The 144,179-nt window shown below is 36.1% G+C and overlaps 3 protein-coding genes and 1 pseudogene across 3 annotated transcripts; 3 read left to right on the forward strand and 1 right to left on the reverse strand.

Moving 5' to 3' along the window:
- On the reverse strand, positions 1,753–2,682 carry LOC100624150 (olfactory receptor 14K1-like). The gene has a single exon (XM_013994607.1). It carries the CDS (start codon positions 2,680–2,682, stop codon positions 1,753–1,755), a length of 930 nt encoding a protein of 309 aa, XP_013850061.1.
- LOC100513138 (olfactory receptor 6F1) lies at positions 34,750–35,673 on the forward strand. The gene is given in 3 exon segments (XM_013994606.1): positions 34,750–34,820; positions 34,822–35,651; positions 35,654–35,673. Coding segments are annotated over 3 exon segments (921 nt in total).
- On the forward strand, positions 54,992–57,374 carry LOC100625148 (annotated as a pseudogene).
- Positions 89,752–90,675, forward strand: LOC100624876 (olfactory receptor 13G1). Its single transcript, XM_003354148.1, has one exon. The coding sequence runs from the start codon at positions 89,752–89,754 to the stop codon at positions 90,673–90,675; it is 924 nt and encodes a 307-aa protein (XP_003354196.1).

Below are 144,179 nucleotides of genomic sequence, written 5' to 3' on the forward strand. Positions count from 1 at the left end.
AAGAATAAATAGTTTATTAAGTAATGAAGATAAGAGAAAATGTATGTTCACAGATTTTATGCCACTGGTAAAAGTTAATACTTCCAATTGATAGAGTCAAGTGTGTATATATGTAAAAAATAATATAGCCTTATATTATGTGAAACGTGGTAGGCTGGTTCTAAAAATTATGTACAAATTGTATGGGAAGAGCTAAGAATTTCAGGATAAATAATAACTTGTTCTCTACAGATATGAAGAGTTATAGTAAAATTACAAAAGAAAAACACTTTGGTATTTATTCAAACATAACAGAATAAAGTACCAAAAAACATACACTGATAGATTAGACATGAATGAAAGCAAGGTAATGCAGCAAAAAAAAAAAGAGGAATGAAGAATGAAGTCAAATTGGATCTCCATATGGTTAAGAAAAAAATTTATGCCTACCTAAACCCATGAACAAAAAAATAATAATTTCAGGTTGATAACTGATGTAAATTTGAATGGCAAATATAAAGTTTCATAGATGACATGATGGAATATCTTCAAATTATGGATTATTAAAATCTGTTAGTGGAACATAAAATAGTCTAATCCCAAAGAAAACATTTAGTAATTACAGCACATTAAATTAAAACATTTGTTCTTCAAAGAGATCTTTAGGACAATTGAAAAGGTAGGCTACAAAGTACAAAAAGATACTTGAAACTCATAACCAAAAAGCATTTTATTCCAAATATATAGAGATTTCTACCAATCAATGTAGAAAAGACTATAATAGCTCACATAAGAGGTAACACTAACATTTGTAAACATATTCAATATGATTATTCTACAGGAAAATGCAAATTAAAACAACAAAAGTTTTTTTTTAAACCACTATTATCTGTGGGTATTACAGAAGGACTAAACAGTGTTACACTAAGTGAAATATGTCAGACAGAGAAGACAAACATGATTTCATTTATATGTGGAATCCAAAAACAATAGCAACAACAAAATAAACTATACAGAATATAGATTGATAGTTTCCCAAAGAGTAGTGGGGTGGGCTAGTCAGGTAAACATGGTCAAAAGATACAGACTTCCATTTATAAAATAATAAATCCTGGTGTATGGCATGGTGACTATAGTCAGTAATGTGGTAGTGTGTATTTAAGTTGCTAACAGAGTATATCTTAAATTTTTTTATCTCAAGAGAAAAAAATATACAAGTATGTATTGTAATGGGTGTTAACCAGACTTGTGATTATTTTGCAACATACACTAATATAAAATAATTATGCTGTGTGCTTGAAGCTAATATAATGTTACATGTTAATTATATCTCAGTTTTTAAAGACCAATATACATTTGTGAAAGGAGTATCAGTATCCTTTTTTGCCCCAGAATTCTCTAATAGAAATAATTGCAAACAGGTTTTTAATGACAGAAAAAAAGTCTGGGAGTTCCCATGGTGGCTCAGTGGTTAATGAATCCAACTAGGAACCGTGAGGTTGAGGGTTCAATCCCTGGCCTTGCTCAGTGGGTTGAGGAACTGGCATTGCCATGAGCTATGGTGTAGGTTGCAGACGCAGCTCGGATCCTATGTTGCTGTGGCTCTGGTGTAGGCCGGTGGCTACAGTTCCGATTCGACCCCTAGCCTGGGAAACTCCATATGTCACAGAAGCGGCCCTAGAAATAGCAAAAAGACATAAATAAATAAATAAATAACATTAAATAAAACAAAATTTTAAAAAATCCTACTTTCTAACTTTAGTCATCTTTTCATTATTCCATGCTTTTAACTTTCCACAGTAGTCTACCTAGAGCTGATTTAATGTCCTTGTTCCTCAGACAGTATATAACAGGATTCAAGGTTGGGGGTACCACAGAATAGAACACAGACACTAGCAAGTCTACAAGAGAAGTTTCATTGGATGCTGCCTTTAAGTAAGCAACAGCACCTGTTAGAAGGAATACACTCACAACAATGAGGTGGGGCATACAGGTGGAAAAGGCTTTAGATTGGTTTGCTCTGTTTGGGATTTTTAACACAGTGGAGAAAATACACATATAGGAGACCACAATGCAAACTAAACATAAAAATGCATAACAAACCCCAGTAGCCACACTAATGGTAAGAGTTGTGTGTTCTTGAGAACAAGTGAGCTTGAATAGGGCAGGAACTTCACAAAAGAATTGATGTATCTTATTAGACCCACAAAAATTCAGAGAGAATGTCCCAATTGAGTACAAGATTCCCAAGGCCCCTCCATTGAACCAGGACACAGTCATAAACCAAACACAAGCCCCTTTGCTCATGACAGCCTCATAATGCAGAGGGCGGCAGATGGCAACATAGCGGTCATAGGACATCACAGTCAGGATACCAATCTCTGATCCAGTCATTAGTACTACCAGAAAGAGCTGTGACACACATCCAAAAAAAGAGATGGAATCAGTGATGGTGATGTAGTTGAGGATAAATTTTGGGACTGTGGCAGAAATAAGACACAGATCTAAAAATGACAAATGTCTAAGGAAAAAGTACATTGATGTGTGGAGGTGCTGGTCAAGAATTGTAAGGAAGATGATAATTAAATTCTCCAACATGGCCATTAGGTAGATCAGTGAGAAGAGCACAGCATACAACCTCAACAGTGTCTGGCTTTCAGTAAATATCACCAGCACAAATTCCAATATCAGTGTTTGATTCATTATATTTTAGAAGTATAAGCTATCTATTGAATAAAGAAAAAAATATATTAATGTAAAAAACAAAATGCCATTTGCATCTTTATTTTTGAAGTATATGTACATTACATTACATATGTACTTTAAAAATGAAATTTAAAAATACCAAGATATTCACATTTATGGTTGACTTAGGTATAAATCATTATATCGGTAATATAGTCCAATATAACTGAATTTAAATTTATTGTGTAAGGAGAAAAGAACTCCACTTCCCTCTTGAATTATTTTTGACTAAGTTTATTTCTAATGTGAATTTAAAAATTATCCATGTAATTAAAACTGAATAGAGTGAACATTTATATGAATAAATATTATACTGGTTGATGTAATTTTGGTGTGAATTAGAAGTCATGGGTGATATTTCTGCTGGTTGAATACTTCAATCTGTTTAAGTAATCATTATTATGAAGCAATGCTAGAATTTATTATCCATTTTCCATTCAAGAACACTAAGTTTGTATCTCATTTTAAAAATTATTATTTGGTGAAAATACAAATATAGTGTTTTTTTTTCCCTTTAGTGAAAATAACTAGGATAGGCACAAAGAAATTAGAAAGTTACTCTGGTAATCTTGACAATAGTTTGACAAATATATGGTGCTATTATTTTATAAAAAGAAAACAACCTAAAACTATAAGCCAGTATTTAGACTACTATATCAGGAAGGATTTAATTAATAGCAAGAACCAAGAAACATTAGAAATGCTGATGGCATTTAATGAAAAATACAGACTGTTTTCCTATCTTAAAGATGCATATGGTTTTATCATCTACTTTACTCATACCCTCTAATTTGGGGGAGGGTGCTCTGGTCACATTTTCTTCTCTCAGATTATTCATATGTTTAGAAACTCTTTCTGATTTTACTTTAGCATCACTTCATTTACAATATCTTCACTTCCCATAGTCTTTTTCTCCTGCATTATTTGTGTGCATTATTTAATTAAACACTCTATTTTAAGAAAAAAATAATACTCCTGGAATTTGCACTGTGGCTCAGCAGGTTAAGAACCAACATAATTTCCATAAGGGTTCTATCCTTGGCGTAGCTCAGTGGGTTAAGGATTCAGTGTTGTCACAAATTGTGGCATAGGTCACAGATGCAGCTGGGATCTGGTGTTGCTGTGGCATAAGCCTGCAGCTGCAGCTCTGATTTGACTCTCACCCTGGGAACTTCCATATGCCACTGGTGTGGCCAAAAAACAAACAAACAAAAAACTTCCTTAACCTCTGTGAGTGAAACTCAGCTTTTCATAAACAAGGCTCTAGTTGAGTACTAATTGCAGAAACAGTGAGAGCTCTTTCTTTACCCTTGAAATTTCATAATCAGGCTTTTCCTTTTCTCAGATGTCTGATGAATCCCTGGTCCTGCACCCATCTCTGCTGCATTGTTGCTTATCTTCCTAACCATTCTATTTACATGCCTTGTTGCTATGCCACAGTGTTTCTTTTAAAAGCCGAAAGCTAGTGAGAATTTGTAATCATCATTTCACTAAGAATCATCTACTTACAGAAAGTCTTTCAGTTTAATTTCAGTGCCTTCATTATGTGGGTGCTCCAGGGACAACACAGTGTTTTTGCAACTAAAACAAAAGCAGAAAATATTCATTCTCTCTGTGACACTGAATCAGATTCAAGGTACTTTTGTGCTTATTTTGAGGTTCCTTCTATTCACATGAAAAATTAGACTATCTTTACATTGAATTTTTTATGTTATTCTTGCACACTTCAATGTAATGGATTCTCAATATTTGGCAAATTCCATTTTGTTGATCTCTTATTAATCTTTAATTTCAAGAAGTGCAAACTAAAACATGTGCACATGCAGTTTTTTTCAAAATGAAATATAATTTTTATTACTAAGGCCAATATTTATTTTAACACACTAGTTTCACAATCAGAAATACTTAGTAATGTTTTTCATAATATATGACAATTATTAACATTTTTAGCATGAAATCTCCCTACAGTTTCATATTATGATTCTATCTGGAGTAGGTTAATTTTACAAAACTTTATTTTTGATTTATATCTTACAGTAAAATTGATTTGATGATTAATTCTAAATAATGTACTAATGAGAGAATAAATAATTATATTTTAATGTACAAGTATGTTCCTACAAATATCAAAATATTTAATATATCTAACAGACAACACTAAAGTTTCTCTTACTTCCATGCACTTCATTTATTTTTTGGATGTACCTGTGACATACAGAAGCTTCTGGGCCAGAGATCAAGCCTGCACCATGGCAAAGACCCAAACCACAGGAGTGATAATGCCAGATCCAAAACACTCTGATCCATCAGAGAACTCCTTCCATGTACTTTAGACATGGAAATCCCTCTCTACACAGATCACTGATAAAAATAAGATTTTATTTTATTGAATATTTGATGTTACATTTTATTTTCAAAGGTATTTTGTTAGTAACATAAAATTGAATAAATAACAGGGAAAAGATGTCATAGAAGAAATAGATGTTAGATTTATTTTAGTTTTAATTAAAAGAAATAAGTAGTATAAAAGAGAGAGGATGAAAGGCAATAAGAAAGTGAACTAGAATATGATTTGATTTTAGGAAGTTAAACCAATAAGAAGATAAAAAAACAACCAGGACATCTAGGACACCAGTCAAATACATATACATAACACACCCCCACAAACAACACAGACATCATATACAATGCATACAAATATGTACACCATACATACCATGCCACAAAACACACACACCTCAACATAAAGGCTCCTTACACATTGCTCACATCACTTTGCAGGAGGTGTGTTTTGTAAATTAGAGTTTTACAGACATCGAGAAAAGAAGTCATCATTACTTCATATAGTGACATGTTCATATATCTTCTATATCCAGTTATTCTCCAAGGATGAGTTCCTATCTCCAGCATCTTATGAATAAAGATGTATGTAATTATATGACATATGGATAATCTGAAGAGGCACCACCAGAACTTTAGCCAAAATTTTAGAGATGAGAGGAAAAGGCAGAGAGTGATAAAGTATAGATATGAAGAAAAATATATGAGAGAAAATTATCAAGTAGAAGTGGTTACAGAGGTTAATAAATAGAGAGAATTTCAAGTAAAATGAGCTAAGAAACAGCATCATGTTCATCAGAAATTATTCTGAAGAGACTAAGAACCTAATCTAACTTTGTATATGAGAATAGCATTGGTGAACTCTAAGGAAAAAAAAATACAGTGGCAAGATCAAAAACTCGGTGAAATGAAATTGAGATGACTAAATACAAGTATATTCTCTCCATATGTTCTCAATCAAAATTTGAGGCAAAGATATAGTCATGTATTATGCAGAGCAGTGATGTATTACAATTGTTTTCCTTACAAACTACTTCATAAATTCAAGGTTCCATGTAGAAATTAAGAATTGTAAAGTAAAGAGAGTAAAGAAAGTAAAATTAAAAGAAAGAGGGAAAGAAGATGTGTGATTAGGAAGGAGATAGAGCAGCAGATTATTTTGAGAGAATAAAGAATGTTGCAGGGTATAGAAAACTTGATAAGGGAGTTTCCGTCATGGTGCAGTGGTTAACGAATCCAACTAGGAACCATGAGGTTGAGAGTTCGATCCCTGCCCTTGCTCAGTGGGTTAAGGATCCGGCGTTGCAGTGAGCTGTGGTGTAGGTTGCAGACGTGGCTCGGATCCTGCACTGCTATGGCTCTGGTGTAGGCCGGTGGCCACAGCTCCGATTGGACCCCTAGCCTGGGAACCTCCATATGCTGCAGGCAAAAAGACCAAAAAAAAAAAAAAAAAAAAAAAACTTGATAGGGAAAAAAAAGCAATTTTCTATATAGAACAGATAGGGAAGAATACAAAAGTTACCTCTTGGACATGAAAAGACCATTTAATATACTTTCACTTTGTTTTTGTTTGTATCTATATACTAAGAGGGTTAGCAAGGATGGCAGAATTTTCCACAATGAGCTCAAATATTTATCATCTTCACAGGCTTCGTCCATTCCAAGTACAGGTAATTTTCTGCAGGGTAAAACATCATATTGCTTCGGCTTCAAAAATCATGAAAAAAATGTCAATTTTCATGTAATTTTGTAAATTTTGGCTGTTAATGGAAACTTTCAAGACATTATTGAGCAGCCTAACCCAAAAGGTGTAACAGCATGAGTTAGGCTGGGTACATCAAGCTCAAGGAGTGTGTAATTTTATATTTAACCCATTAGGGAATGGAAAACTTGACACATTGTTCTGAGAGCTTGTTTCAAAGTAGTAAACCATCCATCACAGTTTTTGCTCAATCAATTTCTGTGCTTCAGGGATGGCCAGAATAAATCAATCAGAAAATATTCTCTTGTGCTCCTTTCATTATCACAGTCTTTGTCTTTGATAATAGATTTTCACCCTTCAGGTTTATTTTTGTTTGAATTACATGAAATAAGTGAAAATCCTGTGTTCTTTGCCGTACAGTTAACATTGATAATAATAAAGATTTGATCTGTTATATTGATACATTTGACATATGTTCTGATACAGCAATTTTACACAATTGAAAAAATTTATTAGCTGTGTACCAACTGACCTTACAAAATTTGTAAAATGTTTGTGGTGCATGAATCAGCCTAAAATGAAAATGTTTAAGGTAGTACTACAAATTAAGTAATGCCACTTTTTATATTTCTGGACTATTTCAATGTTACATTAACAACAAATCTGTCACATTGGCAGAAGTGGGAGGTAGAGGATGGAAAGAATGAAAAAGAAAAGAAAGTAGAAATGTCATATTGCATTTTTACAGTCCTGAAAATGTTTTTCATTATAAAGTAGATCAGTATGAATAACATTTATAGAAAAACACTGATGAGAATGCATTCCAAATATTTTTAGATTTCAAAATAATTTTAGTGGGGAAAAAAGTAAAACTGAAAAACTGGGGAATTCTCTTCTGCATAATTTTTGTTTAAAATGAAGCACTTGAGTTCCCATTGTGGCTCAATGGGTCATGAACTCAACTTGTATCCATGAGAATGCAGGTTCCATCCCTGGTTTCTCTCAGTGGGTTAAGGTTCAGGCATTTTCATGAGCTCTGGTGTAGGTTTCAGATGTGGCTTTGATCCCAACATTGATGTGGCTGTGGTGTAGTCTGACAGCTGCAATTCAGATTCTAATTTTAGCCTGAAACTTCCATATGTCACAGGTGTGGCCCTAAAAATAAAATAACATACTGACTTCAAGTCATAGAAAAAGCCAGAACATTGCAAATTGTCTTCCCAGTTCCCTCCAGATTCCTCGTTCAGGTTCCTAACATGACATTCAAATTCACAGTGATTTTGATTGAGCTTCTCTCTCCTGTACATACCAGTATTTGTTCTCTTTGTGCAGTCTCCAGATTCTAGTTGAAAAAAAGTGTTTTTGATGTCCTACATCTCAGACAATTCCTTCTCTAAGGAGAAACAAGGCTTTTAGAGCAGTTACAAATGGATCTTCATAGATTACATGGGGTTCTCCCAGGAGGTTAAACTTTAAGCTGTGCTTAGATTCTAAAACCTTGGAGACCCTGGCTAAGACCTATTTCAGATACGAGAGCTGATGCCACTGTCCTTTTGTCTAGTGAGACAAAAGAGAAGATTTCTCTGGGTCTCATTAAATTTAACTCTCCAGCTACCCTTCAATTATTTCTTATGTATGTTAAACTGTTAAATCCTGGCTTCAAAAGTATGTAACAGTTTAAATTTAGTGTGTATCCACTCATCTTTAAAATAAATCTAGTAATCTCAGTTCAGTTTCAATAGAAAGAAACACTAAGAAACAATCCTCTAATTTGGGGATTAGTAACATACCTTTTGTTTAAATTGCTAAGACATCAAATGTCTCATTGATATTTCCTTTATTGTCTCCCTGGATTCAAACCAGACTTCATTGAAGATAACTACCCTTCAGACACTCATTAATGGCTGGATACGTTAAAGTAGAAATGTCCCAAGAGTTCTTAATTCTGGACATCTGTAGCAGTTTTCAAGTGATGTCAATGAGCATATGAGTCACAGTTACTCTTGGATACAGCATAGTAATGAATATCAACAGGGTCTTCTCCTTTGTTGGAATAAAGTTAAATCAATTTTCCTCACCTTTAGAATAGCCATAAATTTATTTCCCCTTTTTCTTGGTTTTACTCCACATTGTTATCATTCTAGGAGTTATGGATGATACACCCTCCATCTTGCTTATATCTTTCTTCTATCATCTAGCAAGCTCTAGTTGGCACATTCATATTTATCATGTAGTCATTGTTTAGATTTTTCTTTAACCTCATCATTTACTTTTTTGGTGGGGGTCTTTTTATTTTTTTATTTTTATTTCACCTATAAATTTTTTTTCTACTGTACAGCAGGGTCACCCAGTTACATATACATGTACACATTCTTATTTCTCATATTATCATGCTCCATCATAAGTGACTAAACATAGTTCCCAGTGCTACATAGCAGGATTGCATCGCTAATCCATTCCAAAGGCAAGAGTTTGTATCTATTAACCCCAAGCTCCCCATCCACACCACTCCCTCACCTTCCCCTTGGCAAACACAAGTCTATTCTCCAAGTCCATGATTTTTTTCCTATGGAAATGTTCATCTGTGACATATTAGATTCCAGATGTAAGTGATATCATATGATATTTGTCTTTCTCTTTCTTACTTCACTCAGGATGAGAGTCTCTAGTTCCATCCATGTTGCTGCAAATGGCATTAGTTTGTTCTTTTTAGCGGATAAATAGTATTCCATTGTATATCTATACAACATCTTCCTAATGCAATCATCTGTCAGTGGATGTTTGGGTTGTTTCCATGTCTTGGATATTGTGAATAGAGCTGCAATGAACATGCAGATGCATGTGTCTTTTTCAAGGAAAGTTTTTTTTTTTTCTGGATATAAGTTCAAGAGTGGGATTGCTGGGTCATATGGTAGTTCTGTGTATAGATTTTTGAGGTACTTCCATATGGTTCTCCATAGTGGTGGGACGAGATTACATTCCCACCAACCATGCAGGAGGGTAAATTCAGCAAAGCAGCAGGATATAAGATTAACATTCAGAAGTCAGTCACATTTCTGTATACCAGCAATGAAATATTAGAAAAGAAATACAAAAATATGATACCTTTTAAAATTGCACCTCACAAAATCAAATACCTCGGAATACACCTGACCAAAGAGGTCAAAGACATCTATGCCGAGAACTATAAAACATTAATCAAAGAAATCAAAGAAGAGGTAAAGAAATGGAAAGATATTCCATGTTCCTGGATTGGGAAAATCAATATTGTAAAAATGGCCATACTACCCAAAGCAATCTACAGATTCAATGCAATCCCTATCAAATGACCCATGACATTTTTCACAGAACTAGAACAAACAATCCAAACATTTATATGGAACAACAAAAGACCCAGAATCGCCAAAGCAATCCTGAGAAACAAAAACCAAGCAGGAGGCATAACTCTCCCAGACTTCAAGAAATACTACAAAGCCACAGTCATCAAAACAGTGTGGTATTGGTACCAAAACAGACAGACAGACCAATGGAACAGAATAGAGAATCCAGAAATAAACCCTGACACCTATGGTCAATTAATCTTTGACAAGGGAGGCAAGAACCTAAAATGGGAAAAAAAGTCTATTCAGCAAGCATTGCTGGGAAACCTGGACAGATGCATGCAAAGCAATGAAACTAGAACACACCCTCACACCATGCACAAAAATAAACTCAAAATGGCTGAAAAACTTAAATATACGACAGGACACCATCAAACTCCTAGAAGAAAACCTAGGCAAAACACTCTCTGACATCAACATCATGAATATTTTCTCAGGTCAGTCTCCCAAAGCAATAGAAACTAGAACAAAAATAAACCCATGGGACCTCATCAAACTGAAAAGCTTTTGCACAGCAAAGGAAACCCAAAAGAAAACAAAAAGACAACTTACAGAATGGGAGAAAACAGTTTCAAATGATGCAACTGACAAGGGCTTAATCTCTAGAATATATAAACAACTTATACAACTCAACAGCAAAAAAGCCAATCAATCAATGGAAAAATGGGCAAAAGACCTGAATAGACTGTTCTCCAAAGAAGATATACAGATGGCCAACAAACACATGAAAAAATGCTCAACATCGCTGATTATAAGAGAAATGCAAATCAAAACTACCATGAGATACCACCTCACACCAGTCAGAATGGCCATCATTAATAAATCCACAAATAACAAGTGCTGGAGGGGCTGTGGAGAAAAGGGAACCCTCCTGCACTGATGGTGGGAATGGAAACTGGTACAGCCACTATGGAGAACAGTTTGGAGATACCTTAGAAATCTATACATAGAACTTCCATATGACCCTGCAATCCCACTCTTGGGCATCTATCCGGACAAAACTCTACTTAAAAGAGACACTTGCACCCACATGTTCATTGCAGCACTATTCACAATAGCCAGGACATGGAAACAACCTAAATGTCCATCGACAGATGATTGGATTCGGAAGATGTGGTATATATACACAATGGAATACTACTCAGCCATAAAAAAGAATGACCTAATGCCATTTGCAGCAACATTGATGGAACTAGAGACTCTCATCCTGAGTGAAATGAGCCAGAAAGACAAAGACTAATACCATATGATATCACTTATAACTGGAATCTAATATCCAGCACAAATGAACATCTCCTCAGAAAAGAAAATCATGGACTTGGAGAAGAGACTTGTGGCTGCCTGATGGGAGGGGGAGGGAGTGGGAGGGATCGGGAGCTTGGGCTTATCAGACACAACCTAGAATAGATTTACAAGGAGATCCTGCTGAGTAGCATTGAGAACTATGTCTAGATACTCATGTTGCAACAGAAGAAAGGGTGAGGGAAAAACTGTAATTGCAGTATATACATGTAAGGATAACCTGACCCACTTGCTGTACAGTGTGAAAATAAAAAAAAAAAAATTTTAAGGGAACTGCCATAAGGCTATCATCTGATGTTTCTACAGAAACACTACAGGCCAGAAGGGAGTGACAAGTTATATTTAAAGTGCTGAGGAGAAAATTTGCAGCTTAGACTACTCTATCCAGCAAGAATATAATTTAAAATAGAAGAGGAAATAAATAATTTATCCAAAAAAATAAAAGCTAAAAGAGCATGGCAAAAAAAAGAGAGAGAGAGAAAAAAAAGAGTAAAAGAAGAATTAGGGTGTAGGAAATAACAATTGGAAAGCAGTCACTCAAATAAGGCAACATACAGATCTAAATATGAAGAAGTTAAAAAGAGAAAGAGAAAAGATATCAAAATAATACAATGTGAGGAAGGAAAGTAAAAAAATATAAATTATTTTTTTAATTTTAATGATGTTTTTGAGCCTATATGATTATCAGGCTAAAGCAAGCAGATATAGGAATGGCTGAACAGGCTTAGAAAGCAGGGAAACCATAAATCAAAACTGAACATTACAGTTACAAAAATTGAAAAGAAAATACTCAAGCATAAAAGAAAAAAAAATACCTTGAGACAAATGATAATGAAGACACAACCACTCAAAAATCTATGGGATGCAGCAAAAGCAATGCTCAGAGGGAAATTCATAGCAATACAGGCCTTCCTCAAAAAAGAAGAAAAATTTCAAATCAACAACACCTAAATGAATTAGACAAAGAACAAACAAAACCTAAAGTCAGCAGAAGGAAGGAAATCTCAAAGATCAGACAGCAAATCAATAAAATAAAGATTCAAAAATAATAGAAAAAATCAATCAAATGAACAGTTGGTACTATGAAAAGTAGACAATAGACAAAACTCTGGCTAGAATCACTAAAGAGGAGAGAAAAAACCCAAATAAACAAAATAAGAAATGAAAAATGAGAAGTCACAACTGATACTACAAAAATACAAAAAATCATGAGAGAACATTATGAATAATTGTATAACAACAAATTTGACAACTGAGAAGAAATGGACAACTTTCTAGAGACCTACAGCCTGTCAAAACTGAATCAAGAAGAAATAGATCACCTGATCAGATTGATCACTAGAAATGAAATTGTATATGTCATAAAAACTCTCCCTACAAATAAAACTCCAGAACCAGATGGCTTCACAGGTGAGTTCTACCAAATATACAAAGAGGAACTTATACCCATCCTCCTTAAAATTTTTCAAAAGATTGAAGAATGAACACTGCCAAAGACATTTTATGATGCTGCATCAAGCCTAATTCCAAAACTAGACCAAGATACCACCAAAAAAAGAAAACTATAGGCTGATATCTTTGATGAATATAGATGGAAAAATTAGCAGCCAAATTTTTATCCAACAGAATACAACAACATAACAAAAGATCATCAACTATGACCAGGTGGGATTCATCCCAGGTGCACCAGGATGGTTCAACATACACAAGTCAATCAATGTCACACACCACATTAAAAAAAGAAAAGTCAAAAACCACATGATCATCTCAATAGATGCAGAAAAAGCATTTGACAAAGTCCAACATCCATTCATGAACAAAAATCTTACCAAAGTGGGTATAGAGGGAACATTTCTGAACATAATCAAAGCCATTTATTACAAACCCACAGAAAATATAATACTCCATGAAGAGAAGCTGAAAGCCTTCCCACTAAAATATGGAACAAGATAGGGATGCCCACCCTCAACACTGTTATTCAACATAATATTGGAAGTACTACCCACAGCAATCAGACAAACAAAAGAAATTAAAGGCATCCAAATTGGAAGAGAAGAGATAAAACTGTCACTGTATGCAGATGACATGATATTATATATAGAAAACCCTAAGGACCCAACCCAAAAACTACTTGAATGGATCAACAAATTCAGCAAATGAGCAGGGTATAAGATTAACATTCAGAAATCAGTCACACGTCTGTATACTAACAATGAAATGTTAGAAAAGGAATGCAAAAACACAATACCTTTTAAAATTGCACCTCACAAAATCAAATACCTGGGTATGCACCTGATCAAGGAGGCAGAGGACTGATATGCTGAGAACTATAAAACATTAATCAAGGAAATTAAAGAAGATGTAAGGAAATGGAAAGATATTCCACGCTCCTGGGTTGGAAACATTAATATTGTAAAAATGCCCATACTACCCAAAGCAATCTACAGATTCAATGCAATCCCTATCAAATTACCCATGACATTTTTCACAGAACTAGAACAAACTATCCAAACATTTATATGGAACCACAAAAGACCCAGAATTGCCAATGCAATCCTGAGGAACAAAAATCAAGCAGGAGGCATCACTCTCCCAGACTTCAGGCAATATTACAAAGCCACAGTCATCAAGGCAGTGTGGTACTGGTACCAAGACAGACAGACAGACCAATGGAACAGAATGGAGAACCCAGAAATAAAGCCAGACACCTATGGTCAATTAATCTTTGACAAGGGAGGCAAGAACATAAAATGGGAAAAGGACCATCCTTTCAGCAAGCATTGCTGAGAAACCCAGATAGCTGCAAGCAAATCAATGAAACTTGAACTCACCCTCACACCATGCAAGAAAATAAACTCAAAATGGCTGAAAGACTTAAATATAAGACAAGATGCCATCAAACTCCTGGAAGAGAACACAGGCAAAACATTCTCTGACATTAACCTTACAAATATTTTCTCAGGTCAGTCTCACAAAGCAGCAGAAATAAGAGCAAATAGAAACCAATGAGACCTAATCAAAACTGACAAAATTTTTCACAGCAAAGGAAACCAAAAAGAAAACAAAAAGACAACTTACAGAATGGGAGAAAATAGTTTCAAAGGATACAACTGACAAGGGCTAAATCTCTAGAACATACAAGCAACTTATACAACTCAACAGCAAAAAACCCCACAACACAATGGAAAAATGGGCAAAAGACCTGAATAGATATTTTTCCAAGGAAGATGTACAGATGGCCAACAAGCACTTGAAACAATGCTCAAAATCCCTGATGATTAGAGAAATGCAAATCAAAACTACCAGGAGAAACCACCTCACGCCAGTCAGAATGGCCATCATTAGGAAGTCCACAAATAACAAATGCTGGAGGAGGTCTGGAGAAAAGGGAACCCTCCTGCATGGTTGGTGGGAATGTAATCTCGTCCCACCACTATGGAGAACCATATGGAAGTACCTCAAAAATCTATACACAGAACTACCATATGACCCAGCAATCCCACTCTTGAACTTATATCCAGAAAAAAAAAAAACTTTCCTTGAAAAAGACACATGCATCTGCATGTTCATTGCAGCTCTATTCACAATATCCAAGACATGGAAACAACCCAAACATCCACTGACAGATGATTGCATTAGGAAGATGTTGTATAGATATACAATGGAATACTATTTATCCGCTAAAAAGAACAAACTAATGTCATTTGCAGTAATGTGGACGGAACTAGATATTCTCATCCCAAGTGAAATAAGTCAGAAATAGAAAGACAAATACCATATTATATCACTTACATCTGGAATCTAATATGTCACAGATGAACATTTCCATAGGAAAAAAATCATGAACTTTGGGAATAGACTTAGGGTTTCTAAGGGGAAGGAGGAGGGAGTGGTGTGGATGGGGAGCTTGGGGTTAATAGATGAAGACTATTGCCTTTGGAATGGATTAGCAATGAGATCCTGATATGTATCACTGGGAACTATGCCTAGTCACTTATGATGGAGAAATGTGAGAAAAAATGTATACATATTTGTATAATTGGATCACAATATTCTGTAGTAGAAAAAAATTTTATTGGAATATAAAAATTAAATAAATTGTTTAATTATAATTGTATGAGATAAAATTGGAAATACAAATTATTGAAACCTATGGATAAAGCAAAAATAGTTCTAAATATCTATAGACAGAGGAATGGGTGAAGAAAATGTGGGAAAGGAAGCAAGATGGCGGAGGATTAGGGGGATGTTCTTGCCCTCTCCGACAAACACAACAAAATGACTCACACAGAACAGCAACTGAATGCTGGCAGAACTTACACCTCCAAAAATGGCAAGAATCTCTTGACATAACTGGGTAAAAGAAGAGAAAAGAGGAGAAAGAGAGAAGGGGAATCAGGACAGGACTGGCACTCCTGAGAGGGAATTGTGAAGGAGAAAGGGAAGCCACACCCTGGAAAGTCACCTAACTTGCAGAAAGATCACCCAAGTTCAAAGAATCTCCAGACACTGAGAAAAGTGCAGCAGCAGGCCTGAGATATGAAAAGCAGAGTGAGAGCTGCACAGATCATCTAAACCACTGGCACACACCCCAAAAACCAAGATGCTTGGGTGGGGCAAGGCACCTAGACCTAGGCTCCTTAGGTTAGTCTCTGGGAGCAGGCCGGGGTTGGTGGGATGGAGACAGCCTGAGGGACTAGGGAGTGGTAAATCATGGGTGGAGATAGCAATAGGCTAAGGGATGGGGAGTAGAAAGACTCAACCAAGGGAACCCAGGAGAAGGTCTGGACCCACAGGAAAGACAAGGTGTCAGCATTGGGGAGGGGGCCCACCATAGAATAATCCTTGTCCCCCAGCATGAACACTTGCCCACCAGCTAGCAAAGAGCAAATCTTCCCAGCAATACCCCTCTCCCCCAGCTCCCACATGCCTGACCAGAAGCCACCTGCCATCCTGGCAGACTGGCCTTCCCACCAGCAGGAAGCCAACCACCACTGTGGCTTTCTCTGGCCTAGCCTTCCCTGCACACAGGAAAACACAGCTCTCCTGCTGAGCAAGACTGCCAGTACTGTCTGCCCTTGGGAAGTGATCTCTTGCCTCAGAGTGAGCCAGCTAGCCCCACCTGCCCACAGGAAGTGTTCCACTCCTGTGGGGCAAGCCAGCCAGCACCACCCACCCTAGAGAAGCACTCCATAGCAGTGCTAGGGCAAAACCTGGTATATGGGGAGTGCACCTCCATCACAAAAAATAAAAACACAAGGAAGATGAAGAAGCTCAGAAATCATTCCCAGTTAAAGCAACAGGAGAACTCACCTAAAGCAGTCAACAATGAAACAGACCTCTGCAGTCTGACAGACGTGGAGTTCAAAAGGAAAATAGTGAAAATACTGAAGGAATTAAGAGAAGATATGAACAATAATGCAGACTCCTTCAGAAAAGAACTAGAAAATATAAGGAAGATCCAAGGAAAACGAGAAAATTCATTTGCAGAGATACAAACTGAACTAAGGGCAGTAAAAACCAGAATGAATAATGCAGAAGAACAAATTAGTGATGTGGAAGATAGAAAGTGGAAATCACTGAAACAGGACAGTAGACACGAAACCAAATGAAAATACATGAAAGGAATATAAGAGACATATGGGATAATATAAAGGGCCAATCTACACACAATAGGAATTCAAGAAGGAGAAGAAAAAGAAAAGGGGATTGAAAATATATTTGAAGAAATTATCACTGGAAACTTTCCAAATCTAAAGGATACTGATTTCAAGGTACAGGAAGCACAGAGGGTTCCAAATAAGTTGAACCCAAATAGACCAACACAAAGACATATTATAATAAAAATGGCAAAAATAATGATAAAGAGAGGATCCTAAAGGCAGAAAGAGAAAAGCAATGTGTCACTTATAAGGGAACTCCCATAAGGCTATCAGTTGATTTCTCTACAGAAATTCTACAGGCCAGGAGGGAATGGCAAGTGATATTTAAAGTGCTAAAAGGAAAAAACATACAACCTAGAATTCTCTATCCAGCAAGAATATAATTTAAAATAGAAGGTGAAATAAAGAATTACCTAACAAAAAAAGCTAAAAGAATACAGAAATACAAAGCCCATTCTGAAAGAAATACTGAAAGGGCTTCTCTAAATTAAAAAAAAAAAAGAGGAAGAACTAGGATGGAGGAAACCACAATCAGAGAGCAGTCACTTAAATAAGCCAGCATACATATCTAATCATGAAAATGTTTAAAATAAACTAAAATTTTAAAAAATAAATCAAAAACATAAAATGTTGGCAAGAGTAGTAAGAAAATAAATAGATTATTTCTCTCTTTTTAATTTTTTCTTCTAATTTTATTATGGCAATAAAGTGTTTGAACCTACAGGACTATCACACTAAAACACACAATTATAGGAAGGGGATAACATACTTAAAAAAAAAGGGCAAGCACAAAAGCAAACCAAACATTACATTCACAAAAAATGAAAAGAAAAGACTCAAGCAGAAAATAATTGGAGACCATCCAACCAAAAAAAGAAAGGAAGACTGGAGAATCATAGAATCAACTGGAAAAGGGTTGATTTTTAAAATGGTTTTAAATGGCAATAAAGAAACATCTATCCATTATCACCTTAAATGTCAATGGACTGAAGGCTCTAATCAAAAGACACAGAATGGCAGATTGGATAATAAACTAGAAACTTTCAATTTGCTACCTGAAGAAGCTCATTCCTGGGCAAAGGACACATGTAGATTGAAAATGAGGTGGTGGGAAAAGATATTTCATGGCAATGGACAAGACAGGAAAGCAGCAGTTGCAAACCTCATATCAGAAAAAAATAGACTTTAAAATGAAGGCCATAAAGAAAGACAAAGAAGGACACTATGTAATGGTTAAAGGATCCATTCAAGAAGAACATATTACAATCATCAATATATATTCCCCTAATATAGGAGTACTCAGATACATAAAACAAATATTAATAGACATAAAAAGATAAATTGATGGGAATTAATACCCCACTCACATCAATGGACAGATCCTAGACATATAACCAATAAGGCAACAGAGATCCTAAAGGACACAATAGAAAATTAAGACTTAATTGATATTTTCAGGACATTGAATCCAAAAAAACAGAATACACATACTTCTCATGTGCACATGGAACATTCTCAAGAACTGATCACATACTGAGGCAAAAAAGCTAAGCTCCACAAATTTATGAGTATAGAATTTTTTTTCTGACCACAATGGCATGAAACTAGAAATCAACCACAGGAAAAAAAGTGAGAAAAAACTGATTACATGGAGACCAAAACACATGCTACTGAAAACCAGTGGGTCAATGAGGAAATCAAGAAGGAAATAAAAAAATACCTTGAGACACATGGTAATGAAGACACAACCTCTCAAAATATATGGGATGTTGCAAAAGCAGGGCTCAGACATAAATTCATAGCAATACAGGCCTTCCTCAAAAAAGAAGAAAAATCTGAATTTGACAACTTAACCCACCACCTAAATGAACTAGAAAAAGAACAAAATAACCTAAATTCAGCAGAAGGAAAGAAAGCATAAAGATCAAAGATGAAATCAATGAAATAGAGATGCAAAAAAACAACAGAAAAAATCAATCAAACCCAGAGCTGGTTCTTTGAAAAGGTTAACAAAATTGACAAACCTCTGGCTAGACTCACCAAGAAGAGGAGAGAAAGAACCCAAATAAACAAAATTAGAAATGAAAAAAGAGAAGTCACAATGGATACTGTAGAAATACAAAAAAAAAACATATGAGACTACTATGAACAATTATATGCCAACGAATTTGACAATCTGGAAGAAATGGGCAACTTTATAGAGACTTAAAGCCTGCCAAAACTGAATCAAGAAGAAATAGACCAACTGAACAGACCAATCACTAGAAATGAAATTGAATATGTCATAAAAAACACTCCATATAACTAAAATGCAGGACCAGATGGCTTCCCAGGCAAACTCTACCAAACATACAAAGAGAAACATGGGCACATCCTCCTTAAACTTTTTCAAAAGGAAGACTCCCAAAGACATTCTATGATGCCACCATCACCATAATTCCAAAATCAGACAAAGATACCACAAAAAAAATTATCAACTGATCTCTTTGATGAGTATAGACAGAAAAATTCTCAACAAAATTTTAGCCAACCGAATTTATGACATATCAGGAAGATCATACACCATGACCAGGTGGGATTCATCCCAGGTGCACAAGGTTGGTTCAACATATCAAATCAATCAACATCATACACCACATTAACAAAAAAAGTCAAAAACCTTATGATCATCTCAATAGACGCAGAAAAAGCATTTAACAAAGTCCAACATCCATTCATGATAAAAACTCTCACCAAAGTGGGTATAGAGGGAACATTCCTGAACATAATGAAATCCATTTATGACAAACCTACAGCAAGTATAATATTCAATGGAGAAAAGCTGAAAGCCTTCCCACTAAAATCTGGAACAATACAAGGATGCCCACTCTCACTGCTGTTATTCAAAAGAGTACTGGAAGTCCTAGCCACAGCAATCAGACAAACAAAAGAAATAAAAGGCATCCAAAGAGGAAGAGAAGAGATAAAACTGTCACTGTATGCAAATGACATGATACTATACATAAAAAACCCTAAGGACTCAACCCATAAAACTGCTTAAACTAATCAAAAAATTCAGAAAATTAGCAGGATATAAGATTAACATTCAGAAATCAGTTGTGTTTCTGTATACTAATAAAGAAACAGTAGAAAAGGAATACCTACAACTACAGATGTGATAAATTCATTTGAGTAATAATAAAAAAAGGAATACAGAAACACAATACCTTTTAAAATTGCACCTCACAAAATCAAATACCTGGGAATACACCTGACCAAGGATGCAAAGGAACTTTATGCAGAGAGCTATAAAACATTAATCAAGGAAATTAAAGATGTAAGGAAATAGAAAGATATTCCATGCTCCTGGGTTGGAAACATTAATATTGTAAAAATGGCCACACTACCCAAAGCAATCTACAGATTCAATGCAATCTCTATCACATTACCCATGACATTTTTCATAGAGCTAGAACAATGCAGAAATTTATATGGAATCACAAATGGCTCAGAATTGCCAAAGTAATCCTGAGGAACAAAAACCAAGCAGGAGGCATAAATCTCCCAGACTTCAGGCAATATTACAAAGCCACAGTCATCAAGACAGTGTGGTACTGGTACCAAAACAGACATATAGACCAATGGAACACACTAACGAATCCAGAAATAAATCCAGACACTTATGGTCAATTAGTCTTTGACAAAGGGGGCAAGAACATAAAATGGGAAAAAGTCTATTCAGCAAGAATTGCTGGGAAACCTGGATAGTTACAAGCAAATCAATGAAATTAGAACTCACCCTCACACCATCTGCAGGAAAATAAACTCAAAATGGCTTAAGACTTAAATATAAGACAAGACACCATCAAACTCCTAGAAGAGAATGCAGGCAAAACATTCTCTGACATCAATCTTATGAATATTTTCCCAGGTCACTCCTGAAGCAACAGAAATAAAAAATAAACCAATAGGACGTAAATCAAACTGACAAGATTTTTCGCAGCAAAAGAAACCAAAAAGAAAACAAAAAGACATCTTATGGAATGGAAGAAAATAGTTTCAAAAGATGCAACCGATGTAGGCTTAATCTCTGGAATATACAAATTTATACAACTCAACAGCATAAAAGCCATCGACCCAATGGAAAAATGGGCAAAAGACCTGAATAGACAATTCTCCAAGGAAGAGACACAGATGGCCAACAAGCACTTGAAACAATGCTCAACATCTCTGATTATTAGAGAAATGCAAATCAAAACTACCATGAGATAACACCTTACACCTGTCAGAATGGCCATCATTAATAACTCCACAGATAACAAATGCTGGAGGGGGTATGGATAAAAGGGAACCCTCTTGCACTCTTGGTGGGAATGTAAGCTTGTACAGCCGCTATGGAGAATCATATGGATGTACCTTAGAAATCTATACATAGAACTAACATGTGATCAAGCAATCCCACTCTTGGGCATATATCCAGACAAAAATTTCCTTAAAAATGGCACATGCACCCACATGTTCATTGCAGCTATATTCACAATAGCCAAGTCATGGAAACAACCTAAATGTTTATTAACAGATGACTTGATTAGGAAGGTGTGGTATATATATACAATTGAATACTACTCAATCATAAAAGAGAATGAAATAATGCCATTTGCAGCAACATGGATGGTACTAGAAACTCTCATACTGAGTGAAATAATTCATAAAGATAAAGACAAATACCATATGATATCACTCATTTCTGGAATCTAGGGCACAAATGAACCTTTTCACAGAAAAGAAAATAATGGACTTTGAGAATAGACTTGTGGTTTCCCGGGGGGGAGTGGGAAGGAATGGGAGGGATAAGGAGCTTGGGGTTAACGGACACAAACTACTGCTCTTTGAATGGATTTACAATGAGGTACTGCCTACAATAAGAACAGTACTGAGGGCTGCCTGGTAGCACTGAGAAGTGTGTCTAGATACATATAATGCAGCATGACAATGGGAGAAAAAATTAAGTTTACATGTATGTGTAACTGGGTCTCAATGCTGTACAGTGGGGAAAAAGTGTGTTAGGGAAATAACAATAAAAAGTAAATTAAATGAAACATGTACATATATACAATGGAATATTACTTAGTCATAAATAAGAATAAAACCATGCTATTTGCAGCAACATGGATGGACCTAGAAATTATCATACTCAGAGAAGTAAGACAGTGAAAGACACATGCAGGATAATATTACTTTTATGTGGAACCTAAAAGAAAGGATACAAATGAACTTATTTGAAGAACAGAAACAGACTAAAAGACAATAAAAAATACGGTTACCAAAGGAGACATTTGGGGTTGGTGGATGGACTTGGGTTTGGGATAGGCATATGCACAGAGAGGTATATGGAAAGATTGGCCAGTGGGGTCCTGCTAATTAGCACAGAGAACTCTGTCCAATATTCTGTAATAAGCTATCTGGGGAAATAATCTTAAAGAGAATGGATGTGTGTAAATGTTTAACTGAATCATTCTTTTATATAGAAGTAACTATCACAAATTTGTAAATCAACTATAGATCAATAAAACTCTCAAAAATGAAAAAATAGAAGTTTATGCACAATATCTGTGGCAATAGAGACACTCCAGTCAGTAGCCAAGCAGAACACTGCTGCCAGCAGCCCAGAAGGGGATTGCAGGAGTGGCACACATTTCATGGCTACCACATGAACATGGCAAGTGATGAATGTTACATAACTGCAAAGAGTGCCTTTTAGCAACATCTGGGGGTAGCCATAGTCCTTGGGGTTGCAGAGAGTGCACCCCTAGAGGGGTTAAAAAAAGGGTATGAATGCCAGAATATCACTTGACCCTGCGGCTACAGAGAGCAGTTCCAAAAGCCTCTGCAGCAAATGGTGTGACTCCAGAAGCAGCTGCTAAAATTGCCTACAATAAGAACAGTACTGAGGGCTGCCTGGTAGTAAAAGGGATCACAGGAGTCACTTCTGCCCCTCCCCCCTGTTATAGGAGCAGTCCTACGAACTGTGAACCTCTACTGTTTGCTTCATGACACCATCCCTATCAGTCATGTGGTTCCAGGAGAGGTAGCATGAAACTGCTGCTCCCACTGTGTACTCTGGGTAACTCTACCACTGCTGACAACTCCAGGATTGGGCAAGAGCTGTTGCATCTACATACCTGCTGTCAAGAAAATGATAAACATAGAGAGGTACAAAATATTAGATGACAAAAAATAGCTTTCAGACAAAGACATAAAACAAAAATAAATGAATGATGATGAGATTGGCAATTTACCTTAAAAAATATTCAGAGTGAAGACAGTAAAGATGATCTAAGATACCAGAAAAAGAAGGGAGACACAAAAATGAGAAGTCACAAGAAATGTTTGCCAAATAAGTAGAAGATATAAAGAACAAGCAAAATAAGATGAAGAGCACAATATCTGAAATAAAAAAAATACACTAGAATAAATCAATGGCAGGACAACAGAGGCAGAAGAATGAATTAAGTGATCAGGAAGACAAGAGTGATAGAAATCACTACCACAGAAAAGAAAAAAAGAGTGAAAAGAACTAAGGAGAGTGTAAGAGACCTTTACTATCACAATAAATGTACTAACATTTGTGTCATAGGGTGTCTAGAATGAGAAGAGAGAGAGGACCAGAGAAAATACTTGAAGATATCAGAGCTGTAAAAGTTCCTAACTGGGTAAGGAAATATTTATTCAAGTTACGGAAGCACAGAATTTCCCATAAAGGATAAATCAAGAAGAAACATAGCAAAATACATACTAATTAAAATGAAAAATAATAAATATGATAAAATAATTTATGATTTTTATTTTTTCCATTGTTATTGGTTTACAGTGACTTGTCAATTTCCTACTGTACACCAAAGTGACCCAGACACACACACATACACACTCTTTTACTTACAATATATTCATCCTGCACCATCACAAGTGACTAGATATAGTTCCCTGTGCTATAAAGAAGGATGTCATTACTTATCCATTACAAATGTATTCCAAATCCATCCCACTCCCTCCCCCACAAGTCTGTTCTCCAAATCCATGAGATTCTTTTCTGTAGAAAGGTTCATTTGTGCCATGTATTAGATTCCAGATATAAGTGATATCATATGGTATTTGCTGTTCTCTTTCTGACTAACTTGGCTTAGTATGAGAGTCTCTAGTTCCATCCATGTTGCTTCAAATGGCATTATTTCATTCTTTTTATGGCTGAGTAGTATTCCATTGTGTATATATACCACATCTTCTTAATCCATTCATCTGTCAATGGACATTTAGGTTATTTCCATGTCTTGGCTATTGTGAATAGTGTTGCAATGAACATACAGGTACATGTATCTTTTTCAAGGAAAGTTTTGTCCAGATATATATATATATATGCCCAACAGGGGAATTGCTGGGTTATATGGTAGTTATATATTTAGTTTTCTTAGGTACCTCCATACGGTTTTCCATAGTGATTGCACAAATTTACATTCCCACCAACAGTGCCAGAGGGTTCCCTTTCCTCCAGACCCTATCCAGCATTTGTTGCTTGTGGACTTGTTAATGATTGGCCATTCTGGCTGGTGTGAGCTTGTATCTCATTGTAGTTCTAATTTGCATTTCCCTAATAGTCAGTGATATTGAGCATTTTTTTCATGTGCCTCGTGGCCATCTGTACATCTTCTTTGAAAAAATGTCTATTCAGGTCTTTTGCCCATTTTCCAATTGGGCTGTTGGTTATTTTGCTGTTGAGTTGTATATTTTAGAGATTAATCCTTTTTCAGTTGAATCTTTGAAACTATTTTGTCCCATTATGTAGGTTTTTTTTTTTTTTATGGTTTCGTTTGCAGTGCAAATCTTGTCATGGTTATTTTGATAGGGATTTCTTTGAATCTGTAGATTGCTTTCAGTAGTATGGCCATGTTTATGATATGATTTTTTCCAACCCAGGAGCATGGAATATCTTTCCATTTATTTGAATCTTTTTTAATTCCCTTGATTAATGTTTTTTGATTAAGGTTTTATAGTTATTAGCATATAAGTCTTTCACCTCCTTGGTCTGATTTATTCCATGGTTTTAATTTAGTGGCACATGATTTGAAAAGGTATTTATTTTTGTGTTCTTTTTCTTATATTTCATTGTTAGTATACAGAACTACAACCAATTTCTGAATGTTAATCTTGTATTCTGCTACTTTGTTGAATTCATTGATCAGTTTGAGTAGTTTCTGTGTGGACTCCTCTGGGTTTTCTATATATAGTACCATGTCATCATAACTTACCTCTTCTCTTGAAATTTGAATGTATTTTATTTCTTTTGTTTGTCTGATTGCAGTGTCTAGAATTTCTAATACTATATTGAATTAAAAGTGGTGAGGGTGAGCATCCTTATCTTGTTCCAGATTTTAGTGGAAAGGCTTTCAGATTTGCTCCATTGAGTATTATATTTACTGTGGGTTTGTTATAAATAGCTTTTTTATGTTAAAGTGTTTCCTCTACACCAAGTCTGGTAAGAGCTTTTATCATGAATGGATGATAGACTTTGTTAAATCCTTTTCCTTCATCTACTGAGATGTGGTTCTGGAAAAATTTAAGAAGGATGGGTATAATCCTCTTTTTGTGTTTGGTGGAATTCACCTGTGAAGCCATCTGGTCTTGAACTTTTATTTGTAAGGAGTGTTTTCATGACATATTCAATTTCATTTCTAGTGATTGGTCTGTTAAGTTGATCTATTTCTTCTTGATTCATTATTGGTGGGTGGTAAGTCTCTAGAAAGTTGTCCATTTCTTCTGGGTTGTCAAATTTGTTGGCATTTAATTGTTCATAGCATTTATTTATTTATGTATTTCTGCAGTATCCATTGAGATTTCTCATTTTCATTTCTAATTTTGTTTATTTGGGTTCTTTCCCTCCTCCTCTTGGTGAGTATGGCCAGAGGTGTGTCAATTTTGTTTACCTTTTCAAGGAACCAGCTCTTGGTTTTACAAATTTTTGGTGTTCTTTTTTTAATCTCTATTTTAATGATTTTCTCTCTGATCTTTATGATTTCTTTCTTTCTGCTGGGAGGTTTAGTTTGTTCTTCTTTTTCTAATTAATTTAGGTAGTGGGTTAAGTTGTTGATTTGAGAATTTTCTTCTTTTATAAGTAAGGCCTGTATCACTAGGAATTTCTCTCTAAGCACTGCTTTTGTGGCATCCCATATATTTTGAATGGTTGTGTCTTCATTATCATTTGTCTCAAGGTATTTTTTTTAATTTCCTTTTTGATGTCCTCATTGACATACTTATTTTTAGTAGCACGAATTTAGTCTCCATGTAGTCAGTTTTTTTCTCATTTCTTTTCCTGTTGTTGATTTCCAGTTTCATGCCATTGTGGTCAGAGAAGATACTTGAAATAATTTCTATATTCTAATTTGTTGAGATTAGTTTTGTGCCCCAGTATGCAGTCAGTCTTTGAGGAGGTTCCATGTACACTTGAAAAGGTATTGTGATTTGTTTGGATGTAATGTCCTGAAAATGTCAATTAAGTTCATTTTTCTACTGTGTCATTTAGGGTCTCTGTAGCTTATTGATTTTCTATCTAAAGGATCTGTCCATTGATGTGAGTGTAGTGTTTAAATCTTATTGTATTCCTATTATTTATTTTTTTATATCTGTTAGTATTTGTTGTATATATTTGGGTGCTCCTATATTAGGGGGATTTATTGATGATTTTAACCTTTCCTTGAATGGATTATTTTATTATTAAATAGTATCATTCTTTGTCTTTCTTTAACATCATCAATTTAAAATCTATTTTGTCTGATATGAGTATTGCAACTCCTGCTTTCCTGTCTTGTACATTGGCATGAAATGTTTTTTCTCATCCCCTCACTTTCAATCTATATGTGTCCTTTGCCTAAGGTTGATCTCTTGTAGAGAGCTTATTGTAGGTTCTTACTTTTTTTAAAATCTGCCACTCTGTATCTTGATTGGAGCATTCAGTGCATTGATGTTTAAGGTAATTATTGGTAAATATGTATTTAGTGCCATTTTAAACCTTGTTTTCCAGTTGATTTTATGATTCTCCTTTGTTCATTTCTTTTATTGGTTGGATGATTTCCATTTATTTTTTGCTTGTGTGCTTTTCTTTTTAGTTTTTGTTAATGTAATGTTTGTTTTTGATTAGTGGTTGCCCTGTTTTTTTAAGTATGTAAACAAACCACTTCCTATATCTGCTTGCTTTAGCCTGATAGTCATATAAGCTCAAACACATTATTTTAAAAAAGAGATTAGATTTTACTTTCCTTCCACACATTCTATGATTTTGAACATCATTTTAAAATTTTCATGTTTGTCCTTTCACTTTTCCTTGAGGTTGTTATCACTTTTACAATAGGTTTTTATTTTTTTATTTTTTGATTTCCACATATCTTTATAAAAATTGTAATGAATGTACAATGAATAGGTTATGATATTCATAGTCTTTTATTATTTATAATTTTGCTGATATTTTTATTTTTTTTATTGCAGAATCCTCAGCAAACTTAATTTTACTTCTTTTTTAATGAATTTATTTTTTATTGTTATTTCCCCAACTCAATTTTTTTCCCATTGTACTGCTTGGGGATCCAGTAACACATACATGTAGAAATATTTTTTCTCCCATTATCATGCTCCATCCTAAGTATCTAGACATAATTCTCAGTGCTACACAGCAGGATCTCATTGTTAACCTCTTCCAAAAGTACCAAGCTACCAATCCATCCCACTCCCTCCCCCTCCCTCCAGGTGACCACAAGTCTAATCTCAAAGTTCATGATTTTCTTTTCTGTGGAAAGGTTCATTTGTACTGTATGTTAGATACCAGATATAAGTGATAATCACATACAAACACAATGCATTTGAAAATTGCACCACAAACAAACAAATACCTGGGAATACACCTGACCAAGGAGGTAAAGGAATTTTATGCAAGAGCTATAAAACATTAATCAAGGAAATTAAAGAAGATGTAAGGAAATGGAAAGATAGTCCACGCTCCTGGGTTGGAAACATTAATATTGTAAAAATGCCCATACTACCCAAAGCAATCTACAGATTCAATGCAATCCCTATCAAATTACCGATGACATTCTTCACATAACTAGAACAAACTATCCAAACATTTATATGGAACCACTAAAGGAAATTCTGAGGAACAAAAACCAAGCAGGAGGCATCGCTCTCCCAGACTTCAGGCAATATTACACAGCCACAGTCATCAAGGCAGTGTGGTACTGGTACCAAAACAGTCATACAGACAAATGGAACAGACCAGAGAACCCAGAAATAAACCCAGACACCTGTGATCAATTAATCTGTGGCAAAGGAGGCAAGAACATAAAATGGGAAAAAGACCGTCTTTTTAGCAAGCATTGCTGGGAAACCTGGACAGCTGCATGCAAATCAATGAAACTAGAACTCACCCTCACACCATGCAAGAAGATAACTCAAAAATGGCTGAAAGACTTAAATATAAGACAAGACGCCATCAAACTCCTGGAAGATAACATAGGCAAAACATTCTCTGACATCAACCGTACAAATGATTTCTCAGATCAGAGTCACAAAGCAACAAAAAGAAAAGCAAAAATGAACCAATGGGATCTAATCAAACTGTTAAGTTTTGTGTGGCAAAGAAACCGAAAAGAAAACACAAAGACAAAAGGAGAACTTACAGAATGCCGAGAAAATAGTTTCGAATGACGCAACTGACAAGCACTTAATCTCTAAAATTTACACGCAATTTATACAACTCACCAGCAAAAAAACCCACAATGCAATGGAAAAATGTGCAAAAGACCTGAATAGATGTTTTTCCAAGGAAGATGTGCAGATGGCCAACAAGCACATGAAAAAATGCTCAACATCCCTGATTATTAGAGAAATGCAAATCAAAACTACCATGAGAGACCACCTCACACCAGTCAGAATGGCCATCATTAGGAAGTACACATATAACAAATGCTGGAGGGGGTGTGGAGAAAAGGAAACCCTCCTGCACTGTTGGTGGGAATGAAAGCTTTACAACTGCTAAGTAAAACAGCATGGAGTTACCTTTTAAATCTACACATACTACCATATGATCCAGCATTCCCACAGTACCATATGATCCATCATTCCTATTCTTGGGCATATATCTGGGCAAAACTTTCCTTAAAAATCACATGCACCTGCATGTTCATTGCAGCTCTTTTCACAATAGCCAAGACTTGGAAACAACCCAGATGTCAATTGATGGATGATTGGATTAGAAAGATGTGGTATAGATACACAATGGAATACTATTCAGCCATAAAAAAGAATGAAATAATGCCATTTGCAGAAACATGGATGGAACTAGAGACTCTCACACTGAGTGAAGAAAGTCAGAAAGAGAAAGGCAAATACCATATGATGTCACTTACATCTGGAATCCAATATAAGGCACAAATGAACCTTTCTACAGAAAAGAAAATCATGGACTTGGAGAATAGACTTGTGGTTGCCAATGGGGTGGGGAGGGAGTGAGGTTGTTGGGGAGCTTGAGGTTAATAGATACTTACTATTGCCTTTGGAATGGATTAGCAATGAGATCCTGCTGTGTATTACTGGGAACTCTGTCTAGTCACTTATGATGGAGCATGATAATATGAGAAAGTAGAATGTGTACCTGTATGTGTAACTAGGTCACCATGCTGTACAGTAGAAATAAAATTGTATTGGGGTAATAACTATAAAAAGTAATAATAAAATAAAAAAAAATAAATAAAAGAATTTTGCCTCCTGCTTGGTTTTGTTCCTCAGGATTGCCTTGGCAATTCTGTGTCTCTTATGTTTCCATATAATTTTTGGATTGTTGGCTCTAGTTCTGTGAAATATGTCACAGGTAGTTTGATAGAGATGGCATTGAATCTGTAGATTGTTTTGGGTAGAATGGCCATTGTTATGATGTTAATTTTTCCAACCCAGTTACATGGGATATCTCTCCATTTCTTTGAGTCCTATTTAAATTCCTTGATTATTGTTTTATAGTTCTCTGCATTATGTTTTTTACCTTCTTAGTCAGATTTGTTCCTTGTATTTAATTTTTGCAGGTGTGATAAAAGGTATTGTATTTTTGTATTCCTTTTCTAACATTTCATTATTGATATACCAAAATGCGACATTTAACCACAGAAAAATGATTGAAAATAATCTGAAACTGCCCATTTATTTATTTTAATTGAATTATAGTTGATTTACAATGTTAGGTTAATTTCAAGTGTACAGCATAGTGATTCAGTATTTTTGCAGATTATACTCCATTATAGGTTATTACAAGATAATATCTACAATTCTCTGTGCTCTAAAGTATATCCTTGCTGATTATCAATTTTATACATATCAGCTTGTATCTGTTAATCCCATACCTCTAATTTGTTCTATCACCCTGACTTCTCCCCCTAGGTAACTTTAAGTTTGTTTTCTGTATTTGTGAATCTGTTCTGTTTTGCTTATACAATCATTTGTATTATTTTTAGATTCCACATATAAGTTATATCACACCACACATTTAGAAATATTAACAAAAATAAGTCTTGTTCAGCTAGCCCTAAGTACCCAAGAGAGAGAATTAATATGCTACCTTCTCTCAGAAGATTCATGAACACATAAGTAATTACCCAATAGTAGATTGTTTTCAGTATAGAGCTCATTAGGAGGAAGACTGAGGTGGAGAAAATGTAAAACACCAAAAGGAAAGTTGAATGTAACTAGAACAAGACAGAATCAGGTAGAATGAAAAAAAAGGAAATAGAAAAAGGCAGAACAAATTTAAAAGACAATGGCAGATTGAGTTAATTAAAAAGTAATGGATATTAAAAAGATGTGTACCATAAAATAATAAGACGGAAGAATAAAGGGGGAGAGAGTTATTGAAATCAAAATATATTTTTTTTCACTAAAATAAAACTAAGGACTGAAGAAACAGGGTAAAGATAAAGTCAAAAGACAGTTCATAGAGTTTATGCTAATGGTAGAGAAAATTTCAACTGGTAAGTGATCAATCTTTTCTGCATTCATTATGCTTTAGCCAATGATAGATTCAATTAATGGGTAAATTTGTTATCATAAATTTGTGCTATGTGATAGCATTTAATCAATACCTCAAATCTCCTATCATTCAGAAATTATGTAAATGTATCTATTTTGCTAAAATAGTGAATGTTAGTACAAAAATGTCTTATGTATGTAAATCACCTTCTAAATGTATAAATTAAAATTACTTGTTAAATGTCATTATTTTTTTTAAATTCAATCTATTAAAAAAGAGATCAAATTCTTGTTTAATTTTAAAACATAAAAAAGTTATTTGTTTAAAGCCAGTAAATCAAAATATTACTTTAATTTTTTAAAACTCTTGTTATCTGCATAAACTCGCATACAATCCATCTTATAATTAATTTTAAAATACTCAAACCTAGAGCAATATATACATGCTTTAAAATGTGAGGAATGATCATCAAATACTTTAAGCAAATATTATTAGTTTATGATTTCTGACAAATTCAATGATATAACTGAAAATAAAAATCTGAAAATAACATTTCATAATATAGCAATGGGTATCATATTTATTCTCTAATTTTCAGTTATCACAAATTGATTCTTAAATTTGGAAAATGATAAAATAATTATTTTATTCACATTTTTACATTTTACTTACTGTCATCTCATATAACAGATTTTATAAACAGCTTTGATCTAGTTCTATTTTAGAAATCAAATGGTTACATCTGTTTGAATATAAATTAAAATATCACTTATCTGAATCTTCCAATCAAATACATGCATACATATATATATATACACATACATATATATACACACACACACACACACACATATATATATGTATATACAGCTTTTTAGGTCCACATCTGTGGCATATGGAGTTTCCCAGGCTAGGGGTCAAATTGGTGCCACAGCTGCCAGCTTACACCACAGCCATGGCAATGCAGGATCTTAGCCACACCTGGGACCTACACTGCAGCTCATAGCAATGCTGATCCTTGATCCACTGAGTGAATCCAGGGATCAAACCCACAACCTCATGGTTACTATTTGGATTTGTTTCCACTGTGCCACAATGGGAACTCCCCAGATACCTATTTTTAAAATGTCTTTGAAGGAAGTAGGTACAAGGTATTGTGGCTCTGGGATCAAATCTCTAGAATCAATAGTCACAGCTCCATTTTGGACAGCCTCTCTAGCGTCTTTGTGTTTTAATTACCTCCTCTGTAAAAATAGTAAGATAAAAATAAAGCTAAAGTAATAGAATTAAAGATTATGTTAGTGACTACCAAGTAAGCATTCACAATATGTTAGCTACTGTTATCTAGTACTATGAGTTTATGGTTACCTGGTGACTTTGACTACCTTTCAAAGAAGAACAACTGAATAACACCAAACACATTAACAATGACTGTGGGCACTTTGAACTAGAAAACATTTTTAACTATATTGGTTGGAAATGAGTGATATAGATGTTGGAATATATTAGCTTTAGGAAATTTGTGAAAACTATTATTTATTACTAATGTTATTATTACTATTATTTATTACTAATCTGTTTATTACTAATGGATATTTTTATATTTTTTATTGCTCTGTCTCACTCCTCAATGTGTAAGTCAGGTTATATATTTTTGTTAGAAAAATTAATAATCCAAGTCCTTTTCTACTCAAATGGTCAAATGTTGGGAGAGTAATGTCATCTCCCTGATCTTCAGAATCTTTTTAAAAATTGAATTGAAGTATAGTTGATTTAAAGTTTTGTGTTAATTTCTGCTGTACAACAAATTAATTTAGTTATGCATATACACATAACCATTCCTATATAGGTTATCCCAGAATATTGAGTAGGTCTCCCTGTTCTATACAGCAGGTTCCCATTGATCATATACAATAGTGTGCATATGCGAATCTCAAGCTTTATTTACAAAATTAGAAGGATGCTAGATACTTGTTCCTCAGGATAGGATGCCCAGTCGGTGATGCTTTCTGGATATTTATGTGAAATGCAAAATCACAAGCACCACTGCTTGTATTTTAACATCATACTCAAGTGATTGACGTGCACATTAGAACTTAAGATAATTGCTGTGACTGACGCTGAAGCCTACTTCTGCCTTAAAGGGCATTTAAAAGTGAGGTATACTCACAGTATGGACACCTTAACTTTGTAGACCTTTTGAAGTATAAATATGCTTGTTGACTCTGTACACATGTAACAATTCTGCTGAGATTTATGGAAGAGATTACATTTGGTATTGGAGAGTGAGTATTGGAGTACTGGACATTTAGTATTGGAGAGTGTCATACGTGAAAATGTGGAGAGAAAACGTAAGGAAAATGCAGAGATTGAAGGCACCAAAGTCTTTTTGCCTTGTTCGAAATTCTGCCTTTAAAAATTCTGCCTTTAAAATGTAGGTTCTAGTGACCTGAATATTCAATAGTTACACATTCCCAACTGAAGGTTATAATTTATAAGCTCTGTCCTCAAAAGAGGCTTTTAGAAATAAATTACAAGAATTAAACAAAACAAAAAAACTAGTTTCAAAATAAATGTCTGCTTTTCAGCCTGTTCTTAGTGCACTCACTTCCAAATAAGCATCAAAATATCCTTAAGATTATGCCTTGAAATAAAGTCTTATTTTTTTCTGGATATCAAAAATACTATAAATTTAATCTGTATAATTAATTAAAAACAGTTTTCTTGTTATCTAAGAGATTAAGCTCTGGTCTGTGTTTTTCTTATAATAATTTACTGATCATTTATACTTTGTGGAACTATATCTTCAGTAAGCTTATAGCAATATCTTTTTCAAAATACTATGGATATTATTTTATGGAGAAATAAAACTTCCTAAATCAAAAAAAAAAATACCCTAGTTCAGAAAGCAGTTGCCTTAAGTGCAATGTTTAATATAGAAATATTTTTGGTGTGAATAATGTATCACATTAATAAATTTAAACATGAAATGATCAAGATCAGAGAAGTTAAATTTTTTTTGAATTTATATAGTTTATTTCTAGATGCTACTTTTGATGTCAGAGCAAATTATATTAAAAGATAAATTTATAACCTACAACTGTGAGACATGAATTTGACTAGAACTTATATTTGGAAGGCCTAGTTCTGAACAAAGACAAAAACACAATTTCATTTAAGGACAATGCAGAAATAGTAGTGAATTGAATCAGTGTTACATGGTCAGCCCTTTGCGGGTTAGATGTAATCTAACTGTGGCTTGACTAGAACAAGATAATAGAGCTAAAAAGACTCGATTTCAATCTTGAATCTTAAGTGTAACCATGGATGTGATCTTTGCAAAATTGCTAAAGTTATTTGCATATGTCTCTTGAATCGTTTGTTGGTTATAATAACATCTCTCCATTTCATTAAATTAACTGATATTAATCATGCATAGCTTGAAGTACAGAGTGGGCACTAAACAAATTTTGGGTTATCAGTCTGCATTCAGCTATTGAAGCACTTTCATCAATCTATTTCTTTTTATCTTTCTAGGACTCTGTGATTGGATCAAAGGCATCAGTGTAGGTTCTCTGTTTTCTGGTTCATCTCAGTATTTCAATGAGGACAGACAATGAATGTATCTCCCAAGACTTCCTCCTACTGGGCTTTCCTGGGTCCTAGGTCCTTCAACGCTCTCTTCTTGCTTTTTCTGATTATGTATATCCTCACAGTCAGTGGTAACATGGCTATCTTGATGTCGGTGTGTACCTCCCACCAGCTACACACTCCCATGTACTTCTTCCTGAGCAATTTCTCTTTCCAGGAGATTTGGTATACCACAACTTCAGTCCCTAAAGTCCTGGCTATTCTCCTGGGGAAAAGCCAAACTGTATCATTTACCAACTGTCTTTTGCAGATGTACCTTGTTTTCTCATTGGGCTGTACAGAGTACTTCCTCCTGGCAGCCACGGCTTATGACTGCTATCTGACCATCTGCTATCCTCTACACTATGGCATCATCATGAACAGCCTCCTATCAGCAGAGTTGGCTCTGGGCTCCTGGGTCTGTGATTTCATGGCCATTGCTATTCCCAAAATCCTCATGAGCAGTCTTTCCTTCTGTGGCCCCCACACCATCAACCACTTCTTTTGTGACATTGCACTCTGGATCACGCTGGCCTGTAATAGCACATGAGCAGTAGAACTAGTGGCTTTTGTGATTGCTTTTGTGGTCATCTTACATTCTTGCATTATCACCCTGGTATCCTATGTTTATATCATCAGCACCATCCTCAGGATTCCCTCAGCCAAGGGCAGGAGAAAAGCTTTTTCTACCTTCTCCTCCCATTTCATTGTGGTGCTCATCTGATATGAGTCCACAATCATCCTTCATGTGTGCACTTCCATTAAGGAGGCCTTTGATCTGACAAAAGCTGTCCATGTCCTAAACACTGTGGTGACTCCAGTTCTAAACCCCTTCATCTACACTCTCCATAACAAAGAAGTAAGAGAAAGTCTGATGAGAAATGGAAGGGAAAATAAACTGCCTCCAACAAAAATGACCTCTGTCAATTGTCTCCATACATGTCCAGGTGTCCTAAGTAAGAATATGAAGAAAAAGAGCAAATCTTCTTTGATACAAGAAGAGGAAAAACTTGAAAAAAAATCAAAACAAATAAAAAACTCTTTCTATCTGCTCTACTTTCTCATATGTGATAGGAATTGGAATGCTTAATATAAACAAACTGGACTTTTTTTATTGTCTTTTTAGGGCCGCATCCTTGGCACATAGAGGTTCCCAGGCTGGGGGTCTAATTGGAGCTATAGCCACCAGCCTACACCACAGCCACAGCAATGCCAGATCCGAGCCATGTCTGCAAACTACACCAGAGCTCATGGCAAAGCCAGATCCTTAACCCACTGAGCAAGGCCAGGGATCAAACCCGCAACCTCACGTTCCTAGTCGGATTTGTTTCCACCACACCATGATGGGAACAAACTGAACTTTTTAAGGAAAAAAAAAAAAAAAAAAACTTTGTGAAATGGATTAGGTTTACCCTTGGCTTTCATTTTTAAAATGAGGTGCACATTTCCCCCATCACTCAGTGGGTTAAAGACCTAGTGTTTTCACTGCTGTGGCTCCAGTTACAGCCCTGTCATGGATTCAATCCTTGGTCTAGGAACTTCCAATTACCACAGGCAAAAATTTAAAAAAACCCAAAAAATTTGACTGAGTGACTTTTCTGTAGATTAGAAATTGGCACAACACTGTAAATCAACCGTAATGAAAAAAAATTAAACCTGAATTGTACTTCGGCGGTGAGAAGGGTATTATGCTAGATAAACTCTAAATTCTTGTCCATTTTAAAGACTGTTTTGATCACATAAGTAAACACATTTGAGGCCTCTATTTGTGAAATATAGGGTGTAAAAAATGGAAGTTTAGATGAATAATAAGATAGCAAATCACAGCATGCAATTATTTCAACACACTATTTTTTGATAAAATATAGAAATATATATATCTATTGCATGACAATATAATAATATATAATCATATAACATAGTATATATTATTATATATATTATATATGTGATGGTAATTATAATGTGTTACTTTTGTTTAAGAAGGATAGTGAACAAAGCATTCGAACAAGCAAATGAGGAAAAGTTACAGGTAGATAAACAAGACTGCCAGAGGGTTTGGATAAAGCAAAAAGTTTTACGTAACAAAAAGTTGGCCTTAGAAAAGGAAAATACTTAATGGATTCTGACTGTTAGCAAGTCATCAAGTTTATACTACTCCAAGGCTTCAAAGGAAAAAATAATTATAGAAAATATAATTATGATAGTTATTTGATTTTCCTTCAGATGACTTATCTCCAAGTCATTGAGAAGCAATATACTTTCATTTTCAACCATTAACATACAGAGATGAAGGTTTTATTTCTCTCTCTTTATCCTTATCTCTATGGCTATTGATTAAAAGCAGCAAAGGGGGTTCCTCAGGCTGAACCATATGTAATATATCCTCTTCCATACTGGCTCACACATGTACATGTGAGCTGCTTCCTACAGGAGAAAAGCCTGTGGGGTTGAGCAGCAGCTACATTTTAGATCCTATTTATTTTTTTTTTATTTGAAATCTTCTGAATCTTCTCTCAAAAATAAGGTAGGAGAGTATGGAATAAGAAAGTATTTGTTTGGAGTAAAAAGGAGAAAATATTTCCCTCTGAGAATAAAGAATATTAATTTTCAAAAGATATGTATGTTTGAAATTCTACTTCTTAATTCCCCATAATGAAAAATTGTACACATGATCTCATCACCTCCTTTATTTACTTTGAGAATGAACTCCAAATCCATGAAATTTCTAAGCTGTAAAAAACTACAAAATATCAAAAGGAGATTTTTGGAGATGATAAATATATGTAGTACCTTGGTTTTAGTGATTGTGTCTTGCTTGTATGTGTATGTACAATGTTATCACTATGTATAGAGTAAATGTGTGTATTTTTGTCAGTCAGTTGTACTTCCATAGAGCTAAATACAATAAAATCAATTCCTAAGCTTACTTTTTTGGAATTTATAAGAATCAATTTTTCTAATAAAGATCAGAATCTTTCTTTCTGAGGACAAAAAAAGCATTCCTGCTTCGATAGATGAGCCCCACTCTAGGAAAAAAAGAAAGCTACTTTGTCAATCACAATAAAACTTTTCTTCAACATCTCATCCACTTCTGCCACACACCTCATTATATCAAACAAAGCATTATTTGTTACCATACTCCATAGAAAAGTTGCCTTATATTATTGTGGAATTAGGTACTCTTTTTTCTTAGACGGCAGGATTATGGTTTAAATGGGGATTTTCCTGGGCAAGGGATCAAACTTCATCACTTGAATCTACTCCCCCAGGCCAGGGATCGAACCTGCACCTCTGCAGCCAGGCAGGCTGCAGTTGGATTCTTAACCAACTGCACCACAGCAGGAAATAATATTGCCTACCTTTGGAATGGATTAGCAATGAGATCCTGCTGTGTAGCACTGGGAACTCTGTCTAGTCACTTGTGATAGAACATGTAATGTGAGAAAAAAGAATGTATACATGTATGTATAACTGGGTCACCATGATGTACAGTAGAAAAAAAAATAAAAGGTAAAAAAATTTAAGAAAAAAACAAAGCAAATAGTGTTCATCTTTTAAAGTGAATATGTGCATAAATCAGTTTAGCATAATACTGCATCCAAGAATTTACATAAGTATGGGAAATAACTGAGAATGAACAGAATACCTTCATTAGCTCATGAGTTTCCTCATATGGTAAAAGTCTGCACTCCACTTAAGCATTATTTACATGATACACTGTCAAGCAAATATACCTAACTGCTGGATATTTAATTTAGTTTTATTTTTTTATCCATGCCCATGCCATGTGGAATTTCTCAAGCCAGAGATTGAACCCCCACCACAGCAGCAACACAAGTCACAGCAGTGACAACATTAGATCCTTGATAAGACACCAGGGAACTTTTCTAATTAATAATTTATTTAAAAAATCAATTTAGGAAAAATATATTACTACTTAGATTTATCCCCTATTGGTAAATTACTGGAAGTAGAAATATAGTCAATGATAAAAGAGTTTTTGAGTCTTTTAATACATTTTGACAAACTTCTTTTTATAAAGATATTCATGTACATCATGTACTCAAGTTTTAACATGTTGGAAAAAAATATGGGGTTTCTTTTTCTTTTTTTCTTTTTTATCTTTTTAGGGCCACACCCATGGCATATGGAAGTTCCAGGCTAGGAGTCAAATCAGAGCTAAAGCTGCCAGGCTAGGCCACAGCAACTCAGGATCTAAGCTGCATCTACCATCTATATCACATCTCACAGCAATGCCAGATCCCTGGCCCACTGAGCAAGGTCAGGGATCAAAACTGCATCCTCATGGATACTAGTCAGATTCATTTCTGCTGCACCACTCTTTTCCATTTTTAAAATACCTATCCATAAAAATTATTTGGCAGCATTAATTTTTTTGAACATTTTAATATGTCAGGTTTCAGAACAGGCCTCTCCAAGATGTGCCACTTTGGCATGTGGGCTATTTTGATTTAAAAGCAATGGAGACACTGTGGGATCAAGAGAAATTACTATCCCTTTCTTAACTACATAAAAGAATTAAAGTTATGATTTTTCCCATAATAAGAGTTATTACCAGAGATAAATTTAATCTAAATGGCCCCATCTATATGGCAGGAAAAACACCTCATTTCCAGACATATGCTTTTATCATTGTCCTATGAATGACTCTCTTGTCCTTGGAAGTCCCAGGTCCAAATTGCATCCCTTAGCTCAGGATAGAATATATGCCTCATTTCACCTTTTTGTTTTTGAACATCTCATGTATATACGGTCTCTGACTATTTCATGTATGTGGGGTCCCCATACAAGAATAGTACGTATTTACGTATTATAATACATTCCAAATATTTTTTTTTGTTCCATAGAAATGCTTCTTACACCATAGGCTTAATTTTGGGAACCTGCTTGCAACACCACCTCCTGAAGGGAGGCCCAACTATTAAACCAGTTGAATGAGAAGGAGCAATCTGCCACCCCAAATTCTGGGCAATAAAACTTTCAGGAATGTTTGAAATAAGGAAACTGTAAGGGTTCAGAACAGACCTCCAAAAGGTGTGCCACTTTGTCATATGGGTTATTTTGAGCTAAAGGCAATGGAGACTCTGTGTGCTCAAGAAAAATTTACTCTCTCCTCCTTAAACACCTGACATATATAAATTTCATGTTTTCCAAGGAAAAGAGTTATTACCAAAGATAAATTTTATCTAACTGATCCCATCTGTAAGGCAAGACTAATATTTTCTTTTCCTCTTACTTTCTTCCTGTCATTATGAATGAACCCTCCTGTCTACATGCCCCTACACCATCCACTTAGCTCAGGATGACCTGCATAACTCTTTTTACTTTTCTGTCTCTGAATCTTTCATATATGCACTGTGTCTGACCTTCTCATGTATGTGGGGTTACCATATATATGAATTAAAATTTTATTTTCTCAAGTTAATCTGTCTCATGTAAATTTAATTCTTAAAACCAGCCAATAAAACCTAATATAATATAGAAAACTTTTCTTCCTAACACAATATTTTAAAATTTTATTTTTATTAGAGTATACCTAATTTACAGTGTTGTATCAATTTTCTGCTGTATGGAATAGTGACCGAGATATATATACATTTTTTTCTCTTATTATCTTCCATCATGTTCTATCACAAATGATCAGATATAATTCCCTGTGCTACGCAGTAGGACTTCATTGATTTACCCTTCTAAATGGAATAGTTTGCCTCTACTAACCCCAAACTCCTCGTCCATCCCACTCCATCCCTCTCCCGTTGGCAACCACAAGTCAGTTCTCTATATCTGCTATTCTGTTTCTGTTTTGTATATAGGTTCTTTTCTGTCATGTTTTAGATTTTACATGTAAGTGATATATGATACTTGTCTTTCTCTTTCTAACTTACTTCACTTAGTTTGAGAATTCTAGTTGCATCCAAGTTCCTACAAATTGCATTATTTTGTTCTCCTATGAGGAACAATCTCACACTTGTCAGAATGGCCGTAATAAACAAGTCAACGTGTAACAAATGCTGGAGAGAGTGTGGCGAAAAATGTACCCTACCTCACTGTTGGTGGGAGTGTAAATTGGTACAACCACTATGGAAAAAAGCATGGAGACACCTCAGAAAATTAAATATAGAACTACCTTATGACACAGAAATCCCACCCCCTGGACATATATCCAGACAAATTTTCATTGAACAAATGCATGCACCCCTATGTTCATTGCAGCACTATTCACAATAGCCAAGACATGAAAACAACTTAAATGTCAATTAACGGATGAATGGATTAAAAAGATGTGGTTTATATACACAAGGAAATACTACTCAGCCATAAAATCAACAAGATAATGCCATTTGCAGCACCGTGGATGAAACTAGAGACTCTCATACTAAGTGAAGTAAGTTAGAAAGAGAAAGTCAAACACTATATGATATATATCTGGAATCTAATATATGGCACAAATGAATATATTTCAGAAAAGAAACAAACTCATGGACTTGGAGAACAACTTGTTGTTGCCAAGGGGCAGGAGGAAGGAGTGGAGTGGATTGGGAGTTTGGGGTTATAGATGCAAACTATTTGCATTTGGAGTGGATTAGCAACAAGATGCTGCTGTACACAACAGGGACTTATATCTAGTTACTTCTGATGGAATATGATGGAGGATAATGTGAGAAAAATACCTGGGTCACTTTGATGTACAGCAGAAATTGACCAAACATTGTAATTCAATAGAAAAAAATAAAAATATTTTTAAAAAAATCAGCACTTGTACAATTACTGCCATCTTCAACAATTTTGTCCTGCTTTCAACATGGGACTAGTTGGAGAACACAAAATATAATTTGTAAACCACCACATAGGAAGCCCTTCTACTCAGTGGCCTCAAGCTTCCCTATATCAACAACTCAAATCAGGGTATGCCTGAGCCCAGGCCTTCCTTTCCCTCTTCCATTCTCTATCCCCTTCCTCCCCCCATCTTTTCCCTTCCACTCTATGCTTATACATGCAATAATAGTTCCCTATTTCATTATAGTATTTGCTCTATTTTACAATGTGTAATAGAGCAACTCCTCTCAATCTACTATCCCTGGTCAGCATTTTCCTAGTTAATCTTATATGTTTATTTTTCCATGCAGAATGAAGAATTATTTAATTAGTTTTAACCAAAAGCTCATTTGAATTTTTATTGTATTACATTAAATTTATAAAATATAAAATTATAAATTTATAAAATCAAACTCTTAATGTGACTTATTAGCTTAAAACTTTGACTGATTTGCTCAAATTTAATTTTCCAACAGCAATTATTATTGTAAATTTACATATAGTTGTAAAAAATAACAGTAAGAGGCCTAGTTTACCCATTTTCTCATAATGATAACATTCTGTAAATCTATGGTACATTATCATAAACTTTTTTCATTGTTACAATTTATATTATGACATATCTGAATCAATATAAAATGTAGTTTTACTTGTACTCATTTGTGCCTGTGTATTTAATTCTATAAAATTTTATCACATATGCAATTTTGTCCGTCACAAATAAGGTAATAAATAGTTCTATCATCACAATGATTGCTTATATTGTATGTGTTTTTTTTAAGCCTATTTTAATTTAGTTTTAGTTTTACAGCAAAATTTGATGGAAAATATAGTGTGTTCTCCTAATATTCTCTGCCTCCATGCATGGATAAGCTTTCCTACTATCAACATCTCCCATCAGAAGAGTATACTTTTTACAATTGATGATCTTATATTGGCACATCATTATCACCCAAAGTACATAGTTCACATTAATATTTACTTTTGATGTTGTACATTACATGGATTTGAAAAGATTTATAATGATGTATTCATTTTCCAAATAACATACAGATTATTTTCAATATCCTAAAAATCTTCTGTACTCTTCCTGTTTATAACTTCTTCCTTTCTAATCCCTGACAATCACTGATCTTTTTACTGTCTCCATTGTTTTCCCTTTCCAGCATGTTATATAGTTGGAATAATATGGTTTACAGGGGAGAGGACAAGATGGCGGAGGAGTAGGGGGACATGCTCGCCCTCTCCCACGAACACAACAAAAAAAGCACATCTACAGAAGAAATGACTCGCACAGAACAGCAACCAATTGCTGGCAGAGGAACCTAAACTCCAATAACGGCAAGAAGTTCGTGACATTATTGGGCAGAACGGGAGAAAAGAGGAGAGTGAGAGAAGGTGAATCCGAGCGGGATGGGCACTCCCGAAAGGGAACTGCGGAGGAGAAAGGGATCCCGCACCCTGGAAAGTCACCTACCGGGCGAAAGATCAAATGAACCGGAGGAATCCCCAGATGCAGAGAAGAGTGTAGCAGTAAGTCGGAGTATGGAAAAACTGATCAAGAACCCAACGGACCATCTGAACTACGGGCACAGTCACCAAAAATTGAGACACCTGGGTGGGGGCTGGGCACCGAATCCTCGGCTCCAGAGGTTAGTCCCCGGGAAAGGGCCAGGGGACGCCAGGGTGGGGGCTGGACACCGAGACCTCGCCTCTGAAGGTTGGTCCCTGAGAGGGAGCTGGGGGACGCCTGGGTGGGGGCTGGGCACCGAGACCTCGCCTCCGAAGGTTAATCCCTGAGAAAGGGCCGAGGGACGCCTGGGGGGGGGCTGGGCACCGAGACCTCAACTCCAGAGATTAGTCCCCAGGCTAGGGGGGCGGGGAAGAGCGGAAACTGCTTGGGAGGTCTCTAAACCATTTGACGGGGCAGAGACTGCCTGGGAGACTAGAAAACAAAGCTGTTCCAGAGGAAGGGAGCAATACTCTAGGGGAAGGGAAGTGGAAAGCCGCCTCAGAGGGAACCTGGGAGAAGAGCCTGGTCTGCGCCCATGCTGGGGAGGGGAGAGAAGAAGGGGTGGGTCCCCATAGAATACCCCCACACCACAGCAAGATTATAGGCCCGCTAGCTAGCAGAAAGCTGTGCTTCCCAGTGCATTCCGTCCCCCCACCCCTGCCACCCCCTATGCTCTCAACGGACCTGGGGCTGCCTGCCATCCAGGAGGGCTGGCCTCAACAATTGCCTGAAGCCTACCACCGCAGGGGCTCTCCCTGCTCAGGCCTGCTTGCCCTTTGGAGGGGCTACACTTCCACAGAGCAGCACCAAACACCACCAGCCCCCTAGAAAAGGCCTGCAGCCCAGAAAAGCTAGAACAAGCCTAGCCAGACCGTGAATAGATCGGCCTAATTCTCCGACAGTTTTTCTGAGATGGGCTGCCCCAGGGAGGAGCCTCTTGGGTCTCCAAGGGCCTTGCTACCCGCCCAAGACCCCAGGGGGTGCTGAGACCTAGTGGACCAGCTGCATAGGACTGCCAGCTCCAGGCAGGACCCCCTGCAGCCCAGAAAAGCTGCAACAAGCCTGGCCAAGTTGGGAAAAGATCTCAGGCGGTCTTTCTGAGTCGGGCTGCCCCGGGGAGGAGCCTCTTGAGTCTCCAACAGCCCTGCTACCCGCCCAAGACCCCAGGGGGAGCTGAGACCTAGTGGACCAGCTGCATAGGACTGCCAGCTCCAGGCAGGACCCCCTGCAGCCCAGAAAAGCTGCAACAAGCCTGGCCGAATCGGGAAAAGATCTCAGACCATCTTTCTGAATCAGGCTGCCCTGGGGAGGAGCCTCTTCAGTCTCCAAGGGCCCTGCTACCCGCCCAAGCCCCCAGGGAATGCTGAGACCTAGTGGACCAGCTGCATAGGACTGCCAGCTCCAGGCAGGACCCCCTGCAGCCCAGAAAAGCTGCAACAAGCCTGGCCGAATCGGGAAAAGATCTCAGACGGTCTTTCTGAATCGGGCTGCCTTGGGGAGGAGCATCTTGAGTCTCCAAGGGTCCTGCTACCCGCCCAAGCCCCCAGGGGGTGCCTGAGACCTAGTGGACCAGCTGCATAGGACTGCCAGCTCCAGGCAGGACCCCCTGCAGCCCAGAAAAGCTGCAACAAGCCTGGCCGAGTTGGGAAAAGATCTCAGACGGTCTTTCTGAGTTGGGCTGCCCTGGGGAGGAGCCTCTTGGGTCTCCAAGGGCCCTGCTACCCGCCCAAGACCCCAAGGGGTGCTGAGACCTAGTGGACCAGCTGCATAGGACTGCCAGCTCCAGCCAGGACCCCCTGCAGCCCAGAAAAGCTGCAACAAGCCTGGCCGAGTCGGGAAAAGATCTCAGACGGTTTTTCTGAGTTGGGCTGCCCTGGGGAGGAGCCTCTTGGGTCTCCAAGGGCCCTGCTAACCGCCCAAGCTCCCAGGGGGTGCCCCACTCCCGTGAAATAACTGCTCAGCACCACCAGCCCCCTGGAAGAGCCCCTGCAGCCCAGAAAACCTGCAACAAGCTCAGCCAGACTGTGAAAAGATCCGCCTACATTCTCAGGCTGTCCTTCTGAGTTGGGCTGCCCTAGGGAAGAGCCTCTTAGGTTCTCAGTGACCCAGATAGCTTCTCCAGCCCCCAGGGGGTGATGCACCCCTGAAGAGAGGCTTCCCAACACCGCCAACTCCCTGCAAGAACCCCACAGCCTAAAAACACCAGAGCAAGCTCTGCATGACCAAGTGAAATCTGCTACCATTGTGGTGTGGACCTCCCAGTCCTGTCTGCCCTCAGGAAGTCCTCCTTTGCTTCAAAGAAACACTGTTAGTCCCATCAACACTCCAGAAAAGCCACACTGCCTCAAAAAAGATTGACCAACAACGCCAGTCCTCAGGAAATATTCCACGGCAGTGACAAGGCAAAAGCTGCCCGATAACGGAGAGTACAACTCCCTCAGGAGAAAGAAAATGACAAGCAAGATGAAGAAGCTGAGAAAACAACCCCAGTCAAACCAACAGGAGAACTCACCTAAAACAGTCAACAATGAAACAGATCTCTGCAGTCAGACACACCTGGAATTCAAAAGAGAAATAGTGAAAATACTGAAGGAATTCAGAGAAGATATGAACAGTAATGCAGATACCCTCAGAAAGGAGCTAGAAAACATAAGGAGGAGCCAAGAAAAACTAGAACATTCATTTGCAGAGATGTAAACTGAACTAGGGGCAGTAAAAACCAGAATGAATAATGCAGAAGAACGAATCAGTGATATGGAAGATAGAATAATGGAAATCACTCAATCTGGTCAACAGACAGAAAACCGAATCAAAAAACTGGAAAGCAATATAAGAGACCTATGGGATAATATAAAATGGGCCAATCTACGCATAATAGGAATTCCAGAAGGAGTAGAAAAAGATAAGGGGATGGAAAATATATTTGAAGAAATTATCACTGGAAACTTCCCAAATCTAAAGGATACTGGATTCAAGATACAGGAAGCACAGAGGGCCCCAAACAAACTGAACCCAAACAGACCCACACCAAGACACATCATAATAAAAATGGCAAAAGTTAGTGATAAAGAGAGGATCCTAAAGGCAGCAAGAGAAAAACAGAATGTTACCTACAAGGGAACCCCCATAAGAATATCAGCTGATTTCTCTACAGAAACACTACAGGCCAGGAGGGAATGGCAAGAGATATTTAAAGTGATAAAAGGAAAAAATATGCAACCTAGAATACTTTATCCAGCAAGAATATCATTTAAAATAGAAGGGGAAATAAAATTTTTTTCCAACAAACATAAACTAAAAAAAATACAGCAACACAAAACCCAGGTTAAAGGAAATATTGAAAGGGCTTCTCTAAACCAAAAAGAAATGAAGGAAAGGGAAGAAAAAAGAAAAGAAAAAAAAAAGAAGAAGAAGAAGATGAAGAACTAGGACTGAGGAAACCTCAATCAGAGAGCAGTCACTCAAATAAGCCAGCATACAGATTTAATCATGAACATGCTTCAAACAAAATAAAATTAAAAAGAAAAAAATGAAAAACACTTATCAAAACCATAAAATGTGGGCAAGGGATGTTAGGAGGTAGATAACCCTTTTTGTTTGTATGTATGTCTCTCTTCTTAATTTTAATATAATAATGAAGTGTTTGAACTTACAGGACCATCAGGCTAAAACACACAATTATGGGAAGGGGTTAGCATATTTAATAAACAGGGCAACCACAAGACAAAACCAAATATTGCATTTGCAAAAAATGAAAAAAAAAATACACTCAAGCAGATAATAACAGGAGACCATCCAACCAAAAAAAGAAAAAAAAAAAGAAAAAGAAAGGAAGAATGGAGAGCCATAGAATCAACTGGAACACGAGGATCAAATGGCAATAAATAATCATCTATCAATTATCACCTTAAATGTCAATGGACTGAATGCCCCAATCAAAAGACACAGAATGGCTGAGTGGATAAAAAGGCAAAAACCTTCAATATGCTTCCTACAAGAAACTCACCTTAGGAGAAAAGATACATATAGATTGAAAGTGAAAGGGTGGGGAAAAGTATTTCACGCCAATAGACATGACAGAAAAGCAGGAGTCACAACGCTCATATCAGACAAAATAGACTTTAAAACAAAAGACATAAAGAAAGACAAAGAAGGACACTATTTCATGATTAAGGGATCCATCCAAGGAGAGGATGTTACTATCATCAACATATATGCCCCAAACATAGGAGCACCCAGATACATACAACAAATATTAACAGACATAAAGGGAGATATTGATGAGAATACAATCATAGTAGGAGACCTAAATACCCCCCTCACATCAATGGACAGATCCTCTAGAGAGAAAACCAATAAAGCAACAGAGATCCTAAAGGAAACAATAGAAAAGGTAGACTTCATTGATATCTTCAGGACACTACATCCAAAAAAAATCAGAATACACATTCTTCTCAAATGCTCATGGAACATTCTCAAGAATCGACCACATATTGGGACATAAAGCGAATCTCAATAAATTTAGGAGCATAGAAATTATCTCAAGTATCTTCTCTGACCACAATGCCATGAAATTAGAAATCAACCATGGGAAAAGGAAAGAGAAATAACCTACTCCATGGAGAAAAAAACAACATGCTACTAAAAAACCAATGGGTCCATGAGGAAATCAAGAAGGAAATTAAAAACTACCTTGAAACAAATGATAATGAAGACACAACCTCTCAAAATCTCTGGGATGCTGCAAAAGCAGTGCTCAGAGGGAAATTTATAGCAATACAGGCATTTCTCAAAAAAGAAGAAAGATCCCAAATGGACAACTTAACCCTCCACCTAAATGAATTAGAAAAAGAAGAACAAAAAAGACCTAAAGTCAGCAGAAGGAAGGAAATTAAAAGGATCAAAGAAGACATCAATAAAACAGAGACTCAAAAAACAATAGAGAAAATTAATAAAACCAAGAGCTGGTTCTTTGAAAAGGTACACAAAATTGACAAACCCCTGGCCAGACTCACTACAAAGAGGAGAGAAAGAACCCAAATAACCAAAAATATAAATGAAAAAGGAGAAATCACAACGGATACAGCAGAAATACAAAAAACCATAAGAGAATACTATGAACAACTATATGCCAACAAGTTTGACAATCTGGAAGAAATGGACAATTTTCTATAGAATCTTACAGCCTGCCAAAACTGAATCAAGCAGAAACAGACCAACTAAACAGACCGATCACTAGAAATGAAATTGAAGAGGTCATAAAATCACTCCCTACAAATAAAAGTCCAGGACCAGATGGCTTCACAGCAGAATTCTATCAAACATATAAAGAGGAATTGGTGCCCATCCTCCTTAAACTCTTTCAAAAGGTTGAAGAAGAAGGAATACTCCCAAAGACATTCTATGAGGCCACCATCACCCTCATTCCAAAACCAGGCAGAGATACCACCAAAAAAGAAAACTATCGCCCAATATCACTGATGAATATAGATGCAAAAATTCTCAACAAAATCTTAGCCAACCGAATCCAACAACATACCAAAAAAATTATACACCATGACCAGGTTGGGATCATCCCAGGTTCACAAGGATGGTTCAACATACGCAAATCAATCAGCATCATACACCACATTAACAAAAAAAAGGTCAAAAATCATATGATCATCTCAATAGACGCAGAAAAAGCATTTGACAAAGTTCAACATCCATTCATGATCAAGACCCTCGCCAAAGTGGGTATAGAGGGAACATTCCTGAATATAATCAAAGCCATTTATGATAAACCCACAGCAAATATAATCCTCAATGGGGAAAAACTGAAAGCCTTCTCACTCAAATCTGGAACAAGACAGGGATGCCCACTCTCACCACTCCGCTTCAACATTGTTTTGGAAGTCTTAGCCACAGCAATTAGACAAACAAAAGAAATCAAAGGCATCCATATAGGAAGAGAAGAGATCAAACTGTCACTGTATGCAGATGACATGATTCTATACCTAGAAAACCCTAAGGACTCAACCCCAAAACTCCTTGAACTGATTAATAAATTCAGCAAAGCAGCAGGGTAGAAGATTTAACATTCAGAAGTCAGTTGCATTTCTGTATACCAGCAATGAAACATTAGAAAAGGAATGCAAAATTACAATACCTTTCAAAATTGCACCTCACAAAATCAAATACCTTGGAATACACCTGACCAAAGAGGTAACGGACCTCTATGCCGAGAACTATAAAACCTTAATCAAAGAAATCAAAGAAGAGGTAAAGAAATGGAAAGATATTCCATGTTCCTGGATCGGAAAAATCGGTATTGTAAAAATGGCCATCCTACCCAAAGCAATCTACAGATTCAATGCAATCCCTATCAAATGACCCAAGACATTTTTCACAGAACTAGAACAAACAATCCAAACATTTATATGGAACAACAAAAGACCCAGAATCGCCAAAGCAATCCTGAGAAACAAAAACCAAGCAGGAGGCATAACTCTCCCAGACTTCAAGAAATACTACAAAGCCACAGTCATCAAAACAGCATGGTACTGGTATCAAAACAGACAGACAGACCAATGGAACAGAATAGAGAACCCGGAAATAAACCCTGACACCTATGGTCAATTAATCTTTGACAAGGGAGGCAGGAACATCAAATGGGAAAAGGTAAGTCTATTCAGCAAGCATTGCTGGGAAACCTGGACAGCTGCATGCAAAGCAATGAAACTAGAACACAGCCTCACACCATGCCCAAAAATAAACACCAAATGGCTGAAAGACTTAAATATACGACAGGACACCATCAAACTCCTAGAAGAAAACATAGGCAAAACACTCTCTGACATCAACATCATGAATATTTTCTCAGGTCAGTCTCCAAAAGCAACAGAAATGAAAGCAAAAATAAACCCATGGGACCTCATCAAACTGAAAAGCTTTTTGCAGCAAAGGAAACCCAAAAGAAAACAAAAAGACAACTTACAGAATGGGAGAAAACAGTTTCAAATGATGCAACTGACAAGGGCTTAATCTCTAGAATATATAAGCAACTTATACAACTCAACAGCAAAAAAGCGAATCAATCAATGGAAAAATGGGCAAAAGACCTGAATAGACATTTCTCCAAAGAAGATATACAGATGGCCAACAAACACATGAAAAATGCTCAACATCGCTGATTATAAGAGAAATGAAAATCAAAACAACCATGAGATACCACCTCACACCAGTCAGAATGGCCATCATTAATAAATCCACAAATAACAAGTGCTGGAGGGGCTGTGGAGAAAAGGGAACCCTCCTGCACTGCTGGTGGGAATGTAAACTGGTACAGCCACTATGGAGAACAGTTTGGAGATACCTTAGAAATCTATACATAGAACTTCCATATGATGCCACAATCCCACTCTTGGGCATCTATCCGGACAAAGCTCTACTTAAAAGAGACACATGCACCCGCATGTTCTTTGCAGCCCTATTCACAATAGCCAGGACAGGGAAACAACCCAAATGTCCATCAACAGACGATTGGATTAGGAAGAAGTGGTATATATACACAATGGAATACTCCTCAGCCATAAAAAAGAATGACATCATGCCATTTGCCGCAACATGGATGGAACTAGAGAATCTCATCCTGAGTGAAATGAGCCAGAAAGACAAAGACAAATACCATATGATATCACTTATAACTGGAATCTAATATCCAGCACAAATGAACATCTCCTCAGAAGAGAAAATCATGGACTTGGAGAAGAGACTTGTGGTTGCCTGATGGGAGGGGGAGGGAGTGGGAGGGATCGGGAGCTTGGGCTTATCAGACACAACCTAGAATAGATTTACAAGGAGATCCCGCTGAATAGCATTGAGAACTATGTCTAGATACTCATGTTGCAACAGAAGAAATGGTGGGGGAAAAACTGTAATTGTAATATATACATGTAAGGATAACCTGACCCCCTTGCTGTATAGTGGGAAAATAAAATAAAAAAAAAATAAAAAAGTAAAAAAAAATATGGTTTACAGCATTTTCTTATTGGCTTCTTTTACTTAGAAATATACATTTAAGGTATCTACATATATTTTTCATAACTTGATAGCTTATTTCTGTTTAGTATGGGATAATATCCTATTGCCTGGATGTACCACAGTTTATTTATCAATTAAACTACTGAAGGACTCTTAGTTGCTTCTAGGATTTGGGGATTATGAATAAAGCAGCTATAAATATAGAGATGTACATTTTTATGAGGCCATAATTTTCAATTCATTTGAGTAAATACAAAGGGGCATTACTGCTGAATCATATACTTTAGTTTTGTAAGAAAATGCCAAACTGTATTCCAAAGTGGCATTACCATTCTACATTCCCACCACTAATGAATGAGAATTCTTTTTTATCCACATCCTTGTCAGGATTTGGTGTTATAAATGATTTGGATTTTTCATACCAACATTTAGTTTTTCTTTTCAAATTCTTCACAATATTTTTTTAATTTTTCTAATACATTATTTGTTTTCCTGCTGTACAACATGTTGACCCAGTTACACATACATGTATACATTTATTCTCACATTATCATGCTCCATCATAAGTGACTAGACATAGTTCCCTGTGCTACACTGCAGAATCTCATTGCTAATCCATTCCAAAGGCAATAGTCTGCATCTCTTAACCCAAAGCTCCCAATCCAGCCCACTCCCTCCCCCTCCCCCTTTGCAACAATAAGTCTAAAAACAAAACACTTTAACTGTGATGAAATCCAAATTAACATTTTCTGTTTTTACGTAATATGCTATTTGTGCCATAGCTAAGAACTTTATGATTAGCTATAGTTCTGAAGATTTTAATGATGTATTTTTCTACAAGTTTGTAATTTGTGTAATATTTAAATCTATGATCCTTTCTGGATATATTTTTGTGGAGTAGTAATTTTTAGCAGATTCTTTTCTTTGCATATTAATGTCCAGTTTCTCCAACACCAAGTGTAAAAAGTCATTTATCCCCAACTGCATTTGTTTCAACATTTTGTCAAAAATTGTTAGGGCAGGAGCTCCCCTTGCAGCTCAGCATGTTAGGGACACAACATTGTCTCTGTGAGGGTATGGGTTAGATCCCTGGACTGACTTAATGGTATGGGAATCTGGATTTGCTGTAAGTTACAGTGTAGATCATAGATGATGCTTGGATACAGTAATGCCATGGCTGTGGCATAGGTCTGCAGCTGCATCTCCTATTCAACCCCTGGCCTAGGAACTCCCATATGCCACAGGTGCGGCCATAAAAAGAAAGAAATCATTAGGGCATATATGTATGGTCCATTTCTGGATTCTCTTTTCTATTGATGTGTGTGCCTATCTCACAACAAAAAATGACAGTGCTGTGATTACAATATCTACAGAGTAATGTGAAATATTTAAAGTGTTTACTGATACATAATTCCTGTCAAAATTGTTCTAACCATTCTCAGGTATGTACTCTGTGCTTTTCCATATAAATTTTACAATAAGCTTGCCTCTGTCTACAAATAACTTGGTGGAATTTATATTTGGGTAATATTGGACCTATAGATTTTTTTTTGTCTTTTTGCCATTTCTTGGGCTGCTCCCATGGCATATGGAGGTTCCCAGGCTAGGGGTCTAATCGGAGTTGTAGCCACCAGCCTATGCCAGAGCCACAGCAACACTGGATCTGAGCCACGTCTGAGACCTTCACCACAGCTCATAGCAATGCCGGATCTTTAACCCACTGAGCAAGGCCAGGGATTGAACCCACAACCTCATGATTCCTAGTCACATTCTTTAACCATTGAGCCATGACGGGAATAACTAATATCTGTAATAATTGGTCTATCCATGAGCTTGGTTAGAACTATAGACTCTCAGCACACACACACACAAATTCCATCCAAAGCTCTGCAGTATGAGTCCTAACTAAATCCTAGCATGGCTTCTAGCGTCATTAGTCCATTTAACTAGAATTACCTCAGCCTAACATTAAAATATTTGCCTGTGAAATTTATATCAGCTGACAGGAAAATTTAGTGTTTTTCTAGTAAATGCCTTTTGATAAACCTCTGATCTCCCTTTCTTAAATAATTTACCAAAACAAAATAAAATCTTTTGATTATTAAGTATCTTTCACAATTATTTCAAGAACCTGAGAGGCAAGAGGCATTTCTTTGAAACACCCTTAAGAAGGATAGACCTATTTCTCTTAACCTTTGAGAGGACAGAATCCTAACTCAAAGAACTGTCAGCTAACAAACACAGCTGCCATAATTATGGATACATTGACACCCTTTGTATGTTTTTCCCTTCTATGACTCTACTGAGCCCCACACTACCCTCTCCCTCATCTTCTCTAAAAACTCCAAAATCATCTCTGCAAAAATTAAAATGTAGCTTAGCTATTTCCCCTACTGTAAGCAATTTTTAAAGAACATCTATTTTCACCACTTTAAATAATGTCCATTGTGTTTATCTTTGGTAACAGTGCATCTCTCCACTTATTTATTTACATCTTCATTTATCACATTAATATTTTATAATATTCAGCATACGGAACCTGTACATGTTATATTGAGTATAAAACTGATCTTTTCGTGTTCTTTGGTATGATTTTAAATTACATAGTGCTTCTGATTTTATAATTTGTAGGCTTATTGTTGGTATATAGAAATAAGATGGTCTTTGATGTCTTGGTGTTGTATTGGAGATTTTTTTGCACTCATATATTAGCTCTGAATTTTTTGGCAGATTCTTGGGAATTATCCAATTGGAAAAAAAGTTTAATTTGTTCCTTTTATTTCTTTTTGTTCTATTTTTGCTAAAACATCTAGTTTTTGTTGGATAATAAAGGTGAAAATTTTCTTGTTCCCCATTGTGAGGAAAACCATTTAGTCTGTCACTGATAAGTGTGAAATTAGCTGTATATTTTTAGTAGATAATCTTCAAGCGAAAGTAACTTTCCCCTATTTCAAACTTGCTGAAAAAGTTTGTCATGAATAGGAGCTAGATTTTGTCAAAGTTTTTCAACATCTTTTGCTTGTTAATAAGACTAATTTGTTGATTACTTTTCAAGTATTGAACCAGTTTTGCATACCTGGGATAAATCCCCTTTGGTCAATAATGCATTGATATTTTCATACATTGTTTGATTTGGTTTGTTAATATTTTGTTCATGGTATTATATCTAAGATCATAAGAGTTATTCGTCATAGGAAATAGCATATATTTATTTTATTGTGCTTTATCTTTTGTTATCCTGTATTAGTCTGGAATTAGGTTAAGAGGGACTGCATTTTATGGAAACTATTGTGTACAATCCATATTTGTTCTTATCCAAAAGCTCAGTAGAATTTCTTAGTGGGCCTGGAAATTTCATTACCTGGAGCCTTTTAAATATGAATTAAATATCTTTAATGATATTTGTCTTTCTCTTTCTGACTTACTTCACTTAGAATGAGAGTCTCTAGTTCAATCCATGTTGCTGCAAATGGCACTATTTTGTTCTTTTTTAGAGCTGAGTAGTATTCCATTGTGTATATATACCATATCTTCCTAATCCAATCATCTTTTGATGGATATTTAGGTTGTTTCCATGCTATATAGTAGAAAACTGACAGAACACTGAAAACCAGCTATAATGAAAAAAATAAAAATCATTACATAAAAAATAAAATAAATAACAGTTGATTTTAAACATAAATAAATAAATGTCTTTAATGGTTATTTGACTAATCATATTACTATATCCTATTGAAATCTATATTACCTTTGGTTTAATATTATTAGTTCAAAATTTTTGATAAATTTATCATCCATTTTCAGGTCGTTAAATTTATGTGTATTCTTTTCAATAGCTACATGATCTGTACTGATATACCCCAATGGTATGTCTTAGTCCCTTGGGAATAAAGACGATTCCCTGAAACTTGTTGTGTCAGAATCCTGTTTGCTGGTGGCCCCTAGAAACTTGGTGTCTATGGGTTAAGGAGAAAAAAAAAAGACTGTCCATAACAAGTTGCTTCTTCTTGAAGGAGGCCAGAACCTGATATCCCAAAATATGCCACTTTGGTATACAAATTATTTTGAGCTAAAGACAATTGAGAATGCAGCTAATTCAGAAAAAGCTCATGAACTCTTCCTTAACTTACTAAAACAAAATATACACTTCCTTCTGGAAGAGGAAGTTTATATTTATAAAATAAATTTCATTAGTAAAATATCTGTAGGAGGAAGAAAGCTACTTTCAGAGATAATATTTTTCACCTCATATACTCATCTGCATAACAAGTAAACTTTTATTTAATATACATTTTTTTCTCTCATCTTTCCATAATTTTCCTCCAACCACCTTCCACTGCTGCTGACACAGAAGAATTCCTATTGTCTGTTTCCTATTGTTGACTGGCTCTGCAATTGGCAGCTGGGGCAGAGCTGCCATTCATGGCCTGCAGAATAGCATCCTGGACCTCATTTCCAAAATGACCAACATGGATAGCAATAATCAGGGCCCACCAGCATTGCACAGGATTGGAACAACTGCACTGACAGTTCAGGTTTTGTCAGGTTTTGGTGGGCTCCTCACTCTACATACCTTTGCTACTTTCAGATCATACAGGTTTTTCAAGAGAAGTCATATCTTGTTGAAATGGAACTGTTGAAACAGCTTGAGAAATTTTCAACATCTGTAAAACTAGAAAGGAGTTAGGATAAGAAGAGTTTTACAAATACAGACTACAATTTTACGAAATGTTTGGATATGTGTTTCCCTGTGGTTGCTAAGTCAAGATGTCTTTTAGATAGTCTTCCAATAGCTCTACCAGACATTCTGACATCAATTATCCAAAAAACCAAAAAAAAAAAAGAAAAAAGCTCTAGATTTTAGATACTGTGAATCTGGAGGAAATATTGAGGATGATGATAACACTATTTGTCAAACAAATTTAAGGATTAAATTTGCTTTGAAAAAAACCAGAAAACACAAAGAAGATAATGATAAGTTGTTCTAATACACCATAATAGTAGGGTTACATCCATCTCATGAACATTAGAAAATGAGGATAAGGATTAAGATAATTATGACATTGTCATGATATATGGATCAGGAAACAACCATAAAGCCTGTGTCAAAAAGATAAAAAGACTAAAAATTGCTGCATTCAATGACAGAATATGCTCTGACTAGAACTTATTGTGGAAATCCCTTGGAACTGAAGTACAGCTGGCCATCTCAACATTCAAGCTGCCTGAATTCTTCTGGATAATGGCCATTATGCCATGGCAAAAAGTGCTGAAATATTTGACAGACAGCTGAAAACAATTTTAACAGCCAATTTTTGCTTCACTGGCCCTCCTCAAGTTGGTAAAACAAATATGGAAAGATCAGTATCTGATAATGTAGATCAAGTTTGCAACAGAATTGCACCTGAAGGAGTATGCTATCAGTGTGATATTCAAGGATAAAAGTACATCTATGTTGTCAATATGCCTGTTTGTATAAACAATGTCTTCAAGGCTGTTGAAGTTAACAAACCGTTGTTCCTATTAAATGAGGCTGACTAACTAGGAAAAAGTCTATGTAATGATCTTTCAGCAGCTCTGCTTAAGGTATTAGATCCAAAATAAAACCATACATAATTTAATACATACATTCATTATCAAAATGTGGACTTTGACTTTACCCAAATTCTTTTAATAGCTACTGTCAATACCATTGTGACTATTTCACCTATTTTATTGGACATAAGAGATAATTTAGTTGCCCAGGTATACACAAGGGGGAAGATAAATTACCAACAGACACTTGATACCAAGGCAACCAGAATAGTATTTGCTGACTCCTCAGCAGATTCAGATCCTTCAGGTTATTACTCTTGACATAACCACCTTGTAAACCAGAGATGCAGGGGTTTATTCTCCGGATAGAAAGTTTCGAGCCATTTGCAAAGCTGTTACTTGAAGGTGACAGAAGGACAAGATAAGGAAGCCAAGTTGTGAATTGTAACTTGGGGAGAATCTTGAAGAGAACACACCTTAGAAAATGCAAAACTTGAATATATAAATGATAGTACTGACTTGGCCTTACCACCTGAAATGGCAATTTTGATTAATTCTCATGTACTTAAAAACATCCTTGGGTCTCAGGGCATTTGGCTCAACCAGGAGTGGCTATTTGTTTGTGGACTTTCTATGGTAGGGGGATAATATTTTTCTTGAGGCAAGCTGAATGGATGCTGAAGGTTGATTTGATGCTGTTTACTAGTGGTTCTTATTTGAGAAATGACCAAAAAAATGTAGGTTTGGCTATATTGTCTCTCTCTGTGAAATCATTGTAAAAAACATTCTATCTTTGTTATTTCAGCTCAACAAGTTGAAGTAGTAACTCTAACCAAGCTTATATTGTACAAAAAGATCAAACTGACTAGATAGATATATAGATAGATAGATGATAGGTAGATAGATGATATGTTTTGGTGTTTCCCATGATTTTGGCACACTGTATAAGCAAAAGTGTTCCTTGATGTCCATAAGACAGCCAATTAAAAATTGACAATATTTCTTAGACCTTATGGAGGCCATTCAAAAACCAAAAACTTTGGCCACTATAAAAATCTGAGGCCATTTAAAACCAAACTAAGAATAAAGAAAATAATCTGGCTGATAACTGTGGGAAAAGATGCCCCTCTTTGCCTTTATCCTACTGTAAATAAAACCCCATTGCTGAATCTTCTACTAGTTTGTGAGATTTATTGGCAGAAACCACAAAACATTTCTCAGGAGGAAAAAAATGGCTATATGAAAGTTGTAAATCCTGTGATCATCACTTATGATACAGATCCAATAAAAACTTGTTTTGGCTCAGTGCCTGTAAGAAATTATTTTATCAAATATCCATAGGCTTACACATCAGGACCCAGAAAACATGATATTATGAGGAAACCAATATTATCAGTGCCTTCATAAAAATAGCCACTAGTGTTTCCCAGAGGGGATGGAGTGGTAGTGGGATGGATGGGGAGTTTGGGGGTTTTGGATGCAAACATTTGGAACGGATGAATAATGGGGCCCTACTGTACAGCACAAGGAACTCTGTGTGATTTGGTCAGTTTGCTGCACAATGGAAATTGAAGAACTGTTGTAAATCAACTATACCTTAATTTTAAAAAAAGCCATTAAGGTATACCTAAATCATCACCGTTGCTTAAAACATACCTTGTAAACTTATTTGTTCATTCAAAAGCCACTTCCCTTTTACCTTTAAGACCCTTACATGGGAATTAGATTTTTATACAAATATCACCATCTTGAGGATATAAACATGTACTTGCATTGATATGCATATTTTCTCACTGAGTTATGTCCATGTCACAGAGCTACAACACAGTGGGTGAAATTTTTTTAAAAAAGTAATTGAGGGATGCATTTTACTGGACAAGTTTTTCAGTCAATCTATAAAATCTGACCTATTTTCCAGCATTTTTTACTTGTCCTTAGCATCTACAATTTAGAAGAACATACTAATGAAATAATTAAGACTTAATTGGTTCAGTAAGTTGGATCTTTTAATCTCTCCTAGTCAAAAGCCTTGCCATTGGTGTTACTTAATCTAAGGTTTATTCCTTTTGAAAAACACTGAATTTCTCCTTTTATAATAATCACTGGAGGAACAATAAAAATATACAGCAGGTTACATAAGCCCAATTTGGTTAAAGGTAAACTTAACATACTGCCATGAACTGCTCAAATTATTAATGGCTAAAATTCTTGTTTCTAGTGCAGGGATGTTTTAACAGCAGTCTCCCAGGAAAGGTAGACCCCAAAGAACATGATCTACAAACAGGTGATTATGTTTACCAGAAAAGAAACCTTCACAAATATGCCTTATAACCTCAGTGTAAAAGACCATATCACATATTATTAACTAGCCCCTATGAAACAAAACTTGCTGGTATTGACTTTTGGATCCATATATCTTATTTAAATAGGGCCCTCAATTTTGATCAGATCCCTCAATCCACTGGTGACCTCCAATTGAAACTAACCTGAAAAAAAGACCAAAACAGGAGTTCCCGTCGTGGTGCAGTGGTTAACGAATCTGACTAGGAACCATGAGGTTGTGGGTTCGGTCCCTGCCCTTGCTCAGTGGGTTAATGATCCGGCGTTGCCATGAGCTATGGTGTAGGTTGCAGACGCGGCTCGGATCCCGCATTGCTGTGTCTCTGGCATAGGTTGGTGGCTACAGCTCCGATTAGACCCCTAGCCTGGGAACCTCCATATGCCATGGGAGTGGCCCAAGAAATAGCAAAAAGACAAAAAAAAAAAAAAAAGACCAAAACAAAAACTGAAAAAAGCTTCCCTTGACCAAAAGCAGGTAGCATCTGAATTTTTATCTTGCTTTTTCAAGAATACAGACCAAGACGGTATACTTCATGCCTGACATCTATAACATTGGTCTAATTTGGGGGTGTATGGAATATGTATACTCCTAGCCTTATCACATACAGTAAGATTGACATACAATGACTTTTGCTGCAGTTGTGATTTTTGTTAATACCTAATTTGACATTATCTTTTGTTTATAATATTCATTCCTCATGTTTAATCTATTATTAGAAATAGTGATCTACAAATTCTCAATATTAAATATTATCATTTAGAAGGAGTCCTACTTCTGCCACCAGAAGAACTTATAAAAGACTTCTGAAAATTGCCTGATCCTTATTTATTCCCAACCCACTGGTCCCAAATCTAATCTAAGATTAAACTCCATCACATGGCCTTTAAAATCCATCCTGACTATTATGCCATTTCCTGTCTCTACCATTCACTCACAAATTTGAAAATACAGCACTATTTTCAAAATATCTCAGTTTCATGTCTCAGGGATATTTACCTGAATACTGGATATGTCACCATTACCCTACTGGGTATTTTCCAAAAATATAAATTTTACCAATGTACCTAACTTTACAGCGTATCATAAAAGAGAAAAATCTGAGACTGCTGTATTCAGATTTTTACCCACTTCTCACCTATGCTTTGTTCTTCTTGATCCCTCCAGAAACAATCCCAAGGGACACAGGGGAATCTAGATGTAACCAATCAGATGCTTATACCATAATAATAACCAAAATGTTTTTACCAAAAATAAGTCACTATTTGTAAGGTCTAAACCATTTATTTCCCTTCCTGCCCTTTATATAATATTTACTTATCACTTGCATATATATATATATATATATATACAATAGTATATAATATTACTTATAATTTACAAATGCAGTGGTTTTGACAAGCTATAAGACATGCTCATGAATCTCTGGTAGTCACCAATTTCTATAGCACATTTGGGACATGGTTTCAACTGTGATTAAAACTAGGATAGAGAAGGCTAAACTGTTCACTCAACAGATAGTTTGCAAATATCCTTTCTAGGTTTGGAAGTTACTTTAATTATTTTGTGATTTTTTAGAGACAATTTTTTTATTCTATTCTTTGTTGTAGACTCTTTTTTTGATTACCAAGGCCTCCAATTCAATAGATTACTTGTGAATTTACAGCATTTTTAAAACCTTACCTAAGTGATCAATTTTTGTTCTCAAAATGAAACATGAAGGTTTGAATAACTGATTTCAATGTTTCTTAAGAATTCAAATGATATTTGTTCAGATCTACAGATTTTAATTTTTTTTAGGGCCACACCTGGGGCATGTGGAAGTTCCCAGGCTAGGGGTCAAATTGGAGCTGCAACTGCCAGCCTATACCACAGCCACAGCAACACAGGATCTGAGCTGAATCCATGACCCACACCACAGTTCACAGCAATGCTGGCTTCTTAACCCACTGAGCAAGGCCAGGGATCAAACTTGCATCCTTGTGGATACCACTTAGCCACAACAGGAACTTATGGATCTACAAGATTATAAAAATCCTTATCTACAAGATTTAAAAAGTCATTTTAAATATGAATTTAAATTAAAAAATCACCAATATAAAGATAAAACAATTTTACCACGCAAAACTAAACAAAAAGTAATTAGGTATTGTTAACTTATCAGAATATATCTGCAATAAGGTAAGCAACATTACAGTCCCTGGTCTGGAATGTCTACATGCTGTGGGTGCTGCCAATAATACACACACACACACACACACACACACACACACACACACAAACACATGCACGCAAACATATATATATATAGAGAGAGCATGATACACTGTTGATAGCAGATGGTATATTACAGAAATCTTATTGATTTACTTGACTATGCATCTCAAGAATTTTAAATGAAAAAAAATTGAGGAAACGTCATTAGAATGTACATAACAAAGTTTTAAAAAATACATGGAATACAGTGAAAAGTTCTAGCATGTATGTAATCTTTATTCCAGGAGGAACACAGGTAAAAAGTGATGGAGGGGTAGAAGTTATAAGAAAAGACACCAACAGATAAATATAATTGGCTGTCTCCAAATAAGATAATTAAAACCAAAATCTCATTCTAGGCACACTGTAATAAAATTAATGAAAACTGAAGAAAATTTTAAATGTAACAAAGAGGGATTGAAAAATGGCATTTTCTAAAGAAACACAAACAATATTGACTGCTAATTTCTCAACACAAACTATGAGTGCCATAAAACAATTTAGATATATTTTTAATGTGCTCAATAAAGCAATAACCAAGTTAGATTATATACCTGGTAATTATAATTTACAGAAATAAAAACATAGAAATAATTCACACATATAAAAACTGGGAGACTTTATTGTAACAAATATGTGGATCTAAATTAAAAGCAGAATTATTCAGGTGAATGAAAAGGGTCATATATGGGAAAATATAGGAAGGATAAAGAAGAACCATAACAAGAGTAAATATAAGGGAATATGTAAAGGAATATTGACTATGTAAGCAACAAAAGTGGGTGGTAGAGATATGTGTACAACTAAATCCATGATGAAATCATATAAAATTGGAAGAAATTAAATTAAATGCACAACATCTCTGAGAAAGCGTAAATGAACTAATTTTTAGTAGCCTGTAATAAGTCAAGAATGCCTATGATAATCTCCAGAATAAATAGTTAAATAAGTGTAAAAGAATGCATCACTACTTAGGCAGTAAAGGGAGAAATGGAGATAAGAAATATGTCTTAATCGAAAAGAAGAGGGTAAAGAAAACAAAACAATGAGCCAAAGAGAAATAAAATATCAATAAACAAGCACAAATTTATCAGGAATAAAATTAAATGCAAATTTAAAAAATCACTGAAATTAAAATCTAAGATTAAAAAATCCTTTTAAATGTTTTCAAATGAAAAAAAATATGCTAAAATAGATGAAAGACTCTTCTAAGATGGATGAATAGAAAAACCTTGATCTCAACTCCTTTCAGGAACACACCAAAGACACAAATATCTGCAGAAAATCCATCCATCAATGAAAAAGAATCTACTAGAAAAGACCTTCTACAAGTAAAGAAATAAGGAACCACAGTGAGATGGGTATAAGGGGGTGGACTTGTGACATAATCAAGTCCCATACCCCTTGGTGGGCAACCCACAAACTGATGAATAATTATATTGCAAATTATCCTCTATAAGAATTAGAGTTCTGAGCCTGAGATCAGTTTCCCTAGCCCAGGAGTCCTGAACCAGAAAGACAAAACTCCATTTGGCTTTGAAGGCCGCTGGGGCTTAATTTCAGGAATCCCACAGGACTGAGGAAATACAAACATCACTCTTAAATGACACACAAACCATCACATGTGCACCAGAACTCAGGACAAAAGCAGTAATTTGGTACCAGCCTGGACCAGACCCACCCACTGGTCTTGAAGACTCTCTTGGGGAGGAAGGAAGTGGCTGTGATTCATCCTGGGGACATAGACATTTGTGGCAGTTATATTTGTGAATGATCTACTACACTGATACCACTGCTAGGAGCCTCTATCCCATACACTCACTCTAGTTCATTACTGCCAAGACCTGACCCTACCCAAAAGCTTGCAGGCACCAGTGCTGGGATGTCTCAGGCCAAACAACTAGCTAGGAAGAAAATAACTAAAAAGGGATGGAGGGGTATAAGTCATATAGGAAAAGACACCAACAGATACAAAAAAAAAAAAAAAACAGGACCCATATATATGCTACTTACAAGAGACTCATTTCAGATTTAGAGGCACATAGAGACTAAAATAGAGGGGATGGAACAGGTATTCCATGTAAATGGAAATCAAAAGAAAACCAGAGTAGTAATACTTAAATGAAATAGACTTTAAAATAAAGACTGTTACAAGAGACAAAGAAGGGCACTGCATAATGATAAGTGGATCAATTAAGAGAAGATATAATTATAATTATGTATACCCACAACATGGGAATATATAAATATATAAGGCAAATATTAATAGACATAAAAGGAGAAATAAAAACACAATAACACTGGGGGACTTCTACACCCCACTTACATTAATGGACAGATTACCCAGATAAAAAAAATCAATGAGGAAGAGATGGCCTTAAATAACATCATTAGACTAGATGGACTTAATTGATATGCATATAGAACATTCCATCCCAAAGCAACAGAATACACATTCTTTTCAAGTACATGCGGAATATTCTCCAGAATAGATTACATGCTTTGTCACAAAAAAAAAAAAACTTCAAAAAAATCAAGAAAATTGTAATCATATTGAGAATCTTTTCTGACCACAATGCAATGAGGGTAGAAATCAACCACAAGAAAAAAAAAAAAAAAAAAGCTCAAAACAAATACATGTGAAGGCTAAACAATATGCTACTAAACAAACAATGGATCACTGAAAAAATCAAAGAGGATATCAAAAGGCAATTACAGACAATTGATGACAAAAACATGATGGTCCAAATCCTATGGAACACAGCAAAGGCAATTCTAAGAGTCTATAGCCATAAAATCTTTTATAAGGTAACAAGACAAATCTCAAATAAACAACTTGACTTTATACCTAAAGGAATTAGAGAAAGAACAACAAAAACTAAAGTTAGTAGAGGGAAAGAAATCATAAAAATTGGAGCAGAAATAAATGACATAGAGGTTTTAAAAAAAGAAAAGTGAAGCTAAAAGATGATTCTTTGAAAAGATAAACAAAATCGATAAACCCCACTCATCAAGAAAAGAAGAGATATCAAGTTAGTGATACCAGAAATTAAAAAGTAGAAGTTACAATCAACAACACATAAACCAAAAGGAACATAAAAGACTAATATAAGCAAGTAACTACCAATAAAATAGACAATGACGGAGAAATTGACAAATCTTAGTAAGGTACTATCTTACAAGTCTGAACCAGGAAGAGTAGAAAATATGAATTGACTAATTACCAGCAATGAAATTTAATCAGTAATTTTAAAACTCCCAGCAAGCAAAAGTCCAGGTCCAGATTGTTTCCCAAGTGAATTCTACTAAACATTTAGGAAATAATTAACATCAATCTTTCTCAAACTATTCCAAAAAAATGCAGAGGAAGGAAAAATTATGAACTAATACAGTGAGTCCACCATCAACCTGATAACAAAACAAAAGATATCACACACACACACACACACACACACACACATACACAAAATAAAAGGCTAATATCATTGATAAAAATGGATGAAAATACTGCAACAAAATATTAGCAAACTGAATCCAACAATGCATTAAAAAAGTAATACTACATGAACAAGTGGGATTTATCTCAGAGGTGGAAAATTTTCTAATATTCACAAATAAACAAATATGATACACCACATTAGTAAACTGAAGAATTTAAAGTCATATAATCATCTCAACAGAGGCAGAAAAATATTTTGACAAAATTCAACATTTATTTATGATAGAAACTCTACAGAAAGTAAACATATAGAGAAAATACCTCAACATAATATAGACCATATACAACAAATTCACAGCTGATATGCTCAATACTGGAAAAAATGAAAGCATTTCCTCTAACATCAGGAATAAGACAGGATGCCAACTCTCTCCACTTTTACTCCAGATAGTTTTGGAAGTCCTATGCACAATAATCAGAGAAGAAAAAGAGATAAAATAAGTCCAAATTGTAAAGGAAGAACTAATATTGTCACTGTTTGCAGATGGTATGAAACAATACATAGAAAATACTAAAGTCACCATCACAAAACTACTAGAACTTACCAAAGAATTCAGTAAAGTTGCCACATCCAAAATTAATGGCAGAAATCTCTTTCTTTTCTTTTCTTTTGTGTCTACTTGTCTTTTTAGAGCCACATCTGTGGTATATGTAAGTTCTCAGGCTAGGATCCTAATCAGAGCTGTAGCCACTGTCCTATGCCTCAGCCACAGCCACAGCAACACAGAATATGAGCCATGTCTGTGATCTACACCATGGCACATGGCAACACCAGATCCCCAATCCACTTTGCAAGGCTAGGGATCAAAGCTCCTTCCTCATTGATGTTAGTCAGGTTTGTTAACCACTGAGCCATGATGGGTATTCCCTCTTGCATTTGTATATACTAAAAACAAACTATCAGAGAGATAAATTAAGGAAACAATGCCATTTACCATTATGTGAATAATTAAATACCTAGGGATAAACCTATATAAGGAGGCAAAAGACTTGTACTCTGAAAACCATAAAACACTGCTGAAAGAAACTGAAGATGACACAGAAAGTTGGAGAGATGTTCTTGGCATGATTAACATTGTTAAAATAAACATGCTACACAAGGGAAACTATAGATTCAATATGATTCTTATCAAAACTACCATTGGCATTTTTCATAGAATTAGAACAAAAAGTTTTTAAATTTTTTGGATATACAAAAAAAAACCCAAATAGCCAATACAGGAGGAATCATGCTCCCTCCTTCAGATACACTACAAAGCTACAATATTCAAAAAAGTATAGTAGTGGCACAAAAATAGATACAGGTATCAATGGAAGAAAATAGACAACCCAGAAATAAACCCAGGCACTTATTAGAAATTAACTTGTGACAAAGGTGGCAAAAATACACAATGGAGAAGAGATAATCTCTTCAATAAGTGATGCTGGGAAAACTGGTCAGCTAGAGTTAGAAGAATGAAATTAGAACACTCTAAAATACCATACAACTAAAAACACCTCAAACGGATTAAAGACCAAGATGTAAAACTGGATACTATAAAACTCTTAAAGGGAAACGTGGCAAAACACTCTGACATATACCACAGCAACTTGGGGGAAGGGGGGAGGGTGGGATCTATTGCCTAAAGGGAAAGCAAAAATTTTAAAAAAAGAGAGACTTAATTAAACATAAAAACTTTTGGCATTGCAAAACAAAAAGACAACCTACCAAATCGGAGAAAATATTTGCAAATGATATGACTAGAAAGGAATTAATATCAAACATATATAAAAATGCATACAAGTCAACATTAAAAACAGTAAACAAATGATGTAAAAATCAGTGAAAAATTGAATAGACATTTCTTAAAACATGGAATGCAGATCCATCATGCAGGCCATCAGGCCAATGAAGATGCTCAACATCAAGGGGTGGAAAAAGATGGAAGAGAGTAAAAAGTTGAGCTCACCTTCTTACAAAAACACATCAAAAAACACATCCACATGTAAAACAACTCACAGAGAAAACCAACTGAATGCTGGCAGAAGAACTTAAACCTCCAAAAGGGCAAAAAGGGAGAAGGGATTAGGATGGCAGAATAGAAGGACTGGAGCTCAACTTCTCTCCTAAAAACAACAAAATTCACAACTAAAGGTTGAGAAATCTTCACCCAAATGGACTGGAAACCTTAAAAAAGATATGCTAATCCAGAAGAAAAAGAGGAGGGCACATCAAGAGGTAGGAGTGGCAATTTTGCAAAATAAACAACCCCATACCTCCCGGGTGGGAAGCCCCACAGCCTGGAAACTAACTGGTTCACAGAGATTCACCTACAGGAGTGAGAGTTCTGAGCCCCACATCAAACTCTCACATGAGGGGAACTGGCATGGAGAGAAAGAGCCCCTGGAGCATCTGGCATTGAAGGCCACTGGGGCTTGTGCATGGGAGCTCCACAGGACGGGGGGAAATGGAGACCCCATTCTTAAAAGGCACACACAGACTTTCACGTGCACTGGATGTCAGAGCAAAGCAAAGTCTCCATAGGAATCAGGGTCAAACCTGACTGCAGTTCTTGGAGGACATCCTGGAAAAACAGGGGTGAAAGTGGCTTGCTGTGAGAGAAGGACATTGAAAGCAAAGCTCTCGGGAATATTCAGAAGTGTGCCTTTCTCTGGGGGTGGCCATTTTGGGAAAATCTGGCCCCACCCTTCAGGTCAGTCAGCTGCTGAGAAGCCTCAGGGCAAAGAACAACCCAGGTGGGATCACAGACCCGCCCCTCAGTAAACAGGCTACCTAAAGACCCCTCAGGCACACAGCTGCCCCTAATCCCATCCAGAGACTAAGCCCCACCAACGAGAGGGATTAGAATCAGCTCCACCTGCCAGTGGGTAGGCATAAATCAGCCCCTCCCATCAGGAAGCCTACAGGAAGCCCCCAGAGGGGCTTCAGCCACAAGGTGGACAGACACCAGAAGTAAGAGAGGCTACCACTCTAGGATCTGTAAAAAGGTAACCACACCAAAGACCTATAAAAATGAAAAGACAGAGAACTATAACTCAGATGAGGGAGAAAGGGAAAACCCCAGAAAATCAGTGAAGCAATGAGGAGATTCTCAGCCCAGGAAAAAGACTTTAGTCTGTGGATGTGGAAGATGATGCAAAACATTGGAAGTAAACTGGAGGCAAAGATGGATAACTTACAGGAAACACAGACCAAAGAGATACAAGATATAAAACTTTAACCAGAAGAGATGCAAAATACAATAACTGAAATAAAACATTCACCAGAAGCAGCTAACAGCAGAATACAGGAGGCAGAAGAACAAATAAGCGAGGTGGAGGACAGATTAGTAGAAATTACGGATGCAGAAGAGAAAAGAGAAAAAAGATTGAAAGGAAATGAAGAGAATCTCAGAGAACTCTGGGACTACGTTAAATGCACCAACATCCATATTATAGGGGTGCCAGAAGGTGAAGAGAGAGAGAAGGGGACAGAAAAAATATTCCAAGAGATAATAGCTGAAAACTTCCTAACATGGGAAAGGAACCACTCACTCCAGTCCAGGAAGCACAACGAGTACCATATAAAATACACCCAAGGAGGAATACACAGAGAAACATATTACTCAAACTGACCAAAATTAAAGAAAAAGAGAAAATCTTGAAAGCAGCTAGGGAAAAGAAACAACATACAAGGGAACCCCGATAAGGTAATTGGCAGATTTTTCAGCAGAAGCTCTCTAGGCCAGAAGGGAGTGGCATGATATATTTAACGTGATGGAAGGAAAAAAACCTCCAAGCAAGATTACTTTACCCAGCAAGGCTCTGCTTCAGATTTGAAGGAGAAATCAAAACCTTCACAGATAAGAAAAAGCCGAGAAAATTCAGAAACACCAAACCAGCCTTACAACAAATACTAAAGGAACTTCTCTAGGCAGAAAAGAAAAGTCAGCAACAGGAGACAAAAATTCCACAAATGACAAGGCTCACCAGTAAAGGTCTATATACATTAAAGATACGAAATCATCCATGCACAACGTTGCCACCAAAATCAGAAAGCATGAGAAGAGGTAGGTACAAACTCAGGGCACTGGAGATGAACTTGCAATTAAGAGAACAACAACTTAAAACAATCTCATATACATATATAGACTCATATCAAAACTTCAGAATAACTGCAAACCAAAAATCTACAATTTATACACAAACAAATAAAAAAAACAACTCCAACAACACAAAAGATAGTAATCAAACCACAAGAGGAGAGAACAAGAGAAGAAGGAAAGGAAAAAAAAAAAAGAGCAACAAAAACAAATCCAAAGCAATTAATAAAATGGCAATAAGAACATACGTATCAATAATTACCTTAAAGGGGAATGGACTAAACGCCCCAACCAAAAGACATAGACTGGCTGAATGGATACAAAGACAAGATGCATAGATATATGCTATCTTCAAGAGACCCACTGCACCTCTAGGGACACATACAAATTGAAAGTGAGAGGATGGAAGAAATTGTTTCATGCAAAGAGGGATCAAAAGAAAGCTGGCATAGCAATACTCATATCAGACAAAATAGACTTTGAAATGAAGAATATTTTAAGGGACAAAGAAGGTCATTACATAATGATCAAAGGATCATCCAAGAAAAAGATATAACAATTTTAAATATCTATGCACCCAACACAGTTTCACCACAACATATAAGGCAACTGCTAACAACCTTAAAAGGACAAATCAACAGTAACACAATCATAGTGGGGGACGTTAACAACACACGTACAGCAATGGACAGATCATCCAGACAGAAAATCAATAAGGACACATAGGTCCTGAATGATGCATTAAACCAGATGGACGTAATAGATATTTATAAGACATTCCATCCAAAAGTCACAGAATACGCATTCTTCTCAAGTGCACATGGAACATTCTCTAAGATAGGTCATATCCTGGGGTACAAATCCAACCTCAGTAACTCTAAGAAAATTGAAGTCATATCAAGCATCTTTTCCAATCACAACACTCTATGACTGGAAATCAACAAAAAGAAAAAAAAACTTCAAAAAACAGAAACACCTAGGAGACTCAACAACATGCTTCTAAACAACCAAGGGATCACTGAAGAAATCAAAGAGGAAATTAAAAAATACCTATCAGCAAATGACAACAAAGACACAACACTCCAAAACCTATGGGATGCAGCAAAAGCCATTCTAAGAGGAAAGTCTATAGCAATCCAAGCCCACCTCGGGAAACAAGAAAAAGCCCAAATAAACAAGCTAACTTTACATCCCAAGCAGCTGGAGAGAGAACAGACAAGACCTAAAGTTCATAGAAGGAAAGAAATCATAAAGATCAGAGCAGAAATCACTGAAATAGAAACAAAGAAAACCATAGAAAAGATCAATGAAACGAAAAGCTGGTTCTTTGAAAAGATCAACAAAATTGATAAACCCTTAGCCAGACTTATCAAGACAAAAAGAGAGAGCACTCCAATCAATAAAATTAGAAATGAACAAGGAGGAGTAACAACAGACATCACAGAAATACAGAGGATCATGAGAGACTACTCTATGGAACTAAATTCCAATGAAATGGAAAATCTTGAAGAAATGGACAAATTCTGAGAAAAGCACAATCTTCCAACACTAAACCAAGATGAAATAGAAAAGATGAACGGACCAATCACAAGAACTGAAATTGAAACTGTGATTAAAAAACTTCCAGCAAACAAAATGTCCAGGACCAGATGGTTTCACAGGCGAATTCTATCAAACATTTAGGGAAGAGCTAACACCTATCCTTCTGAAACTATGCCAAACAATCGCAGACTCGTTCTATGAGGCCAGCATCACCCTGATACCAAAACCAGACAAAGATCCCACAAAAAAAGAAAACTACAGGCCTATTCCACTGATGAACATCGACGCAAGAATCCTCAACAAAATACTAGCAAACCCAAATCCAGCAATACATTTAAAGGATTGTACATCACGATCAAGTGGGATTTATCCCAGGGATGCAAGGGTTCTTCAATAGCCACAAATCCTTCAGTGTGATACACCACATTAACAAACTGAGGAATCAAAACCATATGATCCTCTCAATCAATGCAGAAAAAGCCTTTGACAAAATCCAACACCCATTTCTGATAAAAACCCTTCAGAAAGTGGGCATAGCAGGAATCTACCTGAACAAGATAAAGGCCATATATGACAAACCCACAGTGAACATCATTCTCAATGGTGAAAAGCTGAAAGAATTCCCGCTGAGATCAGGAACAAGACAAGGATGTCCACTCTCAACACTACTCCTCAGCATAGTTTTGGAAGTCCTAGCCACAGCATTCAGACAAGTAAAAGAGATAAAATGAATCCAAATGGGAAAGGAAGAAGTAAAACTATTTGCAGATGGCATAATACTATACCTAGAGAATCCTAAAGACTCTACCAGAAAACTGTTAGAGCGTATCCATGAATTTGGCAAAGTTGCAGGATACAAAATTAATACACAGAAATTGACTGCATTTCTATACACTAAAAATGAAAGAGCAGGAAGAGAAATTAGGGAAGCAATCCTGTTTACCACCACATCCAAAAGAATAAAATACTTAGGAGTAAACCTACCTAAAGAGACAAAAGACCTGTACTCTGAAAACTCTAAGCCACTCATGAAAGAAACCAAAGGTGACATGAACAGATAGAAAGACATACAATGCTCATGGATTCAAAGAATCAATATTGTCAAAATGACATTACTACTTAAGGCAATCTACAGATTCAGTGCAATCCCTATCAAATTACCAGGGACATTTTTCACAGAACTCAAACAAAATATTTTCAAGTTTGTTTGGAAGCACAAAAGACCCAGAATAGCCAAAAACATCCTGAAAAGGAAAAATGGAGCTGGAGGAAACAGACTCCCGGACTTCAGACTATACTACAAAACAACAATCATCATAACTATATGGTGCTGGCACAAGGACAGAAATATAAGTCAGTGGAACATGATAGAAAGCCCAGAATTAAGCCCATGTACCTACAGCCAACTCATCTATGACAAAGGAGGCAAGACTCTACAATGGAGAAAAGACAACCTCTTCAATAAGTGGTGCTGGGAAAACTGGACAGCTACGTGGAAAAGAATGACATTAGAACATGCCCTAACACCATACACAAAAATAAACTCCAAATGGATTAAAGGCCTAGATATATGACCAGACACTATAAAACTCTTAGAGGAAAACATAGGCCAAACACTCTCTGACATAAACCACAGCAACATCTTCTCAGATCCACCTCTTAGGCTATTGACAATAAAAACAAAAATAAACAAATGGGACCTAGTCAAACTTCAAAGTTTCTGCACAGGAAAGGAAACCCTATACAAAATGAAAAGACAACCCACAGAATGGGAGAAAATCTTTGCAAGTGAATCAACTGACAAGGGATTCATCTCCAAAATTTATAAACACTGTCTGCAACTCATACCAAAAAACAAACCACCGCATCAAAAAATGGGCAGAAGATTGAAACAGAGAGTTCTCCCAAGAAAACAGACAAATGGCTAAAATACACATGAACAAGGTTGAACATCACCCATTATTATAGAAATGCAAATCAAAACCACTATGAGGTGGCACTTTACACCAGCCAGAATGGCCAGCATCCAAAAGTCTACAAACAATAAGCGCTGGAGAGGGTGTGGAGAAAAGGGACCCCTAGTACACTGTTGGTGGGATTGTAAATTGGTGCAACCACTGTGGAAATCAGTATGGAGATGCCTCAGAAAATTAAAAATAGAACTACCATTTGATACAGCAATCCCACTCCTGGGCATCTATCCAGAGAAAACCACAACTCGCAAAGACTCATTTACTCCGATGTTCATTGCAGCACTATTTGCAATAGCCAAGACATGGAAACAACCTAAATGTCCATTGACAGAGGATTGCATCAAGAAGATGTGGTACATATACACAATGGAATATTACTCACCCATTACAAGGAACAAAATACCAGGATTCTTAGAAATATGCATGGACCTAGAAATTTTCATGCTAAGTGAAGTCAGCCATCAATGAAACCCCAACTTCAAATGCTTTCACTGACATGTGGAATCTGAAAAAAGACAGACCGAATTTCTTTGTAGAACAGTTGATGACTCACAGACATTGAAAAACTTATGGTCTCTGGAGGAGACAGTTTGGGGGTTGGGGGGATGCACTTTTGTTATGGGATGGAAATCTTTTGAAACTGGATGATTATGTTCATTATACAACTACAGATTTGATAAATTCCTTTGAGTAATAAAAAAAAAACAAAAAGGGCCAGAAACTCTTGACATAACTCTGTGCCGAGAACAGCTCAGCAGAATGGGGCTGAAGACCAGGTGCTGTGGAACTTAAGGAAAAAAGTTAACATAAAACAAGACACAGAGACATTTATCTTAAGTAAAGGTGGGAACCAGGGGACTCAAGGTCTCAGGGACCAAGAGCCCTGCCTCAAGAAACCACACTGCTTTTATTGTGCTTTTTTGATGAGATCAAGTGAGGAGTGGCTATGGGTGGATGACATAGGGTTTGTTTACTATTATATAAGTTCTTTTACTATTTTAAAAACCACCTAGCTGGTAAAAGATTAAGCTCTTACTCTGACTCTAGGCACATGACTGTTTTTCAAACAGGAAGATGGGATAAAGCAAGGCAAGAAGATGGGATAAAGTAAAGAAGGACAAGATGGAGTTTTCAAAGAAACATGTCTGTGACAACTGTGTAGAACATAAAAGAGAGAGAGAAAAGGAATCAGGACAGGACTAGCATTCCCAAGAAGGAGCTGTGAAGAAGAAAAGGACCCCACATCCTGGGAAGCCACCCTACTGACCAATAGATCAGCTGAGTTAGAGGGACCTTAAAGTTGTCAAGAAAGGTGAAGCAGCTGGACTAAAAACACCACAGCAGAGTGAGAGTTACACATATTATCTGAACTACCAGCCAGGACATCACAGCCTGAGATGCTCAGTTGGGGGCTGGGCACTGAGAATTAGGCTCCAGAAGTTAATCCCAGGGAGAGGACTGGGGCTGGCTCTGTGGGGACAGCCTGAAGGGCTAAGGAGCAGTGCCCCACAGGTGGGGGCATGGTACACTATGGGCTGAGGAGGGGAATGCCATGGCAGAGAGAACCTAGGATAAGATCTGGGCCTGAAGGAGAGGCAAGGTGCTATTGTAAGGGAGGGCGAGAGGAGGAGGGATGGATGACCATAGGAAACTCCTTGCACTGGAGCATGTGCATGCCCATGGGCTCTCAGAGGGAGGGGTGGCTTTGGTGCAGGCTATGGGCAGGGAGAAGCCTCTTGCTGATTTAGGGGAGACTGGGCCCTTCTTGTGCAGACTACCGGTGGCCTGGCACCTCTTTGTGGGCTAAAGGCATGAGGGGACTAAGTGCAACATGGTGACTCTTGCATGATCTATTGGTGGCAGGGACAGACCACAGCAATTATCTCAGAGTCCAGAGGGAGGCATGGCTTTCCATCACTGGGAACTTGTGTGTTGGCTCCAAGGCAACCGCAATCATCTCAGAGGTTGGTGAAAAACAAAAAAAGAGGGCACTGCAACCAAGCACCATATACTGTTGCTCTCACTCCCCTGGGAACACACCCACCCCACAGCTGCCACTGACAAACACTCTGGGTGGTGCCCAGACACTTGGTTGCTGTCCCTTCCCATGACCCTACAACTAGGAGGAGCTGGTGCAGCACCTCCTGTGTGGGCCAAGTGGGACAGGGTGCTTCTTGTGTGGTTTGCAGGTGGTGGGGGCAAACAACCACAGTTATTCCTGATTCCAGAGGTGGGAATGGTGCACTACCAATGGAGATATTTGAACAAAAATCACTTGCAGCCCCAACCACCTCAGAGGGCAATACAGAGAAGGACATTTTGATGGAACACCACCTCTTGTTGCTCTTGCTCTGCAAGGAGCACACCTGTGCTGCTGCTGCCATTGCAAAGGACTCTGGGCAGTGCCCAGACATTTGATCACTGTCCCTTCACAGGAACATGCAACTAGAAACAGCTTGTTCAGTACCTCCTGTGGGTGCTTAACAGCATGAGGTGTTTCTTACATGGTCTACAGGAGGTGGGGGCAAACCACTGCAGTAATATCTGGATCCAGAGGTGGGAGTGGTTCACCACCACTAAGGGTCCATGCACAGATACCACTTGCAGCCCCATTCATGGGGGCATTCAGAGGACGGCAGTGTAACTGAACCACCTGTTGGTTCTTTTGTACCACTTGGAACACACCCGCCCTGCTGCTGCCACTGTCAAATGCTCCAGGAAGTACCCACGTGCCTGATCTCTGTCACTTCCCAGGATCCTGCAACTAGGAGCAGCATGTATAACACCTCGCATGTAGCTAAATCAGATGGGGTGCTTCATGCAAAGTCTACAGGTGGCTGGGGCAAACCACCACAATTATCACTGACTTTAGAGATGGTCATGACCAGCTCCCACTAGGGGTCCCTAAACAGGCACCACCTGTGGTTCCAATCACCTCAGAGGACTTTGCAATCAAACACAAGCTGTTGCTGCTCTCACTCCCTTGGGAACTCATGCACCTAGCTGCTGCTGCTGCCAAATGCTCAGGTCACCTTGAAGACAGCCTAGAGCTCATTACTACTTCCCAGGGCCCTGCAACTAGGAACATCCTGTGCCACATTCCTGCAGATCCTTGCTGCTGTTGAGAGCCCAATGACCAGGCACTGACTGCTGCCCATACTCATTGTCTCCTTCTCCCTGAAAACATGCTGAGCATCCTAGGGATAAAAGCCTACTCACACTGAAGAAAGAGACACCAAATATTCAAACTCCCACACAAAAAGTAAATAGTAACACCCCAAAAAATACAAACGGGTATTCTTGCATTGAAGTAGCCTTTGCAAGACTAATTTAGCTTCTCCAAACTCACAGAAAAATAAAAACACAAGCAAGATGAAGAAGCTCAGAAATGATTCCCAGTTAAAGCAACAGGAGAATTCACCTAAAGCAGTCAACAATGAAACAGACCTCTGCAGCCTGACAGACATTGAGTTCAAAAGGGAGATAGTGAAAATACTGAAGGAATTAAGAGAGTATATGGACGGTAATGTGGATTCCTTTTGAAAGGAACTAGAAAATATAAAGATGAGTCAAAAAACCAGTAGAAAATTCATCTGCAGATGGAATTCCCATTGTGGTGCAGTGGTAATGATCCAAATGGGTACCATGAGATTGTGGGTTTGAACCCTGGCCTTGTTCAGTGGGTTAAGGATCCAGCATTGCCATGAGCTGTGGTGTAGGTTGAAGATGTGGCTCAGATCTGGTGTTGCTGTGGATGTGGCATAGGTCAACAGCTGTAGCTCCAATTAGACACCTAGCCTGAGAACTTACATGTGCCATGGTTGCAGCCCTAAAAAGACAGAAACAAAAAAAATTCATTTGCAAATATACAAACTGAGCTAAAGGCAATAGAAACAGAATGAATGATGCAGAGGAACACATTAGTAATGTGGAAGATACAATACTGGAAGTCACCTAATCAGGACAGTAGACAGAAGACCAAAAGAAAAAATATGAAAGCAATATAAGAGGCCTATGGGATCATATAAAGCATACCAATCTATGCATAATAGGAATTACATAAAGAGAAGAAAAAGCAAAAGGGGATTGAAAATATATTTGAAGATATTATGGCTGAAAATTTTCCAAATCTAAAGGATACTGATATCAAGATACAGGAAGCACAGATGGCCCCAAACAAGTTAAACCCAAAGAGACCCATGCCAACAAATATTAAACTAAAAATGGAAAGAGATAAAGAAAGGGCTCTAAATGCAGCAGTAGAAAAGCAAAGCATTAATTATAAGGGAACCCCCATAAATCTACCAGCAGATTTCTCTACAGACACTCTGCAGGCAAGATACATTTAAAGTGCTGAAGGAAAAAAAAAAAACTTGCAACCTAGAATACTCTATCCAGGAAGAATATCACTTAAAATAGAGGGGAAATAAAGAATTTCTCCAACAAACAAAAGCTAAATGAATACAGAAATATGAAACCCTTTCTAAAAGAAATGAAAAGGTTTCTCTAATTAAAAAAAAAAAGGAAGAACTAGGATGGAGGAAACCACAATTGGAAAACAGTCACTTAAATAAGCCAGCATACAGTTCTAAACAAGAAGATGTTAAAAAAAAAGAGATCAAAATCATAAAATGTGGGGAAGGAAAATAAGAAATTATAGATTATTTATGTATTTTAATTATGTGTTTGAGCCTATATGACTATCAGATTAAAGCAAGCAGATATAGGAAGGGTTAACATACTTAAAAAACAGGGCAACCAACAATCAAAACAGAACATTACATTCACAAAAACTGAAAAGAAAAGTACTCAAGCCCCAAATACATGAAAACTGCCTAACACAAAAAAGAAAAGGGAAACATAAAATCAACTGGAAAACAAGATTTAAAATGGTAATCAATACATGTCTATCAATAATCACCTTAAATGCCAATGGATTTAATGCTCCAATCAAAATAAACTGAGTAGCAGATTGGATAAAAAAGCAAAAAGTTTCAATCTGTTGCCTACAAGAAACCCTTGGGCAAAGGACACATATATATTGAAAGTGGGGGGATGGTAAAAGATATTTCATGCCAATGGACAAGATAGGAAAGCACGAATTTCAATCCTCATATCAGGAAAAATAGACTTTAAAATGAAGTCAGTAAAAAAGAAAAAGGACACTATTTAATGATTAAAGGAAATGTTCAAGAAGAGGATATTACAATAGTCAATATATATGCCCCTAATATAGGAGAACCCAGATACCCCCAAAAAATACTGACTGACATAAAAGGAGAAGTTGATGGGAATACAATCATAGTAGGAGTATTTAGCACCCCACTCACATCAATGGACAGATCCTCTAGACAGAAAATCAATAAGGCAACAGAGATCCCAAAAGGACACAAAAGAAACATTAGATTTAATCGATATTTTCAGGACATTACATCCAAAAAACTCAGAATATACATTATTCTCAAGTGCACATGGAACATTCTCAAGAGTTGATCACATACTGGGTCATAAAGCTAACCTCAACAAATGTATGCCTATAGAAATTATTTCAAGAATCTTCTTGACCACAATGGCATGAAACTAGAAATCAACCACAGGAAAAGAAATGAGAAAAAAAACTGACTACATGGAGACTAAACAATATGCTACTAAAAAACCCACGAGTCAATGAGGAAATCAAGAAGGAAATTAAAAAAATACCTGGAGACAAATGATAATGAAGACAAAACTACTCAAAATCTATGGGAAGCCACAAAAGTAGTGCTCAGAGGGAAGTTCATAACAATACAGGCCTTCCTCAAAGTGAAGAAAAATCTCAAATTGGCAACTTAACCCACCACCTAAAGTAATTAGAAAAAGAACAACAAGCAAAACCCAAAGTCAGAAGAAGGAAGGAAATTATAAAGATCAAAGAGGAAATCAACAAAATAGTGATTCAAAAAACAATAGACAAAATCAATCAAACCAAGAGCTTGTTGTTTGAAAAGGTAAACAAAATTGACAAACCACTGGCTAAACTCACCAAGAAGAGGAGAGAAAAAACTGAAATAAACAAAATTAGAGATGAAAAATGGAAAAAAATAAGAAGTCACAATGGATACTACAGAAATAATAAAAACCATGAGAGAATATTATCAACAATTACATGCCCACAAATTTGACAAGCTAGAAGAAATAGACATCTTTCTAGAGACCTACAGCCTGACAAATCTGAATAAAGAAGTAGATCAAGTGAACAAATGAAGCACAAAAATGAAATTTAATATGTCATAAATGCACTCCCTATGAGTAAAAGTCCAGGACCAGATGGCTTGACAGGTGAATTCTTCCAAACATACAAAGAGTAACTTACATCCATCCTCCTTAAACTTTTTCAAAAGATTTGAGAAGAAGGAACACTGCCAAAGACAGTCTATGATGCCATCATCACCCTAATTCCAAAACCAGACACAGATACCATCAAAAAAGAAAATTATCAGCCCATTACTTTGACGAATATAGATGGAAAAATTCTCAAAATTTTAGCCAACAGAATCCAACAACAAATCAAAAAGATCGTACACCACAACCAGGTGGGATTCATCCTAGGTGCACAAAGATGGTTCAACATATGCAAATCAATCAATGTCACACACCACATTAAAAAAGGAAAATTCAAAAACCACATAAACATCTCAATAGATGCAGAAAAATCATTTGACAAAATCCAATATCTCTTCATGATGAAAACTCTTACCAAAGTGGGTATAGAGGGAACATTCCTGAACATAATCAAAGCCATTTATGACAAATCCACAGAAAATACAATACTCAATGGAGAAATGTTGAACACATTCCCGCTAAAATCTGGAACAAGACAAGGATGCCCAATCTCACCACTGTCATTCAAAAGAGTACTGGAAGTCCTAGCCATAGCAATCAGACAAATAAAAGAAATAAATGGCATCCAAATTGGAAGAGAAGAGGTAAAACTGTCACTGTATGCAGACAACATGATATTATATATAGAAAACCCTAAGGACTCAACCCAAAAACTATTTGAATGGATCACAAATTCAGTAAATGAGCAAGATATAAGATTAACATTCAGAAATCAGTCACATTTCTGTATACTAACAATGAAATATTAGAAAAGGAATAGAAAAATACAACATCTTTTAAAATGCACCCCAAAAATCAAATGCCTGGGAATAAATCTGACCAAGGAGGTAAAGGACTTATATGCTGAGAACTATAAAACATTAATCAAGGAAATTAAAAAGATGTAAAGAAATGGAAAGATAATCCATGCTCCTGGGTTGGAAAAATTGATATTGTAAAAATGCCCATACTACCCAAAGCAATCTACAGATTCAATGCAATCCCTATCAATTTACCCATGACAGTCTTCACAGAACTAGAACAAACTATCCAAACATTTATATGGAACCATAAAAGACCCAGAATCACCAAATAAATCCTGAGAAACAAAAACCAAGCAGGAGGCATCACACAATATTACAAAGCCACAGTTATCAAGGCAGTGTGGTACTGTTACCAAGACAGACAGACAGACCAATGGAACAGAATAGAGAACCCAGAAATAAACCCAGACACCTATGATCAATTAATCTTTGACAAAGGAGGCAAGAACACAAAATAGGAAAAAGAGAGTCTTTTCAGCAAGTATTGCTGAGAAACCTGGACAGCTGAATGCAAATCAATAAAACTTGAACACACCCTCAAGCCATGCCCCAAAATAAACTCAAAATGTCTGAAAGACAAATATAAGCCAAGAAACCATCAAACTCCTGGAAGAGAACATAGGAAAAATGTTCTCTGACATCAACCTTACAAATGTTTTCTCAGGTCAGTCTCCCAAAGAAACAGAAATAAAAGCAAAAATAAACAACTGGGAAAAATTAATATTATCAAAATGACTATACTACCTAAGGCAATCTACACATTCAATGCAAACCCTATCAAATTACCAAGGACATTTTTCACAGAACTCAAACAAAATATTTTCAAGTTTGTTTGGAAGCACAAAAGACCCAGAATAGCCAAAGACATCCTGAAAAAGAAAAATGGAGCTGGAGGAATCAGGCTCCCAGATGTCAGACTATACTACAAAGCAACAGTCGTCAAAACTGCATGGTACTGGCACAAAGACAGAAATACAGATCAGTGGAACACAATAGAAAGCCCAGAATTAAACCCACGCACCTACAGCCAACTCATCTATGACAAAGGAGGCAAGAATATACAATGGAGAGAGGGCAGCTTGTTCAATAAGTGGTGCTGGGAAAAATGGACAGCCACATGGAAAAGAATGAAATTAGAACACTCCCTAACACCATACACAAAAATCAACTCCAAATGGATTAAAGACCTACATATAAGACCAGACACTATCAAACTCCTAGAGGAAAACATAGGCCAAACACTCTCTGACATAAATGACAGCAACATCTTCTCAGATCCACCTCTTAGACTATTGACAATAAAAAGAAAAATAAACAAATGGGACCCACTCAAACTTCAAAGTTTCTGCACAGCAAAGGAAACCCTAAACAACACAAAAAGACAACTGATGAAATGGGAGAAAATCTTTGCGAGTGAATCGACTGACAAGGCATTAATCTCCAAATTTTATAAACATCTTCTGCAGCTCCATACCAAAAAAACAAACAAGCCTATCAAAAAATGGGCAGAATATCTAAGCAGACAATTTCCAAAGAAGACATACAGATGGCCAAGATACACATGAAAAGATGTTCAGCGTCACTCATTATTAGAGAGATGCAAATCAAAACCACTGTGAGGTACTACCTTACACCAGCCAGAATGGCCAGCATCCAAAAGTCTACAAACAATAAGTGCTGGAGAGGGTGTGGAGGAAAAGGAACACTAGTACACTGTTGGTGGGATTGTAAATTGGTGCAACCACTGTGGAAAGCAGTATGGAGATGCCTCAGAATACTAAAAATAGAACTACCATTTGATCCAGCAATCCCACTCCTGGGCATCTATCCAGAGAAAACCATGACTCGCAAAGACGCATGTATTCCAATGTTCATTGCAGCACTATTTACAATAGCCAAGACATGGAAACAACCTAAATGTCCATCGATAGAGGAGTGGATCCAGAAGATGGGGTACATATACACAATGGAATACTACTCAGCCATTAAAAAGAATGAAATACCAGCATTTTTTGCAACATGGATGGACCTAGAAACTATCATGCTAAGTGAAGTCAGCTATACAATGAGACACCAACATCAAATGCTTTCATTGACATGTGCAACCTGAGAAAAGGACAGACGGAACTTCTTTGCAGAACAGATGCTGACTCACAGATATTGAAATACTTACGGTGTCCAGGGGAGACAGTTTGTGGGGTGGGGGGATGTGCCTGGGCTGTGGGACGGAAATCCTGTGAAATCAGATTGTTATGATCATTATACAACTACAGATGTGATCAATTCATTTGAGTAATAAAAAAATGAGAAAAAAAAAACAACAACTGGGAACTAATAAAAATGAGAAGTTTTGCATAGCAAAGGAAACCAAAGAGGAAACAAAAAGACAACTTCCAGAATGGGATAAAATAGTTTCAAATGATGCAACTGACAATAGCTTAATCTCTAAAATGTGCACTCAACTTATACAAATAAACAGCAAAAAAAAACAACAGCCCAATGGAAAAATGGGCAAAAGACCTGAATACACACTTCTCCAAGGAAGATATACAGATGGCCAACAAGCACTTGAAACAATGCTCAACATCCTTGATTATTAGAGAAATGCATATCAAATCTACCATGAGATGTCACTTCACACCAGTCAGAATGGCCATCATTAGGAGGTCCACAGATAACAAATGCTGGAAGGGGTGTGGAGAAAAGGGAACCCTCCTGCACTGTTGGTGGGAATGTAAGCTGGTACAACCACTATTAGAACGGTATGGAGATACCTTAGACATCTATACATAGAACTTCCATATGACCCAGCAATCCCACTCTTGGGCATATATCTGGACATAACTCTCCTAAAAATAGCCAAGTGCACCCACATGTTCATTGCAGCACTATTCACAATATCCAAGACATGGAATCAACACAAATGTCCACTGACAGATGATTGCATTAGGAAGATGTGGTATATATACACAATGGAAAACTACTCAGCCATAAAAAAGAACAAACTAAGGCCATTTGCAGCAACATGAATGAAACTAGAGACTCTCACCCTGAGTGAAGTAAGTCAGAAAGAGAGACAAATACCATATGATATCACATATATGAAATATAATATATGGCACAAAAGAAACTTTCCACAGAAAAGAAAATCATGGACTTGGAGAATAGACTTTTGGTTTCCAGAGGGGAAGGGGAATTATTGGGAGGACTGAGGAGCTTGAGGTAAATAGATGCAGGATGTTTTATTTGGAATGGTTTGCAATTGGATCTTGCTGTGTAGCACTGGGAACTCTGTCTAGTCACTTATGATGGAATACGTAATGTGAGAAAAAAGAATGTATACATGTAAGTGTAACTGGGTTACCATGTTGTACAGTAGATAGAAGAAAAAAGATAGATAGATAGATAGATAGATAGATAGATAGATAGATAGGTAAGAGATTTTTTAAAAATTACCTAACATGCGCCAATGTAATTTTTTCTCTGAGACAAAAGAATACGGGAAAGCTGTACAGTAAACATGAAAATTTGTGTTTGAATTCCTATGGGTATTTCAAAATCTGAGGATTTTCAGCCAGAGGGACAGAGTTGATGTCAATTTTGCTATGAATACATTTAAGACATGAGATTGATTTTTGTATGGATATACGTAAACAATGCCAAAGAATGAATAGAACAGATTTTTCAAACAAGAGTTCAATTCAGAAAGAAATTTAGATGAATTGTATATTACATTCATTAACTTAAAACCAAATTTCATATTATAGTTTATTTGTGGGCCCCCTATATTTTTCTTTTTATGGCTGCACCTATAGCTTACAGAAGTTCCTTGGCTAGGGATCAAATTGGAGCTTCAGCTGCCAGTCTATGCCAACCACAGCAATGCAGGATACAAGCGACATCTGTGACCAATGCCAAAGCTTGCAGCAATGCCAGATCCTTAACCCAATAAGTGAGGTGAGAGATGGAACCCACATCCTCACAGACACTATGTCAGGTTCTTAAACTGCTGAGCCACAACAGGAACTCCTAGACTCAATCTTACTCATAGTGTATAAAATCAAATGAACTTCAATGATCTTCACTTTAATCTTTGTCTTGGAATGGATTCCCTGCCATTCTTTCTTGTGTGTGTTTTGTAGTAGGAGAGAGTGATCCTCTAGGCAGATGTAATTGCTTTTACAACAATGACCATCCATTCATTCTTTGAATCTCCTTTAATCATTCTCAGTGTTTCTCATTACTCACACTTTGTACTCTATATGGCCAATATCTTGGGATACAAATATGAGCTTATAGAGAAATAATGATGCAGAAAGGCCAAATCATTCCACATAGTAATTAGTAATCAGTATGTGGTTTTTTTAATTGTTCCTCTGAGATTTGAACCTGTCAGAAACTCAGTCCAATTTGCCATTTCCTGGACACCCTTATTCTTAAAGTCAGGAAAAATTTTTGTAAGTTAATCTTAGGCATAATGGAAATGATACTTAAGAAAATATAAAAGAAGACAGTTGACAGCAAACTCATAAGGGATGTTGTTTGTATATTCAGAGGGTTTTTATTTTTAATGATTTAACACAAATTACTGTTTGAACATGGCCTCCAGATAAGTAAAGTGAGTATTTCTGGACATTTTATTATGAATTTTTGAGATAAGTAACATCTTAATTTCCTTCTTGGGCATGGGGCAAGAGAGATTTCATCCACAGACTGAAATTCAGTTCAAAACAGGGATACTTATTTGATAATACATATACTTACATTATCTGCATGTCTTCTTAATTTTTTTCATTCATATCAACTATGGACAAATTAGAGTTTAAAACAAAGTCAACAAAATTTAGTTTAATATACTGTTACCAGTGTGGTAGGAATACTTATTGTTTGGGAAATTATTTTAGAATATCTCTTTTCTTTGGTTATTGTCAGATTTAATTAGCAAAGTAGCTTAAAGCAAGCTTTCAACATTTCTCATTGTATTGGATATTCTGGGCTGCTTCAAACCTCTAAAAATTAGTCTGTACAAGGATTTCGACTAGTCATTCAATACGTATATCTACCTGTTATATATAAGAATCTGTGATGTGCACTTGAGTAAAAAGAGTGATCAGTTCAAATTTGAATTTGCAAAATTATCTTTTCCCAAACTAGGAGAATAAAGTATTTGGGGAATTTATGTGTGACTGATTCTCGGGAACAGGCATTGCATTGTCCTCAGGTGTCCAGGGTGAAAAATCCACCCAGTTTGCTCAAAATTGAGGGGCTTTCCAAGACAGAAGACTTTTGGATACAAAAGAAAGGCAGGTAAACCAAGATGGTTAATACAATCTTCTAAGTTCCAATACCTTATATATTTTTACTCTGCATTTAACTTCCCAGATATTATGATCTTGCATTCCTGCCTCTCTTGATCACTTCAAAACCTTAGAAAAACTAGAAATAGCCATTTTCACCTCTCTTCCAGCATTTCAGCTGTGAAATTATAAACTAAAGAAAATGCAAAATACTCATTGAAAAAGTTCAAACTAGGAGAAATTGTGGCTTAACCTTGCTTAATAGAGAATTGCCTAGAATGAAATTGACAGAAGTCATTCATGAATGTGAAAGCATAGAATAAATTGTATAATTCTAGTTCCATAAAACACAGTGGCTGCTGTTGAGTTCCAAGCAGCTTGCTTTATACATTGCATACACTTTAAAAGTGTCCCTACATTGTTCATGCTGGCAATAAAACTGAAGATGTTTGAAAACAGTGGTGATGAGGATGAAGATAATGCAGTTGATGATGCAAGAGAATAAACTGTGCTTTAGGAGTTGCATCAGTAATAATATTAGCTTATAAATAACAACAGAAGTGAGTTTTGTCATTAGTCTATCTGGATTCAGATCTCTATGTCACCAATATCTGACAGGTGTAACAGTAAACAGTTTATTAATTCTATCAATATTAAACAGCTAACTCATATGTAAAGTAAGAATATCAATATAGGAAAATTTTAATTAATTCTATTCTCAAGATTTAAAAAAGTAAAATGGTAAATTTCACATAAATAAAACATCAATATATGCTGTTATTAAATATTTTAGTTCTAGGAGTCAGTAATTATTTTTATTTTATTAAACAACCTATATCTATCTCATTATTAATTAAAACTGCATAAATTGAAACTATGACTTTTTAGAATAATATGAATAATAATTATTATCTTTAATAGAAAGCTATTAATTGAGGTAATAACTTGCACTTATATAATCCCCAAAGCAATTCACTCTGTTTACTCCTGTTATTATACCCCCTTTAATAAATGAGGATAGACAAAGATGCAGAGATTGTACATTAAAGTTGAAATACTATAGACAGAAAGTACCAGGGTTAAGATTTATACCCTCTATATTAACATAATTCTGATAAAATTTCACTGATGTTTTACCTGTAAATTAAACTCGTTAGAAAATTTGAGTCAAATTAAGCATAAAAGTAAAGCAAATAGATAATTCCAGATGAAAGGAATAGAAAGTGATATGGCCAAGAGTCAATGGCATTTAATTTATAAGACCTGAAGAAATAGGCATCCCTATTAACATAGGCAGGCCCTTTTGAGCTGGATGCTGTGAACTTTAGAGGTCAAAGATAACATCCAAGCCAGGCCAGTCTCACTTGCAGTATTTCAATAGAAAATATTGACCATTTTTTGTACACCTGAGGATTTAAGATAATATGCTCTTGGCTAATGGTAGACATACTGAACAAAGCTTTTATACTAACAGATCCCCTCTTCTCCTAGTGAACTGTGTCATGTTTTGGTGTTTGTCTTTCTTTATACATAGTAATTATCCCTGCTGATGAAATCAGCACTGAGAACAGAGTCAAACCAATGTCATCACTCCTGTGAGAGATATGGGAGACTTCAAGAAGAGATGAGAAAAGCCATCTCCAGATTTCCCTCACCACCACTCTTACTCGTAACTCAGAGAAAGTGGACAAGAGATGTACTTCCCTATTGCTTTGTAAACTTAGCAATTTTTGAAACTTGGCTTTGTAACTTGGGCCTGCGATTTTTCCATTCCCATATGCAGAATTGATCAGTAAAAAGAATATAGATAAATAGAATTAATTTATATTGTTGAATAATAGTCATCCAAGGGAAAATTGAGGCTTTTCTCTTTCATCATGGAGGATTCAGTTTAGACTTGAGTCTTTATTTTGTAGGCTGAAAGAGGTCAGATGTCATAGGTTCACCCCAAAAAGCTTTGAATCAGATTTCTGATTCAGGTGGAATTAACAGTACAGGGACTCAATAACCTTTACAAACAAATTTAATATTCAGTATTTTATTAAAAAATTTTTGGATTACATTTGAATTACAATATTGTATTGTTTTCAGGTGTATAGTAGAGTAAATTAGTTATATACGGAGAGATTAGATAGATAAATAGATAGATAGATAGATAGATAGATAGATAGATAGATAGATAGATAGACAGATAGATAGATATTCATTATTTTTACCTTATAGCTTTTTATATATGGAGTATACTTCCCTGAGCTAAATAGTAGTTTCTTGTTAACCATCTGTTTTAAACAGTAGTGTGTATATTTTATTACTGTCCTCCTAATTCTCCCTCCACCTGATGATTTCCCCTATGGTAACCATAAGATTTCTTTGAAATATGTAATTTTGTTTCTGTTTTATAAATAAAAGTCTATAAACAATAAATGCTAGAGAAGGTATACAGAAAAGGGAACCCTCCTACAGTCTTGGTGGGAATATAAATTGGCACAACCACTATGGATGACAGTATGGAGATTCTTTAATAAACTAAATATAGAAGTACCATATGGTCCAGCAATTCCAGAACCATAACTTAAAAAGATACATGCACTCCAATATTCACTGCAGCACTACTGACAATAGCCAAAACATGGAAGCAACCTCAATGTCCATCAACAGAAGAATGAATAGAGAATATATGGTATATATATATATACAATGGGATAATATTCAGCCATAAAACAGAATGAAAATGCCATTTGCGGCAGCATGGATGAACCTAGAGATTATTATACTGAGTGAAGAAAGACAGATTAAAATCAAATATCATACAATATCACTTATATGAGGAATCTAATAAAATTATACAATATTCAGCATTTTAAAGATCAGTTAATAGGAGTTCCCACTGTGTTACAGCGGGTTAAGGATCCAATATTGTCTGTGTGGCAGTGTGGGCTTGCTCCCCAGCCCAGTACAGTGGGTCAAGGATCTGGTGATGTTGTTGCTGCTGCTGCCTAGGCTGCAGATCTAGCTCAGATTTGATCCCTGGCCTGGGAAATTCCATATGCTCTGGGGGCAGCCAAAAATTTTTTAAATATAATTTTATAAATTATATTTGAATATAATTTACTTCAATGTCAGGTCTTTCAAATAGTAAAAATATTTGAACTTACTTTCAAATAAAAACTATCACATCTATATTGTCTTTTTCCGAAGTTATATCTCATTCAGAAGCCAAGTCCCATATTCTTTCACATTTTCATATCATTCATTTGTTGTGTCTGTTTGCTATATTAATTTTTGTTGTTGTTTTTTTTTTTCAGAAAGTTCATAGAAGTGAGGTTAAGAGCAACCTCTTTAGAGTCAGACAACATAGATTTGAATCCTGGCTTCTCCGCTTATGAGATGTGTAATTCTGGCTTCTGTTATTTTATATCTTGGTCCATTCTTTCCTTAACAACCATGAAATAATGGTAATAGTAAAATCCCTAATTGTTATTATGACAATATGATATATTTTCAGAGATCTAACACAGATCCTGTCATATATCTTAGATTCCAGTAATGGCAATTGTTATTAAACTTCATTATGGGAAAATAGTGAGATAAAACTATGGATTCTCAAGGTGGGTTATGGATTAAATAAAGGATTTATTTTTTATTCTTCTAGTCTGAATAGCCACATATAAATATAGCTTACATTTAGCAAATTATTAATTAAAGTTTCAAGGCTTAGGGGATCAAATCAGCCTGGATTTGGCCATCCAAGATGATATTTATCTTTGCCTCTGCTGATGCATCAGAAATACAATATAATCTCTGAAAAGTCAAAGCACATTGATTAAAAAATAAGTTCTGAATATGTTCACAATTAATCTGGATACTTCTACTGTTTTTGCCAGGTTGTAGTACTCCTGATGGCTATGAATTCAGGTAAAAAACTGACTGCATCAGAAATATATCCAAACAAATAAGTAAAAACAAAACAGTTGACAGAATGCTAGAGAAATTTTGGTGAGGAATAAAATAGAACAAAGATTTCTATTTTGTAACTAGTGACTGTTTCCAGGGGGAAAAAATTCCAGCTCTTTCTGTGAGTATCTTTAAGAAATCTCACTCTGTCTGTATAACATCTAGCATTTGTCCAAATTTATACCAGTTCTGTAGAAAATAGATCTGAAGTTTAAGTAGGTTAAATGGCCAATTTACCATTACGATAAAATGGAGATGCAATCCTAGACCTTCTAGTTTTAAATCAAACCCTCTTGCCTTTTTACAATGGCACAATAAACCAGTTCACTCAGTTTTACAGTTGGGTTGTCAAACTGAAGAAACAAATTATAAATACTGCAATTTACTAAATTACTTAGTGCTTGGACCCAATAAATTAGTCATTGGCCCCATGAGTATCCAGCCTTAGAATATTCTCTTGATGTTTTTCAGTTAGCTTCCATTGTTCCAGATATCCCAGCTTACGTATGTTTCAGGAAATGTAATGTTTTTAACATAATTAGTGAGATATGTAACTATTAATATTTTCACTGTGCTTATATATATATATATGAATGTAAATTTTTCTCAGACAAGTTTTAACTCAAAATTACAATGTTGAAATATTCAAAGATACTTATTTTTCTTATATATTTTTTCTCAACCATTGGCTTATTTTTAATGGAGTCATTAATAGAAGAAAATAATCAGAAAATGGTATTAATCTGGAAAATAGTAGATATTGGCTGGAAAACAAAACTTTTATCATAAAATTTCTGCTAAAAAGTTGTTTCAAGTCAATAATCAAATTATGAAATTCACACACACACACACACAGACACTCATAATAGCAACACCTATGTATCTTTAATTCCCAGTTTTTTATGCTCTGAAATGTCTCCCAGTTAATCACAAAAGCAAGATGAATAACAGCATTGTAACTGAGTTCATGATTATGGGCATCACCCAAAAACCTGAGCTCCAGAGAGTTCTCTTCTTTGTCTTTCTCTTCATCTACCTTGTGGCTTTTCTTGGAAATATGCTCATTGTCATTGCCATAATCTATAACACTACCCTGCATATGCCCATGTATGTTCTCCTTCTGGCACTGGCTATTGTGGATATCATCTGCACGACAAGCATAATTCCAAAAATACTTGAGACCATGCTGACATCAAGAAAAACCATTTCCTATGGAGGCTGCATGTCCCAACTATTTTTCTTCACCTGGTCCCTGGGTGCTGAAATGGTTCTTTTCACCACTATGGCCTATGACCGCTATGTGGCCATCTGCTTCCCTCTACGCTACATTGCTATTATGAACCGCTATATGTGTGTGGCCTTGCTCAGCATTGTCATGGCTATTGCAGTAACCAACTCCTGGGTGCACACAGGTCTCATCCTGAGGTTGACCTTCTGTGGATCAAATATCATCGACCACTTCTTCTGTGAGATACCCCCCTTGCTGGCTTTGTCATGCAGCCCTGTGAGAATAAATGAAGTGATGGTGTATGTTGCTGATATTTCTCTGGCTATAGGTGACTTCATTCTCACCTGCATCTCCTACAGCTTTATCATTGTTGCCATCCTTCGCATCCATACAACAGAAGGGAAGAGAAAGGCCTTTTCCACATGCTCATCCCATCTCATTGTGGTGTCTCTTTACTATTCCCCTGTAATCTATACCTATATCCGCCCTGCTTCCAGCTACACATTTGAAAGGGACAAGGTGGTAGCTGCACTCTATACTCTTGTGACTCCTACATTAAACCCAATTGTGTACAGTTTCCGAAACAAGGACATGCAGGCAGGAATTAGAAAAGTATTTGCACTTCTGAAACGTTAGTAGTTTCAAGGGAGAACATAAATTCTCTACTCTAGAATCATTTTCTACAATATCTCATATTTTAGTGATCATTCATAATAACCTCAATCCCAAATTTTCTTATTCCCTTTTAACGCAGGAATGTGTCACTCCATGGTAAGTCACTTTCTTGGATCTTCATTTCTAAAATGCATGTATTATCAACACCTAACTACACTGACTTATAATTCTAAAGGTTTCTGAAATATTCTTTTTCATTAAAATTCTCAAATTAATATTATTTTTTTCTGAGGTATGGGCAATGTTCTTATTTTCATCTATGCTCAAAACAAGGGGTCTTTTTCCTTTTGCTCCACCGCATTGATTTTTCTACTGCTAAATTCTGTGATTTTTTTTCTTAAGTATTGAAAGAAGCACATTATAGCCTTTATAGCCAGACTAGATCATCAGACAGTCAAAGGTAGTTTTCGCCTTTCTCACATCTTTAAAATTGAGTTTATACATGACCTTATTCATTATGCTCTCTTCTTCATCAAAGAGATTTATGTGGATTTTAAATCAACAATATAGCTTAATTCCTTCATAGAAAATAAATTTCAAATAATTTCTTGAATATGTTTCTTTTTCAAAAATTAGGTAGTTACATGCCTGATTTGGTATAGTAAGACCTATTTGAATTTATTTTTATTCAGATTTTTTAATATTAATTCTGAACTCCCACCTATCAGAACTTGTTTTACTGTGACTTCCACCTTATTTTTGTTCATTATTGCATTTTATTTTATAATCTGTGTAGAAAATAATACCACAACAATATATTTTGTATTATCTTGCATGATTCTCTACCCATAATACTTACACATATGCCTCATGCAACATAAACTAGAACTGACTCTGTGTATACCTAGTTGTCTAGAATATTTGTGTCTGTTATTTATAGGATACTATAGATTTTGTGATATTGAAATTGTATCTTCTCTATATTTATTTCCCAGTAAGAAATACAAACTTTATACTCCTTAACAATGTAAACATCCATCTTAGATTATGAATGTGTTGATCATTTTAGTTTTAAGAGTAAGGGGGACAAAGAGTGGTTTGAGTATTTTGTGTATTTGCAGCCATTTATTTGTTGATATCTGAATGTGGCATGGGGAGAATTAGAGTACATAATGGATTTGTCCTTCACTGTATCTAGTACTTGAAATAGTGTATAATAAATATTTCACAATTATCTGGACTAGTTTACTTAGAATGCTATGGTAATGAAGCAGCCACTCTGGTTCAGGCAGGAGAATTCATCACTTCAAGTAGAATTCATTAAATTCCAATTAGATTTCTTTGAAGAAAAATCCTATTTTACAAAGCACAATTGTAAGGAAAATCCTTGTTAAATCCCTGATATGTTCAGCTATGAAAAAATAAAGAATACTACTTTAGTCCTTCTAAACCAGTGAGGAAATTATACCTCATGAAACAGAATTTAAAGTTAGTCATTCAATAGTGTCTGTCATTGATGCCGGCAAAATACTAGACTTCCTCTATCTTCTTGCTCTTCCTTTCAACTTTATTCTCCCTAGGGCCATGAATGGCCAGTCATCTCACTCATGACCAAGGCAGAATTAAGAGTAAAGATGGAGAAGTCAAAGGATAAGGGACTCTTGATCTATTATTTTTAACTCCCCTTTTCAGGTTTATTGATGTATATGATGTCAATTCTATAGACAAATAGAATTGTAAGATACTTAAAGTGTACATCATGATGATTTTAAAATTAAGAATTACTTGCTCATTTTTGGCACAGATATATCACTATAAAATCTAAGCTATAAGTATTGCTTAGAAGGCCAATTTTAGAAATAAGGCACTTGACATTCCTGAACAAATCTGAAGTTAACATACAGGGGGAATCAAAGGAGGTGTTCATATTATGTCATTTACTGGTAATATCTATCAACAAATATAAATATAGATTTGGGTTACCAATTTAATGATGAAATAAAATTGGGTTGAGAAAGAGAGAATACCAAACTGAGGCCACAGTAATATGAGTTTTAATACCACAGGTCATTGTTTAAAAGTTTGCCCTAAAAGTTATAATCTTAAAATTTCTGACTATTTTAAAAATTTTATATTATATAGTATGAAATCATAAGTTAAAGACACTGTAAATAATATATCAATAGGCTTTAATACCAATACCTAATACAATTATTTTTCATTGCAACAACATTTTAGTAAAGGCAATGTAAGTAAATGTACCTCAATGTTTTTGAAATATTAATACTTTATAATTGATAACCTGGACTTAGGTGTAGTATACAGTAATATATAAATGTAGTGACTACCAGAGCTAAAAGTGATACCTTGAAACTGAGTGTCCCTAAAATCAGGTTCCTCTGCTGAATTTGATTAACTTTATTATCCTAAAAACTATTCCGTTTCTTCTTCCAAGGCCTTTCTCCTCAAGATTGAGAGTATCCAAAAAAAGGGATGAGGAGTTCCAGCATCCATGAGGATGCATGTTTGATCCCCAGCCTCACTCAGTGGATTAAGAATCCAACATTGCTTTGAGCTGAGCTGTGGTGTAGGTCACAAACTGACTTGGATCTTGAATTGCTGTGACTGTGGTGTAGGCTGGAAACTATAGCTCTGACTTCCCCCTAGCCTGGATACTTCCATATGCTGTAGGTATGTACCTAAAAAGACAAAAAATAATTAAAAGGGAGGATTAAAAATGTGTAGAAGCCCCTGTGTCCCTAACATTTGAAGTAAAAAGATTTTTCTTTAGTGTCCCTGGCCTCCCCTGAGTCTCAAAGGGCTGGCTCAAAAGTTAATAATTATGAAATATGAAGTACATATTGAAACAAGTACTCCTGTTGGACCAGGATTTCACATTTGTTTTAAAATTTCCAACTCTATATTAAAAGAGCAGTATGTGTAATAACATATGTGAAACTCAACCTTGAGTGAGGTAGCTTGCAAATATCCTTAAAAAGTTCATCACATTTTGAACTTTTTATTAAGGTTAAATGTTTAAATTTAAATTATTTCTAATAACAGTAGAACAAAGTAATTTGAACATGTATATTTAAGGTAATATAACCTAAAGGCAAAGAACTTTAAAAAAAATAATGTTTTTAAGAGAGAGGCAAGATGGCAGAAGAGTAGGGGGACATGCTCACCCTCTCCCACAAACACACACAAAAACCCCACATCTACAGGTTAAACGACTGGCACGGAACAGCAATAATCACTGGCAGAAGAACCTAAACTCCAATAATGGCAAGAATCTCGTGACACAACTGGGTAAAATAAGAGAAAAGAGGAGAGTGAGAGAAGGGGAATCAGGGCTCGATGGGTGCTCCCAAAAGGGAACTGTGGAAGAGAAAGGGATCCCACACCCTGGAAAGTCACCTACTCCATGGAAAGATCAACTGAATCAGAGGGATCTCCAGGTGCAGAGAAGAGTGCAGCAGTAAGTCTGAGATCTGAAGAGCAGAGTGAGAACCAAACAGATCATCTGAACTACTGGCACAGTCACCAAAAATGGAGACACTTGGGTGGGGGTGGGCACCAAGACCTCGGCTCCAAAGGTTAGTCCCCTGGGAATGGGCTGGGGAAGGTGGTGTGGAGACTGCTTGGGGAACTGCTTGGGGTGGCAGGGAAGAGACTGCCCCAGAGGTCTAGGAAGCAGTCTATCAGATTGGCAGGGCAGAGACTGCCTGGGAGACTAGAAAGTGGAGCATCGCTGGTGGAGGGAGCAATATGCTAAGGGTTGGGGAGCGGAAAGCCACATCAGAGGGAACCTGGTAGAACTGGATCTGTAGGTAAGACAAGGCACCAGTGCTATTGAGGGTAGAGGAGAAGGGGTGGCCACCATAAAATACTCCCCACACCACAGCGAGCTCACTTGTCTACCAGCTATCAGAAAGCTGTGCTTCCCAGTGCATCCCTCCTCCCCCCACCCCATGCTCACGTGTGGGACCTCACACTGCCTGCCATCCCAGAAGGCTGACCTCACCATTTGTGGGAAGCTGACCACCACAAGGGCTTTCCCTGCCCTGGCCTGTCTGCCCTCTGGAGGGGTTACACCACCATGGAGCAGCACCCATAACCACTAATCCCCTGGAAAAGGACGCAGCCCAGAAAAGCTAGAACAAGCTTGGCCTGGCCATGCAATATCTGCCTCCATCCCGAGGCAGTCCTGCCAATTCAGCTCCCTGGGGAAGAGCCTCTTGGGTTCTCAGCAGCCTGGCTAGCTGCTCCCAACATCGGGGGTACTGCACTCTTGTGGAACTGCTGCTCAGCACCACCAGGCCCCTGCAAGAGCCCCTGCAGCCCAGAAAAGCTAGAACAAGCTTAGCGCGGCCATGAAACATCTGCCTCCATCCCTAGGCGGTCCTGCTAATTCAGCTGCCCTAAAGAAGAGCCCCTTGGGTTCTCTGTGGCCCAGCTAGCTGTTCTCACCCTCAAGGGGTGCAGCACTCCTGTGGAAGAGCTGCCCAGCACCATCAGCTGCCTGGAAGAGCCCCACAGTCCCAAAACATGAGAGTAAGCTCTACCCGGCCAAGTGAAAACTGCTTCCATCTTGGTGCAGACCTTCCAGTCCTGTCTGCCCTCAGGAAGTCCTCCTTTGCTTCAGAATCACACTGTCAGCCACACTCACCCTCCAGAAAAGCCACACTGCCTCAAAGAAGACCAACCAACAATGCCAGCCCTCAGGAAACATTCCATAGCAGTGCCAAGGCAAACCCTGCCCAGCCATGGGGAGTACACCTCCACCAAGAAAAAGAAAACAACAAGCAAGATGAAGAAGCCATAAAGCACCCCCAGTTAAAACAACAGAACTCACCTAAAGTAGTCAACACTGAAACAGACCTCTGCAGTCTGACAGACTTGGAGTTCAAAAGGGAAATAATGAATATCCTGAAGGAATTAAGAAAAGATATGAACAGTAATGCAGACACGCTCAGAAAGGAACTAGAAAATACAAGGAGGAGCCAAGAAAAACTAGAACATTCCTTTGCAGAGATACAAACTGAACTAAGGGCAGTAAAAACCAGAATGAATAATGCAGAAGAATGAATGAGTGATATGGAAGATAGAATAATGGAAATCACCCAATCAGGTCAGTAGACAGAAAAGCAAATCAAAAAACAGGAAAGCAATATAAGAGACCTATGGGGTAATATAAAACAGGCCAATCTATGCATAATAGGAATTCCAAAAGGAGTAGAAAAAGATAAGGGAATGGAAAATATATTTGAAGAAATTATCGCTGGAAACTTCCCAAATCTAAAGGATACTGAGTTCAAGACACAGGAAGCACAGAGGGCCACAAACAAGTTGAACCCAAATATACCCACACCAAGACACATTATAATAAAAGTGGTGAAAGTTAGTGATAAAGAGAGGATCCTAAAGGCAGCAAGAGAAAAGAAAAATAATACCCATAAGGGAAAAATACCTATAAGGGAACCCCCCCAAGGTTATCAGCTGATTTCTGTACAGAAACTCTACAGGCCAGGAGGGAATGTCAAGAGATATTTAAAGTGATAAAAGGAAAAAATATGCAACCTAGAATACTCTATCCAGCAAGAATATCATTTAAAATAGAAGGGGAAATAATTTTTGTTTCCCAAAAACAAAAGCTAAAAGAATACAGCAACACAAAACCCAGGCTAAAAGAAATACTGAAAGGGCTTTTCTAAACCAAAAAGAAAGGAAGGAAAAGGTGGGAAAAAAAGAGAAAGAACTAGGGTGATTGAGGAAACCACAATCAGAAAGCAGTCACTCAAATAAGCCAGCATACAGATTTAATCATTAAAATGCTTCAAACAAAAAAAAATTAAAAAGAAAAAAAGAGTCATCAAAATCATAAAATGTGGGCAAGGGAAGTAAGGAAATTAATAGACTTTCTAAAAACATTTTTGCTTGTTTCTCTTTTTAATTTTAGTATAGTAATAATGGGTTTGAACCTACAGGACCATCAGGCTAAAACACACGTTTATAGGAAGGGGTTAGCATACTTAAAAAACAGGGCAACCACAAGCCAAAACCAAACATTGCATTCACAAAAAAATGAAAAAAAAAAACACTAAACAGAAGATACTCAGAGACCATCCAACCAAAAAAAGAAAGGAAGAATGGAGAACCATAGAATCAACTGGAATACGAGGTTCAAATTGGCAATAAATAATAATTTATCCATTATCACTTTAAATGTCAATGGACTGAATGCTCCAATCAAAAGACAAGAGAGTGGCTGAGTGGAGAAAAAAGCAAAAACCTTCAATATGCTGCCTACTCACCTCAGGACAAAGGATACATATAGATTGAAAGTGAAAGGGTGGGGAAAAATATTTCATGCCAATAGGCATGACAGGAAAGCAGGAGTTGCAACACTCACATCAGACAAAATAGACTTTAAAACAAAAGACATAAAGAAAGACAAAGAAGGACATTATTTAACGATTAAGGAATCCATCCAAGGAGAGGATGATACTATCATCAACATATGTGCCCCAAATACAGGAGCACCCAGATACATACAACAAATATTAACAGACATTAAGGGAGAAATCAATGGGAATACAATCATAGTAGGAGACTTCAATATCCCCCTCACATCAATGGACAGATCCTCTAGACAGAAAACCAATAAAGCAACAGAGATCCTAAAGGAAACCATAGAAAAGTTAGACTTCATTGATATCTTCAGGACACTACATCCAAAAAAATCAGAATACACATTCTTCTCAGATGCTCATGGACCATTCTCAAGAATCAACATATTGGGACACAAAGCTAACCTCAACAAATTTAGGAGCATAGAAATTATCTCAAGTGTCTTCTCTGACCACAATGCCATGAAATTAGAAATCAACCATGGGAAAAGGAAAGAGAAATAACCTACTACATGAACACTAAACAACATGCTACTAAAAAACCAATGGGTCAATGAGGAAATCAAGAAGGAAATTAAAAAATACCTTGACACAAATGATAATGAAGACACAACCTCTCAAAATCTCTGGGATGCTGCAAAAGCAGTGCTCAGAGGGAAATTTATAGCGATACAGGCCTTTCTCAAAAAAGAAGAAAGATCCCAAATTGACCACTTAACCCTCCACCTACACGAACTAGACAAAGAAGAACAAAAAAGACCTAAAGTCAGCAGAAGGAAGGAAATTAAAAAGATCAAAGAAGACATCAATAAAATAGAGATTCAAAACACAATAGGGAAAATGAATAAAACCAAGAGCTGGTTCTTTGAAAAGGTAAACAAAATTGACAAACCCCTGGCCAGACTCACTAAAAAGAGGACAGAAAAAACCCAAATAACCAAAAGTATAAATGAAAAAGGAGAAATCACAACGGATACAGCAGAAATACAAAAAACCATAAGAGAATACTATGAACAACTATATGGCAACAAGTTTGAAAATCTGGAAGAAATGGACAATTTTCTAGACTCTTACAGCCTGCCAAAACTGAATCAAGTAGAAACAGACCAACTGAACAGATCAATCACTAGAAATGAAATTGAAGAGGTCAAAAAAACACTCCCTACAAATGAAAGTCCAGGACCAGATGGCTACACAGGTGAATTCTACCAAACATATAAAGAGGATCTGGTGTCCATCCTCCATAAACTTTTTCAAAAGGTTGAAGAAGAAGGAATACTCCCAAAGACATTCTATGATGCCACCATCACCATCATTCCAAAACCAGAAAAAGATACTACCAAAAAAGAAAACCATAAGCCAATATCTTTGATGAACATAGATGCAAAAATTCTCAACAAAATCTTAGCTAAACAAATCCAACAACATATCAAAAAGATCATACACCATGACCAGTTAGGGTTCATCACAGGTTCACAAGGATGGTTCAACATACGCAAGTCAAACAATGTCATACACCACATTAACAAAAGAAAAGTCATAAACCACATACTCATCTCAATAGACGCAGAAAAAGCATTTGACAAAGTCCAACATCCATTCATGATCAAGATCCTCGCCAAAATGGGTATAGAGGGAACATTCCTGAACATAATCAAAGCCATTTATGAGAAACCCACAGCAAATATAATACTCAATGGGGAAAAACTGAAAGCCTTCTCACTCAAATCTGGAACAAGACAGGGATGCCTGCTCTCACCACTGCTATTCAACATAGTTTTGGAAGTCCTAGCCACAGCAATTAGACAAACAAAAGCAATAAAAGGCATCCATATAGGAAGAGAAGAGATAAAACTGTCACTGTTTGCAGATGACATGATACTATACCTAGAAAACCCTAAGGACTCAACCCCAAAACTCCTTGAACTGATTAAAAAATTCAGCAAAGCAGCAGGATAGAAGATTAACATTCAGAAGTCAGTCGCATTTCTATATACCAGCAATGAAATATTAGAAAAGGAATACGAAAACACGATACCTTTCGAAATTGCACCTCACAAAATCAAATACCTCGGAATACACCTGACCAAAGAGGTAAAGGACCTATATGCCGAGAACTATAAAACTTTAATCAAAGAAATCAAAGAAGATGTAAAGAAATGGAAAGATATTCCATGTTCCTGGATTGGGAAAATCAATAATGTAAAAATGGCCATACTACCCAAAGCAATCTACAGATTCAATGCAATCCCTATCAAATTACCCATGACAATTTTCACCGAACTAGAGCAGACAATCCAAATATTTATATGGAAGAGAAAAAGACCCAGAATCGCCAAAGCAATCCTGAGAAACAAAAACCAAGCAGGAGGCATAACTCTCCCAGACTTCAAGAAATATTACAAAGCCACAGTCATCAAAACAGCATGGTACTGGTATCAAAACAGACAGACAGATCCATGGAACAGAATAGAGAACCCGGAAATAAACCCTGACACCTATGGTCAATTAATCTTTGACAAGGGAGGCAGGAACATAAAATCAGAAAAAGACAGTCTTTTCAGCAAGCATTGCTGGGAAACCTGGACAGCTGCATGCAAAGCAATGAAACTAGAACACACCCTCACACCATGCACAAAAAATAAACTCAAAATGGCTGAAAGACTTCAATATATGACAGGACACCATCAAACTCCTAGAAGAAAACCTAGGCAAAACACTCTCTGACATCAACATCATGAATATTTTCTCAGGTCAGTCTCCCAAAGCAACAGAAATGAAAGCAAAAATAAACCAATGGGACCTCATCAAACTGAAAAGCTTTTGCACAGCAAAGGAAACCTACAAGAAAACAAAAAGACAACTTACACAATGGGAGAAGATAGTTTCAAATGATGCAATGGACAAGGGCTTAATCTCTAGAATATATAAGCAAGTTATACAGCTCAACAGCAAAAAAGCCACTCAACCAATGGAAAAATGGGCAAAAGACCTGAATAGATATTTCTCCAAGGAAGATATACAGATGGTCAGCAAACACATGAAAAAAGACTCAACATCGCTGATCATAAGAGAAATGCAAATCAAAACAACCATGAGATACCGCCTCACACCAGTCAGAATGGCCATCATTAATAAATCCACAAGTAACAAGTGCTGGAGGGGCTGTGGAGAAAAGGGAACCCTCTTGCACTGCTGGTGGGAATGTAAACTGGTACAGCCACTATGGAGAACAGTTTGGAGATACCTTAGAAATCTATACATAGAACTTCCATATGATGCCGCAATCCCACTCTTGGGCATCTATCCGGACAAAACTCTACTTAAAAGAGACACATGCTGTTCATTGCAGCACTATTCGCAATAGCCAAGACATGGAAACAACCTAAATGTCCATTGACAGATGATTGGATTAGGAAGAAGTGGTATATATACGCAATGGAATACTACTCGGCCATAAAAAAGAATGACATAATGTCATTTGCAGCAACATGGATGGAACTAGAGAAACTCATACTGAGTGGAATGAGCCAGAAAGACAAAGACAAATACCATATGATATCACTTATAACTGGAATCTAAGATACAACACAAATGAACATCTGCACAGAAATGAAAATCATGGAATTTGAGAATATACTTGATGGTGTATTGTCTCATGTTTAGCTCTTTAAGCCATTTGAGTTTATTTTTATGCATTGTGTGAGGGTGTTTTCCAATTTCATTGATTTACGTGTGGTTTTCCATTTATCCCAGAATCACTTGCTGAAAAGTCTATCTTTTTTCTATTTTATATTCTTGCATACTTTGTGAAAGATTAATTCATTGTGGTTTTCTGGATTTATTTCTGTTTTCTCTCTTCTGTCTCATTGGTCTGTATGTCTCTTTTTGTACCATGCCACACTGTCTTGATTACTGTGGCTTTGTAATTTGTGGTTTTGTATATTGCCCAAAGTCTGGGAGAGTTATGCCTCCTTTTTGGTTTTTGTTTCTCAAGATTGTTTTGGCAATTCTGGGTCTTTTGTGATTCCATAAATTTTTGGATTGTTTGTTCTTGTTCTGTGAAAAATGTCATGGGTAATTTGATAGGAATTTCATCGAATCTATAGATTATGTTGGTAGTATTGCCATTTTTACAATATTAATGTTTCCAACCCAGGAGCATGGAATATCTTTCCATTTCTTTGAATCTTCTTTAATTTCCTTGATTAATGTTTCATAGTGCTCAGCATATGTGTCTTTCACCTCCTTGGTCAGAATTTGATTTTTTTGGTGCAATTTTAAAAATATAATATCTTTGTATTCTTTTTCTAATATTTCATTGTTGGAATACAGAAATGTGACTGATTTCTGAATGTTAACCTTGTATCCTGCTACTTTGCTGAATTAGTTGATCAGTGTTAGTAGTTTTGGGGATGAGTTCTTAGGGTTTTCATATATAGTATCATGTCCTCTGAGTACAATGACAATTTTACCTCTTCTCTTCCTATTTGGATACACATTGTTTTTTTGTTGTCTTGATTGCTGTGGCTAGTACTTCTAATACTATGTTGAATAAAAGTGGTGAGAGTGGGCATCCTTGTCTTGTTCCAGATTTTAGCAGAAGGTCTCAGCTTTTCTCCATTGAGTATTATATGCAGATGGGCAAAAAGAACATGAAAAAATAACTGAACATAACTGATTATTTGAGAAATGCAAATCAAAACTACTATGAGGTAACACTTCACACCTGTCAGAATAGCAATCAATTATAAGTCCACAAATAACAAATACTGAGAGGGTGTGGAGAAAAGGGAACACTCCTGCACTGTTGGGAATTTAAATTATTTAAACCACAATGTAAATCACTATGGAGGTACCTTAGAAAATGATATATAGAACTACCATATGACCCAGTAATCCCACTCTTGTGCATATACCCAGACAAAACTTTCTTTGAAAAAGACACATGCACCTGCATTTTCATTGCAGCACTATTCACAATAGCCAGGACATGGAAACAACCTAAATGTCCATTGACAGATAAATAGATTGATAAGAAGTGGTATATATACACAATGGAATACTACTCAGCCATAAAAAGAACACAATAATCTCATTTGCAGTGACATGGATGGAACAAGAGCTCTCATGTTAAGTGAAAAACATCAGAAATAGAAAGACAAATACCATGTGATATCACTTATCTGGAATCTAATATATGCCACAAATGTTCCTTTCCACAGAAAGAAACTCACGCACTTCGGGAACAGACATGTGGTTGCCAAGAGGGAGGAAGAGGGAGGTAGTGGGAAGGATTGTGAATTTTGGGTTAATTGATGCAAACTATTGCCTTTGGAGTTGATAAGTAATGGATCCTGCTGTGTAGCACTTGGAAATATATCTAGTCACTTATGATGGATCATGATAGTGTGAGAAAAAAAGAATGTATACACGTATGTGTAACTGGGTAACCATGCTGTACATTAGAAAATTGACAGAACACTCTAAACCAGCTATGATGGAAAAAATTAAAATTATTTGAATAAAAAAAATTAATAACAATCCAAGTGATAGCACAGACACTCCAAACCCTGAGATTGTGGTATCTAAAACCTCTTTCCTATAGAAAGTCACACATCCATGGAGAAATTTTCTACTAAAGGCCACAGGGAGAATTTGTATAGGGAAAATTGGGAATTGTAGTCACACCATGAAACATGAACACTAACAAAAAAAATTATAACAAATGGATTCAGGCATCAACTTATATGCTACTACTGGCAATTGGTTGATATACACACATTAATACGGATAGTGATTACAGTGAAGTTAACACATCACATATGCTTAAATTCAGGAGTTCTAGTAATCCTAAAATATTTTGGTGTACATAGGAGGATATTAGAAACCAACTAAGTGGAAATTCCCTTGTGGTGCAGCAGGTTAAGTATCTAGCATTGTTATTGAAGTGGCCTATGTCACTACTGTGGCATGGGTTCAATCCCTGGCCCAGGAACTTCCACATGCCACAGGCATGGCCAAATGAAAAAAAAAATACAAAAAGAAACCAACTGATTAAAACTGGTAAACAAAATAAAAATGAATACATATTTCATATCTACATATTTTGTAATAGGATAATCAGTTGTCAAATATTGGGCTTATGTATGGTGAGGGAGTAGTCTTCAAGAAGAATTTTAGTTAATAAATGAATAAGAAATATGAAATAAAATATTACTTTGAAAACTCTAATGACAGCATCAGTCTAAGCAATAATAACCACAATATAGAAACAATGGCCATTGTATGTTACCTTCCAAAAATAAAGACAATTTAATCAATCTTTTATGCCTACCAATCAATTTATGGTAATTGTATGAGTTATAGGAGGATGACACCATGAATATGCATCCAGTAAAATCCAGACTGTGGTAAGCACTTCACTACAAAATATACAGTATCCATAACAACAAGAAAGTTGCAATATTACAAATAAATAAATAAACAAACAAACATGAATGGTAAAACAAATGAGATTTAGGAATCTTATTAGCCAATAGTAAAGGATCGTCCTAATTTCTACCCCAATTCAGGTAAATACATTTTTTCAGAACTAATATAAACTCCAGATATTGGATAATTATATTTAAGAAGTGTGGATTTTTCACTATGATAATGTTATTTTTATATACAAAAAAATGAAAATAAGCTGCATTGTAAAATATGTACAGATTAAATAATATAAAATATATGAGGAAATAGGTGAAGGTACTATTAAATATGTTATATATGTTAACTGTTGAAACTCAGTAACTAGGTACATCATATTGTTCTCAAAATTTCTGTTAGGAAATTTCAAAATTTAGAGAGAAGATACGTCTTTTATCTTTTCTGACTTTTTTGAAATTTGTTCAGTTTATTTTTTGATGTATTAAAAAAGCAAAACTTTATATGGCATAATATATTTGCAAAAATTCTACTTTATTTTAAATGTATTTTTTGGTATGTCTCCAAGATGGTTGAGTGTGAGGACCCTGAACTCATCTCCTTCCATAAGCACAACAAAATTAAAACTATTTACAGAGAAACTGTCTATGAGAACCTGTAGACTAGAAGAAAATATTCTTTACAAATAAAGGTATAAGGAAGGAATCACAAAAATGCTGTGGGGGGTGAAGGCATGGTAAATTCATGACCCATACCCTTTGTTAGGTGATCCACAAGCAGGTGGATAATCACAATGGGAGGGCTTCTCTCCAAAGAGTGAGAGGTTAGACTCCAAATCAGGCTCCCAAGTCTGTGTTCTACACCAGGAAAAACATCTAGCTTGCATATAGGAGGGATGGAGGACCTTAGAAAATGAGATTCCAATCTTAAAAAATGTGAAAAATTTCACATGTGCTAACACTGGGGCAGCAATTTGAGATGAACCTTGGTCATACCGACTTGCTGAGCTTGGAGAACATCCCAGAGGAACAGGATAAAACTGAAACTAACTCTTGGGGCAGTAGATATTTTGGGGAGTTCATTCTACCTCAAAGACACTGGCACTAGGAAGTACCTATTTGGAGTCCTCCCTCTAGCCTATTAGTACCAGGAAATGTCTCACCCATCAATAAGCCAGCTCAAGCCTTAGGCTACCCTAGGATATGCAGCCAGCCACAAAGGGACCTGGCCCCAACCACCAGTGGGCTGGCAGACAACCAGGCCCGGGCTCAGCCATGCCAATGAGTGTACACATAGTAGGTGATCCCATCATAACAAAGGACCCGTTCAGCCCACATGGGGAATGCCTATAGAGCATGTAACTGGTGACCAGTGAAAAGACAAATGAAATTCACTGGAGCTAGAGATGCTGACAGTAGACATTTTGAAGACCTTCTTCTACTATAAGGACATTTGTACTAACAAGCACCATTTTGGAGTCTTCACTGTAGCCTAAAGAGAGGACATATTTTACATAAGTCCACTTATCCAAGATTAGGAAAAATAAATTAACTACCTAATACAAAGAAATAAACACAAAATCAGCCAAAATGAATAGATGGAGGTATATGTTCCAAAGGAAGAAACAATACAAAACCCCAGAAGAAGAACTAAATGAAATGAAAATAAGCAATCTGTCCAAGAAAGAGTTCAAAATAATAATAATATAGATGCTAAAAAAATTCAGAAGAATGGACACATTGAGAATTTTAATGCAGTTAAAAGATAAGAAGGGGGACAAAGCAGAGCTATAGAATACAATAACTGAAATAAAAAAAAAACTACACTAGAAAAAATCAATAGCAGATTAGATAATAGAGAAATGTATCTACAAACTAGAAGATAGATTAATGGAAGTCACCCAGGCTAAACAGAAAAGAGGAAGAAAAATTTTTAAAGAATTAGAATAGTTTAAGAGACCTTTGGGAAAACATCAATCATGATTAAGTTTGCATTATAAAGGCCCTAAAGAGAAAGAGAGAGAGAACAAAGTGGGGAATTAATTTCAAAAAATAATAACTAAAAGTGTCCCAAATCTGGGGAAGGAAACAGACATGCAGGTTCAAGAACCACAGAGAGTTCTAAACAAGATCAAACTACATCAAAATACATTACAATTTCCTTCCTTCTGCTGACTTCAGGTCTTGTCTATTCTTCTTTTTCTAATTGATTTAGGTGGTGGGTTGAGTTGTCAAATTGAGATTTTTCTTTTTTTTTTTTTGAGGAAGGCCTGAATTGCTATGAACTTCCCTCTGAACAGTGCTTTTGCAGGATCCCATAGATTTTGAGTGGTTGTGTATTCATTATTATTTGTCTCGAGGTAGTTTTTTAACTTACTTCTTGATTTCCTCTTTGACCCATTGGTTTCTCAGTAGCATGTTGTTTAGTATCCTTATAGTTAGTTTTTTCTCATTTCTCTTCCTGTGGTTGATTTCTAGTTTCATGCCATTGACGTCAGAGAAGATACTTGAAATAATTTCTATACTCATAAATTTGTTGAGGTCAGCTTTGTGCCCCAATATGTGATCAATCCTTGAGAATGCTCCATGTGCACTTGAGAAGAATGTGTATCTGGAATATAATATATGCCCAAGTGAACTTTTCTACAGAAAGGAAAATCATGGACATGGAGAATAGATTTGTAGTTGCTGAGAGGGAGGGGGGAAAATTGGGATGGATTGGGAATTTGGGGTTAATAGATGCAAACTATTGCCTTTGGAATGGATAAGCAATGAGATCCTATTGAATAGCCCTGGGAACTATGTCTAGTCCCTTATGATGGAGCATGATAATGTGAGAAAAAAGAGTATATACATGAAATTGTAACTGGGTCACCTTGCTATACTGTAGAAAACTGACAGGACACTGTAAACCAGTTATAAAGGAAAAAAATAAAAATCATTTTAAAACAGAAAAAAGACACATTATAAATTAAATGGCAAAAATTAAAGATAAGGAGAGAATCATAAAAGTAGCAAGAGACAAGCAACCAGTTATATATGAGGCAACTACCAAGACTATCAGCTTTTCACCAGTAACATTTGGTCCAGAAGGGAATGGTATAATATATTGAAAGTGATAAGAGGGAAAAATACAACCAAGATCCCTCTACCAAGCAAGGCTATGATTCAGAATTGAGAGATAAAGAGTTCGTCAGGCAAACAAAAGTTTAAAGTTATTAGCACCATTCAACTGCCTTTACAAGAAATTTTAGGGGTATTCTCTAGGTGGGAAATTAAAGACCACAATTAGAAATATAAAAATTATAAAAGAAAAACTCATTGGTAAAAGCGTATATACAATAAAGTTAGTAGGTTGACTATACATAAAATTAGTAGAAAGTTTAAAAGATGAACATAATAAAATAATCTATACTAAAAATAGTCAAAACAAAAAGATGTAAAACAAAAGTGACAAACATTTAGCCAGATTCATCAAGAAAATTAAAGGTACCAAATAAAATCAGAAATAAAAGAGAAGTTGCAAACACCATGCCAAGAATACAAAAAATCATATAAGGTTTCTATGAAATTATACACCAATAAAATGTACAACATAGAAGAAATGAATAAATTCATGGACTATATTATCATTCCCAAGATGATATCAGGAAAAAGTGAAAAAATATGTACAGACTGATTACTAATGATGAAATTGAATCAGTAGTAACAAAAAAACAAAATACAGGATTAGTCAACTTCACAGGTGAGTCCTACTAAACATTTGAAAAATAATTAACACTAATCCTTTTCAAACTATTCCAAAAAAATAAAGAGCAAGTAGTAATTTTTAACTTATTCTATGAGGCCATATCCTGATATCAAAATGAAACAAGCCATAAAAAAACTAAAGTCAATATCACTAATAAACATAGCTGTGAAAATCCTCAACAAAATATTATCAATACAAATTCAACAATGTATTAAAAGGATTATACAAAATTTTATCCCAGTGATGTAAGGATACTTCAATAATTGGAAATCAACCAATCAATGTGATATACCACATTAACAAATTGAAGAGCAAAAAATCATATGATCATCTTTATAGATACAGAATAACTATTTGACTAAATTTAACATCAATTATGATTAAAAAAACTCTCAGCAATGTGGTTATACAAATATATTGACATAAAAAAGTCTCTATATGACAGACAAACAACTAATACCCTACTCAATGAAAAGCTAAAAGCAGTTCTTCTAAGATCAGAAGCAAGACAGGGATGCCCACACCTCTCACTTCTATTCAATGTAATAATGGAAGCCCTAGCCAGGGCAATTAAGACAGAAAAAGAAATAAAATTCATATAAATTAAAAAGAAAGAAAAAATGTGTTATTTGTACATGGCATACTACTATATATAGAAAAATCCTAAGGCTCACCAAAAAAAATGTGTTAGAACTAATAAAAAAATCTAGTAATATTGGAGAATAAAAAATCATTATACAGATATCTGTTTTACCTCCATATACTAATATGAATTTTAAGAAAGAGAAATTAAGAAAATAATCCTTTTACAATTGCATCAAAAAGAATGAAATACCTAGGAATAAATTTAACAAAGAAGGTAAAATTACTGTACTCTGAGGACTATATAAGACATTGATGAAAAAAACATTTTGAAGAATACACAAATGTAAAAACATATCATGGGATTTCCAGTTGTGGCACAGTGGCAATGAGTCCAACTAGGAACCATGAGTTTGCAGGTTTGATCCCTGGCCTTGCTCAGTGGGTTAAGGATCTGGCATTGCCATGAGCCATGGTGTAGGTCACAGATGTGGCTCTGGCATAGGCCAGCAGTGGTAGCTCCGATTAGACCCCTAGCCCTAAAAAGACAAAAGACAAAAAAATAAAATTAAATTAAAATTTAAAAATAATTTAAAAAATTAAAAAAATCATGCTCATAAATTTTAAGTATAAATATTGTTAAAAATCCATACTACTCAAAGTAATCTACAGATTTATTGTAATCCCTAGCAAAACACTAATGGCAATTTCATATAACTGCAACAAATAATCCTAAAATTTGTATGAAAATACAAAGACCCTGAGTAGCCAAAGCAATCTTGAGAAGAACAAAGCTGAAAGTACTATGCTTCTGATTTTAAACTATGCTACAAAGTGGCAATCAAAACTTGTATGATACTGGCACAATGACAGGCACATAGATGAATGAAACAGAATATAGAGCCCAGATGTAAAACCATACTTACATATTCAATCAGTTCATGATAAAAGGGGTAAGAATATATAATGGAGACATGGCAGCCTCTTCAATAAATAGTGTAGGGGAAATTGGACAGCTACATGCAAAATAGCGAAGTTGGGTAACATCTTATACCAAAAATCAACTCAAAGTAGGTTAAAGACTTGAAGACCTGAAACTAAAATTCCTAGAAGAAAATATAGATTTTATAGTCTTTGGCATATCTTTTTTTATGTTTTCTGTATCTGTCTCCTCAGGTAATGGCAACAAAGATGAAACTTTAAAAATGATATTGCCTCAGAGTTCCCATTGTGGCACAGTGGAAACAAATCCAACTAGGAATCATGAGGTTGTGTGTTCGAACCCTGGCCTCACTCACTAGGTTAAGAATCTGGCATTGCCATGAGCTGTGGCATAGGTTGCAGATGTGGCTCAGATCCTGCGTGGCTGCGGCTGTGGCTGTGGCTGTGGCTGGCAGCTATAGCTCCAATTAGACCCATAGCCTGAGAACTTCCATATGCTGCAAATGCTGCCCTAAAAAGCAAAAATAAAATAAAATAAAATAAAATAATAAAAATAAAAATGAGACTACATCAATGTAAAAACATTTTGCAACCATCAACAAAAGAAAAGGCAATCCATAAAAGGGAGAATAAAATATATTTGAAAATGACATATTCGATAAGGGATTACTATATAAAGAATTCATACAAATAAATTTAAAAAAAACCAATATGACTAGGAAAATAGACAACTTGAAAAAGATATTTTCCCAAGGAAGTCATACAGATGGACAACATACACATGAAAATATATTCAACATCACTAATTATCAGGAAAATGCAAATTAAAATCACAATGGGATATTGACTTACAATTGTCAGGAAGCTATTTTCAGAAAGACAACAAACAATGAGTGTTGATGAGAATATCAAGAAAGGGAAAACTTGTTCACTGTTGATGGTAAATTAAATTGATGCAGTCATTATAGAACACTGTATGGAGGTTTCTCTATAAACAAAAAAATGAACTAGCATACAACCCAAATCCTATTCTGGATATTTACCCAAAGATGTGGGGAAAAAAAGCCAAGTTTTAAAAGGTATATGCACCCTTATGTTTATTGTAGCATTATTTATAATAGCATTATTTATAGAAGTGACTTAAGTGTCCATCAATTGATGAATGGATAAGGAAGATGTAACATATATATGTACATAGAGGGGAATATTACTCATCAATAAAAATAAAATTTGCCATTTGCAACAAAAAGGATGGGTCTAGATGGCACTATGCTAAGTGAAATAAGTCAGACAGAGAAAGATAGTACCAATTATCGTGCTCACATGTGAAACCTAAAAAAAAAAACAACAGTAAAATGAAAATGGTTTATGCAGAGAACAAAAGGGCTAGTTGTAAGAAGAAAGGAGAATTTGAGGATGGGCAAAATAGTTGAAGGAAATTAAGAAACACAAACCTCTAATTATATAATAAAAAAGTCGTAGGTATTCAATACATAGCATAAGAGGTAATGGTCAATAATATAACTTTGTATGGGTACAGATTTACCATGGTTGTTATAGATTTATAATGGTGATTATAACATATTATGTGTAAATATCAAATAATTATGTACTGCACCTGAAACTAACATAATATTGTTCATCATATACATTTCAATTAAATTAAAAAATGAATAAATGGATTTTTCTTTGTAAAAATTAACTACTTAGTAACTTTGAAATTTTGTCTGCAAATGCTTGCTGCCTAATTTAGTTTTGCATATAGGGAATTTAAAGTAATAAAATAATTTAGTAAACGTAGCACTCAACTAGTTGTTAACATTATATATATTTTTCTTTTTTTGTGACTGAATTTTTACTCTTAGTAACATATCTTTAGTGATATGTATTTCCTTCACTTACAAAAATAACATCTGGGGTTCCTGGTGTGACACAGAAGAAATGGATCCAACTAGGAACCATGAGGTTGAGGGTTCAATCCCTGGCCTTGCTCAGTGGGTTGGGGATCCAACATTGCCGTGAGCTGTGGTGTAGGTCACAGGCATGGCTCGGATCCCATGTGGCTGTGTCTCTGGCATAGGCCAGCAGCAACAGCTCTGATTTCACCCCTTGCCTGGGGACCTCCATGTGCCATGGGTTTAAAAAAACAAAACAAAACAAAATAAAACAACACAAAACAGAAAATAACATCTGACTATTGCTTTATTTAAAATATATTGTATGAATATTAGATATGATGTCATCTGATGATTAATGCATCTTTGAATTTATTTTTCTGAACATCTATCTCTCATTTTCCTGTTTCTTTGAAAACACTGGTGACACTGAAGACAACTTTAGTTTCTCATTTTATTATTTCCCTTACATGTTTGTGTTCATTTACATCATAAAAATAAATTGTTCTTCTATAAAACTTTGCTTTCTCTTTTTTGCCTTCAAGTAAGAAGCCTCAAAGGCTGCTTACAAATATGAGTTGTGCTACCTATACATCTTTTTAAAATATAAAGGTCTGTCAAGTGTGACGTAATGAGATAATTTTTGTAATTTGTATTTTTGTTCTGAAAGTTTCATTTTATTTATTTTGTTGTTTGTTTTTTTGTTTTTGTTTTTGTTTTTGCTTTTTGGGGCTGCACTTGTGGCACATGGAGTTTCCCAGGGTAGGGGTTCAATCAGAACTATAGCTGCTGGCCTATGCCACAGACACAGCAACATCATATCTGAGCCGTGTCTGTGACCTACACCAGAGCTCATGGCAATGCCAGATCCTTAACCCACTGAGTGAGGCCCGAGATTGAACCTACAACCTCCTGGTTCCTAGTCAGATTTGTTTCCACTGTGCCATGATGGGAACTCCTGAAAGTTTCATTTTAATGTTTTTTTCTTAAGGGTAATGGCTTTATATTATTATTGGCTAATATTGTGAGGCAAGTATACACTTATGTAGAAGTTCACTGCTAATGACAGGGTAAAACCATATTTTAATTAATCATCTCAATATCTTGATTTTTTTCTGAGTATTTGCCACTCTTTCTTAGCACAGAGTCTGTTTAATATACATAATAATTTGAACGATCTCATTTTCTCATTTGAGTTCTCTCATTTTCTTGCTGTTCTTTTTATAACTAAAAATGAGTGTTAAAATATATCTGTAGAGAAAAGACATCTAAGCGGAAAAAAATAAAAAGAAAAAACAGATATTCAATGAATCATATAAACCTAGAAAAAATAAGTCAGCAATGCACCACTTGAAGAAATAACACACAAATAACTGAATAAGCTTGAACATAAATACACAGAACCAAGTCAGTATATATACTCTTGTATGTTATACTTCTCAAAAGGAGAGTGGAGATGCTTTATAAGCACACATGAAGCAATTAAAAATGTGTCATATATTTTACTATGAAATGTCTTAGTAAATTTCAGAGAATCAAAACGTCAAAGAATTACAAATATTATTGCATGTGTATAAAATATCATTATGAAAACATATCTAGAATACATTGCCAAGGGAAAATTTATAAAATATTTATTTACATTAAGGAAAGGAAGGATATAAAAAACTAATGAAAATGGTTTTCCATAGAGATAAGACCACAAAGTAACTCAGATAGGAATGGCAGTTTTTGTTTTGTATTCTTTTACTTTTTACTGTGAATCATGAAATATTTTACATAATTGTATAAAATTAATGTAAAAATTAAATCCCTAAAAACTGGAAAAAATCTAACTCTGCATTCAATTTTTAGCCTTACCAAAAAATTATTTTAAATATCATCACACTGAAAATTTTCAGACAGATTGAGTTCATAAATCAAAATTATTTCATATGATTTCATAAGGACCCCCAAAGAAAGAATATACATTAAGGATTACAAAGAAAACAAAACTATAAAAAACTCAATCATGTAAATAAATATATAAATATATATATTTACATGTATGACTGAATCACCTGAAACTAATACATATTTATATATATGACCTGTTCACCTGAACCTAATGTAACATTGTAAGTCAACTATACTGCAATAAAATTAAACTTAAAAAAATAATTGCTATTGTAAAAGCAATTTTCTTACTAAATCAACTACCAACAGCGGATATACACTTGTGACAGGTTTCATGTGGACATAAATCATAATTTTATTGAAAGAAACTAGAATATTCTACCAACAAAAGTATAATTTGAAATGATAGTTTTCAATTTAAAAATATATCATATGTAAACATAGAGTAACTGAATTACACAATGTTTTGAGCCTTTAAAGAACTACCTTGTAAATCAAAAAAGTGCCCTACAATGGTTTTGAATGTTTTGTTAGGGAATCCTGTAAATTTTTTAATGTAAGTTAGAAATAAATAATCAAGGTGTTTGAAAAATTTAATAAAAATTTTAAAAAATCAATCACATTTGAGGTGTGATTGAACTCTATATCATTGTAACCAAAGAATAGATGAACTAAGTTTATCATTTATAAAATCTTCAAGGAAATACATGCAAAAAATGAAGACACTGGGATCTAATCATTTTGTAGTGACTGCTAAAACCATGAGGTAAAAATAGCAATTTTTATAATGAATAATGCAAATAGAAAACCCCTGAGCATAATAATTAAACATTCTCCAACTAAAAAAAAGAAAATAAGACATTGTGTTATTCCTGGTATTATGCAGTAAAATATACATAGCCCCATCTAAATTTTTCTTTGCAAAACATGCAATTAGAATTCTATCTCCTGCCCTTTAACTATAGAATTATAATAAAAAGATAGAGAATATGGACAATTATAAAAGATAAGTGACTTATTTTATAAGCAAGTAAAAACATGAAAATAAAACAGGTGGATGGTTGAAGATTAAAGAAAATTAAAACAACCTAGAAGACAGATCAACCAAATGTGCAAGCCTTATTTGTATTCCCTTTTGAAGAAATTCGCAGGATAAAGACACTGAAGATGCAACAGAGGTGATTTGATACCTAATGTTATTTTGATGCTATTAAGGAAATATTTTTAATGTAGATCTAAACAACTAAATTTTTATTGCTTTAAATATAGATTTCTACTTCTATTGAGAGACATACTAAAATAATTATTCAGTGGGGGTGGGGAATGAGTGCTTTGAACAAATCAAAATGGAACATATATTGCTAATTATTGAAGTTACATAAGAGATATATGAGTGTTACTACCTTCAGGTTCCCTTCGTAGGTGATTGGAAATTTTCATAATTAAAAACAAACAATGAAAACAGAATCATGATTGTGAGTTCTGCAGCCCCTTCTTGTTAAAGAATGTCTCCTTTTTCCAGAGGTAATGATCTTGAAGAGCAGGTTACCTGGACAACTTTGGCCATAGTTTGCCCCTCTGTGAGAGACATATTGTATTAATTCTTGCTGTATACTGTTGTTGTCTGAAAGAAATATACAGTACAGATAAATACATTCAATACTGCTGAATACTTAAGTACCCATACCTATTTCATTTGCAGTATACCAGGATAAATTATGAGTTGGAACTGATACTTTATCTCTATTTTATTTCACCTCTGGCTTTTGACTTATATTTAACTTCAATGAGAGTTAAATCTCTAACAACTTGCTCAGGAGTTGTGTTGGCATTAAGTTTTATGAACTGTTGCTAAGAGAATAGATTTTTCAAAAGTTCTCACCAAATATGCACACCAAAAAATGTAACTATGTAAGATCATGGATGTGTTACTAACTTTATTTTGAATAAAGATAAACACACACACACACATACACACACATAAATATACGTTCAAAGTAATACAGAGTTATATGTCAATTATAAATCTCAAAAGGAAATATCATTTTTGCTCTCCTATTCAAATTTTATTTGGCTTTATAAGACTTTTTTATTTAGACAGTAACATTACTTAATCAGACTGAACTGATAAGATTACACCTTTGAAATGGGGCACAAAGCATATTCATGTGTGCATGAGATTACATCTTTTTTTTCACATCTGTAGTTGTATAATGATCATCACAATCCAATTTCAAAGGATTTCATCCCATAACCCAAATATTTCCCTCCACCCGCCAAAACTGTCTCCTCCAGAGACCATAAGTATTTCAATGTCTGTAAATCAGCATCTGTTCTGCAAAGAAGTTCAGTCTGTCCTTTTTTTAGATTCCACATGTCAGTGAAAGCATTTGATGTTGGTGTCTCATTGTCTCACTCACTTCACTTGGCATGATAATTTTTAGGTCCATCCATGTTGCTAAAAATGCCAGTATTTCATTCCTTTCAATGGCTGAGTTAATATTCTATTGTGTATATTGCACCACATCTTCTTGTTTCAATCCTCTGTCAATGGACATTTAGGTTGTTTCCATGTCTTGGCTATTGCAAATAGTGCTGCAATGAACATCGGAGTAAATGAGTCTTTGCGAGTTGTGGTTTTCTCTGGATAGATGCCCAGGAGTGGGATTGCTGGATCAAATGGTAGTTCTATTTTTAGTTTTCTGAGGCATCTCCATACTGATTTCCACAGTGGTTGCACCAATTTACAATACCACCAACAGTGTACTAGGGTTCCCTTTTCTCCACACCCTCACCAGCACTTATTTTTTGTAGGCTTTTGGATGCTGGCCATTCTGGCTGGTGTAAAGTGCTACCTCATCGTGGTTTTGATTTGCATTTCTCTAATAATGAGTGAACATCTTTTCATGTGTTTTTTGGCCATCTACATGTCTTCTGTGGAGAACTGTCTGTTTAAATCTTCTGCCCATTTTTTCATGTTTTTTGTTGTTGTTTTTTTTTGGTATGGAGCTGCAGATGGTGTTTATAAATTATGGAGATGAATCCCTTGTCAGTTGATTCACTTGCAAAGATTTTCTCCCATTCTGTGGGTTGTCTTTTCATTTTGTATAGGGTTTCCTTTCCTGTGCAGAAACTTTGAAGTTTGACTAGGTCCCATTTGTTTATTTTTGTTTTTATTGTCAATAGCCTAAGAGGTGGATCTGAGAAGATGTTGCTGTGGTTTATGTCAGAGAGTGTTTGGCCTATGTTTTCCTCTAAGAGTTTTATAGTGTCTGGTCATATATCTAGGCCTTTAATCCATTTGGAGTTTATTTTTGTGTATGGTGTTAGGGCATGTTCTAATGTCATTCTTTTCCACGTAGCTGTCCAGTTTTCCCAGCACCACTTATTGAAGAGGTTGTCTTTTCTCCATTGTAGAGTCTTGCCTCCTTTGTCATAGATGAGTTGGCTGTAGGTACATGGGCTTAATTCTGGGCTTTCTATCATGTTCCACTGACTTATATTTCTGTCCTTGTGCCAGCACCATATAGTTATGATGATTGTTGTTTTGTAGTATAGTCTGAAGTCCGGGAGTCTGTTTCCTCCAGCTCCATTTTTCCTTTTCAGGATGTTTTTGGCTATTCTGGGTCTTTTGTGCTTCCAAACAAACTTGAAAATATTTTGTTTGAGTTCTGTGAAAAATGTCCCTGGTAATTTGATAGGGATTGCACTGAATCTGTAGATTGCCTTAAGTAGTAATGTCATTTTGACAATATTGATTCTTTGAATCCATGAGCATTGTATGTCTTTCTATCTGTTCATGTCACCTTTGGTTTCTTTCATGAGTGGCTTAGAGTTTTCAGAGTACAGGTCTTTTGTCTCTTTAGGTAGGTTTACTCCTAAGTATTTTATTCTTTTGGATGTGGTGGTAAACAGGATTGCTTCCCTAATTTCTCTTCCTGCTCTTTCATTTTTAGTGTATAGAAATGCAGTCAATTTCTGTGTATTAATTTTGTATCCTGCAACTTTGCCAAATTCATGGATACGCTCTAACAGTTTTCTGGTAGAGTCTTTAGGATTCTCTAGGTATAGTATTATGCCATCTGCAAATAGTTTTACTTCTTCCTTTCCCATTTGGATTCATTTTATCTCTTTTACTTGTCTGAATGCTGTGGCTAGGACTTCCAAAACTATGCTGAGGAGTAGTGTTGAGAGTGGACATCCTTGTCTTGTTCCTGATCTCAGCGGGAATTCTTTCAGCTTTTCACCATTGAGAATGATGTTCACTGTGGGTTTGTCATATATGGCCTTTATCTTGTTCAGGTAGATTCCTGCTATGCCCACTTTCTGAAGGGTTTTTATCAGAAATGGGTGTTGGATTTTGTCAAAGGCTTTTTCTGCATTGATTGAGAGGATCATATGGTTTTGATTCCTCAGTTTGTTAATGTGGTGTATCACACTGAAGGATTTGTGGCTATTGAAGAACCCTTGCATCCCTGGGATAAATCCCACTTGATCGTGATGTACAATCCTTTAAATGTATTGCTGGATTTGGGTTTGCTAGTATTTTGTTGAGGATTCTTGCGTCGATGTTCATCAGTGGAATAGGCCTGTAGTTTTCTTTTTTTGTGGGATCTTTGTCTGGTTTTGGTATCAGGGTGATGCTGGCCTCATAGAACGAGTCTGCGATTGTTTGGCATAGTTTCAGAAGGATAGGTGTTAGCTCTTCCCTAAATGTTTGATAGAATTCGCCTGTGAAACCATCTGGTCCTGGACATTTTGTTTGCTGGAAGTTTTTTAATCACAGTTTCAATTTCAGTTCTTGTGATTGGTCCGTTCATCTTTTCTATTTCATCTTGGTTTAGTGTTGGAAGATTGTGCTTTTCTCAGAATTTGTCCATTTCTTCAAGATTTTCCATTTCATTGGAATTTAGTTCCATAGAGTAGTCTCTCATGATCCTCTGTATTTCTGTGATGTCTGTTGTTACTCCTCCTTGTTCATTTCTAATTTTATTGATTGGAGTGCTCTCTCTTTTTGTCTTGATAAGTCTGGCTAAGGGTTTATCAATTTTGTTGATCTTTTCAAAGAACCAGCTTTTCGTTTCATTGATCTTTTCTATGGTTTTCTTTGTTTCTATTTCAGTGATTTCTGCTCTGATCTTTATGATTTCTTTCCTTCTATGAACTTTAGGTCTTGTCTGTTCTCTCTCCAGCTGCTTGGGATGTAAAGTTAGCTTGTTTATTTGGGCTTTTTCTTGTTTCCCGAGGTGGGCTTGGATTGCTATAGACTTTCCTCTTAGAATGGCTTTTGCTGCATCCCATAGGTTTTGGAGTGTTGTGTCTTTGTTGTCATTTGCTGATAGGTATTTTTTAATTTCCTCTTTGATTTCTTCAGTGATCCCTTGGTTGTTTAGAAGCATGTTGTTGAGTCTCCTAGGTGTTTCTGTTTTTTGAAGTTTTTTTTTCTTTTTGTTGATTTCCAGTCATAGAGTGTTGTGATTGGAAAAGATGCTTGATATGACTTCAATTTTCTTAGAGTTACTGAGGTTGGATTTGTACCCCAGGATATGACCTATCTTAGAGAATGTTCCATGTGCACTTGAGAAGAATGCGTATTCTGTGACTTTTGGATGGAATGTCTTATAAATATCTATTACGTCCATCTGGTTTAATGCATCATTCAGGACCTATGTGTCCTTATTGATTTTCTGTCTGGATGATCTGTCCATTGCTGTACGTGTGTTGTTAACGTCCCCCACTATGATTGTGTTACTGTTGATTTGTCCTTTTAAGGTTGTTAGCAGATGCCTTATACATTGTGGTGAACCTAGGTTGGGTGCGTAGATATTTAAAATTGTTATAGCTTCTTCTTGGATGGATCCTTTGATCATTATGTAATGACCTTCTTTGTCCCTTAAAATATTCTTCATTTCAAAGTCTATTTTGTCTGATATGAGTATTGCTATGCCAGCTTTCTTTTGATCCCTCTTTGCATGAAACAATTTCTTCCATCCTCTCACTTTCAATTTGTATGTGTCCCTAGAGGTGCAGTGGGTCTCTTGAAGATAGCATATATCTATGCATCTTGTCTTTGTATCCATTCAGCCAGTCTATGTCTTTTGGTTGGGGCGTTTAGTCCATTCCCCTTTAAGGTAATTATTGATACGTATGTTCTTATTGCCATTTTATTAATTGCTTTGGATTTGTTTTTGTTGCTCTTTTTTTTTTTTTCCTTTCCTTCTTCTCTTGTTCTCTCCTCTTGTGGTTTGATTACTATCTTTTGTGTTGTTGGAGTTGTTTTTTTTATTTGTTTGTGTATAAATTGTAGATTTTTGGTTTGCAGTTATTCTGAAGTTTTGATATGAGTCTATATATGTATATGAGATTGTTTTAAGTTGTTGTTCTCTTAATTGCAAGTTCATCTCCAGTGCCCTGAGTTTGTACCTACCTCTTCTCATGCTTTCTGATTTTGGTGGCAACGTTGTGCATGGATGATTTCGTATCTTTAATGTATATAGACCTTTACTGGTGAGCCTTGTCATTTGTGGAATTTTTGTCTCCTGTTGCTGACTTTTCTTTTCTGCCTAGAGAAGTTCCTTTAGTATTTGTTGTAAGGCTGGTTTGGTGTTTCTGAATTTTCTCGGCTTTTTCTTATCTGTGAAGGTTTTGATTTCTCCTTCAAATCTGAAGCAGAGCCTTGCTGGGTAAAGTAATCTTGCTTGGAGGTTTTTTTCCTTCCATCACGTTAAATATATCATGCCACTCCCTTCTGGCCTAGAGAGCTTCTGCTGAAAAATCTGCCAATTACCTTATCGGGGTTCCCTTGTATGTTGTTTCTTTTCCCTAGCTGCTTTCAAGATTTTCTCTTTTTCTTTAATTTTGGTCAGTTTGAGTAATATGTTTCTCTGTGTATTCCTCCTTGGGTGTATTTTATATGGTACTCGTTGTGCTTCCTGGACTGGAGTGAGTGGTTCCTTTCCCATGTTAGGGAAGTTTTCAGCTATTATCTCTTGGAATATTTTTTCTGTCCCCTTCTCTCTCTCTTCACCTTCTGGCACCCCTATAATATGGATGTTGGTGCATTTAACGTAGTCCCAGAGTTCTCTGAGATTCTCTTCATTTCCTTTCAATCTTTTTTCTCTTTTCTCTTCTGCATCCGTAATTTCTACTAATCTGTCCTCCACCTCGCTTATTTGTTCTTCTGCCTCCTGTATTCTGCTGTTAGCTGCTTCTGGTGAATGTTTTATTTCAGTTATTGTATTTTGCATCTCTTCTGGTTAAAGTTTTATATCTTGTATCTCTTTGGTCTGTGTTTCCTGTAAGTTATCCATCTTTGCCTCCAGTTTACTTCCAATGTTTTGCATCATCTTCCACATCCACAGACTAAAGTCTTTTTCCTGGGCTGAGAATCTCCTCATTGCTTCACTGATTTTCTGGGGTTTTCCCTTTCTCCCTCATCTGAGTTATAGTTCTCTGTCTTTTCATTTTTATAGGTCTTTGGTGTGGTTACCTTTTTACAGATCCTAGAGTGGTAGCCTCTCTTACTTCTGGTGTCTGTCCACCTTGTGGCTGAAGCCCCTCTGGGGGCTTCCTGTAGGCTTCCTGATGGGAGGGGCTGATTTATGCCTACCCACTGGCAGGTGGAGCTGATTCTAATCCCTCTCGTTGGTGGGGCTTAGTCTCTGGATGGGATTAGGGGCAGCTGTGTGCCTGAGGGGTCTTTAGGTAGCCTGTTTACTGAGGGGCGGGTCTGTGATCCCACCTGGGTTGTTCTTTGCCCTGAGGCTTCTCAGCAGCTGACTGACCTGAAGGGTGGGGCCAGATTTTCCCAAAATGGCCACCCCCAGAGAAAGGCACACTTCTGAATATTCCCGAGAGCTTTGCTTTCAATGTCCTTCTCTCACAGCAAGCCACTTTCACCCCTGTTTTTCCAGGATGTCCTCCAAGAACTGCAGTCAGGTTTGACCCTGATTCTTATGGAGACTTTGCTTTGCTCTGACATCCAGTGCACGTGAAAGTCTGTGTGTGCCTTTTGAGAATGAGGTCTCCATTTCCCTCAGTCCCATGGAGCTCCCATGCACAAGCCCCAGTGGCCTTCAATGCCAGATTCTCCAGGGGCTCTTTCTCCCAGTGCTAGATCCCCTCATGTGAGAGTTTGATGTGGGGCTCAGAACTCTCACTCCTGTAGGTGAATCTCTGTGAACCAGTTAGTTTCCAGTCTGTGGGGCTTCCCACCCGGGAGGTATGGGGTTGTTTATTTTGCAAAATTGCCACTCCTACCTCTTGATGTGCCCTCCTCTTTTTCTTCTGGATTAGGATATCTTTTTTAAGGTTTTCGGTCCATTTAGTTGAAGATTTCTCAACCTTTAGTTGTGAATTTTGTTGTTTTTAGGAGAGAAGTTGAGCTCCCGTCCTTCTATTCTGCCATCTTAATCCCATCTTGATTTTTATTGGGTAGAAACTATCATCCTCTTCCTCCTCAACGTCATTTCTTTGTCAAGCATCTTTATTCCTGGAGAGCCATAAGCAGACATCCAATTCAAATATGTTGTTAAAAATGGTCCTGTCTTTTTAATAATAAGTTCAATCTCACAAAGCTGACATGATGATGCATGTAAGAGAACAGGCACTTGAGTTACTTTGTGGGAGTATTTGCAAGGTTCAATGTGGGCACACGATTTTTTAAAAAAGGCATTTCCCCTCCCACTGGAGGTATGCAAACTTTTTTCCCCCAATCTAAGCAGCCAAATAGAGATGCCAATGGAGAAAAAAAGATTTTCTTATTCCAAAGCTGGCCTTGTCTGCCAATCCAGAGCTTTCTGACACATTCTCTCTTTTTCCATTTCCATGCCAGCCTGGTCCCAGTGCCTGGGAAGGCAAGCTCTGGCTATCCTGACTCTACCCTGGCTTCTGCGCTAGAGTCCAGCAGTCCTGAGAAATGGAGCCCGCATAGCTGGGAGGGGCCCGACCGTGTTTTTATATTCATTTGACCATTCAGTGGCAATGTGTTAGAATTTCATACCTATTTTTATGGTAAGAAACCAAATTTCATTTTTGTTTTTTTTATTAAAGCATAGATGATTTGTGATGTTGTACCAATTTCTGCTGTGACCCAGTCATATGTATATATACATTCCCTTTCTTATATTATCTTCCACCATGATCTATCACAAGAGGCTTGATATAGTTCCCTGTGCAGCACTATTCACAAGAGCCAAAACAAGGAAACTACCTAAATGTCCACCAACAGATGAATGGATATAAACATGTGGCATCTGTATACAGTGGAATACTATTCTATAATAAAAAAGAACAAAATAATGCCATTTTAAGCAATTTGGATGCAACTAGAGATCCTTATACTAAGTGAGGTCATAAAGAGAAATAAAAATATCATAGGATATCACTTATATGTGGTATCTAAAATATGGCACAAATAAACCTATCTATAGAACAGAAATAGACTCATAGATATAAGAAACTAAAATCTTTGATTATTTGCCCCCAAATAAATGTAAAAAGCCTATGGATGTCAAGTTAGGAATTATACCAATTATTTGGATCCAGAGATTTTGATATTCTTCACCACATACACTTTTGTGTGTTGTTCTCTTGTACGTGACAAATACTTATTCCTCATTTGCTACCTACCCATTAGAATGCCAAATATTGCCCTTGGCACTTGGGATGCATCAGTGGAGAACACACATAAAAATTCCTGCTTGTGGACATATTATATTTTAGGTTGAATGTGTGCTTGGGTGTGGGAAGGGGGATAGATATTAATAATAAATATATAAATAAGTAAATTACATAGTATATTAGATCATCATTGCTATGGTTAAAGGAAAAGTAGCACAAAAGTGAGGCCAATGATTGGGAGTAATAGTGGAGAGCTTATACTAAGGCTCACTGAGTAACTTTAGAGCACATGCTGGAAAGAAATGAAAAGTAGTCCCTTTGATACTTTAGGGAAGAGCAGTCCAGTAAGAGAAAAATCTAAGTGCACCAGCACTGAGGCAAGACAGTGGACAATATGCTCTAGAACCACATGGATGCTGATGTGGCTGGAATGGAGAGGAAGATGAATAAACAGAGGTGAGGTCAGAAAATAAGTAGAAACTATACTGGAAGAATATAATAGAAACTCAGTACAAACTGGAGCCCTTCCAAAAACCATGATTTTGCTTGGTAGGGTTTTGAGAATAAGAGTGTAATAATCTAAATTTCAAGTATGATTCTGGTTACTCTAGTAAGGGTAGGTTGCTGAGGGGTGTTAGTCGAAGCAGGAAGATCAGGCAAGCAGTAAAAAAAAAAAAAAAAAAAAAGATGAGAGGTTTAGTTAGCTTAGAGCAAGGTGGTAATAGTGGAGATTGTCAACAACAACAACAAAAAAAAGCCAGATTCTTAATGCGTTTTGAGGTAAAGCCAACAGAAATCCTGGTACACTGGATTTGGTACATGTGTAGAGGAAAGTGCTCATGGTAATCATAAAGCTTTGGGCTTGAAGAATTGAAATGTGCCACTGCCAGCAAAAAGATGAGGAAAAGAGGACTTGATCTGTATTAGCATAGGATAGGGGATTATGGTACAATTTTTTATCTTTATTATTTTTTTTTAGTTTAGCATTCAAGGTAGTTTTATTTTTTTAATGACTTTTATTTTTCCCATTATATTATGTTTACATTGCTCTGTCAATTTTCTGCTGTACAGCAAATGACCCAGTTATACATATGTATATACATTCTTTTTCTCACATCATCCTCCATCATGTTTCATCCAAAATGACTAGATATAGTTTCAACGTAATATACAGCAAGATCACACTGCTTATCCACTCCAAATGCAATAGCTTTCATCTATTAATCCAAGACTCCCAGTACATCCCATACCCTCTACCTGCCTCTTGGCAACCACAAGTCTGTTCCCAAGTCCATGAGTTTCTATTCTGTAGAAATGTTCATTTATTCCATATATTAGATTCTAGATATAAGTGATGTCATATGCTGTAGTTCTCTTTTTGACTTACTTCACTTGGTATGAGAATCCTAGTTCCATCTATGGTGCTCCAAATGGAATTAGTTTGTTCTTTTTTTATGGCTGAGTAGTATTCCATTGTGTATATATACCACATCTTCTTAATCCATTCATCTGTAAATGGACATTTAGGTTGTTTCCTTGTCTTGGCTATTGTGAATAGTGCTGGAATGAACATACTCATGCATGTGTCTTTTTCAAGGAAAGTTTTGTCTGGATATATGCCCAAGAGTGGGATTGCTGGGTCATGTGGTAGTTCTATGCATAGATTTCTAAGGTGCCTCCACACTGTTTTCCATACTGGTTGAACCAATTTACACTTCCTTCAACAGTGTAGGAGATTACCTTTTCCTCCACACCCTCTCCAGCATTTGTTATTTGTGGACTTACTAATGATGGCCATTACGACTGTGTTAGGTGGTATTTCATGGTAGTTTTGATTTGCATTTCTCTAATAATCAGTAATGTTGAGCGTTTTTTCATGTACATGTTGGCCATCTGTATATCTTTTTTGTAGAAATGTCTATTCAGGTCATTTGCCCATTTTTTTCCATTGGGTTGTTGGCTTTTTTGCTGTTGAGTTGTATAAATTGTTCGCACATTTTAGAGATTAAGCCCTTGTCAGTTGCATCATTTGAAACTATTTTCTCCCATTCTATAGGTTGTCTTTTTTTATGGTTTCTTTTGCTGTGCAAAAGCTTATCAGTTTGACTAGGTCCCATTGGTTTATTTATTGGTTAGTTATCATATTAATGAGTACACTATTGTTGTCCCATTCCTAAGACTTTTGCAAACACAGACATTTTTCTAAGACGCAAACTGTCCATGCATTCTGTTCCAGGAGTCAGGTAAAAAATGCAAATGCTCAATAACACATTGATTAAAGTAGACCAGAAGTCAGCAGTTGATTAGTACATTCATAGCAATGGGTAGTCCAATGGATAAAAAAAAAGTGAAAAGATTATTATTTCCATAATTAACCCATAGACAGCAATTTAAACAGAAATAAGATATTTATTTATTCATATGAGAATGATGATGCATTGAATGCCATCTTATTGGATCAAAAACAAAAAAATAAATTACAGAGGATATATTACTGTAGATGTCACAGGAAAAAAGTGAATAAATTTGGATACTCTTGCACAAGAATCTTAACTTCTGCTCCAGACACATACAAATGGCAAATAATATGATTATCAAAGTTATGTGTATACACATTAAAACGAAAGTGTCCTATGACAGGAAACTCCATGTGAATATATCTTCAGATCTGAAATAGGTGAAATATTGCAGAGTGGATGGCTCTTAACTACAGGGTATATCACTAGGGGCAGAAGGCCATGATCCCTAAATAAAATAAGTGAATAAAGTTTTAAAATGAGTAATGATGTCATGCAAGAGATACCAAACTAGACCAAGACCCTTGATAAGAAGCCAGAGAATATGATCAGGTTCTGGACTCTTTATAGGACTAATACAAATGAGTTAAGCTGCTCTCTGTGGGAAGATTTGAGGTCAGGAAGTTAAGGAGAAAGCTTCAGTATCACTGTTGAAACACTGAGACAAACTGTCTTCTGGCCCTGAACCTGCTATATCTGAATGAGGTAAAAAATTCAAATCATGAATCACAGGAAGAAGTGTTCATTTGGAATCCCAGATGGTTGCTGACAGAAAGTTATACAGGTTCTAGACAAAAATGGTAAGAACAGATGGTAAAAGCCAGAATATATATAATGTGTATATAGTGTGTGTGTGTGTGAAAGTGTATGTGTGGTAGAGTTGGAGAGAGAAAGAAATAGGAGTCCATATTATTAAGCCTAATATCAATAAAAATTTTCCCAAATGAATATAGTATTAGGAACTCATTACAGATGGAATTTATATTATATTGTGTATAAAAGAAGTCTTACGACACACACATACTTAATAAAATAGAAGTATATTTGCATTTCTCTAATAATCATTTATGTTGAACATTTTTTCACTGCTTGTTAGCCATCTGTGTATCTTCTTTGTAGAAATGTCTATTCGGGTCCTTTGCCCATTTTTCAATTGGGTTGTTGGCTTTTTTGCTGTTGAGTTGTATAAGTGGTTTGTATATTTTAAAGATTAAGCCCTTGTCAGTTGCATTATTTGAAACTCTTTTCTCCCATTCTGCAAGTTGTCTACTATGAGGTACCACCTCTCACCAGTCAGAATGGCCATCATTAGTAAGTCCACAAATAACAAATGCTGGAGAGGGTGTTAGAAAAGGGAACCCTCCAGTACTGTTGGTGAGAATGTAAATTGGTATAACCACTATGGAAAACAGTATGGAGGTACCTTAGAAAACTATACATAGAACTACCATATGACCCAGCAATCCCACTCTCGGGCATATATCCAGACAAAACTTTCCTTGAAAAAGACACATGTACCTGCATATGCATTCCAGCACTATTCACAATAGCCAAGACAAAGAAACAATCTAAATATTAATTGACAGATGAATGGATTAAGAAGATGTAGTATATATATATATATATATACACACACAAGGGAATACTACTCAGCCATAAAAAAAGAACAATATAATGCCATTTGCACCACCATGGATGGAACTAGAGATTATCATACTAAGTGAAGCAAATCAGAAAAAGAAAGAAATATCATTATAATATCAGTTATATCTGGAATCTAATATATGGCACAATGAACCTTTCCAAAGAAAGGAAAATCATGGATATGGAGAACAGACTTTTGGTTGCCAAGGGGGAGGAGGAGGAGTGGGATGGTTTGTGAATTGGGGATTAATAGATACAGACTACTACTACTTTGGAATGGATAAGCAATTAGACCCTGTGGTATAGCACTGGGAACTATATCTAGTCACTTATGATGGAGCATGATAATGTAAGAAAATAGAATGTACACAGGTATGTGTAACTGGGTCACCTTGCTGTACAGTAGGTAATTTATGGAAAACTGTAAACTAGCTATAAGGGAAAACATAAAAATCATTATATAAAATAGAAGTACTTTTTTATTTTAAAAGAACAGGAAATAAATAAATAAATCAGGAAGGGTGAAATAAGAGAAATGGATGTAAAATAACAAAACCAGAGATCTTGGAAACGTAAAATATATTCACTGAAATAAAAAATATACGAAATGCATTCTAGAATCAACATTAGTCAAAGAATAGTTTAGTTTATTAGATGATAGTAATGAGATATTTATTTAGAATATAAGGAAAAGAAGATAAGAAATATGAAAAGTTGTTACAGAATGGAAAGAATGAGGCAGGCATGTAGGTAATGGATAATAAAAGCAGCTGTGGTTTTGTAATCTTTAATAAGACACACAAAACCTGAATACCATGTAGTATGTTAGGAAATTTTGTGATTTTCCAAATGAAAATTAATTAAATATTTGAAATATTATGAACATCTGCCGAGACCAGCTCAGCAGGTGAGTGCTTAAGAATGGGTGCTGCAAAACTTAAGAAAAAGTTAACATAAAACAAGACACAGAGACGTTTATCTTAATTAAAGGTGGGAACCTGGGGACTCAAGGTCTCAGGGACCAAGAGCGCCATCTCAAGAAACCACATTTCTTTTATTGTGCTCTTTAGGATTAGGTCAAGTGAGGAGGGGGCTATAGGTGCAGGATATAGGTTTTTATTATTATTATTTTAAAAGTCACATAGCAAGTAGTTGGTTAAGCTTTTATTCTGACCTTTAGGAATTTAACAATCATTAGCATTGACGAAGCTTGGCATCAGCTATTTATGCATAGTACCTAGAGAATCACCATTGTGCTTATGCAGAAGTGTGCCTATCTGTAGTAACCCTGCAGCATGCCTAGGTTTGTACTAGGTTCTCCTTGCTAATGCATATCCTGCTAATGACCCCTCATAAAACCCTTGGGGCCATGAGGCTCATATTCCTCTTATTCTCAAGAGGACATATTATGCTGTGCAAATGGCACACCTATTTGCAGAGGTCTGGCATGCCTAGACCAACTCATTATGTCCACATTCAGCTGACCACATGAATAACTTATGCTTTTAGGTCTTTATTCTTAAGCTTAAGTCATTTACCAGCACTGTGACTGTTTTTCAAGCAGGAATACAGTGTAAAGGTAAAGGAGGACAAGATGGAATTTTTAGCATAGGAAATAGAAGCAAAGAGGCTAAGAAAATATTGTAGGAACATGTCTCCCGACAAACATCTGCCATTAATAATATAAAAATTATAACTATATTATTATCTTAAACATTTAAGGATTGAAATATTCTCTTTTAAATCAGTGCAAGGGGAAAATGGGGTTGCAGAGAGTATGGGATGCCTAAGACATTTTTCAATTCAAAATATATGTTGAAGCTACTTGGGGAGCTACAATACTAAATAGAAAATTATAAAAATAATTTGGCACTGAAACAATCATCGAAGTAGCAAGAAGTTGAGAAAGCTAATGGAGTTTTCCTCATCTTAAATTTCTCCAAGATAATACTTTTCATTATAGGAGGTCAAAGTTTAAGTACTGAGACTAAAGTAAGTCAATTCAACCTATCCTATGATTTTTGCAATTTTCACAGATTTAACCAATTTTTTTTTTTACCATATTGATTCCATTTAGATGCTTTTGTTTTTTAATACTCTAGCCCCAGTTACTGGGACTTGTATATAAGTAAAGCTTGGATGTAAACATTAAACAATCAAATAGCTTTTGTAAAGTAAGATATTTGAACAGTATGTTTCTACATCCCATGAAATATTCAATTATATTTTTAGTGCAATGACAGTTTTACCATAAATGCTGTGACATAGTCAAAAATTAAAATGAAGTGAAATCATGAATCTGGAGTTATGGCTTCAAGATAATGAAATATGTGGTATGTCAGGGAAAATGATGTCTTTGGAATGATTGGTTTATTCTGGTGGTCAGTCATCATGTCCAAAAGCGCCTCATGAAGTATAGGGAAAGGAGTTAAATGAGCCCACAGTCACCAAGGAGAGCTCATTTTGCTGTTCTACTACCTAAAATTAATGATACGCTATTGTCCTCACCATTCCCAATACACTTGTAAACACAGACACAGTGTGTTTAATGATAGGCAAATAGTCCATGTTGTTGTGCATAAGAATTGCATCTGTTTGATCCCAGAGAAACCTAAAACTTTTTCTCAAAGTTTCTCTTTGATTTCACTGTTGCCAAGTTCTCCTTAAGTGAACTTGGGGCTTCATTAATATCTAGAATGGAGCAGAAGTTGAGTTAGAAACTCAAGGGACATTTAAACAAGCTCATCTTCTCCTGGGATCCAAACTACAGATGTAAGTGCTTATAATTTCCTCTATTTAATTATAACTTTTTAATTGTTATATTGTAGCACTCTAACAAGTCCCTTGGTATGTTCAGACCAGGAGTTAAACTGGCACGACTGCCAGGTCCAGGAAGTTGTTAAATAAAGAAAACAAAGCTGCTTTAAAGACATTTTTTTCATGTTCTGTGAGAGCTAATTTAAACCTTTGTTCAGTCCCTATAATTTTGACCTGACGTATTTTTAATAAATAATCTCACTGGGACACCAAGTGATTATCAAGTTAAGAGAAATCAAATCACCTCAAGGGATCTCCATGAAATATCACTAGCAAAACAAAGCAATCACACTTTTGAATTCAAATTATTTGGTAATCCTGCTACTTTTTATTGTTCTCAAACAAAAGTTATTTGTTTTTATTGTTTTATTATATATTCTCTAATTCACCTTTGAAAAACAGATTATATCACTGAGTCTTTCATTAATAGACAAATTTCAGAAGATTTTTCAACCCAATCAGCACTAGGAAACAAATTTTGATTTTATATATTAATCATACACTACTCTTTTTCATATTCTATTCTTACACACTACCCAGAACAAACCAAAAGAAAGTATTATTACTAGACATAGACTAAAATATTTAAATGATTGATAACCAGTCATATCATAAATACAATCAGACCACATGAAGAATTGTGTGTAGAACTTTTTAACAGTTGCAACAAAAAAGTTTCCCTTGTTTATATTGCAAATATCACCTAGAGGTTTCTAAGTTTATAGCCTTTTTTATAAAATCACTATAGTCTTTGGCCCTTAACATGTTTCTTTTGAAAGTTATATAGATTTAAGTACATATAGAGTTTGTATTTTCAACATTATAAAAGTAAAACAACTATTCCTTATATACTGTAATGCCTAGTATTTCAATATTTTTACCCCATTTGATATTTTACATTTCTTCTCCCTTTAGGTACATATCAGCAAGTGCACTTTTGAGATCTCTTTTCTAAGCGTATTTTTTGTTCATTATTTATAAAATACTGTCTCCTCAAACATGCTGCTAACTCATCTCCACCTAGTCTAAGGTGTTCCATAAAGCATATTTTATATGAGATCTTACTTCATCAGAAGTAAAGAGCAGCATGGGGAACTGTATTCAATATCCTGTATGAATATGTGTGAACCATAATGAATGGATATGAAAAAATTATATATATGTGTACTTTATATATATGTATGACTGAGTCATCTTGCCAAACAGCAGAAATCAACACAACATTGTCAATCAACTATACTTCAATAAACTCACACAAAAGAGGTAAAGAGCACAAACTTAAAAAGAGCCATTATGATGAGATAGGCAAAGGTCAAGGGGCTTTTCTTGCCTTGCATCATTTGAAATTATTCAGGAGAAGATACACAGAAATAGAAATTAACATTATATTTTAAGAATACACATACATAATGTAATTTATATGTAACAATGTCTATAAATTTGCATATTATATTTTTAATGTATTATTTTTAGTTTTACGCTCAGAATTAAGGTTGCATGACACATAGAATGGGGTTTGATGAAAGGTGTCTGTCAGTATTGCTAGCATCCTATTCTTACAAAAGATTGCTTCAACAGGAACCCCAGAAGACACATGTGAGCTCAGACTGAGTGCATGTAAAGGTCAAAAAGGGCCTGGGAACCAGCAGAAAATGATGAATGGAAGCACGTTGCTGAATTACTGATAATTTAATAAATCGTGTGTTGTCAGGCACTCCATAGCTTTCATATCTCATGGTCTCTAACAGATGGTCTCAAGCAGTGCACAGTCAAGAAAAACGTATATTCTACTGCTCTTGGATGGAATGTTCTATAAATATCAATTAAGTCTATCTGTTCTAATGTGTCATTTAAGGTCTATGTTTCCTTATTGATTTTGTCTGGATGATACTTCCATTGATGTAAGTGGGTATTAAAATCTCACAATTTTATTGTGTCACTGTCAATTTCTCCTCTTATGGCTGTTAGCAGTTGTCTTATATATTGTGGCACCCCTATGGTGGATGCATATAAATTTATAATTTTTATATCTCCCTCCTGGATTGATCCTTTCATCATTATGTCATGTCTTTCCCTGTCTCTTGTGTCTTTATTTTAATGTCTATTTTTTTCTTTATGAATATTTCTACTCTAGCTTTGTTTTGATTTCCATTTGCGTGGAATACCTTTTTCCATTCCCACACTTTCAGTTGTATGTGTCCTTAGGTCTGAAGTGGGTCTCTTGTAAACAGCATATATACATATCTTATTTTGTTATTCATTCAGCCAATCTGAGTCTTTTGGTTTGAACATTTAACCTATTTACATTCAATATAATTATGGATAAGTATGTACTTATGCCCATTTCTTAATTGGTTTAGACTTGTTATTTTAGGTCTTTATTCTTCCCTTCCTCTTTGTTATCTTCTCTTATGATTTGCTGACTATATTTTATGTTGTATTTGGTTTGATTTTTCTTTTTGATATGTGCGTCTATTGTAGTTTTGTTTGTGGTTCCCATTAGATTTTGATACAGCAGTATATATATGTACAGAATAGTTTTTGGTTGCTGGTCTCTTAATTTCAATATTTTTTAATGTTCTGTTTTTGTATTCTCCTCTTCTCTCTCACTTGCTATTTTTGATATGCTATTTGTCAGTGTGTGATTTCCAAATTTTATATTATCTTTGACTTTACTATGAGCTTTTCCATTTATAATTTTCTTATTTTTGGGTGTGGCCTTTTTCTATTCTACTGAGAGTGTTCCTTCACTAGTTGTAAAACTGGTTTGGTGGTGGTGCTGAACTCTCTTAACTCTTGCTTGTCTGAAAATCTTTTGATTTCTCCATTAAATCTGAATGATAGTCTTGATGTGTAGAATATTTTTTGTTTCTAGGTTCCTCCCCTTTATCACTCCCTTCTGGCTTGCAGAATCTCAATGTAAGTTTGCTACATATTTTTTCTTAATTCTTGGAATAAATCATGAAAGAAGCCATCTGGTCTGTAAAAATTAATAGATTCAACATTTTACATAAAAAATAAAAGTAAATATATTTTATATAGATGTCAGCAGATTCTAGTTAGTTACTTATCTTTTGAAATTTTGGTAAATTGTGTTCTTTGAAAAATTTACCATGTTATCTACATTGTCAACTTTATTGTCAGAGGTTTTGTTTTCCTCAAATAATAATTTAATTATCTCTTTGGTGACTATAGTTTCTATAATAATGGTCCTTTTTTGTTCTGTATTTGTTATTTGGGTTTTTTTCTGTCCTTTTTCATCATTATTATTGGGTTTTATCCAATTTATTATTATTTTAAAAGAGCCCATCTCTATTTTGTTGATTTTATTTATTCTAATTTTTACATTTTCATTTTTCTTTTTTCTGTATTTTATTATTCCTTCCTTTCAGAGTACTTTCAAAAAAAAGGATGGATTAGCAGTGGAATCCTGCTGTGTACTACTGGGAACTCTGTCTAGTCACTTATGATGGAACATTTAATGTCAGTAAAAGGAATGCATACATATAAGTATAAATGGGTCACCATGCTGCACAGTAGAAAAATATACACATAAATAAAGTATAAAAAAGAAAAGAACATATACATGAAAATATTTTAATTTAATACTACAATTTAAATAATAATTTATTTGACACAGAATTACAGTTTCAATTCTCATGCAGATATTCTTCAAAACAGTCACTCTAATGTTTATCTATATGAATGATCTGCTCACTTTTTTCCAAAGCATCTCAAATATTCTCTTTGTATTTGAAAATTTGTAATTTCTATTCTGTGATTATGTGTGTGTGTTGTGTAGTTTCTTAATGTAATTTTTGTCACTTTAGATCCTATAAAATTAGGTCTTTGTTTCTGTATTATACTTAACTATTGTATATCCATATATTTACTTCTGAGATTACATTTTTAGCTCCTCATAAAATTCCAATTGTACTGAGGTTGATATTTCTGTATCTTTACATGAATCTTTTATTTAAAAATTTTTCATGTTTAGTATGCCAAGAATATCCACTTGTAATAAATGATGACACCTTCTATGCTGTTTTAAGTGTTCATAACCCTACCTATTCACTTAACTTCCCTTTTGTAGTTCCCATATCATTTATAAGTTCTGGCTGCTTGTAGGGGATTTCTTCATCTGGAATTCTTGCTCAACAGTATAATATTTAGTTATACCCACTCATATTTCCAGTCTATCTACTGGATCTTTATTTTTTGAAGGATACTCTATGTTTAAATTCTACTAGGTCTTTAATATTTAATTATTTATATCAAGTACTTATAACTTTTTTTAATACATGTATACATATACTTCATATTCCAATTCCTCACTTTCTCTGAAAAGATGGGCCTTATTTATTTTATATATGTATTCTCTTTGCCTTACCTATTTATCCTCACCCAGCAGGGTCAACATTGCAGGCATTGATTCTCCAGACCCTAGAGGGTTTCCCCATGACTTTTCCATACAGGCTTTCTCTCACAGCCAATTTTGTCTGCTGTGGTTGCTCACACTAGGAACAAAAAGTTTTCAATCCCCCTTTGTTTTTTGGCAGCTATTTTAACTGTTGCTTAGTGTGGAGAAATTAATCTCTGGTTTTTTTGTGTTCCTCTAAACTCTTTCTAAATATCTTCTCATATGATGAAAATTAGATGTGTAGTGGTTACTTTCTTACCTCCAGGAGAATGCCATAGGATGCATCCCCTTGTAAATTCCTTAAATAAGACCAGGTTCTAGGAATACTGGGGTGCCTATCCACCTCAGTATTTGGATTTCAAAGAGGAAAGATGTCTTGAAATTCCTGGAGAATTGTTGTTGGTATACCAAAGTGCTGCATTAGGGCAGAATCTTTTAGAGGAGGAGAGCTTGACAACCACCCCTTTATTTTTGCTGCCTTTCTTTTCCTTGGGTCCTACTACTCTTGTAGGACAACTGACAAAATCTTGTCAAGTTATAATGGGATTATGGGTTTGGGCCAGAATGATGACCACTCATTATGTAGTGTGAAATATTTAATAAAAAAATCTATATTTTATCCATAATATTTTATTAATCCACAGTTAACAAAGATGAGCATTAAACAAAAAAAACCTATAGCTGCATCTAAATATTTCTCATATCTTAGTTTTCTCTAGGGTTTGGTGGAGGGAAGCTAAAGTATAATTTGGGGTTATTATTTTCTCATCTACCTTCAAATGTTTTGTATTTTTTCCCTGATGTGTCTTTTTAAAACTTCATATTTTGGGATTTAAAGCCTCTCTCGTTTATGCTTTTTGAGTTTACTGTATACTTGGCATCACTTCTGCCATCTTATTTCATAATTTAAAACTTTTTCTTCATTTATTTTTTCTTCTTTGCTCTCATCTTGGCTTGATTAAAATGTCATTATCTTCACTCCATTTTTTGGAGATTTATTGTGAAATAATTCATATGCAATATGATTTACTTATTAAAAGTTTACAATTCAATGGTATTTACTATATCTGAATATTTGCATATCCACTACCATCAATTTGGAAATTTTTCATCATTCACAAATAAATTACATATTCCTTAGCCATTACTCTCCAATCTTCCCAACTTTTTTCCTTCACCACATCCCTAAGAAATCACTAATGTATTCTCTCACTCTCTGTCTTGATAGATAGATAGGTAGATAGATAGATAGATATACATATTAATATAGATATATAAAATATACTTACCACTTAGATAGATTTATATATTTCCTGATCTGAATATTTTCATATAATAAATATAATCAGAATATGTGGGGTTTCATGACATTTCACTTAGAATAATGTTTACAAAGTTCATGTATGTTGTATTGGGTATTACTATCACCTTTATTTTATTGATGAGCAATATACCTTTGTACCAATATTCTGCTTTTGGTTCATCCATTCATAAAATGATGGACTTTTCTTTCCAACTGTATTTTTTTATTTTATTTTCCCACTGTACAGCAAGGGGATCAAGTTATCCTTACTTGTATACATTACATTTGTATTTTTTCCCCACCCTTTGTTCTGTTGCAACATGAGTATCTAGACAAAGTTCTCAATGCTACATAGCAGGATCTCCTTGTGAATCTATTCTAAGTTGTGTCAGAAGCCCACGCTAACCATTTTTTTACTTTTAAATATAATATCTGTATAATTGAAATGTCCTATATCTTTAAATTTCCCGAACCCTCCCACTCCAATCTCCTCCCATCAGGCAGCCACGAGTCTTTTCTCCAAGTCCAAGTCTTTTCTGAGGAGATGGTCATTTGTGCTGGATATTAGATTCCAGTTATAAGTGATATCATATGGTATTTGTCTTTGTCTTTCTGGCTCATTTCACTCAGTATGAGAGTCTCTAGTTCCACCCATGTTGATGCAAATGGCATTATGTCATTCTTTTTTATGGCTGAGGTGTATCCCATTGTGTATATATACCACATCTTCCAAATCCAATCATCTGTCGATGAACATTTGGGTTGTTTCCATGTCCTGGCTATTGTAAATAGTGCTGCAATGAACATGCGAGTGCACGTGTCTCTTTTAAGTAGAGTTTTGTCTGGATAGATGCCCAAGAGTGGGATTGCAGGGTCATATGGAAGTTCTATGTATAGATTTCTAAGGTATCTCCAAACCGTTCTCCATAGTGGCTGTACCAGTTTACATTCCCACCAGCAGTGCAGGAGGGTTCCCTTTTCTCCACACCCCCTCCAGCACTTGTTATTTGTGGAGTTATTAATGATGGCCATTCTGACTGGTGTGAGGCGGTATCTCATGGTGGTTTTGATTTGCATTTATCTTATAATCAACGAATATTGAGCATTTTTTCATGTGTTTGCTGGCCATCTGTATATCTTCTTTGGGGAAATGTCTATTCAGGTCTTTTGCCCATTTTTCCATTGGTTGAGTGGCTTTTTTGCTGTTGGGTAGTATAAGTAGCTTGTATAGTCTAGAGATTAAGCTGTTGTCCATTGCATCATTTGAAACTATTTTCTCCCATTCTGAAAGTTGTCTTTTTGTTTTCATTTTGGTTTCCTTTGCTGTGCAAAAGCTTTTCACTTTGATTAGTTCCCATGGGTTTATTTTTGCTCTAATTTCTATTGCTTTGGGAGACTGACCTGAGAAAATATTCATGAGGTTGATGTCAGAGAGTGTTTTGCCTATGTTTTCTTCTAGGAGTTTGATGGTGTCCTGTCATATATTGAAGTCTTTCAGCCATTTTGAGTTTATTTTTGTGCATGGTGTGAGGGTGAGTTCTAGTTTCATTGCTTTGCATGCAGCTGTCCAGGTTTCCCAGCAATGCTTGCTGAATAGACTTTCTTTTTCCCATTTTATGTTCTTGCCTCCCTTGTCATAGATTAATTGACTGTAGGTGTCAGGGTTTATTTCTGGGTTCTCTATTCTGTTCCGTGGGTCTGTCTGTTTTGATACCAGTACCACACTGTTTTGATGACTGTGGCTTTGTAGTATTGCTTGAAGTCTGGGAGAGTTATGCCTCCTGCTTGGTTTTTGTTTCTCAGGATTGCTTTGGCGATTCTGGGTCTTTTTCTCTTCCATATAAATATTTGGATTGTCTGTTCTAGTTCTGTGAAAAATGTCATGCATAATTGGATAGGGATTGCATTGAATCTGTAGATTGCTTTGGGTAGTATGGCCATTTTTACAATATTGATTTTCCCAATCTAGGAACATGGAATATCTTTCCATTTCTTTCCATCTTCTTTGATTTCTTTGACTAAAGTTTTATAGTTCTCGGCATAGAGGTCCTTGACCTCTTTGGTCAGGTGTATTCCGAGGTATTTGATTTTGTGAGGTGCAAATTTAAAAGGTATCATATTTTTGTATTCCTTTTCTAATATTTCATTGCTGGCATACAGAAATGCGACTGACTTCTGAATGTTAATCTTCTACCCTGCTGCTTTGCTGAATTCATTAATCAGTTCAAGGCGTTTTTGGGTTGAGTCCTTAGGGTTTTCTATGTATAGTATCATGTCCGTCTGCATACAGTGAGAGTGTTATCTCTTCTCTTCCTATATGGATGCCTTTTATTGCTTTTGTTTGTCTAATTGCTGTGGCTAGGACTTCCAAAACTATGTTGAAGCGGAGTGGTGAGAGTGGGCATCCCTGTCTTGTTTCAGATTTGAGTGAGAAGGCTTTCCGTTTTTACCCATTGAGGATTGTATTTGCTGTGGGTTTGTCATAAATGGCTTTGATGATGTTCAGGAATGTTTCCTCTATACCCACTTTGGCGAGGGTCTTGATCATGAATGGATGTTGGACTTTGTCAAATGCTTTTTCTGTGTCTATTGAGATGATCATATGATATTTGACCGTTTTTTTTGTTAATGTGGTTTATGATGTTGATTGATTTGCGTATGTTGAACCATCCTTGTGAACCTGGGATGAACCCAACCTGGTCATGGTGTATAATTTTTTTGATATGTTGTTGGATTCGGTTGGCTAAGATTTTGTTGAGAATTTTTGCATCTATATTCATCAGTGATATTGGGCGATAGTATCCTTTTCTGGTGGTATCTCTGTCTGGTTTTGGAATGAGGGTGATGGTGGCATCATAGAATATCTTTGGGTGTCTTCCTTCTTCTTCAACCTTTTGAAAGAGTTTAAGGAGGATGGGCACCAATTCCTCTTTATATGTTTGATAGAATTCTCCTGTGAAGCCATCTGGTCCTGGACATTTATTTGTAGGGAGTGATTTTATGACTTCTTGAATTTCATTTCTAGTAATCGGTCTGTTCAGTTGTTCTGTTTCTTCTTGATTTAGTTTTGGCAGGCTGTAAGATTCTAGAAGATTGTCCATTTCTTCCAGATTGTCAAACTTGTTGCCATATAGTTGTTCATAGTATTATTCTCTTATGGTTTTTTGTATTTCTGCTGTATCCGTTGTGATTTCTCCTTTTTCATTTATACTTTTGGTTATTTGGGTTCTTTCTCTCCTCTTTTTAGTGAGTCTGGCCAGGGGTTTGTCAATTTTGTTTACCTTTTCAAAGAACCAGCTCTTGGTTTTATTCATTTTCCCTATTGTGTTTTGAATCTCTATTTTATTGATGTCTTCTTTGATCTTTTTAATTTCCTTCCTTCTGCTGACTTTAGGTCTTTTTTGTTCTTCTTTGTCTAGTTCGTGTAGGTGGAGGGTTAAGTGGTCAATTTGGGATCTTTCTTCTTTTTTGAGAAAGGCCTGTGTCTCTATAAATTTCCCTCTGAGCACTGCTTTTGCAGCATCCCAGAGATTTTGAGAGGTTGTGTCTTCATCATCATTTGTTTCAAGGTAGTTTTTAATTTCCTTCTTGATTTCCTCATTGACCCATTGGTTTTTTAGTAGCATGTTGTTTAGTGTTCATGTAGTAGGTTATTTCTCTTTCCTTTTCCCATGGTTGATTTCTAATTTCATGGCATTGTGGTCAGAGAAGACACTTGAGATAATTTCTATGCTCCTAAATTTGTTGAGGTTAGCTTTGTGTCCCAATATGTTGATTCTTGAGAATGTTCCATGAGCATTTGAGAAGAATGTGTATTCTGATTTTTTTTGGATGTAGTGTCCTGAAGATATCAACGAAGTATAACTTTTCTATTGTTTCCTTTAGGATCTCTGTTGCTTTATTGGTTTTCTGTCTAGAGGATCTGTCCATTGATGTGAGGGGGATATTGAAGTCTCCTACTATGATTGTATTCCCATTGATTTCTCCCTTAATGTCTGTTAATATTTGTTGTATGTATCTGGGTGCTCCTGTATTTGGGGCACATATGTTGATGATAGTATCATCCTCTCCTTGGATGGATTCCTTAATCGTTAAATAATGTCCTTCTTTGTCTTTCTTTATGTCTTTTGTTTTAAAGTCTATTTTGTCTGATGTGAGTGTTGCAACTCCTGCTTTCCTGTCATGCCTATTGGCATGAAATATTTTTCCCCACCCCTTCACTTTCAATCTATATGTATCCTTTGTCCTGAGGTGAGTTTCTTGTAGGCCGCATATTGAAGGTTTTTGCCTTTTTATCCACTCAGCCACTCTGTGTCTTTTGATTGGAGCATTCATTCCCTTGACATTTAATGTGATAATGGATAGATTATTATTTATTGCCATTTTGAATCTCGTGTTCCAGTTGATTCTATGGGTCTCCATTCTTCCTTTCTTTTACTTTTTTTGTTGGATGATCTCCGGTTATTATCTGTTTGAGTGTTTTTTTTTTTTTCCTTCATTTTTTGCGAATGCAATGTTTGGTTTTGGCTTGTGGTTGCCCTGTTTTTTAAGTATGCTAACCCCTTCCTATAATTGTGTGTTTTAGCCTGATGGTCCTGTAGGTTCAAACACTTCATTACCATATTAAAATTAAGAAGAGAAACATACAAACAAAAATGGTATATTAATTTCCTTTCTTCCCTTGCCCATATTTTATGATTTTGATGACTCTTTTTTTTCTTTTTAATTTTATTTTGTTTGAAGCATGTTCATGATTAAATCTGTATGCTGGCTTATTTGAGTGACTGCTCTCTGATTGCAGTTTCCTCATTCACCCTAGTTCTTCCTCTCTTTCTTCTTTTTTTTTTTTCTCATTTTTCTTTCCTTTCTTTCCTTCCTTTCTTTTTGGTTTAGAGAAGCCCTTTCAGTATTTCTTTTAGCCTGGGTTTTGTGTTGCTGTATTCTTTAAATTTTTGTTTGTTGGAAAAAAATTTTATTTCCCCTTCTATTTTAAATCATATTCTTGCTGGATAGAGTATTCTAGGTTGCATATTTTTTTCCTTTTAGCACTTTAAATATCTCTTGCCATTCCCTCCTGGTCTGTAGAGTTTCTGTAGAGAAATCAGCTGATAATCTTATGGGGGGTTTCCTTGTAGGTAACATTCTGATATTCTCCTGATGCCTTTAGGATCCTCTCTTTATCACTAAATTTTGCCATTTTTATTATGATGTGTCTTGGTGTGGGTCTGTTTGGGTTCAGTTTGTTTGGGGCTCTCTATGCTTCCTGTATCTTGAACTCAGTATCCTTTAGATTTGGGAAGTTTCCAGTGATAATTTCTTCAAATATATTTTCCATCTCCTTATTCTTTTCTATTCCTTCTGGAATTCCTATTATGCGTAGATTGGCCTGCTTTATATTATCCCTTAGGTCCCTTATATTGCTCTCATGTATTTTAATTATGTCTTCTGTCTGCTGACCTGATTGGGTGATTTCCATCATTCTATTTTCCACATCACTGATTCGTTCTTCTGCATTATTCATTCTGGTTTTTACTGCCCTTAGTTCAGTTTGTATCTCTGCCAATGAATTTTCTAGTTTATCTTGGCTCTTCCTTATATTTTCTAGTTCCTTTCTGAGGGTGTCTGCATTACTGTTCATATATTCTCTTAATTCCTTCAGGATTTTCACTAGTTCTCTTTTGAACTCCAGGTCTGTCAGACTGCAGAGATCTGTTTCATTGTTGACTGTTTTAGGTGAGTTCTCCTGTTGGTTTAACTGGGGGTGGTTTCTCAGTTTCTTCATCTTTCTTGTTGTTTTCTTTTTCCTGAGGGAGTTGTACTCTCCGTTACTGGGCAGTGTTTGCCTTGTCACTGCTATGGAATATTTCCTGAGGGCTGGTGTTGTGGGTCAGTCTTTTTTGAGGCATTGTGGCTTTTCTGGAGTGTTGGCAGAATTAACAGGGTCTCTTTGAAGCCATGGAGGGCTTCCTGAGGGCAGACAGGACTCTGAGGTCCACACCACAATGGTAGCAGATTTCACTCGGTCAGGCAGAGCTTTTTCTTGTGTTTTTTGCCTGTGGGTTTCTTGCAGGGTGTTGGCAGTGTAGGGCAGCTGTTCCTCAGGAGTGCAGCACCCCCCGAGGGCTGGGAAAGCTATCTGGTTCCCTGAGAACCTAAGAGGCGCTTGCCTAGGGCAGCCTGACTCAGAAGGACTGTCTGAGAATATAGGCAGATCTTTTCACATCCCAGCCAGGCTTGTTGTAGCTTTTATGGGCTGCAGGGGGTCCTGCAGAGAGCTGGCCATCCTATGCAGCTATTCCGCAAGAGGGTGGCTCCCCCTGTGGGCTGGAGCAGCTAGCTGGGTCACTGAGAACCCAATAGTTTCCTCCCCAGGGCAGCCTGACTCAAAATGACTGTCTGAGAATTAGGCAGATATTTTCACGGCCCAGCCAGTCTTGTTGTAGCTGTTCTGGGCTGCAGGAGGTCCTGCAGAGAGCTGGCAGTCCTCTGCAGCTGTTCTGCGAGAGTGCGCCTCCCCCGAGCGCTGGAGCAGCTAGCTGGGCCACTGCAAACCCAAGAGGCTCCTCCCCAGGGCAGCCTGACTCAGAAACACTGTCCAAGAATTAGGCAGATCTTTTCACAGCCCAGCCAGACTTGTTTTAGCTTTTCTGGGGTGTGGGGGGTCCTGCCGGTAGCTGTTAGTCCTGTGCAGCTGTTCTCTGAGCGTGCAGATCCCCCTGAGAGCTGGGGCGGCTAGCTGGGCTGCTGCAAACCCACGAGGCTCTTCCCCAGGGCAGGCCACTTGGAAAGACTGTCCAAGAATTAGGCAGACCTTTTCACAGTCAGGCCAGGCTTGTTCTAGCTTTTCTGGGCTGCAGGCATTTTCTTGGGGGCTGGTGGTGTTTGGTGCTGCTACACGGGGGTGTAGCCCCTCCAAAGGGCAAGCACTACAGGGCAGGGACAGCCCCTGCAGTGGTAGGCTTCATGCAATTGTTGAGGCCAGCCCTCCCAGATGGCAGGCATTCCCAGGTCTGGCAAGTGCATAGTGGGTGGCAGGGGTGGGGGGAGGGGATGCAATGGGAAGCACAGCTTTCTGATACCTAGCAGGCTGGTAAGCTTGCTGTGGTGTGGGGAGTATTCTATGGGGACCCACCCCTTCTTCTCTCCCCTCCCCAACACAGGTGTAGACCAGGCTCTTCTCCCAGGTTCCCTCTGATGTGGCTTTCCACTTCCCCATCCCCGAGTATTGCTCCCTCTCCCTGCGACAGCTTTGCTTTCTAGTCTCCCAGGCAGTCTCTGCCCCATCAAACTTGACAGACCAGTTTCTAGACCTCCCAAGCAGTCTCTGCTCCACCCCGCCCCCGCAGCCCATTTTCGGGGACTAACCTGTGGAGCCATGGCCTTGGTGCCCAGCCCCCACCCAGGCGTCTCAATTTTTGGTGACTGTGCCCATAGTTAAGATGATCTGTTCGGTTCTTGATATGCTTTTTAGAACTCTGACTTACTGCTACACTCTTCTCTGCATCTGGAGATTCCTCCGGTTCATTTGATCTTTCCCTCATGTAGGTGGCTTTCCATGGTGCAGGATCCCTTTCTCCTCTGCAGTTCCCTTTCCGGAGTGCCTGTCCAGCTCGGATTCACCTTCTCTCACTCTCCTCTTTTCTCTTGTTTTACCTAGTAAAGTCACGAAATTCTTGCCATTATTGGAGTTTAGGTTCTTCTGCCAGTGATTGGTTGCTATTCTGTGTGACTCATTTATCCTCTAGATATGTTTTTTTGTTGTTGTGTTTGTGGGAGAGGGCGAGCATGTCCCCCTACTCTTCTGCCGTCTTGTCTCTCTCCCTACTGTATTTTTAATTTTTGTTATTAAAATATATTTGATTTACCATGGTGTGCCAATTTCTGCTGTTCAGCAAAGTGACTCAGCCATATGTATATGCATATATGTGTATATATATATATGTGTGTGTGTGTGTATATACATTCTTTTTCTCATATTATCTTCCATAATGTTCTATCACAAGAGATTGGATATAGTTCTCTGTGCTATAGAGTAGGACCTCATTGATCATTCATTCTAAAAATAATTGTTTGCTTCTACTAACCTCAAACTCCCAGCAAACTCTACTATTTTCTTTGCTGTCTTTGAAGTTACAGTTTTTATGCTTATATTATTGGTTGGTACTTTACAGTTAAAACATTATACCTATGATTATTTTCTTCCAACCATATATATTATTTTATCATTTTCAAAATCAAGACAAAGTCTTTTTTTTTTGGCCACACCCATGGCACACAGAAGTTTATGGGCCAGGGGTAAAACCCACACAATAGCAGTGAGAATGCCAGAACCTTAACTTCTAACCCACCAGGCAACTCCCTAAATCAAGACAATAATCCTAATTTTTCTTTATTTCTTCTCCAACTATGACAATAATGTGTAGTAGACTCTATCAAAACTCACTATTATTATTTCTTCTGAGACTTGGTAGATGGTGCAAACTAAGTAACTCACCTCTTTATTTACATTAAAATGGTAGGAGATCAGGATGACCCAGGTGGTACTTCAATGATTGTATATACCAAGTGGATTTTAAATGCAAATATTGTGGATTTTCACTGATGCCTTTGGAACAATACTGGGCTTTTTAGGGTAAAGTACACAGTGATAGAAAAAGCTTTGTAAACCTCAACCACCCTTCTCTTCACCTAGCAATTCCTTCCACTTAAACACAGATTATTTTTGCCACTAGCCTGAGTATTTTTTCCAAAGGAGACCAGAGAGCAAAGCTTAGCCTGATCACCTGACTTCACCAGGTTTGGCTCTGAGGGTGCCCTTTGTGATATATGATGTGTACGATAATCAGAGTGAACTACATCATCTATGCTATTTATATATCAAGGTGCTCATATTCAACAAGACTCTAACTCAGTCACCTAAGAGACACTTGTTGATCACAGGAGACTTAACAAAAATAACCACCTCATTTTTGGAGGACGGTTTAAGATTGGAGATCTTCACTGCCCAAATTTGGCATAAACTAAGAAAAAATAATCAGATTTTGAAATCAGACTCTCCCAAATAAGAGATCTTAACCAAATGTAAGGTTTGTAATAATTTTGAGCATATCAGCATTTGAGGGGTGCAGGTTAAGCAGGTGAATTTTTCAAGTAACATGTGGGCTACTACACACAACAGTTTTACTATATCTATTTTCAGTTTTACTATATCTATTTTGTACCCAGATATGTTCATGAATTATGTAACATTTATATGGCATGTGCAGGTTCATTTATCACTGATGACCTTTAACCAGGGAAAACATACTAAAAGCATTCTGAAAGTTAAGCCCCTCTTTCCAGCAAATGTAATGTCTTTTCACCTGAAGGTTAATTATAAGCCCGATTACAAGGTGCTTATATTAGATCACCTGGCTTCTGTATTTCCCCTGAGCATGTTTTCCTAGCAAGGAAGAATAGATAGACTGTTTTAACTTCTTCCTTCCCACAGGGAAAACAACAATGTCCATGGCAGAAGTG

This window comes from Sus scrofa, chromosome 2 (assembly GCF_000003025.6).
Source record: "Sus scrofa isolate TJ Tabasco breed Duroc chromosome 2, Sscrofa11.1, whole genome shotgun sequence".
Classification (NCBI taxonomy): domain Eukaryota; kingdom Metazoa; phylum Chordata; class Mammalia; order Artiodactyla; family Suidae; genus Sus; species Sus scrofa.

Bases quoted from the DNA above. Each gene is read 5' to 3' on its own strand.
- LOC100624150 (XM_013994607.1), bottom strand. From the start codon at position 2,682: ATGAATCAAACACTGATATTGGAATTTGTGCTGGTGATATTTACTGAA.
- LOC100624876 (XM_003354148.1), top strand. From the start codon at position 89,752: ATGAATAACAGCATTGTAACTGAGTTCATGATTATGGGCATCACCCAA.